The sequence below is a fragment of the Dermacentor albipictus genome, chromosome 7 (genome assembly GCF_038994185.2).
Source record: "Dermacentor albipictus isolate Rhodes 1998 colony chromosome 7, USDA_Dalb.pri_finalv2, whole genome shotgun sequence".
Classification (NCBI taxonomy): Eukaryota; Metazoa; Arthropoda; class Arachnida; order Ixodida; family Ixodidae; genus Dermacentor; species Dermacentor albipictus.
In genome coordinates this window covers 59,893,443-60,011,579 of record NC_091827.1, presented here as the reverse complement: position 1 = coordinate 60,011,579, position 118,137 = coordinate 59,893,443, and the positions used below count along the sequence as shown (strand labels likewise).

General features: G+C 46.7%; 2 protein-coding genes and 1 long non-coding RNA gene across 3 annotated transcripts in view; 2 read left to right on the top strand and 1 right to left on the bottom strand.

Moving 5' to 3' along the window:
• Nucleotides 1–7,248: 7,248 nt before the first annotated feature.
• Nucleotides 7,249–48,530, bottom strand: LOC135912633 (uncharacterized). The gene is made up of 14 exons (XM_065445122.2): nt 48,383–48,530; nt 45,194–45,271; nt 42,671–42,700; nt 39,556–39,565; nt 35,629–35,735; nt 33,051–33,133; nt 30,672–30,819; nt 29,504–29,741; nt 27,640–27,802; nt 24,422–24,546; nt 20,152–20,269; nt 19,033–19,200; nt 15,413–15,547; nt 7,249–7,471 (listed from the first exon to the last, which is right to left on the bottom strand). The coding sequence occupies exons 1-14, from the start codon at nt 48,384–48,386 to the stop codon at nt 7,304–7,306; spliced, it is 1,575 nt and encodes a 524-aa protein (XP_065301194.2). The 5' UTR covers nt 48,387–48,530; the 3' UTR covers nt 7,249–7,303.
• A 10,959-nt stretch (nt 48,531–59,489) lies between these two features.
• Nucleotides 59,490–102,953, top strand: LOC135912632 (uncharacterized). Its single transcript, XM_065445121.1, has 13 exons — nt 59,490–59,645; nt 61,395–61,556; nt 62,641–62,673; nt 65,052–65,146; nt 72,736–72,830; nt 74,758–74,839; nt 76,393–76,696; nt 80,303–80,462; nt 82,163–82,287; nt 86,189–86,306; nt 89,578–89,745; nt 101,452–101,583; nt 102,576–102,953. The coding sequence occupies exons 8-13, from the start codon at nt 80,319–80,321 to the stop codon at nt 102,738–102,740; spliced, it is 852 nt and encodes a 283-aa protein (XP_065301193.1). The 5' UTR covers nt 59,490–59,645; nt 61,395–61,556; nt 62,641–62,673; nt 65,052–65,146; nt 72,736–72,830; nt 74,758–74,839; nt 76,393–76,696; nt 80,303–80,318; the 3' UTR covers nt 102,741–102,953.
• A 13,641-nt stretch (nt 102,954–116,594) lies between these two features.
• The window catches only part of LOC135912631 (uncharacterized), a 5,041-nt gene continuing 3,498 nt past the window's right edge, over nt 116,595–118,137 (top strand). The window contains exon 1 of the long non-coding RNA XR_010567737.2: nt 116,595–116,751. This is a non-coding gene — a long non-coding RNA (uncharacterized lncRNA). The remainder of the gene's footprint in view (nt 116,752–118,137) is intronic.

Genomic DNA, 118,137 nt, shown 5'->3' with positions numbered 1-118,137 from the left:
CTCGTGGCGAAATTGCGTCGCCCCGACGGTCGGTGCATTCGTGCGTTATGTGCGCGAGTGTCGCTATGTGGTTGCTACACCAGGGACATGTTCGGGAATAATAATAATAATAATATTTGGGGTTTTACGTGCCAAAACCACTTTCTGATTATGAGGCACGCCGTAGTGGAGGACTCCGAAAATTTAGACCACCTGGGGCTCTTTAACGTGCACCTAAACCTAAGCACACGGGTGTTTTCGCATTTCGCCCCCATCGAAATGCGGCCGCCGTGGCCGGGATTCGATCCCGCGACCTCGTGCTCAGCAGCCCAACACCATAGCCACTGAGCAACCACGGCGGGTCATGTTCGGGACGTATAACTGTCAGGGTAAATTGTCAGGGTAAACCCGCCAGTCCCTTGCCTGGAGTTTATTGAGAGCTTTGTGTGGGGGAGCGTATTGCGTTCTTCCGAGCCGTTGGTCCTGTAGTATCGTTAATAACTCGTGGGTCGCTCGGCGGTCTGTCGAGGGCTGAAGAACGGTGTGGTCAGCCGCTCGGCTAGTAAGACCTCGAGTTGCGCAGTCCGCCTCTTCGTTGCCCCGCAGGCCTTCGTGCCCGGGGCACCAGACGATACCGTGGGTCCATTCTAGTGTGCGACCCAGGATTGGAATGGCTTGTATAGGGAGTGTTCCATTCAGGTATAAACGGCAAGCCGCTTGTGAGTCAGTAAGGACACGGGCGGACCTTCCCTTGCTCTCAGCGTCGCGAAGTGCGAGAGCGATTGCTGCTGCTTCTGCTGCTGCGCTGCATGTGGCGCGGATAGAGGCTGAGGCTACCAGGTAACCCTGATTGACAACGGCGAGTGTGTATTTGAGCCCGCAACCTGGCGACGAGGGATACGGGATAGCGTCCGTGTAGTACGTATCCGGGGCTCTGAAACAACGTTTGTGCAACATGCGGGCACGCACTGCTCTTCTCTCCTGATTGTGGGTGGGGTGCATGTTCTTGGGGATAAGGCCTAGTACAATGTTCTACAACCCGGCAGAGTCAGGGCACCCACCACTCTCGAAGAATGGTGCGAAGGCGTCAGGAACGACGCTTCCGCCGCTACCAAGAAAGTGGAAACCCATCTCGACGTCGAGCGGATGGACAGCAGACTTGCCCACCTGCTCGAGGCCAAAAACGCCCTGCTCCGCCTATGGAAGGGCCAAAGGCTCAATCGTAGGCTCCGAAAAAAGATCTCGGGGCTCAACAAGGTCATCGATGACCACTGCAAAACGCTGTGCCAGCAGCGGTGGGACGAGCTCTGCGAATCCATCAACGGACACATGCGCAACGGCAAATCCTGGGCTATGCTGAAGCTGGAATAGCTGAAAATATGCTGAACTAGAGCTGTAAATGCCGCTGGAAATAGACGGCAGTGGGAACCAGAAGCACAGTTCGAACGCGTTGCCTCGGCTCGACGCCCTCTGGCGCTGTTCTCCAGATTCGTTAGAAGCGAGTTCATGTAAACGTGGTGCTCTGTGTACATACTCGGCGCAAGCCACTTGTGTGTCTCCTCATTCGGACTTTATCTGTCTATATACCATCGAATGCGAAGAGTGCAGACATGGAACCGTCTGATGCAACACCCTTTCTTTTCCTTGCAAGAAGGTTAAAAAAACAACATTTTTCCCTTTCACTCAATTGCAACGGTATGGCACTGGGGTGAAAGAAAAGAAATGAATGAATGCACCAACGGTTCGACCTCATGAGTCTTTTTTTTCGGCAGCACATGAGCTAACGCCTAAGTGATAATAACCCGAGAGCTAATCTAGATAAGCCGATAAAATTGGAGGTACGCCGAGAGCTGAATTTTCTGACTTGATATCATTAGCTGCTTCAACTGTAGGGCACCTCCATGGTTCGCGGAGATACCGAATTTTGCGAAACTCGGGTCTCCCTGCGTAGCACGCTTTTAGAGATCACGTTACACGAAAAAACGTTTGGGATAAATGAACAGCTTGCGCGCCAGAGGAAAGCAAACGCTCTTGAAGTCGCGTAAAATGTACAATAAAGTGAAATACTAAATAATTTGGAAGAATAACATAGTCATTCAATACATTCTTATTTTTTTTTATTTCACGGTAAGGGGTTGATTCATCACGGTAAAAAAAACTTCAAACTTTCATTTTTGTTTTTTGTTCTACGCCGAAAATTCAGCGCCGGTGCGCCATACTTCAATTTACGGGTGGTACGTCTGTGGGAGCGCCGGTACCACCGGTACGTCAATGTCACGAATTTCATCCTATTCTCGCAATTGCGCTGTTATCACTCGGTAAATTTCCCCGTAACTTGCGAGGTTTAATCTTCGGCTCCATGGGGATACAACGTTCTAGGTAATTAAGTAGGCCGGAGCAGACAGCGCCAAATCTGTGACGTCACAGCTAGCGGGAGCAAGAGTACGAGCTTTAGGGAGGCGCTACACTCATCTTTCGTTCTTCTCTTATGGCTTCACTAGCCTCCTGTCAAGCTCGTAGTGTCCGTCTGGATAACTCGGGGATATGGCATGGCACTGCTTAACAGAAGGTCGGGGGTTCACCACTGGCTGCGCGCGACTGCCTTCTGAAGGGGGCGGCATGCGAAACATTTTTCTGCACCGGTTACTGGGTTTCCTTCAAAGAACTCCAGGTGGTCGAAATTAGTATGGAGCCTCTCAGTATGCCGTCCCTCACAATGAATTTTCGTACCCAATAGTCCTTGCGATCACATTCGTATTGGATACGATGAATTCACAGTTCGAAGTAGTGAGTTCTATATTCGGCAGCCGTTTTCAGCAACAATTCGATTGGATTCGCAAATTTCACTTCTCGAACACTTCTGCACATTCATAACCCATTGTGCAGGTTTCCAGACGTGTCACCTCGTGTGCGTGTATATATATAGTTACATCAATGGTATTCTAGAAAGGTAGCTTCCAATTGCGTCCTAATTTATTTCTCTACATTTCACGCCATTTTGAAGCCCCTTCCTCCGCACTTAATATAGTGTATTAAGGGGCTTTATGAGTTGTCAGGAGAGTACATGCACTAAGCACACTAAGAACATGGAACTGTTTGGCGCAGAATAAGGCATGAAGGAAACCGCTTCGTGCGGCAGTCTACTTAAATGGGATGTTGTTTATAATGATGATGGTGATGGTGATGATGATATTGGAGCTTGTGGTGGTGATGGTGACGAACTTTTTCCGTGTTTGACCATTTCTCCGCACCATCATTTTCCTTGACCCTTCCAGAGAGTCAAGGAACTCAGAGTTTTATTACAACGTGGCCCAGAACCACGGGAGACAGCCTGACACGTTTTGGCGGCGACAGTGCCGGGAAGCCCGGAACTACTTTCTTATTCATTTTTTTTCCTTGAAGAGAGTTCTTTTTTTTTTACCGTGTGAGCAGATGCTTCTACGCTATGATAGGAGCGAGCAATGTAGCAACAGGCAAATGGGGGCAGACTGAATGCATTCAAATTATCCATTGCGCACGTCGTCTGCGGCAATCAAGCGGCTGTCAGGCCTCTTTTAGCGAATTCGAAACCTTTACGCCCTAGAATCTTTAACGCCGCCTACCATAGTATATTGTCTGATTCTTTGTTTTGAAATAATCACGAAACTTGTGAAACATTTAGTGGAACCCGTGCGCGACATAGAGTCCAGTAATTTCATATCGCGGTTGAACATAAACAAGCGAATCTTTCTTTGCTTATCAAAATGCCTGCGAGCGGTTTAATGCATAAAATGGCCGACGATTTTGTGACCCGTAGGAAGCATGGACCGACTTTGCATGAAATTTCACGTTGCTTGAGGTGAAAATGAACGCTCTCGTACGGGCATAAGTTAGTTCAATAGAATTTGATTGCCTGCTTCGCTAAAGCTTTTCAAATAACATAAAATAAAATCAAGTTTACTCATTACAAAAAGGAAACGATTACATTTTTGTTTTACAGACGAGGGTCCCAATGTCGAACACTTGTACCGGGACCCTCGGTGGCTAATTATGGCTTTGCTCCACACAAGTGCTAGAATTTGTGTTGATCCATAGTCTTTCACACTTCTCCCACTAAACGCTTGTGCAGTGATATCTAAACTGTCAACAATTTCTCACAGTCGCCTGATCACAAAATTACCAATTCGCTTTCTTCCGCTGGCACAAAAACGAGGGGCGGGGGTTGTCTGTTGTCAAGTGAATCTATGGCTCATAGCCCCTACAGGGAATTTCCCACGAAATGGGTACTTTATTCTAATCGGAAATAAATTTTTAGGGCTGGTCTGGAGCAGGTAGGTTGTAGAGAGGCGAAATTACAAGTAAAAAATCATGTGTCAGCTTAAAAAACTGCATGATGACTTAGAATTGCAAATGGATAGAAACTGCTCACTTGGTTCTTGAAACCCGTGGATGAAAAGAACAGAAACGATGGAAAGGTGTCGTCTGAGCACGACACTATGTTGGAATAGTAGTGGGTATGAGCCACAACAACAACAGCAACAATGACTGGTCATTTAATGAAGAGACAAAGGGGGCAGATTGGCCGTAAGAGTGTCTCTATAGCCGAGCATGCTGCCTCAGGACCTGCTTTGACTAGGCTGTCGTGCAGAAGCTTTAACCATAATCTTGCCTTCGTGTTACCTTTTCAAATATAGGAAAACACATAAATACTGTGAGTATAAAGACGGTCCCCGGACTGCCCGAACACTGAAAGCTGTGTCATTCGTAGTTTTAATAGTCAGCGCCTATGACGTCTGTCATGCTAATGGACTGCCGCTTTGACTCCTACACTGCGTATCGATCACGCTAAGTGATGACGACGGTAGCTTATTTATTATTAACCCCTGGAGGAAGTTTTTAGATAACGTTTCATCTTCTTTTCGCCACACTACCGCTACGTTGTGAACACGGCGTCAGATGTCGAAGCCTTCACTGATAACAGACTTCCCGACTTCCTTCCGGCCACCTGATACTGTGCTTAAAATCAAAGTGCAGTGGCAATGAGATTTTCTTCGCACAAGCGGAACATACCATGTGGGATCGGTCAATATCAGTGACGAAGGAATAAAGTAGCAGTATTGCTTGGAAGGGTGTAACATTGATAGCGATAGCAAAGTATTAGACTACTACACGAAGTAAGGATCATACGATTTAACAAAGCTTGTTTCTGAGCTAGTTGGTTCAAGACTTCAGTCAAATGGTATGGTACTTGGCAGAAGAGGACGAAGTGAGAGACAAACGACGTACACGGCTGCCAACTTCGAACTGTTAATTCACCAGAAATAACACAATATTATACATGAAACATAAGTGCAAAGTAATCGCAGTAAAGATGCAAAGATTAACAAATGTGATAGGCAAGTAATGAAAGTAAACTAACAAGTGTGATAGGAATTAATCACAGTAAAGACAAACAAGTGTGATCGGAAGTAATCACAGTAAAGGTAAAATAAGAAGTGTCATAGGAGTAATCAGAATAAAGATAATCTAACTAGTGGGATAGGAAGCAATCAAAGTAATGCTAAATTAACGAGTGTTATAGGAAGTAACCACAGTAAAAGTAAACAAGTATCATACGTGGTTTAGATGGTTAGCAATGCGGTTTGCAATATTCCCCTAAGCTGCAACATGATTTATATTGGACAAACATGACGATGCTTCAACTATCGTGTGAGTGATCAGCCATTGGCTGTCAACATTGACATGGACGTACACTTGGCAGACCACTGCAAGCGATGTGGTTGTGTGCCACTCCTGGACCAAACGACCTTTCTGAGGAAAGCACGAAACCTCAGTGAAAAAGGCAGATACTCCAGGCGTTCTTAATAAAAAGAGCAAGCACTGAGTGCTTGCTCTTTAAACGTAAAAGATAGGCTGTAACCGCCGCCAAGATTACAGCGTGCAGTTGCCCTATTGGTTTGCTCCTCGGTTTGCGCCTGTAATGCACTCGTGTTCGATAGTTCAGTTCAGTCATTGGAATTACACTGTTATGTCTGTCCACTCTGATAATCACTGGCTTACGAGAAGTTGCCAGATCCTATCATACTTGTTAGTTTATCTTTCCTCTGATTACTTTGCACTTAGGTGTCATGCATAAAATTGCATGGTTTCTGGTGAAGAAACAGTTGGAAGTAGTTGTTGCATCAGAACATGGAAGGTGGAGCCCGTGTATGTAGTTTGAATCTCATTTCGTCCTCGTCTGCTCAGCGCCGTCCCTTTTGTGCTTAAGGATTCAATTTTATCTGCCGTAATATATTCCAGTAAACATTCGCTCACTTAATTAAAGCAAGAATGGTATCACGCGTGTACAGGCAGACATGAGCAGATCTCATTCCGTGACCGCGAACACCGGCTAGCGTGATGAAGCGCGACAGCAGCGGGGTGGAATAGGCGAGCCAAAATACAGCCCACACTACGGCATCACCCATCTCAGGTCGCCTGTACTTTGCAACCGCAGCAGACTACCTACAAGCCAGAGCGCTTGCGGCAGCGCTGAGCCGCATCATGCGCAGCCGCGGCCTGAGTAGGAGGAGAGACGTGCGCTAACCTGCCCTCTTCCCCACCTTCGTCTTGGCGCACCCTCCTCTCCCCTCCCAGCCTCGCGCGCGAGAGAAGACGCCGCACATCAAGCCACCTTCATTCTCGACTAGTCCTCGCACGAGTTCCCTCGCACCTAAAACACACTTTATAGGCGACCTCAAGACGACGGTGACGCCGATGGTGGGAAATCGACAGGAGTGCCCGTGTAATTGCTTTCCTAATAAAGTCCCGAATGAATTAGGGTAGGAGTGACGACTGAAGTCCGGTACTAGTACTCATTTGCTAAGAACTGGGGACCGAGAACTGGCCTGGGCGTTCTTTGATGGCCCAGACCATACATGGGGCTAAGCTTATAGAGTACCTGTGTGCCAAAAAAGCGGAGACCCCACAGATGGTATTTTAAGGTCATTATTGGTTCATATCTCACGAAACAACACACACATAAAATTGTCATTAGTTGTACAGAGGACGTCAGAGAGTTTCGCCGGTCTGCTCAAGACCTTTTAGGAGCTTTCAGTGAGCGTTGCGCAAGTGGTAAAAAGTGGTTGCGACGCTCCTTCTGAATACGTTTGCCGCACAGGTGGAACAAGCTCGAAAAATACAATGGACTTTTCTTACGCCTTATTTCAAATCATTTACTGTTACGCCTCCTGTTCAGGAAACAATGCCACATCTGCACCGTATTGCAGGTAAGCGTTTAAGAGCAAGAAGTCGAGGAAAAGCTTCGTCCCGTCATTTATGTTAATGACCACACAGGCGTGTTACGCTATCCTTTCCGCTTGCGTGCTTCTCGGTAGAAGAAATCTCTGAATCCTTTCACTCGCGAGAAAGGTCCGTCAGTCAGGCAGACATTCGTGGTGTCCGTGAGATGGACGTTGAAGAGGAACCACGTGAAGTTGGCTCGAATGTCCGGCTTGGCCATGATCTGGCTGGCCTGATAAAAAAAAAGGAAGTACACGTCATTGTTCGGACTGCGAAAGCACTAAAGAAAGGAACATGGCGAATGAAGGGAGGGTGCGAGCACTGCAAACTGTACGCCGCAGTATTTGCAAGCCGAGCTACGTAAGCGTTAGTCCTCATAGTTCGCTATGCGTCACCTAGCGGTAGTTCGCGAAACTGCCAGAACTGCAACGCAGTGGCTCGAGAGTGGCATGGTCATGTGAGCTGCCCACAGGGTGCTGCACGCCGGCCTGTAGTGCTATGTTCGCCGACCACTTTTCGCAGCAAGTAAGAGAAAGCTGCAGGGATGGGTTTCCTGTATGAGTATTACTGCGCCGAGTTATGCGGCAGCGTCTGAGAACTCCTTTCGCTTTTCGGAGCATATACCGTGTGATCGCAAGTTTCAAGTGCGACGATTTCACATTTGCCCCAACGCGGAAGACAAAAGGGAGAAAATGAGCCCGATTTATCACTCGGTGGTACATTGTGTCTTAATTTGCTGTTACAACTAAGATGTTTGCGTTTTGCCTTACTAAGCCTAAACTAACACCGAGGAAAATGTGACACTTCTTTTCGGGAGCGCTTTTGTGCCCGCTTTGCCTCCGTAGCTTTTCCTTCGTTCGCACAGAAAGGTGTCCGAGAACATAGTGTACTTTTATTCGCTATACTGTTGATGATGATGATGAGGGTGCTGATCTATAGGCCTCCCCTTTGAAATGGGGTTGTGACATATATAGTCACTTAGCCTGCTTGAAGTAATCGAGTATGCTATACATGCTTTTTATTCTAGCATTTTTCTATACATTTCCTTAATCTTTTATCTCTCCCTAAAACTTCTGTACTGCCTTCTAACGCTACCTATGCTTGCAACGGATACCCTCGTATACATTTATTCCCTGCTTTTAATGCGTAAGTATTCTTTGGCAGGTACCCAAGCCCCGTCACGCGTAAGTGTATGTACAAAAATACGGAATTTGCAAAGCCGTTTATACGTTATAACACTATGGAGGTACATGATAGGTAGCTTCTAAGTGATTACGAACAATTTAAAGCAAAACAAAATAATAAAAAAGGAATGCCCGTAGGGATACATAGGGCGGCTTAAAAAATGTACGAGAAATCCTAAAGTAGGGGCGGGCCAATTGAAATTTAGGCTTTGGTCAACTAGAAATTTCGAGGTGGGCCAAATGAAATTTGGTCGTGGCCAAACTTATATTTGGGGGTTGGCCAGTTTCATACGTTCAAGTAGGCAAGCTTTATATTTTCAAGTGGGCCAACTTGAAATCTGTGGGCGGACCAACTTGAAATGTCGAGTGGGCAAAATTAAATTAGGGGGTGATTAACTTGAAATTTGGGGGTGGGCCAACTAGACATTTGAACGCGGGCCAACAGAAATTTGGGGGTATGCCTACGCATGCTTACACAACTCCGGTGGAGTTTCTACAAGTTTTTTTTTTCACCTAAACTCTAGACGTCTCTTGCTTACCTCGATTGCCGAGCAGTTGTGCTTCCGTCTACTTTAAATCCAAGCGTTTTCGGAAGCTGTATGTTCCCAACGGGTCTCACTGGGCGAGTCCATTCGCATTTTACTAGGTTGTGCTAAGCGGCGCCCGGATTTTTGCGGCAGCATACACATGCATGCCTCTTCTTGTCGGGAATATTTGCAGCGGTACGTTTTCGTACTTCGGCAACAAGCTCGAGCCTCAAATAGCAATGCGCTTACCTTTGTGTTATCGTACACATTTTCCCTTCTAATTTCTTTCTTCTCATTCTTGTAAATCTCCCGGCCTTTTTTGTTTCCATGCTCTGCATCCAATTAACTGTCTGTTTCTTTCACATTCTTTCTGATCACTCCTGGTTGTCTATTTGCACTTTCAATTACCATGTACTTCGTTGCCAACTTTCTGGACCCCTTCCTCCATTATGTGTCCGCGCTTTTCATGTACGCATACTTGTGCACTTTAGTCGATGAGTCCTTCTTCAAAACTAATTTTGCTCTGCGCTCATCTGATTTCAAAAGAGGCCAAAACCATGTCACCCTGGACGGCCTCGTTTGTGGTTATGGGCTCCCAAAGCACAAGGAAAAAGATAGGTAAGCGAACTGGCCAGCTATCTTCCACTTGCAGCCCCCAAAAGGTATCCGACTTTAAACACCGAGTCGCATCAGCGAACGCCAGCGCTGGCATGAGTACTCCTTTCCAGATTCCAGGCACCACCTCATACTTATTGGGAGCCTAAAGTGCTCTACATTTCAATATCGTTGCATTCCGCTTCCCCTTTGTTTTCAGGTTATCTTGGTGGTTGCTCGAGTAAGGCTTTGATTCCTCCAACTAATGCTTGACCCTGCCGCGCCCAGAACCGGCCAATCTATGTTCAACCGCATGCTCTCACATTATAGCGAGCGCTGCAACACTGCCTGGTAGTTCTCAAATAGTCGTGATGCCGCCGCGCAGAACTTGAAAAAGCAAAAAAAAAAACGGAATGTCGAAAGACTTTTGCTGTGTACCATTAAGGACGTGTGATAGCTGCGGAAAGACCGCAAGTGATCATTTCATCGTTTCCCGAAAGCACGTCCGACTACGCGCAATGGAGAGCGATAGATAAGAAACTTGTGCATTGGGAAAAACGTGGCTGAGGCTAAAGTTGCTCGTTCAAAACGCTCCACTCGGGGAGACATCTTTCTTCCCAGAGAGTAAAGCAATGCTTGCGTTTTATATATTCTAAAATGTTGTGGAAGTTTCGAATAGCACAGTGTACTTTGCTTAGGCATGTTCTTTAATAAATTAGTGATGTATGCTTAAGCTTCATTTGGTTTGGTTAGTTTAGTTATCTGCCCCAGCATAAGTGTTACTAACGCTTTAAGCAGTAAGAATATTCTCGCTAATGTACTTTGTCCGCTGGCCCCGGTAGCAGGAACAATAACTGGCTCGGAAGGTCTGATGTTGCTCATGACACATGGTATGCCGTGAGGTGGCATATCGTTTTCATAGCATGCTTTTGTTTAGCGGTGCAAGCACAAGCGGCTGCTTTCTCCTTCAATGAGAAAGCAGCCGCTTGATCGATTCTATATCTTTATGCATGTTTTAACAGGAGGTCCCCTTGACAGTTTTTACTTTGGAACCTCCTTCTGCATTACATTTCCTTTGTAATTGTAATAATGTTTAATAATGATAAAATTGATTCTTTGATCGATTGTGATTGATTGATTGATTGATTGATTGATTGATTGATTGATTGATTGATTGATTGATTGATTGATTGATTGATTGATTGATTGATTGATTGATTGGCCCACGTGCGCAAAGCATCGCTAGTTTGATTTCTGACATTGTGCGCACAGCTAAATTTCATTACAACTGATTCAGCTCGTTTACAAGTCACTAATGTTACACTAATGCAATCGACGTTGCCTAAAGAAAACCCTCCGACCCGGCCACGGCGGCCGCATTTCGATGGGGGCGAAATGCGAAAACACCCGTGCGCTTGGATATAGGTGTACGTTAAAGAACCCCAGGTGCTCAAAATTTCTGGAGTCCTCCACTGATACGAGTCCCGTGCAACTAAAAAAACTTTCTCCCCCGATATATACGAGAGCGATACGTGCAAGCTACGCACTGCAAGCGCGAACATGCGCGTCATCAGTCACAGACCGCCTTATCACACGCATCAGCTAACCCTGAAAAAAAAAGGTTCACCCCGACGCCAGAACGAAACTCTCATTCGTTTTTTTATGCCAATACACGCTGACCAGGTGACGTAACAGTTTTTAGCCTCCTTCTATCAGTGCACAATATGTGTATTTGCTTTCACAATGCACGGCGGGCGTTATTGGCTATATGTTGTAGGATGCTATGCGATATACTGCAACAAGAGTGGCAGTGCGGATATGTCTATGAGGGAAGAAAACAGTCAAATATCATATTCGTGGCAGTGCAACAACTTTGTGGAACAAGTGCTTGCATCTTTCGGAAGCCCGCTACGCACGAACACTTCCCTTTCTAATCTTCGGCAGGTTTGAAAGGCTCTCTGTCATTAAAAAACTGATGTGGCTATGGAGCCCGCACGTTTGCACTCAAAGCGCAAGGATTTAAACAGCTTCTTCGCTGAAATCTTTGAGACCGATCAAAATAAGGTAACCGGCATCAAGGAGCCTTCCGGCTTCGAAGAAACACCTCGATTCTACGCCACAAACGAGCAACTTGAGCACAGCGCCATGCGAAACAGCCGCCATGAACCTATAGATATCGTAGTAATTTTTGTTCATTTGGACACTGTTACCAGCACAAGTAACGGACTCTGTAGTTGCCAATAGGCTGTCCCTGTACAGTGTCCCCGCACACTCTTCAGGCTGCAACCAACTGGAGCATAGGAACCTTGTCTTTCTTTTTCACGAGCACTGCCATATTTCGTAGGCAATGGCGCCATCTTTCAGGCGTCGTAGTGCTGGCTTGGGCAAACGCTCCTTGTTGTATGCCAGGTATACGCTTGGCGGCACTTGTTGGTGGTTGCTTACGTGCTCAAGCATTCTATTTAGTAGGATGTGGGCGTCTGCTACGTTGTAAACGGTTCTGCGAGACGTACTGAAGTGATTTAACTTGGCATGGCCGCATTTTTTGCTGCGGATGATGCGGGCGGAGCACCAGGCGCGATATGTGCGCCTGAGTTTGAGCATACAACCAGCCACAGGGATAAGTTGTGTATTACTTAAGAAAATGTTTTGTGAATCTGCCCGCGGTGAAACTTTGTGTAACTATATGCTGTGATGTATCAGCAATGAGTAATTAAGAAATACACGCGATAATCTTAACAACGTGGTACCATTTCTATACGGAATAAGTTGCGCTCTTTATTTGAAAAGTGTTCTAATTGTTTTCTGTAGATACTGTGGGCAGCTGCATCGTTTATTCGACGAATAAAGCAGTTTAGGTTAGTACTAACAGTGGGCGCTATAACGTAAAACTATTCCAAACTTTTCTATTCCAATTCTGTTATCAGCCCTCCACGATTGGTCAAAAACTTTTTTCGACCACCCCCACTTCACCTGTCTGTCACGCGACGTCACGAAAACCGCGATACCTCCCCATCTGATATGAAGTGTACACACTGATTATGCATGATTTGACAGAAAAAGGAAAAGCAGTTACTTCTGATTCTACCCCTTTTCGCCATTAGTCCTCGGCTATTGGTAAAAAGCTTTCGGGCTGCACCCACTTCACCTGCCTGTCACGCGACGTCACAAAACCGCAAGAACTCACCGCGTCAAAGTGACGTGTACACGATAAAGATGCATTAATATGCCGAACAAAACTTAATTTTCTTCGGAATAACCGCAGGCTGCCCCGTTCCGAAAGGAATAAAAGATCGCTGCCGCCGACCGCTCAGACGCTGGCTACTCGCACTTGCCGGAGAGCATGGGTGTATTTGCGTATAATAAAACTTTTTGCGTGGCCGTGTAACGTTTTCGAGCACTTTTGGCACATTTACCCCCTCATTCTGCCAACTCTTCTTTGCTGAGGGCCCGTTTTAGCGTCATTCTTGAGCTTCCGTTGCATGCCGCCGTGATTTTCGACCAGCCACCGCAAGGTAAGTAAGGGAAAGCCGGCCAATCGTAGACGCCGGCACCACCCTCTTCATCCGGTTATCGACTTTCAGTGCAGTGGCTCGGCCCCATCGAATCCCTCTCCACTTGAGCGTTCTCCTCGCCTCTTGTCAGCCAATTAGATACGACAAGCCGCTCAGTGTAGGCAATGTTATTCGTTTTTCAAGCAAACAAAAGTGATCTCCTATGAACGAGGAGAGCGTTTGATTGGTCTGTTCATACAACCCTGCGGGTAACCGCCTGGTGCTTGCGTTGGTGGTTACGCGAATTTGACGTCAGAAGATTGGAATAGAAACATATTGGAATAGTTTTACGTTATAGGGCCCAGTATCACGTACAAAGTGAGTAACGCATCTCGAGTGGTCGAGCAGAAGGCTGCGGACTGTGCGAACGTCCAAAACAGTTTGAACTGCACGTTTATATCTACTTGTTCTATAGCGCATGGTGCCGAGCATGTGGTGTGGGCATAGCTGGATTTATTGCGACATTAGCCCGTTTCTTTATTTCTCGAAAGATGGCGATGAAGTGGCCAGATTGACCAGACAAGCGTGAAATACAAACTTTAGAAATCGCAAATGGATGAAAATTGACCTTAATGCTCGGCCTCGTTCGGTCTGACCACTACGACGCACTCACCCGTTTTACGGCAGCTATTTTCTCACAATTAGTCGCCTCATTTTGTTTATGCGACTGCCTTTTGATATTACTGCTTGACGGGGCAAAGAGGCAATGACGAAGCACACAGCTGATATGTATCATGCTGGTTTACCAACCGCAGTGATCACTCTATTGAGCCACGCCATCGACCTCACACAGGACGGCGACGTAGATATAGCATAGTATAGCCTTAAAATGCGCGAGAACGATACTGGTGGCTGACGCAAATATTATTCAATAATTGGCGTTTAATAATTGGGTTAGTCATGCGCACGAGCACTCAGGTGCTTCAGTTCCCACTCCAAGCGATTACATTCTGAGATTTCCTAACTTGCGCCGCCAATTCAACGACGCCGCTGTTCTTTGCCGAGTGGAAACCCGTATAGCCACATAGGTTCACAACGCGTACACATGCCTTGGCTGATAATGCACTTTGCATGTTTGCGCGACCAAGATAGATTTACGTATACAGGAGTTTTTGATGCTCGTAAAAGCAACGCAGTACTTGCTTGAACATTCCTCACGTAAATGCTTTTTCAGAATGATTTAAAAAAACTTCTGCAATTCGTTCCACAGCACAAGAAGGCAACACATTCAAGCAGCGCCGCAACGGCTGGTACAAGCCAGAGTGGAGGAATAGTCTCGCAGCGCGCCCTTTCCTCCTCGCCAGGTGACATGGTCTATAAGGTAAGTGTAGGCTAGTTCAAGGTGTCTCACATCCAGTGTTCGACGCTCCACGACGCAACATTCGCAAGCAGGGTTCACGTTTGTCACAGCGACAGCAAGGACCCCCACCGACATTCACGATTTTGCTTCCATTGTTTCATGCAATACGGTACGTCCACAGCACAAGTCCTTACTAATAACTATTTTCGTGGAGGACTACCGCAGCCTGCTAGCACATCAACGTATAACGCTCAGCCAATCATAAACCAATGACTTGCCAAGTACAGTTGCGAGTGACATACGCAGCTCTATTTTCCTGCTTTGCCGCAGCCAGGTGCAGCCCATATTTCTGGGGTGCTACGTCGGGCTCAGTTGCCGATGCTGCACGGCGCTGTGATGTTCTTGCGTTTACAGGATCGCGACGGCGGTAGTAATACCCACCGTCTCTAGTAATTTGTAATTCGTGACGTACTTTCGTGCCAACGGGTTCTGCACAACGTGTGTTGTTCTCGCGCCAGAGTACCCACATGACTACTGCAGAAAGGCATCATTTCACTTCTCTAGTATTCAAGTTCACATATGTACAACTCTAGCATCATGAGTATCGGAGTCTCCCTTGAAACTAACGAGTCACGCCAAGCCAAAATTACGCCAATGACAAACGAGGCGGCGTTGCGGGTTATGTATTTTGGATGCGCTTTCCTGCTTTGCGAAGCACAAAATTTCGAAGCTGAGATCACTTGTGCATGGAAGATGAGACCAGCTGGAATGGGTGCAACATTGATGAGTGTTGCTACTTCCATGTAGTGAGAACCGTCTGAGCTGACAGTGGCATAAGAATAAAACTCGTTAAAACCGACGTTTGGGCGAGTTGGCAAGGCACATTTGAAACAGAACAGCGCGGTTTTCGCGGGGACAAGCCGGGAGAAACGACAGCGCTCGTTCGTGTAGTTTCTTCCTGCTTGTCTCCGTGAAAACCGCCATGCTCTGTTCCAAGCATAAGAATAACTTTACCTTGAGTTCCATGAGATCCAGTGTGTCGTGCGTCTGGAAGATTCTCCGACCGTTGAACACCTGGACAGTCTGAGCGTCACTGAGTCCAATGACCACCTTTTCATAGTTGAGCTCAAATGTGTCGGCCTGACACGCCTGCACGCGTGAGTGCGAGAACAATATATAGACCAATAAGAATATTTTATGATATACATGGCACATCGCGTGTAACACCTAGAACTTATGGGTTGGCTAGTCGCGAGAAACAGATATGGCAGAGCAAAATGTCGCTGGTTCGCCCGAAATGCGAAGCATAAATTGCCATAGCAAATTTTTAGACAGCTGTACGTAACAAAAATGGTAGTTTTATCGCTCGCATAAACTTGTAAACATTCGCTTACTGACTAAATCAACAATCATAGTGTCACTCGCGTGCAGGCAAACGAGGACACATATAGCTGGATGATATGCTCGTTTTGGCAACGAGCACTGGTAGTGAAAACACTGGCTTGAGGAAGTGCGGCAGCAGTAGCGAGCGAATTGACCTTCGTGTTGCCTCTCCTTTCAACGTGAACTAGCAGCGAGAACAGTGCACACGAAGCTATCAGCCCTCGGCATCCCTAGACTCTATCACCATTGCAGATTGGTTTCAAGATAGGGGCCGCGCGAATGCGCACAGTCACGCAAGGTAGAGGCTGCTTTAGTGGCCGCCAACCGATGAATATGTACCCGTTGTTAGTGCACATTCGTTTTTCTTCATGCTTCCCTACTACGGACTCGGTATTGACTGCTGTGATCCCGTTTGAACAGAAGTTCAGCGCCAGTTCTCGCGTAGTGGGCATTGCCATCTGCTAGGGACGAACGGTGCAAAGTGTGTCTTCCTCCGTAGTACCTAGGCCCAGTACCGAGACTTTTCTCTCACAAATAACTCATGCGCACAAACTTCGGGCACAGGCGGCACAGTTGTCGCTTGTCTGCAGCCTTCCCGAAACGCAAATACGCTCGGGTACGCAGAAGCCGAACTCTATCTGGAAAACATGTGTGCACCCAGCTAGAAAGTTCTCGCGTCTCCTACCGGACACACTCGTAATTCGCGAACGTTGGCTCGCGCTTACAAGTCAGCAAGTCCCCAACATTCCACAGCATCCATGGTATGGCGCTGCAGACGGTGAAATGTCGTAAACTTCGCTGAAACCATTCTGTTATCTGCCAAGACCTTGTTCAGCAAACAATTTGCCGATTGTTTTACAGTTTACTGTGGATCACGTGGGCTGCACACTAGAAACACTAACTTTCTTCGAAGCAGTAAGTGTTTTACATCATAGTAATTTTATTGCGCAATGTCGAAGGAAAAGAAAGAGCCTCCTATTGTCGAGTGTTTGTATCGCTAAAGGTGTGTTTTGAGAGCTAACGCTCAGCTTCTGTCATGCAGACTAACACCACGGTATTGAATCGAAAATTTTTCTTGTTTCAGTTTTTGTTCTGGTTCGTCGGAAAGGTTCATTTCCTGTTCAACTCTGCAACGAAAAAAATGTCGGTTCAAACTGATTTGAAGTGGTACATAATGTTTGTAAGACATAATAATTGTCTTAAAAAAAACAAGAACAATTTCTTTTGTATGTAAAATGTACCGCGCTTCTCAGCTGTACAAATGGAACCTTTTTTTCAACTTCTTTTTTAAGTCACGTTATTGAAGCAGACCTCAAAAGCGATATGGCTCTCAGCAAGCCGCGGGAGAAGCGCGGCCTTTGGGTTGATGAAACATGTGCTACTGCCCAGAAGGCTTGCCCCACGCTAACTTGTGTAGCCGGTACTCCGAGAGCAACTGGCGCTTTATACAGCTCCGGCTGTCACTTCTTTTAATTGCGACAGCAATCATATGGATACTCCAAGCGAATTTTTGCCGGTGCTGTCGCCGTCGCCTTGAAGTACCGTTTCCGTATATGTAGGCTATATGCCACGCACGGCTATATTGCATGCGGTATACGCGGGTTACATAGCTGCTCCATTCTATCAATATAGTTGTTCATGCCAGGTTTGGCACTCTTGAAAAAATTATTCCTCAAAATCTTGTGATTTGCCGCCCTTAAAGAAATGTCATGAAACAAAACTCCGATAGAGCATGCCTTTAATCTTAAATCTTCTCAAACTTCAATACTAAAAGTGCGACACAATAAGAGGGCTAAAACCTCATAACCTCCGCTGGCCGTAAGGATTCCGCAAGGCCTCCTACTTGCTTCCACATATTTTGCACCCAACTCGAGCTCTCCTCGTTCGAGAGAATGCCTTCAACAAGCTTTTTCAGCTCAACTAATGTTGCCAGCATGTGCTAGGTAGACATGCATCGCGTATGACAGTCTATGATGGGCTTTTCAGTTTCATTTTTTCTGTTTAGTGGCATAACAGTCTGAACGCGCAGCCTCTTAACAAGCGCGTGACATTCTCGGATAATATAAGTAGAGCTTGACGCCTTCAGTGCATCAATGAAAGCTAACCACAATATATGAAGAGCAGGCCTGCATTTTCGCAGTAAACCAGATTCGTCAAGACTGATACAGACTCTTCATAATCGTCCAAGAGCTGGGAGGTGGTTGGGTGTTGCAAAGATGACTCCCTCTTCAGAATCAGACACGCAACGTTCGTCCTCTTCACCGAGAAGCTTTAATTAATATAGTCAGTTGTAAAACTACTTATACACGTTACTTAGGCGAAGGTCCTAGCGAGGCAGCGTATTTGTGACTTGTGCCTTCAGGTTTTCACCTGTGTGGCGCTTAGTTCCTGTATTCCGATAGCAAATATATAGACAATACAGGCGTATTTCCCGCCATTGTCGTCGCCGTTGGCGTTGCCGTGATGTTCCATGTAAAGTCCCGATACAGTCCTCGACTATGGGACCTCCTTATGTTTGCTACGCACATGAAATTTTCTGTGCTTTTACCAATAAATAAATTATGCAATTATGAAATTATGAAAAAAAAGTCCAAGGACGATAACATTGTGACCGCGCATCGTATGCTGCATGTGCGAGTGAAAGATTGCGAGGGTGAGCCGACGATGGAGGCTCAACATCGTGCAAGCAAGGGACGAAGGTGGGTAGGAAGCGTTGTCTTCCATCGCGCGCTAGGCACCTGCGGAAGGGAAGGGAGGGGTGCCATTGAGCTATGGCAAATGAGGGGATTGTTAACGAGCTATGCATAGCACTTCCACGCAAAAAGGTGTCGCTTTTTGGATGAATTAAATGTGGCGTTCTCACTTACGCTGTACCCACGGTTGACGAGCAGCTCAGTTTTTGCTCTCAGTGCTATATTACTCCTAACCTTACTTTGCGATTGTACATTATGAAAACATGCATATGCTTTACGTTTGCTGCCAGGAAAGAAAGAAAAAACGATAGTCGGAAGCATGCTGGCATTTTCTCACACCATTTGCATTAACGGAGAAAGCGAGGAGCTGGTGTCCCTTTTCTTGGTCACGCCTCCTTTCTCGCGATCAGAGTTGGTTTTGTAGAACCGGTTGTGGCTTATCAAAGCCGCCATACGTGCTTACCGGGTGTGTCGCTTTAGTGAGAATGCGTGCATGTGTATCCCGACAAAACGCGCCAGTGTATCTCACTCGAGAAGTAGCAAGGACATTAGGCCTGCCTGGGAGTAGTCCGTCAGGCCGAACCCAGTGCAGGGCTGGTACGAGGCAGATATCGGCAGGTCGTACTCCTTGTTCAGGGTGTAGTGCACCACGCCCATCTGGAGAGCGAAGGCCACGACTAGCGAGGGCCTCGCGAATCCTGCCGTGATCATGCGGGATGCCGCCTCCTGGGAATTTAAGCGTAACGTAGAGAGCGCTATTAGGACGAACTTAGCGACTGCCAGTGAGATGATGTCGGATCTCGAAAAGAGCTCGGGCCAGTTAGCCGTATGCTAGAAGAGTTCATTGTTGGTCTAATTTGTTTTCCATAATTGAACTAGTAACTTAGCGCGATAAAAATCATAGAGACATAAAAGGTGGACAAAGAGAAGCGCTTGTCTTTGTCCAACTTTCTTGTCGCTGTCGTTATTATTGCGCTAAGTTACTAGTTCAACTATCGTTAGTCGTAGATCGTAGAGCGAGAGCGGCTGGCCAATGACAAGCAGCCATTACGAAGAAAAATGTTCGTAAATTCGTTGTCAAAGGGTGTTTAAAACTGAAGTGGCTGTCAAAGTAGCATGTCTCATACAGCAAGAAGCCTTGCTGTCACGTTAATGTATCCAACGTTTCGGTTTTCACGTGTTTGCCTCGCAATTGAGGTCACGCACAATGTTGCCATTTTGATTTGCTCCGGTCTTTTATCTACGATAGCTTAATATTCTAACCGCAGATGCGTCTTTTCTTTCTCTGAAACTGAGTGAAATGACCGGAGCTTCGGAGGACGTGCATCTTCAGGAAAGAGTGATGCCTTAGTGCTGGGCTCAGAATTATCCCTCCAGAATTCTTTATCGGAACAAACAAAGCCCCGCACAGGATTGACGTTTTTGGATTCCTTCCTCATCGTAAAACTGTCGCAACGACCAGGAATCTAACTCTTCACATCGCGAGGTCCGAAGCTAAGATATAGCCATTCTTGGGTGGCGTGTATCATCGCGCTTTGACCAGACCGCGACGCTACGCTGGCATTATGGGAAAATTCGATCTGACGAGTAGACAACTAAGGAAATTTGGCTGCGAATTCAATAACTTCGACAGAATAGGTCGGAGAAGCTCTAGAGCAATGCATTTGTTGCACTTGCCAATGTTGGTACGAAAGGATTCTTGCTGTCTATCGCGTTGATGGGCAGCGTAAGGCACTGTCGCCGGTCGGGCTGTGACAGAAGAGTGGTGATTACCACCACAGCGTCCACGTCTTCCCTGCAGCCAAAGAAAGAAATAGAAGAACGAATCGCACAATGAACAGAATAGCAAGTGCACGCTCACATCTCCGTATAACTTAAAAAAAATATCTTGGTCAGAATCTAGCTGTTGAAACATTAAAATTTTTTTACATTGATTTGTCAATGCACACAATGTAAATTTTATACGTTTCAGAAACACTATCTTATGCACGGTACAATGACGTCAGGTCAGACACACATGCTGGAACCGACGTCACTTTCATGATGCGGTTATTTAAACGCTTTAAAATCGTTGCGACGTGTGCACCGCATTTTCCAGCAGAGTGATTAGTGGATCCGGCATAGCATGACAGCGGGCCACCAGCTCACTATTCCATTATACCCAGAATCAGCTCACTTCCGGCACGTGGTAGGCGTCCGGACAGCTGCGGGTGTTGCACCACGGGAAACCTCGCACATTCGCGTTTAACAAAGGGAAGTTTGCATACCTAGTATCTCGCACAAACTTGCATTCTCATGCGCACTATGATACGCACCGCGTATGCTCAACGCATCTCCAAGTTTCGGTTGGATACCTGAGAGGATGAGTGCAGTTTACCTATAACGCTGTAAAGAAAAACTGGAGGACGCTTAAGCTTCGCCTTCAAGAGTGAAACGCGACAGCGTTCCCGTCGACCCGCCAAGGGGTGTAAGACAATGGGCTACGGCGCAGCGATCACTTATGAGGCGCCCCGCATCGGACGCGGTGAGCGTCGAGCAACGCAGCGTTCGGCGCGGCAACGAAACGTGCGCCTGAGCAAGCGGAACGAACCAAAGAACTCGGTGTCTCGGAGGGGGAAACGATGCACGCCAGCCAAACGTCCTGATCGGCACGGTAAGAAAGATAGACATATAGTGATCTAAAGAAAGGAAGGACGCTTGATTCTGCAACCCGTGAGGGTGCAAGGCGAAGCGTCGTCAGGGGAGAGGGAGTCCGGGCCGCGACGCTCCTCGCACCACTCCCCGCACAGCCCCAATGCGCGCGTGGCGCGCGACCTGCCGGGGCAGCGCCGTACTTTGAGAGGAGGGGGTCTTCTGTGCTTGCCGCAAGATGGCTCTGCGTGTGCGGAAAGCGCCGAAGAAATGTAGCAGAAACGCACTTCGCTACTCGTCTAACTGCGACTTCTGTAACATGTTCATAAATACTGATATACATGGCAGTATAACTTCCTATGGCTCGTTTCTAAGGCTACACCGCATTCACTAGAGGCGCTTTTGTACCGCTTCGAAGCATCAAACTCGTGGCTGAGTGGTAGCGTCTACGTCTCACACCCCGGAGAGCCTGGTTCGATTCCCACCAGCCCATCTTGCAAGTTGTTTTTTATTGATGAAGTGCCTGCCGGGATTTATCGCTCACGGCCAACGCCGCCGACGACACCGGCTTTTCTGCGACACGAGCTCCTTAATGCTGTCGCGTTAAAAGCGGGACCGATGCTGCGATCAAACCTCTTTACCCGCCATGGCGGCGTTGTAGTGGCTATGGTGTTTTGCTGCTGAGCCCGACGGCGCGGGAGGGAGCCGGCGGCAGCATTTCTATGGGGCACAATGCGGAAACGCCCGTCTGCCGTGCATTGGGGGCACGTCACAGAACGACGGGTGATCGAGATTGAGCCGAAGTGCACCATCCCGTCACCCCCTCCCTTTCCATTGCAGCGTGCTTCAAAACCATATCGCAGATTCGGCACGTAAAATCACAGAATTGTGTAGATTTCTTTAATCATGCCTTTTTCTGCATATCATATTGACCGCAAATAAAGACGGGGACAGAGGGAGAGAACACATAAACAGCGCGAGCGCCAACTTTGAACTGTTTATTCACAGCAGCCCGTGGGCATATATAGGCAAATAGAACATGCGCAGATCGCAGCAAACAAGAATACACATCAGCCTACATTGCATTGCAATGATGATATGATATTCTGATGCATTGCATTGCATCAGAATACACATCAACAATACATTGCAGGCGCACTTACCTGCGCACTGCAATGCCTGTCGCTGTGCACCTCTTGTTGAGGAGATAAAGATTCTGGGGAGAAGCGATGACCAGACTGCACGTGAACTGATGAAGGCTTACCACATAAAAAAAAAGGCCAAGACTGTGTTAGCGATACCTCCATTAGGTTGTTTCAATCGGAAATAGATTTTTTTTATATAATTGGTTGCCACGCTAAGCTGATGTGTATTCTTGTTTGCTGCGATCTGCGCATGTTCTATTTGCCTATATATGCCCACGGGCTGCTGTGAATAAAAGAGTTGAAAGTTACTGCCCGTGCTGTTTATGTGTTCTCTCCTTCTGTCCCCGTCTTTATTAGCGGTCAATGTGATATGCAGCAAATACCAACTAGGCCAAGGTGAAGTTCTTCTGATGCCTTTTTCTTTCCATTAGGAAACGATCGCGCGCATGGTTCTCTCGTGGCAATGTCGCTCTTTGAAACGGCCGGCGCACGTGTCATATGCCAGTTCCTCACACGCTCATCCGGTGGCACCTAGCGCTTTGAGATGCTGTGTTAGACTGCACTGACTCCGGGACCGGCCCACATATTGATGCGATAGCTTTCGATGACTCAGTGAGCGAAAAGGCCGGCGCCGGGCGTCTGTAGCAGCGAGACGGCTCCTAAATTCCCATTGGCTGCGGCGCCACGTCACGAGCGCGCTCGACGGCGTCGAGGCGGGCTCGTGGCGTTGGGACGTCGCGTTAGGACGAGAACCAGATAAAAAACAACATACATTTTCATTCAGATTGGCTCTGCGGTTTATTTTAATGACAGGATGTCTGGGTTTCATATGCGTTTGAATAGAGAAATCGGAGTTAGCCTCTAAACTAAGCCTCACAGCTGAAAGAAATAATTGCCCCTTCTGATCGCATGAATCTGTTCTGACAACGAGACAAAACCAACTCGATTTCAAGGATTCAAGTCGAAGGAGTCATGTTTAAAATTCTGTCTGTCTGTGTGTCTGTCTGTCTCTGTCTGTCTGTCTGTCTGTCTGTCTGTCTGTCTGTCTGTCTGTCTGTCTGTCTGTCTGTCTGTCTGTCTGTCTGTCTGTCTGTCTGTCTGTCTGTCTGTCTGTCTGTCTCTCTGTCTGTCTGTCTGTCTGTCTGTCTGTCTGTCTACTCCTACATCGTGATTATCTCTTCAATGTAGTTTATATCAAAATAAGCATATAGAAGGGCATGACATGCATGCATCATAACATGAAGGCTTGTCATGAAATGACGTATATCTCAAGGCATTTATCTCATGACAAATTATATGAAAAACATGAAGACTGTTGCTGCTGCTGTTTGCACGCCTCGGCCGGGGTGGCTTATAGCCTGTATATAAATGCTAGGAGCGCCACCGAGAGGAACGACGACGCGAGAAATTCGTTTGTACGCTGTAATTATCCGTGAAATCCTACAAAAACGTTGCCGAAGTGCAGCGTTTACCCTTCTACTAATGGGCGATTCCTGAGGAGAGGTGGGTAAATAGTCGTAGAGAAGGGGCAGGGCAAAGAGGCAGAGAATGGGTAGAACTTGAGCAATCGCGAAATGAGTGAATAACAACAGCCTTGCCACTCTTCGCCCGCAGTTCGTATAAAGGGGGTAAGGGCAGGACAGGGAAAAATGCAACGTGGGAAGATGAGAAGCTTCAGGGGTGAGGCTGCTGTAGTAGTCCTAGCTTACGACCATTTAGTGCATACTGGCATCGTTCCCTTACGACGTCAAATAATCAGTAATCATGATCATGATAAGGAGTCGTACTGCGGAGGTGCTCGCCCTATAGACTAAGGAAAGCTTTATGTTTCTGAGCAATAAACGTATGACGTCGCTAGCGTGCAGGAGTATTAGCAGGATAAAAAGAACTCGTTTTGCGGCTTCTCGGCGAGCCACTTGAGTTTTTTGCCGCAGTAACTTGCAGTTTAGCTTATTTATCTGTACGACGTTACAATGGTCAGCACCACTAGATTAACACGTGCCTGCCAGAATTAGCAGGCTCGCGGCAGGCAACGGCAGGCGGCAATTGGCGTGACGTCATGGCCTGAAGAAGGTCTATATAAGAGTGAGGGTGGCGCTGCCGCTCAATTGTCGGGGAAAAGCCTTCGCTCCGTCTCGCTAAAATTCGAGTTCGACAGCTGTCCTACTCACGAGGCGACTTTCTCGACAACTTCAGACAAGTGTTCCCAAGAGTCTGTGTCGTTGTAGAAGAAGTAACCGACGCCGAGGACGATCATATGGCTTTTCCTGTCGTCTCCTAGGACACTCCGAAACACCTGAAAAGAAAAATATTTCTTCACGAACACGCACGTGTGACAAACTACAATGTAGAGGTAGCTGACTACAAAGAGTCCCTACAAAGAGTTTAAAGTCCCTAATTTTAAGGTCAAACACGTTGGAATTGCCAAACTAAAGCCGAGAGTGTTTGCTAGGGAGTATGCCCAAGAGAAGCTCTACTTACGAGATATCATCGATTGAAGTGTGATACGAAATACACAGGCGTGTCATTGGGCAGCTTCACAAAAGTGTCGCTCTAATAGGTAGAAACGATCTTAACTGGAATCCCGTTCCACTATTGAGCAGACTTTGGGAACGTATGTCCCGAAAGAACCGACAAGATAATTTTTCATTGTGAGCTTTACTTAACGAATGTCATCAAGGTTTAGGTCCATGCCCACTCAAAACTGTCCTAATTCATTCAGGCGCTTAAAATTGGGTAATCATTTTAATAACGGTGATAGTAAAACAGATGAGCTCGAGAAGCAGTCTCAGTCTAGAACTCAGCACAAGTCACTTACACGGGAGGAACACTAGCAGTGTGTGTGTGTGTGTGTGTGTGTGTGTGTGTGTGTGTGTGTGTGTGTGTGCGTGTGCGTGTGCGTGTGTGTGTGTGTGTGTGTGTGTGTGTGTGTGTGTGTGTGTGTGTGTGTGTGTGTGTGTGTTTTATGGCGTCGGCCAGGGAGAAGCTGTAGAGCACGGCTCCATACTGGACATGTCTGCGTAGAATTGTCGAGCGGTGCGAGCAATGCCGGGCGAGTCGCTCGAATGTGCGGGGGCGCGTGAAGGTTTAGGCGCTGTGGTGAAACGCCCCAGAAGGATTGCTGTTCCTATTCTCTCGCCGTCCACTGCTCGCGAGCAGGCTGCAGCAGAGACATGTTGCTGGGCTAGCTGGTGCTTATTTAAGGACATTCTTTTCATTTTCGACAAACTGCATTGTTTTGTCTACGGGATTGCGCGTGAAACCATAAACGCTACCTAAAATTTCTCACGGCATGCCTTCAAGCGCATCCTTCATTCAATACGACGAATTGCTTTCGAAAAGTGTTCACCTGTTCAGCTACATTGAGAATTATTGTAGATGGTTGTTGCATTTTTTTTGTTCTTGTTATAAAAATCATAGAAAACTCATTCAACCGAGAATTGATGCGTTTAGACAACGCCAACTACAGGAAATTTCTCTGCTGGCTGGTACCGTACGAGGTCTTAGTTTGCCTTCTCGTAAATTCACGTATTACGGGATCCACCTGCAGGAGTACTTACGTTTCGCCTCCTCCGCCATGACTTTGAGTGGCGCAGGCTAAGAATACCATAGGTAAGCCTACGGTATACACGTTCGCAAATAGTGAATAACAAAATATGGACGGAGGACCAGTCATTGCTGTAGCTCAATTGGTATAGCATCTCGTGTTTCATGTGGTGCTTTTAGGTTGGGCTAACACTTCCTAAAGTGGTGCTAGAAGGTGTAGATTTACCTGTCACTGGCAGCAAGGTCTTTACTTTTTTATTTTTCTTTTAATCTACATTGTGATGCACCGTTCCTACTTTTCTTTCTAATGGGGTCATGGTAATTGGAAAATTGAAGCAAACACTACATACAATCCATAGCAGCTTTCGGTTGCTGGAAAAAGTCGATTACCCATCCAACTATGTTGCGACGAATTTCGCCTATCACAATGCGCGAAGCCGAAATTGGGAGGCTGCTGTGAGCGCGGAGCCACGCCCATAGAGGCGATATTATGCTTACGTCACCCAGCAGCGAACAGCCAGCGCACTGCGGCAGAGAAGAGCGCAGAGTCGTAGCGCGCAGGACAACCGTTGCTGGGTGACGTAAGCTAAACGTCACCCAGTTCACCCACCTAGTTTCGGTTGAGCGAGCTCGGATAGCCGAATTTCGCATAAAACAAATGGTGGCCGGGAACTTCTGGGATGGCTGCGCCACCTGTTGGCAAAGTCGCGAACTAGGCGTGACGGGATGTGCTTTCTGTGATCGGGCCATTTTGGAGGCTATGGACGGCAGACTTGCACAGATTTCACTGCGGAGCGGCACTCGCGGAGAGCACAGATACAACGTTCTCACAAACGTCATTCCGCTCACTCCCCCACTTTTAGCACGCAAACGCAATGCTTAGCGAATAGGTGGAATCATTTGTGCGCGCTAAGCACGAGAACTATAAAGCGTGATTGAATAGCCTCGCACGCGTAAACTACGCTATCCCGCTGTACTAGAAGACGATTTTCGCAAAGCTCGTTTGCGGAACGGTAGCGCTATTTCTCTCAACCCGCTATTACGCTGCAATGTTAAACTAGAACTCTGTATAGACGAAGCGAAGTGCACGCGCAGTCCACGCTACACGCCTTCACCTCGTTAGTGGTGCCAGCTCAGCGGCAACTCTGTCTCCCGCTGCTAACGTGAGCATTGTGCGGGCATGCACCATAAGTACACTTGCTCGGTGACTGCTCGGTGTATATGCCCTGGCCTGAGCGGGACAGGACGCTAAGCGTCAATCTTGCCTTATTGGATTGGATTGGAAAAACTTTAATAAAAGTCCTGCAGGACGCACGTCAGCGCGCAGTGGGCGTCTCCCACGCAGGGACCGACAGGGAATACCTGGCGGCCGCTGCGCGAGCCTGCTGGACGGCCCATTGCTGGTCTTGTAGGAGCGGGCTTCTTAGGGTCTTCTCCCACTTGTCGGAGGTAGAGTCGGGCGGAGCGTTTCTGCACTCCCAGAGCACGTGTCTAGCACGAATCTAGTCTTATCTAATATTTCAGTTAGCGCTAAACTAGCACCGGCGATTTCTCGCTAGTCTCATCTTGTGCTCCATCGAGCTGCCACGCTTGCAGTGCCACTGACGGCGCGCCTCGTCAGACCAGCATTGCAGTTGCCTTGCGTACTACCTCGCGCCAACACGTCACCTTCACGTGCGCCATGGACAAGGTCAGAGAAGTACGAGCGCAACGCTAAGCATTGCTGCTTCTACCAAGGCTTCGGCCACATCGGGCCCTGAACTGCCAAAAATTTTTTATCACTCGTGTGTCGTGTTATTTTTCGTTATGGTTTGACGCGCTGGGGGGCGGAAACATTGCTTACGCTGAGAGTGTCGCTCAACTCGGACGCGGTGCTGATGTTTGCGACGAAGGTCGGGGTCCCGTAGATGTTGAGGACGCCGTAGTGGTTGATACGTGACGCTTTCCTCAGCTCCGCCAGATGATCCAGCAGGTCCGTGACGGAAAACTGGGTATAGTTGAGGAAGCTGCAGAGGATACGTGCGACCAATGATTGTGCGGGTATTATCGCGGACGTTCACCTTACCTCTCTTTCCCGCAGACTCAAAGCACTTCAGCCGCGCCTTTCGGAGAAAAGCGCGGTAAGTACATAGCTTTTTGCGTAAGACTGAGCCGTGTATCGCAGTGAAGATGCACTGCTGGCAAATGGCGCATGACGGAGTAGGGGCATATATATATATATATATATATATATATATATATATATATATATATATATATATATATATATATATATATATATATATATATATATATATATATATATATATATATGTGTGACATTTAAAAGCAACAATGACTCGGAATGAACTTTGCGTAGCCAATTCTTGGTCCGCTTCAGTGCACCACGCAACCGCTCATGATTTTAGGTCGAATTCCTAAAAACGTGAGAGAAATGCAATTTTTTCTTACCTTGGGAACATTTTCTCCTATATTTCGTGATTGTTGCATGCGAAAATGTTTTAGCACAATCTTTAATGTCATGATTGCCAGGAGTATTTACAAAAAACCACTGCGAACACATTTAAGGTTTTCATAAAAGCTTTCCGAAATGCCCGAAATTGGCTTTTCTAGCCGCACTATAAACACATTAAAATTAATGGCAGAGCTATTACGTCGCAGAATGCGTAGTAAAGCGTAACTTTTCTATGGTATTGAATAAGGTTTCCATTTTCATTGAAGTAGGTATAATTTTAGTAAGATTTTCATTTTTTTATTTTTTGTTCTTAAGGGTACCAGTGAAGCGAGCATCAGGGACACAAGAAATTTTCGTCACACAAGTATATTGAGAATGCATTCTCTAGGCACAATAAGTAATCATAATTAAAGGAAACACTGAAGTTTGAGTGCTCGGCTGGTGCGTTTGGCGTTGAATGACCCTGACCCATAGCTCGAGTTTCAAAAGGCACAGGAGCACTGACAACTTGGTGAGGTGGTATTGAGCCACATAACTGAGTCATATTGCTAAAACGTTATATTATTGAGCCATATTATTAAAACAAGGACAAAGAAGGAACAGACGACCCCAGCATCGTCTGTTCCTCCTTGATGCCTGTTTTGTTCGGCACTTAATGCGTTTAAAAAGGCTCCTTGTGCACCTTGCTTCTCGAGAGAGCTTCACAGCCTCTCGGAGCATCATGGTCTCACGCATAAAGGCTTCGACATCATAAACGGCACGTAACTAATTATGGAGCGTGAGCTCTGTGCATTCTCCAATACAAAACGCGTAAAACCGCCAGTGCAAGTGCACCGCTAAGAAATAAAGAAGAAAAAAAACGGAAAGCAGAAAGAAAGCACCTTATGCCAGTAACGCAAACGTGACGCGGTCCCTGTGTGCCGCTGTGGGAGAGGGTAGGGAAAGAAAGGTACTTGGGAGAGAGGGTGTGCGTTGCAAAGGAAGGGAGTTTCAGTGTTGGTGTAGTGAAGCATGCCTCCTCGCAGCAATGACCTCGTGGTAACACAGTCTCTTCTATCTCCCACAAGTACTGATGCAATTTAAAAAAAGAAAGCATCCGCCAAATCGCTCCACAGACTGCGCTTCACAGAGATCAGCGGTTAACCAAAATTTCCTATCGAGCACTCGCAGCATGCGTGATGAGGGGACCCCTTTCAGCAAGCATTGTATTGTACCGCCTTCTTGTACCCAGCACGCGCGCTGAGCGACCTACTTCACGTCGAAGGACAGGCCGCAGGTGGTCTCCCTGTATGTGGCGCAGACGTTCCTGAACGTCGGAAAGGTGTCCTTGCCAAGCACCGGCCGCACCATGTTGTTCTTGACTCGCACGTGCGTGAAGAAGACGATGTCGCACGACCTGTCCGGCGGGTACAGCGGGTGGATGGCTGCTGCCGGCGAGCCGACAGAGCAGAGCAGCGGAGGAGGCTGAGTCGTCGTCGTTGCCGGAGTGGCTGCGAGATGTTGCATTAATGCGATTAGCCATCTCGCCGAAGTTCACCTGCTTTGCGATATGTATATATGCATGTATGCATGTATGCATGCATGCATGCATGTATGTATGTATGTATGTATGTATGTATGTATGTATGTATGTATGTATGTATGTATGTATGTATGTATGTATGTATGTATGCATGCATGTATGCATGTATGCATGTATGTATGCATGTACGCATGCATGCATGCATGCATGTATGTATGTATGTATGTATGTATGTATGTATGTATGTATGTATGTATGTATGTATGTATGCATGTATGTATGTATGTATGTATGTATGTATGTATGTATGTATGTAACCTTTTTCACGCCTCTGTTGAATGAAAAGCAAACACCCTTTTAACTTCTCGGCGTGCGCGGCGGAGTTGAACCACAGCCCGACGGTTTAGCGTGAGCGCTCTCACGCACCGGTGCCCCACGCATCTCGGAGGCAGCTGGCGGACTTATTGGTGGCACCGCTAGATGGCGCAGCTTGCCCAGAAGGAAGCGCGAGAGAGGAGCTCGACGACGTGAGCCCATTTACCATCAAACGAACAGAGTGACAGAGTGTCGCGTTCCTGCGAGCCGCGCCCCCATCGCACCACTGGCGCCCCCGACCAAAAGTTAGTACGCCACATAACGGGAGCACAAAGTTTACAAACGATGAATGATTTGACGCAACAATGCGGCCACGTATCGTAGTTGTGATATATGAAGTAGTTATTCTGTATGGAGCTCCGCAAATAAAAGAAAAAATTGCACTGTGAGACGCCGGAAGTGAGACTTGCATCTGACCTCGCTAGTATAGTAGCGTGGTCAGATGGGCAACATTGTCTGTGGAAGCAGCTACAATGTATGAAACGGAGTATAAACGTCCTGAACTTCCTGCGCAGAGACTTACCCGGGGAGGGTGTCGTCCTGGGGAACGTCACCACTGCTGCCGGCGTAGCCGTCGTCGCAACTATCGTCGCAGCCGTTCTGGTTGTGGGAACCCTTCTCGTTGTGGGAACCCTTCTCGTTGTGGGACTGACGCGGCCCTCCGGAATCGTCTGGAGAAGCAGCAAGACATCAGAGCGGAAACGAGCAAAGCTTTACAGGGAGCCTGTCCTCCTCCGTACACAAGCGGATTTGAACGGTTCCACACAATGGACCAAAGAAATGCGAACCGAACGCGACAAACGGGCGTACGACTGAAGAAAGTGACTCAAGAAGCTCTTAAGGAGGCCATCCTGGAGTGGGCTGAGAGGATAGAGGAGGCCCACTTCAAGTAGTTCCTCCCCCTACCCTCTATTCCGTTGCCCCTTTCCCTTTAACGAGGGATAAAGTTTTTCACCGCCATCAAGAAGCTCCTAAGTGAACCCGTCGGAAACGAGAACCAGTCAGCTAGTTGAGAAAAAAAGTGCCGACTAGCCTTGCTGTCGTGTGATCTCTAGACATTCAAGGAACGCCTTATCTAAGCGGATTGGACACGTTACAGGAAGAACTGATGACACTGAGCACTTTACAATTTTTTTAGGCTAGTTGGTTCCTACGTATGGCGAGGAGGACACAACGCCAATACGTGAACAAACGACCAGACGCCCCCTTCTGACGCTCCTTCCTGACCGGCCATTTGCTCAAGTAGTTTTGTGCCTTTTTCACCTTAATAATTAAGGATGCTACTTGCTTCTGTATGGTGGCATGTCTGAAATGCTTTATTTTTGCCCCCTTCCTAAGTTTGGCTGTGTTATCAAGTGGTGCCTGTTTACAGACACGTGCTGACATCATTGAACACAGAGAAGGCGGGCTAAGAGCGCTTGCAGCATGTTATGAATGCCTGTCCTTTCGACGATAATAAATGAATAAAGGGCAGCTGTCGGCGGCCAAATTCATGCCAATGAAAAAGTCAGAAGCAAGAGTAGTACAATGACCATACAAATGATAAAGAAGAGAGAGCGTCAATCGACCCAAACCGCAAGCAAGTTGTAGAAACGCACTCCCTGAAATATTTGCACCCTTTGGGGCTGAATTTGTGCCGCGGCGTTGATCGCCGTCTGTAACACATGCCTAGCTTTTCAATTATACTGTACAATATACTGTACTGTATGCTATATACTGTATACAATATACTAAACTATACTATACTATACTATACTATACTATACTATACTATACTGTACTGTACTATATACTGTACAACATACGTTGTTCCCAGTACTTTCCGGGCGCGAACAGCATGGACGTACGAGTGAGGTATATCATTCCTCACAGGAATGAGATGAGCACAGTTGTGTTAAATAAAGTGTACGCAAGATTGATCAAAACTTTTCTCTTCTTTTTGAGAGGCGGGGGGGTGGTGGGCATTATAAATGCCAGATAGTGCAAAAAGTGATGGGACCCAGTGCAGCTCCAAATCATGGCAACTAATGCATCCCTGCGTACTTGGAGAGTAGTTTCTGAACGTTGTTTTTTTTTCTTTCGTTTTGTTTTGTATTTAAAACCCGGAATCTGACGGCTTCATTTTGATGGTAAGAAAAATTGTCTCTTCGGCAAATTCTGTGCGAGCGGTATTCCCACGTATCACGCACCAAATTCTTCATCTATTTTAGAAAACAATGCAGAATTCTATGCGGATGTAACAAATTGTGATTTTGTTTCAGCAACGCCAAGAAGCGTCCGGTAGTTTTTGTTTCCGTTATAATTACCTCGACGGCTACGAATAACTAACTTTTTATTATCACCTGTTAGAAGATCTTAGAAAATGTCAATTTCAATTGTGTGCCCCGTGAAATCTCTCTCCCACGTTTCGCGTAAAGACCGCGAAATATAAAGATATAACGTGGGACTACGCGATATATACAGCGTGGACTACGTGCTGGTCAGGTGGTTATGGTTAATATTCGCCGCGATTGTTCCTAAACGCTGGATATTGAGTTGCGCAACAGATGGGCCTACGCAAACAATTGAAATCGCCGTATCCGAAGGTGCTCTAACAGTGACCATAAGCACGCCAGATATAAGTATAATGAAAAAGGTAGTTAAGCAATCATTACAAACTAATTTCTGAGAAAGAACACAAGAAAGACGGCATACTGCCTCAAATTGCTGGTAACAGCATAGAATTGGTTTCGTCCACATAGAAGGCGTTTTTTTCTTCTTTTTAATCAGTGCAAGAGACCTGGGCCACCTCGTATAGGCTTGAAGTAACACGCACAAAATTTCGAAACACGAAACACGTGTACCTAAATCTGTGACACGCTGAAGGCCACACGCAAAAAGCGAATTAGTTGCTGAGGCTTACAGCGATCGTATGGTTCGGGGCTGGCGGAATGGTAACGGCCGCCTCTCCAGAACTGCCGGGGACTTCCTTAACGGTATCATCCTCTGTAAATACAGATATAAATCAATGACATTTAAAAAAGAATGCAACCATCGCGCACATATTCCTCTGTGTCACCTTATATAGACCATTGGCAAAATTTGCAGCGACCATTATTTAGTGCAAGACTCGGAAGCCTCGCCGCAGACCGGGCGGCTGGAAAACAAGTGTTCCGCCATTTAGTAAGTATGCCCGTGAGCTCGAAAGCTCGGTGCGTGGTATGCGCCGCTGTGATCTCGGAGGCCATTGTCCGTCAACCCACACCAAGAGAGCCGCCTCGTTTAGCGTCTTCTGAACGCGTTCGCTTGCTCTAAATAAAAAATAAAAAAATAAAGAAACGGAAAGTACGCTTGCTTTAAACAGCCGTGCGAGAGTACACTATTTTGGGCACGTACTCACAAGAGTGCTATTTCGCTAGAACTGTTTCTAAGAGAGAATTCCAGCCAAACATTTTGCTGGACAGATTGACGCGTGAACTCGTTCATCTTGTACGGGTGAGCGCTTTTACCGTCCCCGAAATTTTATCGCTCAGCGCAGGACGCGTCCAAGGTCGATTCAAATAGGTCGCGAAGCTTCGGGCGAAAAGCGGTTCAGTACAGATTGTCACCGACATCAGCATGGGGGGTTATGGGAGCAGTGATCGAAGCGCGACTATGTTTGGTGGGAACGAACATTGGGAAAGAAAAACGCGTTTTTCACTCAACGAAAATAAAATTCCTAGTCAAAATTATATATTCGTGATGAGTTAAATAAATACGTTTATTTTATTATTATTAATAAATGCATTTCTTTTCAGCGCCCATCGCTACAGGGGGCGTTGACGCCACTATCACTCGCATTGCAATGCACGTCTTGAAATGGGCAGATAGGCGCACTCGTATCACCTGTTGAAATACGTCCCCCTCACAATTTGTGCTTTCTTGCTTGTCGAAGTTTGTCTGAATTTGGTGACGCGGGTAGCTTCATTGCTTCTTATCTGTTCAGTCAAAAGTAGTGAGTTACGACCGCCACATAATTGTGTAGTTGTTTTCGTGCGACTGCGCTGGCCAACGGACTTGGCATCTGACAATAGGATCAGCACTCTACACCTAAAGCTTTCGTCGGCCTCCAAAGAAAGTATGTTCTGCGCAGGGATGCGATTTCGACAACCGTACGGCTGGCCTTTTGCTGCATCGCTTTCCAGCTGAAAGCTCGAAACGCCCATCAAGTCGAATGGCGCGGCACTTGAATATATAGCCCCAAAGGAAGAACAACAAAAATTTCGCGCCTTCGAAAACAAAATGACGTCACTTTTGCTTTTACCGGACATGGCGTCACGTTATTTTTTCTTCCGCCGGAAGTGTTCCCACCACATACAGATGGCACTAAGCCCCATGAACCGGCGATGGACCGCCATGTTTTGAACGTATGGGCTCCTATGGAAGCTTCGCTACCAGGTATATTTACCTTGACGCGTCTATGTGTATCGGAAGTTTCTAGAATGTTATCGATGCTTCTATCCGCTGTCTGTTGTCGCCGAACCGTGTGTAATCTGATTGCATGTATGCGCGACGCGAATGGCGTTGAACTTTGTGGAAGGCATGTGAGTCCCAGCGATTAGTCTGGAACATTTGACGGCTGATCTATAAAAGCCGACGCGCTTGACTCGCTGATCATATTTTCGACGATCGCCGACTGTGTTCGCCGCTGTCGCCATTCTTTGAGTGTAGCCTGTTCTTGAGGGCACAAGTTCGCCCAATAAAACGCTAGCTTCGATCGTCTTCGTCAGTTTGAATGCGTTTTTTACGGTCACTACCACGGGACAATATTGTGAGCGAAGACGGTCGCCCATGGTAAAAAACCACTTGCGCGCGAGTGCGAATTCCAGCCCTGGCTTGAAGTGTCGCTTTTGGCTGACGGCGCTCGACAGCTGAGGCGATTGTCACGTAAGAATCGTCTTGCCGGCCGACAGTGACTATAAATCATATTGACCGCAAAAAAGACGGGGACAGAGGAAGAAAACGCATAAACAGCACAAGCGGTAACTTTCAACTGTTTTATTCATAGCAGCCAGTGGGCATATATAGGCAAAAGGAACATGCGCAGATCGCGGCAAACAAGAATGCACATCAGCTTACCATATAAATAAGAAAGGCCAAGATTGTGTTAGCGATACTTCCATTAGGTTGTTTCAAGCGGAAATAGATTTTTTTGATAATTATTTGCCACGCTAAGCTGATGTGCATTCTTGTTTGCCGCGATCTGCGCATGTTCCTTTTGCCTGTATATGCCCACTGGCTGCTATGAATAAAACAGTTGAAAGTTACCGCCTGAGCTGTTTATGTGTTTTCTTCCTCTGTCCCCGTCTTTATTGCGGTCAATATGATTTGCAGTAAATACCAACTAGGCCAAACTGAAGTTCTTCTGACAGTGACTATATTCAACGCGTTGCTGCTCCTGCTCTTATCGGTGCCATCTAAAATTTAAAAACGGGCTTTCACGCAGGTTGAGCCGCACTTACCTTCGGGTTGGGTGGCGAATAAGATAACAACGATGAGGGCGAAGATCGTGCAAATGACGAGGAAGCAGACCACAGCACCCCAGATCCTGGCGTTTTTGCTATCTTCGCTGGTTGGGTAAAGCGAGAACGACAGTTCAGAGGAATACGTTCCCGGCCTGCTGGCCAGCCATCTTATAGAAGCAATGCTATTCTTTGCTCATGAAAATGATGACGCGAAATGGACGATTTGGCGCGCAATAATAAAGGAAGGGAAGCACTGGCATTGCTATAGTTGGCTTGGCCACATGCAATGGTTGAAGTTCTGGCTATATGGAACAAGATAGCCGTAGCGGCATACTGTATTTCCTATCAATTTGTCTTCTTTTTCTTTTTTAGATGTGTGAACTTTTTTTTACTGTTTAGTGAGACAGCCGGGTCACTTTGACACTGGCCAAACATACACGTGATGTATGCTACCTCGGCAATTTTTTGCGTGATATTTTCTTTGGGCACATCTTGTATCCATTTGGAATACTGGAAGTACGGCCTTCTACCACAGACGTTGCACTGGTCTGATGACCAGAGGCTTGTAGTTGCTTATACGCTGTTGTTCCTATCAGTAAGGTATCGCTGCCACAACCGTCGACGTGTGGTGTTGCAATATTTAGAAATGAATATGCAGACACGTAGGAATAACGTTCAGGTGCAAACGACTGGCAATACAGGAATGCAAGCTAAGCTAGGCACCCACGTCATTTCAGCACAAAAACAATAGGAATTTCGTAATGACGTATAAACCGTAAAACTGTGCAGAACCCACGCACAGTTGGAATCGATGTCACGTAAACCTTTTCGCTTGCACCTATCTATCTAGCATTGTTAGGGGTTCTGAAAAGCGATAGCAGGTGGACTAATATCTTTGTGTAAGCTGCCCTACTTGTTTGTGGGGGTCATGGGCATACGTCTATGTGACGAAAGCAACATGAGACCACGCTGAAGATTATCATACGGCGGCGACGGCTTGATCAATACTCCGGCCGTTCGACGTGAGCCAACGACGTGGCGATTGCTGGTTTCTACAATAGGTATTGGGACGAGCGTGAGCGAGAGGGACACCTACTGCGACGTTACCAGTGTAATAATATTTGGGGTTTTACGTGCCAAAACCACTTTCTGATTATGAGGCACGCCGTAGTGGAGGACTCCGGAAATTTTGACCACCTGGGGTTCTTTAACGTGCACCTAAATCTAAGCACACGGGGACGTTACCAGTGTCTACGCGTCACCAGTGAATAATTGTTAAAGCATGATTACCTTGGACGATGAGGAAGTCGGCATAAACTCGGCACTATTTCGAGAGGTAGTGCACTACGCGGAAAGTACTCACTAAAGTGGGCCGGTCTCGGAGACATTGCCGTCCAACACGGCCCCACAAAGCGCGAGCTGCCACAAGGAACGAAGACGAGCAAGCGGCACACACGCCGACCGTTTCAAAGAGCTGGCTGGCTTCGGAGCGAGAGAAGTACGAGTGCGAGCGAGTACTTGCGCGAGACTGCAATAGTTTCCCTCGAAGTGCACGGTACATGGCCGCCATTTAAAGGAGGGATGGCTCATCGGCCTATTAAGGGGGTAATGGAGCTGAGGAATTGGGAGATGAGGCCAGGGCCAACCACCGGGGAATGCTTCCGCGCACAGTTACACCATGCCGAAAATGCCCGATTCCTCAGCAAAAGCAAAAATCGCTTGCAGGCCACCGTCGGCCTCTACGGAGGGACGGACCCGCTCCTCGAAGCTGGCCTCTTGCCCCCAGTGCTTTCGTCGGAAGACTGCATACTTTGGGCACTCCCACAGCAGGGGCCTGCTGGTTGGCGCGGTTGCCGTTTCGCACGCTGAGCAACCTGTTAGTACGGGCGGTAGCCCTTCCGCCATGTTGTGCGGAAGGCGTACTACGTCATTGTGTGCCTGCCATCGTGCATGCGAGTGCATCCGGCGGTAATGCGGTACCGATGTGGGTCTTGTGCACGAGTACTTGACACGCTCGCGACGAGCCTGCAGGCAGTGGATCTTCCTTCGGCGTATGTTGTTGTAGACATTCACGGAGCTGTTGTCGTCTCTATCGTGGACCTCGAAGCGCGCGAGACACAGCTGTGTTCTGGAGCGGGTTGCCGCTTGTAGAAACTGTACTTCATATGAAACCTTTCTAATTTCAGCACGTTCAGCTCACTTCGGGGCGGGGGGGGGGGGGGGGGTGCATTAAGTCTTGCCTGTAGTGAAAATTGCGAAAGAAATGGCCTAGCGGCGAGCTCCGGGCTGCTGAGGTGGGCGCTGCGGGTTTGATTACACAGCCGGTCCCGCACTACTTCCATTACCGCGACAGCGTTAAGGAGCTCGTGTCGCAGGAAAGCCGGTGTCGTCGGAGTCGGTGGCGTTGACCGCGAGCGAAAAATGAGGAAAGGCAATTCATAAATAAAAACAACTTGCAAGATGGGCTGGGTCGGAGCCGAACCAGGATCTCCGGAGTGTGAGACGGAGACGCTGTCACTCAGCCAATGAGTTCGATGGTTCAAAGTGGGACAAGAACGCCTCTAGTGAATGCGGTGTTGCCTTAGAAACGTGCCGTAGAAAGCTATACTGCGGCGTATATCGGTAATTATGAGCATGTAAATTAGAGAAGTCGCAGTTAAACGCGTAGTGAAGTTCGTTTCCGCTACATTTCTTCTGCGCTTGCTACACAGGCAGAGGCATCTTGCGGCAAACACAGAAGACACCCTCATCTCAATCAACGGCGCAGCCCCAACAGCTGGCGCGCCACTCGCCCGCTTCTCCCTTTCGTTTTGTTTGAGCGCATTGGGGCCGTGCGGGGACCGGTGCGAGGATGCCCCAATATCCTTGCGTTTAATAAGTTTTCTCGCTCTCTCCCCTTCCAACTTCCAGCGTGCGTCACTCGAACCCTCGTGCTTAGGCTACGCGGCTCTTCTTTCCTCTCACAGCGCGATTCCTAGGTGCAGCGTCAGATGCGGGACACCTCTGACGTGATCACTGCGCCGTAGCGCGTCTGGTGGGAAAGCGTCCCCCGCGATGTGTGCCGTGCTGCTGGCGAGGAGTCATGCGTCTGTATGGTGCTCCCAAGTGAGACAGATGACGATCTCATCGAGGCGTCAGCCCCATGATCTCGTCCACCTTCATGGCGCGTCGCGGCCCGGCTGTCCGTGCCTATCACGACGTTTGGCTCGCGTAGATCGTTTCTCCCTTCCAGACACCGAGTTCTTTGGTTCGTTCCGCTTACTCAAGCGCACGTTTCGTCTTTTTGTGACTCAAGAGCATGCCGAGCAAATGAGTGGGCGGTGTGAACGGGGTGCGATAACGCTATTGCATTCCCCTCTTGAAGGCGAAGCTTAAGCGTCCACAAATTTTTCTAGATAGATAGAGGCCTTCCTATCTATCTGCCACAAAGTGCCAAGAATGAGGCAAATAATAATTCCTAATAAAACTGCTTTTTTTATTCGAATCTGCTGGCAAATCTGGCAGGCAAATCTACCACATAAGCTAACTAAGAATACCGCATTAGTCGAACACAGTGGCCGTAGTTGCTCACTGCCTACGGTACTCCGCTGCCCAGCACGAGGTGGCAGGATCGACCCCCGGCTGTAATTGCCACATTCCAGTGGTGATTGCTTGCAGGAAGGCCCATTTAGTTAAATTTTGGGCGCCACCTCCTAAAACGGCGTGTCTATGCTGTGTTACTTTCGGACTCTAAACGTCAGCAATGATTCCAATCAGTAATAAAACTGCAGACATTGAAAGCATTAGTTAACGCATGCTTCTTGCAGTGATTTTGCTGAGCTATGCTCATTAATGACGACGTCAACATCCGTTTCCTCTCCATCCCGCATTCTCGTGCGTAGCGCTACATGACATAAATGAATTAAACTTCAGGTGACTACTTACGCTGGTTTTTCTGAAAAGAAGCAAAAGCTAAGCATTTAGCAGTGTTAACGACAGACACTGCATATACAACATCCGGACAAGGCATACCGTGAGAACACCACCACGGTCCCAGGCTCGTTAACAGTCAAGTTATCGCTCAACGCCTTTGTTTAGACACATTAGGTAATGTATCATTCAGAGTTTATTTTTCGTAAATCACATTGTTTTCGTGTGCTAGATAGAGGTCTAACTAACTCGTCACTTTGTATTTGAGATGCAATCAGATTCATCTTTCTATCAGGTAAGATATATAACAAGGAGGGCTGGCCCTAACGAAAGTTTATTCCGACAGTTTATAGAAATTTCAGCCTGGCAGACGTTTCGCTATGCATTTTACACAAACAACAATTGTAGACAGCACAAGAAGATACAGCCTAAACTTTTTCTCGACAACTGTACATAGAATCTGAGAGTTCCTTTGCGTACATGGTGCCGTAGCTATAGTTAAGAATTTCATGAGATAATATTTCCAAACTAAGTAAAAATTAACGACAAAAAGAATACTCGACGCTACCTTCTCCACGATTCCTGTAAACTGTGAGTACTAGTTTTCAACCGGATAAGAGGCGCCACTTTTTTTGCTAGTGCTTAATAGCTGTACATAGACCAGGAAACCAAATGAATTATACTTGCTAAAGAGCTACTGAAGGCAAATACTAAGTCTATGTGGACTGTTGAAATATCATTCCAGAAACCTCGCAGAGTTTGTTTCGTGCCAAGAAAAGACTTAGCCTACGAGAAAATTGCGTCTGAAGGGTCCGCACCCCTATACCGAAACTCAAATCGCCCGCCACCGAGCGGGAAATGGTGACGTTCATGCGCCATCACCGCCCTTTCCTGCCGTCGCTAAGCAAAACGGCGCACGACAGATGGCGCTAGTTTCTTGCGCTCAGCGCCAACACGCGGCCACGGAAAAATCTAGCCGCTGCAGCTGCTCTTGGGGACGTATTCTGAAACGTTCGCCGCGGCGAAAGCTTCGCACTGGCCACGCCTCCGCCGTTGCGGCGCGCTCTGAATGGCTGCTTCGACAAAACCGGAAATTCAGGTGGCGCAAGTGAATTTCCGGTTTTGTCAAAGCAGCCATTCAGCGCGCGCCGCAACGGCGGAGGCGTGGCCAGTGCGAAACTTTCGCCGTGGCGAACGTTTCAGAATACGTCCCTTGGTGAAGCGGCGTGACCCGTTCGGGGAATCCCGCGACATGACATGGAAGCGGTATTCTCTGCCACTTGCCGTTGAGTTTCGCGAGCTAACAGAACCAGCGCAGCAGTACGCGATAACGAAAACACTGAAGCTCGAAAGCGCGGGTGGCGCAGCGTGGAAATAAAAAAAAAACGAGACTTTTCGAACACGCACGGCGTTGTCGAGGATAACGTGAATGAGTTCTTTTTGCTAAAATATAAAAAAGAACTGAACAAGTAGCGTTTTCCTCCGTCTTATAACGCAATATACTACGTCTTATACGCAATATATTTGCTACGGGTGGTTGAGTACTGGTGACGGAATAATAATGACTGCCTACGTAACTAGGCTAGTACTTGAATGTCCCGGGGGAGTCTGCAATCATGCCCTGCCTTTACGCGCATTGCCTGGTCAAGAAAGTTCTGTTCTCGATAAAATTGTCACCTTAGACGTTTTTGAGTACGAATCTATCAGTTTAGCATAAATTTGTAGTGGTCAGTATTCATAGAACCCCGCGGTGGAGAAAGAACGGCATACGAACGACAGCTTATCACCCAACTTCCGATGGCCTGGTGGAACGCTTCCAGCGTCAACTGAGAGCAGCACTTCGTGCGCGTATCTCCATGATTCCATGGGCAGAGCGCTGCCTTTGGTTCTACAAGGTCTTCGCACAGTTCCGAAAGCAGTTGAACAGTGTTCCTCAGCATAATTCGTTTTCGGCCCGACACTTCTCGTACCCGGTGAGGTCTTCGCCTGGGAACCGTTATCTGCTGACCCACAATCTTACGCCGACCACCTTCGCATTACAACGGCCACTGTTATACCACCGCCGCTTCGTAACGACCACAGAAATATTTGCATGAGCTTATCTTTACTTCATAAGAGTCACGTCTTTATGCGTCACGGCGCTACTCGCGCTCCTTTAAAAAGCTCCTTACGACGGTCCCTTCAAAGTCCTCCAGCCTGACGCCAGCTTTTTCACACTTCTTATCAATGGACGCGAAGAGACAGTTTCCGTTAACCGCTTGAAGCCAGCTCGTCTAGAATCTGGCAGCGCCATCCCCACAACTTAAACCGCTCAACGACAGGGCCTTCATCGCTAAGGGGGGAGCCATGCAGCGGCACTCATAGAGCCCCGCAGAGGAAGACGAAGAGACTGGACTAGCGCTGTCAGGCATATAGGCTCGACGATGGTAATCGCGACATCAACGCAGTCATCTGTTTAACAAATGGCACTTCTTTGTGGGCCTTCTGCTCCTACAGCTTAATATTTGCCTTTAGTATCATTTTAGTGTTTTTTGTTTGCAGATCGTCTCCGTACTTTTAATTTAGAAATGAAAACGTAGCAAAGAAGGCACAATGAGGTATTTTATGGCTATAGATGCTCTATAGGCGGTCTAAATACATTTTGAGCAAGTGAAATAGGTGAGTCGAATTAGATGAACCTGCTCTTTTTATTTTGTCCTCGCATTGCCCGATTAAGCAGCAGTTCAAGTGAGCTGTCTTATCAGAAGTCAAGATTTAGAATACAAACAAACGCAAAGTTTACAATCGAATGATGCGAGTCAAAACTTGACACAATATTGCATATCAAATATAGGGCTGAATAAATGGTGCTGGCACAAACGTTGAAGATCGCACGGTCACTCAGACATTCGCCATACGTGAAGCAACGTCTGATGGACTGCAGTGTCCTAAGATCTACGCCGGCCCTTATGCGATCAATTAAACAGGGGTTAGTGAATTTCTCCTTAATTAGTAGCCTCAGTTTTGATTAGTAGCCTCACCTTAAGAAATAAGGAACGAAAGGAAAAAAAAGAAAGAACCATTTGGGCTTTACGGGTCGCACGTACGGCTGTTGCACGTGTCATGCATAAATTATCAAGCGTTTGCTTACCTTCAGACGAAGGCGTGACGTCAGTGTAACCTGCAATTGTAACGCAGGAAGGAAACCACGAGAAGGCAAGAACAAAAACTGCACTCAAGAAACAAATATACGCTGCTTCATTCGTCACAAAACCTCAACTAGTCACATTGCGTTGATAGTGTCGTTATTTGGTTTATTATTAGCGCTTCACCCAAGCTTCAGCCATTGCTTCCAGTGCTCGTATTTAAATGATGTGAATTCCACAGGCTTCGCTCATTTTTGGCGACAGTTGCAGACATACACACTGTTACCACAGCTGCACAAATAGGCCGGAAAAGAGTGAACAATCTGTCTTCTGTGCACTGCTCAAATCATGGATAAGTCGTTGAGAACTAATCCAGATGTTGATCAATCAAAACTTGATATGGAAGTGGCGGACTGCCACTCAGGCCGTTTCGGTAGGATTGTGTAGCGTTTTGCTATCCTGCTGGAGTTCCCAGCAATCGCACAGGACGCTTTTAGGTACCACTTGCATTGCGGACAAGCATTTCCCGTGTATTCGAAGTGCGCCAGAAAAAAAAAAACTTTTGAAGGACAATTTTTAAAACAGGCGAACGATAAATTCTTTCAGAGGAAGGTTTGCTCGAACTCTAAACGTGTATTGATGGAAAATTATCTTCTTTAGGAAAACAGAGAAGCGATGTCAATGAAGTATGTTGCATTCTAAACAAAGCGACCGTTTTAAGCAGAAATTCAGTTAAGAAACTTCAGTCGATAGTTGCCAAATATGATCAAGCCAACTAAAAAGTCTTCGTCGATTCTTTATTGGTGCGTATGACTGGCCTCAAGAAGTAAATATCTCCACTCTGTCGTAGCAAGCAAAAAAGAAAAAGGAATACTTTAAGACAGGCCTGTTAAACACTAACTCATCTGCACGTTACCTAGAATGTTTTGTGCCATTGTGCTACAAAATTGTACCATTGAATCAATTAGCCCAGAAACAAAGAAAACCCGCAGCCCCATAATAAAAAGGCGCCGAAGGTGTGGGTGCCACCGCCACAAGCTCACTTAGCAAAAAAAGTTTTTCAAAGCGTCTCGTGTGAGCGGACCAAATCTCTTATATTGAAATATCCCAGCTTTTATCTACGAGTGCGAATCACAAATATTTGCCTCTATCTTTTATTAGCCAAAATAAGGTGCATATAGGTACTTATAGGTATGGGGGGGGGGGGCTACTATTCTATGTACCTTACACTATTGTTCCACGTGGTTTCCACACCTGTTCAGACATTTGTCCCATCGCAGCTCTAAATTTGAGATACCCGTGTAATATAGAATTCGTTTGCCTGACAGTGGGAGCACCGTCGGATTGCTGTCGTGGCTTCCTCGTTGCACGTGAAACGCTGTCCTGCCGGGAACTTCTTCAGCGGACAGCAAAGCACAGCATGACGTCCAGTATGACGTCCAGCATGACGTCATACAGGACGTACAGCATGACGTCCACAGCGCAGCATGACGTCCGGCCGCTATATTCGTCAAGCCAACCTCCTCTCTCACGATCGGCCGTAGCCACTCGCTGCCCGCTCCATGTTTCCCTCTCCCCCTACTTGCAGCGCGCTCGGCGGCTAGAAACCACCGCTTGCCTTTTGCTTTCGTGTTGTTTATGGCTAGGCTTCAAGATCGTCGCCTGACGGTCTCTCTTAGTCTCTCCTTCTTCCATAGCTGCGTCCATAATGGCATCGTTCTAGGCCCTGGCAGAGTGCTCTTTATCGTGACGACCGAACAATGAGGCGTATGTAGGCGTGACGCACATCGACGCGTAGTGAAAACGTCGACGAGAAAGCGAAACTCAAAGACGACAAAAGTAACGAGCCACGTTTGGGGCTGTCAGCTGCGTATAGCGGGAAAATATTGCCCAAGCCTTCCGACGCAGCATTGTTCAGATGCGCTACCGTGTTTCCTATACGGTAAGTACGACACGGAGGCTACGAGGACTTCTCACAACTCGTATTCGCGACGAAAATATCGCGCGTTCCCTATGACAGAAATATACAAGTATAGATCGCGTAATTGGATGCAACACGAACTTTCGTTCTTATGTGCTGCAAAATACGACGTATAGCCTACATGCAGCGCGTCGCAAGTTTTTGATCTATGTCACAACCGAACCAGTGGAAGTGATCCATATTTGCGACCGGCGACCGCAATACACCTCTTGCTCTCGCCGACCTGCTATATGCGTCCCATACTGGAAACACAAAGATGCCCAAATAGTACATTATTCGACGTAGCCTTACGTCCACAACTTGTAGTTGTAATTGACGAATCAGTTAAGTAAACAACGTCGCAGAATAAGAACAACTGCACCACGAAACGCACGGAGTGGTGTGTCCGTGCGTGGATTCCAAAGCGTTGCCTGCGAAGTATGTGACGAAGTATACGGAAGTTTGACAGGCCTAGCAGGACACATTTAAACGAAGCAGATATTGCATGACATTGCTGTGCGGCTGTTCTAATAAAACTGTATGCACAGCAAAACATTCATTTACTTACCGGAGTAGTCAGGGACATGGGAGTAGTCCTGTGGCAGGTATTCAGGCGCGTAACCGGGTTCGTAGAAGTCAGTTTGCGCTGCAGGATCCACGGCAAGTAGAACGGAGCCATCAGTATACCCTATGCGTAATGAAGCTATACAGCACTCAGCCAAGTTTTGTTATTAGAACAAATTTTTTCACAAAATATTGTGAGGTTTCCGCGCAACAAAACAGGCAACGCCGCTACGGCTGAGTTATATTGTGTGTTGTTGATAGTAAGACGTTCAGTTGGAAAATACTTTGGAATAGCGATTAAGTCATTCCTGAAAAAGTAGAACAAGACAGTAGCAACCATAAATTCAACAAGGTTGCCAGAGTTCATTATCATCTATTTTGGTTTCGCAGCTTTATCGCTGTCAGCCATTTTACATGCATATGTTTACTTACTACATATGTTTTATTGCTTCATGTTATATATGATCCGAAGTCATCCGAGGTCACATAGCGCCATGAGACATGTTTTGGTCGTATGTGGTAGTTGAAAAGCGCATGACATTCTGAAATGCTTTGGCTTTCGTCGCTTAACATGGAAAGCGTACGTGGCTGAATATAAGACTAATTTATGGCTATATGTGGCCAATGAAAGAAACCTTAACAGAAGTGCGCATTATTTAAGTAAGGCAAGTGGAAAGCGTATAATAAGGCGCCCTACCTAAAACCTACGAAGTTGCGAGCTGTAAGTAACAGCTGTTTCAGATTGCTTGCCTGATCGAAGCATTGAAAAATGCAAGAACAATGCACATGGATGCAAAAAGACCCAATATTGCTCATTGTCGTCTTGATCACTTCGGAGTATTTCTAGCGGTGAGACTAATTAACAAAATCCAATGAGCTAACTTGCAAAATATCCATATTTAATGCCCTACCTTCAATGGATAAGTCACAGAGCAATTAAAGGAACACGGGATCAATTTGCTTTCGCGAATATAGCCGGAGTGTGTAATTTTTCGAGGCGTCAGGGCACCGAAAAAATACATCAGCCTAACTATATATGTATATATATGCATTTGCCCTAAGCACTTTGTGCACCATGATACAAGTCTCAATGAGCAATTGGGCTCATTCAGGCTAAACATTTCATTATGCCATAGGTGATAGCGATGGCTTACGAGATGGTCGCTATGAATGTCGCATCGGACGGCCTCATTTCACCATGTTTATTAGAGTTCGAATAACTCCCCGTGTCTAGTACACTCTAGACATGTCTCACCGCCTTTATGGCGACACCAACATTTCAAAAAGAAATGCCTCAGTGGGGAGCCCGCGCTGGACCCATTCCCCCATTCGTTGAGTTTTATACAATAATTACTACTTGTCTTGTCTCAATCGCCTTGGCGCTAGTGTCTACGGGAGTTGCAGTGGAAGCGTTTCAGCTGGCAGGGGAGTCACATGTGTTTGCCTATACTTCGTCCTTCTGGCTTCAAACGGCTTCGTGAATTTTAAACTCATAAATTTCAACAATGTACTTCGTACTGAATAATCAGGAAAGTGTCATCGAAATTTTTTGACGGCAGGATTCGAACACAGGACCTCTAGCAGAAAGGCTCGATATTAAAACCATTACGCCGCGGACACATGCATCGACGAGTGACGTAATACGCCCATGTGATCTTTTTTTCGCGAGCATGCCAGTGCCTATGGACACTTAGGCGTGTTTCGATTTGACCACCTCGACAAGCCGAATCTTTGTAATTAGTAGATATATTGCGTGATAAGCAAAGCAACAACAACGTCTGAATCCACAAGCTCGAATACCAGACAAATTCATACACTCATTCCTATGGTGGCTGAACGATTGTAGCGCCAGAGTTCCCTCTAGTAATTATTGTGGGAAACTATATGCCCCCTTTACTACACTCTAGCCCTACCTCATTGCTTTTAGGCATTCTGCCACTGAGAAACAGGCTGAAACAACCTCGAGAGTTGCCATGGGGACTATACCGTATCCCACGTGGTCGCGTCACTTTAGATGCATGCAGATTTCTTGACACAGTTCAAGCCAAGACCGCTGTATCATCTGCCAAAAAAAACGTTGCTATCTTTCTTTTTGGGGGGAGGAGGGGCGGAGGGTGTATTCATATCGATCCTATCACCCGCTAATAGTAGTGATTGATTCTGGTGATAACGGAGGAGTGACTTCGTATGGCCGGATGAATACGAAAGGCAGAAAGAAACAGTAAATGGCAGGAACAATGAGAAATATGCCGATGCCGCCCGGTTTAGGGCAGACAAGGAAGTTGACCGGACATTTTGGAACGATAAGCATGACGCGCACAGCGTCGACGCACTGATAACGCCCGACGCATCCAGTCAAGCTGTGTCCATGGCTGTGCGCGTTTCGAGTACTGTGCGCGCTGCTACACGTTCCAGCAGCCAGTCCTGTGAGACGCTGAGCAGATGTACCCGAAGGCGAGCGGCGAATCTGCTGACGCCACATCGCAGCATGCCCTACTGAAAACTGTTCCCTCCGCCAGTTAGTCTGCATGTTATCGCGCTGCTGTATGCTAACGAAGTGACAGTACAGGTTGTTTATTTCGGAAGGGGCATTTTGGTTGCGAGAGGCATAGATAAAAATGGCACGAGAAATCATCGAAGCACAGCCTAGTTTCTAAACAGGGCAACAAGAGTTTCATTATATGGCTTCGCTGCTATTTTCATGTCGCGAAATAAGTGACACCTGTGGCGGGTTGGCTTCCGCTGATTACAATTTTTTGCGTGTCTAACCTGCGTTTTTTTTTCCCGTTTCCCTGGTTAAAAGTTCACTCATAGCTGCGCTCAGGAAAGTGAAGTTCAGTTGTAAGTTCAGCTCTGTGTGTATGCTTTTTCTGCCGTCCTTGTGTAACGCACTGGAAAACATCGATTACGCCGCGCCTCTTTTGGCCCAACGCTCAACCGTGGGGGATTTCGGCTGCTTCATTTCACGCCAGCACTCAATACTGTGCGGAAACTTGTCTAAATCGCCAACAGAATGTCGCTCAGATATCTGTGTCGGCTGTCCGCAAGATATCCACATCCTTCTCGAATTCAAATCCCCAACACCGCTCCAACCGACATTGGAGTGATTGACCCGCGCTGAATGACGTGGAGAGAAGCCCAAGTGAAAAGTTGCGTCATCGTTGCAACATGGACAAGGCTGAGAATCACTCACCCATTTTTTGTCCTTTCCGGATTCTCGGTGAGTCAGCAGCGAAGAGGTGGCTCTGGAGCTTGCGTCGACAAACTGGAATAGACACAGCAACGGGAACGTCGGTGTCTTCCTCTTTGTTTGCTTTCTCGTGCCGCGTGCCACGTGCAGATATCCCGTGGAACGCTGCCTATCTGGCTGGCGCGTTAAATTTTAACGGTCGCTCAACGCTACCAGCCAAATGCCCGAGATGAGAGGAAAGAAAAAAGCGAGAGAGAAAGAAAGATACAGTAAAAGCTCATTAATTCGAACCGCAAGGGGAAGTCGCTTCAGGTCGAATTAACGAAAGTTCGAACTAACGAAAGTGAAGGAGAGCAACAGTACACTGTGATTTGGAAGCAGTAGGGCATGTCAGAAATATGGCGAGTCAGAAAGTGATGGCGTGTGCCGTGGGCACACGCCATCTTCAAGTCGAAGCTCTGGGTCCCACTGTGCCACACCACCGATGTCCACCGAAACGAACGCTAGCCGAGGCTTAACACCATCACAATGAATCGCGACGGCCGATACCTCCTAAGCTGAAAACAGAGGTGCACAACCGATGAAGACTGCCGAGACAAAGACGCTGAACATGTGAAGGTGGCGAAGGTCCTGATTCGTTGGTTCTTGATTGCAAGCGCAGCTGCGACGTACTTGATTCGCTGTGTTTTGGCGATTGCCGTGACATCTCCGCACAACATTAGCAGCTGTACAAGATTTGCAAAGCCTCCGAGATTCGCAATGGGCAAGAAGTCTCGGAGGTTACGTAGAACGGAGAGGCGGCAGCCGCCGCTGCCTTCTGGCTGACCCTGCGTCGGTTAGATTTTTTTCCGATTTTGCCTTCTCTCGCCGTTCTCTCCGTTTCGGAGGCAATACAGCCTTGTGTGTAGGCAGTAGGCTCGTTTCTCTGGCCGTGTGCCAGGCGAGCGTAGTTCGAATTATCCGTGAGGGAACCTTCTCGCGTTAGAATTAACGGACTTTTTTATGCATAGACTTCTGTGGAGCTTGGCAGGACCAAATCGTACAGTTCGAATTATCCATAAGTTCGAATTATTGAAGTTCGAATTAACGAGCTTTCACTGTATAAGGTTTTAAAAAATGAGACGGAAGAAGTGCCAATATTACCAATAGTGATAAAGCGAAATGCGATTGATCATAATGAAGAAAACCATAGTCTACGAAAGCAAAGCAGATATAAATCTTTTCGCAGATGTCTGTGTGCTTTATCGTTCAATTACTAATCCCTCTGAAGAAGCATGTTTGCAAACGGACTTGAATGCAATTTCTTCATGGTGCAGCGAATGGCTCATGGCACTTAACACCCCTAAGTGCAAACACCTGTGTATCTCCAGCCGTGCTCCTGAATACACCCCTCGCTATCTTCTTAACAACACTCCGTTATCATCTGTCTCATCGTACAAGTACCTGGGTATTCACTTAATACACAATCTGACCTGGAAAATGCATGTGAACTACATATCTAACCAGGCTAACCGCACGCTCGGATTCTTGCGGCGCCATTTCATAGCTTCTAACAGCACCGTTAACCTTCATCTAGACATGACGTTAATGAGGCCTAAGCTAGAATATGCTTACTTCATTTGGGAACCTAATCAGATCACTTCAAGTAACGCTTTATAGTCTATTCAAAACCGCGCCGCCGTTTTATTGTTTCAAATTATTCCCCGAACAGCAAGCGTATCTGCAATGAAATCTCCACATGGTGTTCCCGTTCTTTCTCAGCGCCGCAAATATTTTCGCTTATGTCTTTTTCCCATATTTATTGTACCAACCCTATTTTTAAAGATACGTTACTCCGCTTTCCATTTTATATATCTTCACGCACTGAGCACAACTTCAAGGTAGGAATACCGTAATGCCGAACTAGCCTTTGTAAAAATTAATTTATTCCTCGAACTGGAAATGGCTGGAACCACATCCCGGCCTTTTTGAAGAAAACTGCCACCGATTTTGTATGCCCCTCCTCCCTGTAATGCCTCTGGCCCTGAGAGTACCGAAATAAATAAATAAACAACAACAACAACAGCAGAGAACGACATGAAAAGCGGTCCAGCGGTTAAAAAGCTCATCTCCTCTCTACCAATTAAGCACAAATGAATAAAGTTAATAAAGAGAGAAGACTATGAAGACGTGGAATCGGCAATGGGTAGAGTGAAAACTAAATACACTATACTAATGGGCGACTTTAATGCCAAGGTAGGCAAGAAGCAGGCTGGAGACAAGGCAGTAGGGGAATATGGCATAGGCACTATGAATATCAGGGGAGAGTTATTAGTAGAGTTTGCGGAACAGGATAATATGAGGATAATGAATACCTTCTTCCGCAAGAGGGATAGCCGAAAGTGGACGTGGAGGAGCCCGAACGGCGAGACTAGAAATTAAATAGCCTTCATACTTTGCGCTAACCCTGGTATCATACAAGATGTGGACGTGCTCGGCAAGGTGCGCTGCAGTGACCACAGGATGGTAAGAACTCGAATTAGCCTAGACCTGAGAAGGGAACGGAAGAAACTGGTACATAAGAAGCCGATCAATGAGATAGCGGTAAGAGGGAAAATAGAGGAATTCCAGATCAAGCTACAGAACAGGTATTCCGCTTTAACTCAAGAAGAGGACCTTAGTGTTGAAGCAATGAACGACAATCTTGTGGGCATCATTAAGGAGTGTGCAATGGAAGTCGGTGGTAACTCCGTTAGGCAGGATACCAGTAAACTATCGCAGGAGACGAAAGATCTGATCAAAAAACGCCAATGTATGAAAGCCTCTAACCCTACAGCTAGAATAGAACTGGCCGAACTTTCGAAGTTAATCAACAAGCGTAAGACAGCTGACATAAGGAAGTATAATATGGATTGAATTGAACATGCTCTCAGGAACGGAGGAAGCCTAGAAACAGTGAAGAAGACACTAGGAATTAGCAAGAATCAGACGTATGCGTTAAGAGACAAATATCATTACTAACATGGATGAGATATTTCAAGTGGCTGAGGAATTCTATAGAGATTTATACAGTACCAGTGGCACCCACGGCGATAATGGAAGAGAAAATAGTCTAGAGGAATTCGAAATCCCACAGGTAACGCCGGAAGAAGTAAAGAAAGCCTTGGGAGATATGCAAAGGGGGAAGGCAGCTGGGGAGGACCAGGTAACAGCAGATTTGTTGAAGGATGGCGGGCACACTGTTCTAGAGAGACTGGCCACCCTGTATACGCAATGCCTCATGACGTCGAGCGTACCGGAATCTTGGAAAAATGCTAACATAATACTAATCCATAAGAAAGGGAACGCCAAAGACTTGAAAAATTATAGACCGATCAGCTTACTGTCCGTCGCCTACAAACTATTTGCTAAGGTAATCGCAAATAGAATCAGGAACACCTTAGACTTCTGTCAAGCAAAGGACCAGGCAGGATTCCGTAAAGGCTACTCAACAATAGATCATATTCACACTATCAATCAGGTGATAGAGAAATGTGCTGAATATAACCAACCCTTATATATAGATTTTATTGATTACGAGAAAGCGTTTGATTCTGTCGAAACCTTAGCAGTCATGGAGGCATTACGGAACCAGGGTGTAGACGAGCCGTATGTAAAAATACTGGAAGATATCTATAGCGGCTCCACAGCCACCGTAGTCCTCCACAAAGAAAGCAACAAAATCCGAATAAAGAAAGGCGTCAGACAGGGAGATACGATCTCTCCAATGCTATTCACAGCATATTTACAGGAGGTATTCAGAGACCTGGACTGGGAAGAATTGGGGATAAAAGTTAATGGAGAATACCTTAGTAACTTGCGATTCGCTGATGATATTGCCTTGCTTAGTAACTCAGGGGACCAATTGCAATGCATGCTCAATGACCTGGAGAGGCAAAGCAGAAGAGTGGGTCTAAAACTTAATCTGCAGAAAACTAAATTTATGTTTAACAGTCTCGGAAGAGAACAGCAATTTACAATAGGTGACGAGGCACTGGAAGTGGTAAGGGAATACATCTACTTAGGGCAGGTAATGACGGCGGATCCGGATCATGAGACCGAAATAATCGGAAGAATAAGAATGGGCTGGGGTGCGTTTGGCAGGCATTCTCAGATCATGAACAGCAGGTTGCCATTATCCCTCAAGAGAAAAGTCTATAATAGCTGTGTCTTACCAGTACTCACCTACGGGGCAGAAACCTGGAGGCTTACGAAAAGGGTTCTACTCAAATTGAGGACGACGCAACGAGCTATGGAAAGAAGAATGATAGGTGTAACGTTAAGGGATAAGAAAAGAGCAGATTGGGTGAGGGAACAAACGCGAGTTAATGACATCTTAGTTGAAATCGAGAAAAAGAAATGGGCATGGGCAGGACATGTAATGAGGAGGGAAGATAACCGATGGTCATTAAGGGTTACGGACTGGATTCCAAGGGAAGGGAAGCGTAGCAGGGGGCGGCAGAAAGTTAGGTGGGCGGATGAGATTAAGAAGTTTGCAGGGACGGCATGGCCACAATTAGTACATGACCGGGGTTGTTGGAGAAATATGGGAGAGGCCTTTGCCCTGCAGTGGGCGTAACCAGGCTGATGATAATAATGATGATGATGAATGAAGAGAGCCAGAAGCTCTGCGACGCGACATTACAAACAAACTGAAAGACCAACAAGGTGTCTTTTATTTTGTGCGTTCTAAGGCGTAACACCAATTTTTGAAGTACTTAGGTACCGAAGTGGGCCTAACATCGACTCGTTAAGGCCACAAAGCACAGCGTGTCATTTTTCAAGCGCCAAGTTTAGCACCTCAACATGCTGATTCAGTGTTATTTCCAAGACCACAGTAGTGTTCTTCGTTAAGCTGGAGTGAATTCTTAGTTGTCGGTAGATAAGAAAACCTATTACTAAATACATAATTATATAATAATTATGTTTTACCTCGAATAACGCTATTTGGGGAGCGGGTGAAGGGTATTCTTTTGGTGCAAAAGTATCTTCATGGCCAAAAATAGAGGAGAAGAAATTGTGTTAATATTCATTTATGTCATTTGATTTGTAACGTCATCATCAAAAAACAAGAGAAAATCGGCAAAATGCTCCAATTTTCGTAAGCATTCGTGTCTGGGCTGTTTCGTGTTATGCTAACTGTTCTTCACCTGGGGCCCTATAACGTAAAACTATTCCAATATGTTTTTATTCCAATCTCCTTGTGTCAAATTTGCGTACCTGCCGACGCAAGCATCGGGCGGTCACCCGCAGGGTTGTCTCAACAGACCAGTCAAACGCTCTCCTCGTTCATAGGAGGTCATTTTGTTTGCTTGAAAAACGAATAACATTACCTGCACTGAGCGGTTTGTCTTATCTAATTGGCTCACAAGAGGCTAGGAGCGCGCTCAAGTGGAGAGGGATTCGGTGAGGCCGAGCCACTGCACTGAAAATCGATAACCTAATGAGGAGGGTGGTGCCGGCGTCTGTGATTGGTCCGTTTCCCCTGACTTACCTTACGGTGGCTCATCGACAATCGCGGCGGCATGCAACGGAAGCTCAAGAATGAAGATAAAATGGATCCTCAGAAAGAAAGAGTTGGCAGAACGAGGTCGTAAACATGCCGAAAGTGCTCGAAAACGTTACGCGCCAACGCAAAAAAGTTTTATTTCATGCAAATAAACCCATGCTGCTTGGCAGGTGCGAGTAGCCAGTGACTCAGCGATCGGCGGCAGCCATCTTTCCTTCCTTTCGGAAAGCGGCAGCCTGCTGCTATTCAGAAGGAAATTCAGTTTACTTCTTCATATTAATGCATCTTTAACGCGTACACTTTGACGCGGTGAGTTCTTGAGGTTTTGTGGCGTCGCATGACAGACAGGTGTAGTAGGTGCAGACCTAAAACTTTTGACCAATAGCCGAGGGCAAATGGCGAAAAGGCGTCGAATAAGAAATGACAGTTTTTCTATCGGCCAGTCAAATCTTGCATAATCAGTGTGTACACGCCATATTATATGGGGAGCTATCGTGATTTTGGTGATGTCGCGTGATAGACAGGTGACGTGGGGGTGGTCCAAAAGTTTTCACCAATCACAGAGGGCTGATTACAGAACATGAGCAGAAAAGTTTGGAATAGTTTTACGTTATAGAGCCCCTGCATACCCGTTTGACGACGAGAAGGTTGCAATTGTCGCATTGCATCTCGCACACTGCATGGTTTTGTGCAAACACACAGCGTACTTTTAAGCAACGTAATGCGCGGGCAAAAGTGACATGGCGAAAAAAAAATTAAAGCTTATGCAAAGAGCACGATGTCACGTGGTTTTTCTTGTTACTTTTCTTGTTTTTTCTTTCACCAGACGAATCGGCATAGACGTTGTTTTTGTCGCCGCGCAGCGGAAGCAACCAACCGACAGAATCAACCCTTTGCAGACGGCTCGTCTGCCTGAACCGTTGGCGCAACGCAGGGTGGCACGGAAAAACATGTTAGAAAACAAAAACGTAAAAAAATCTCGTTACGTACGCCAATCCGGTGAAGGTCGGGTTCATCGCGCTGCCGGCATGAGCTGTCTTCTTGCCGGACGGGTTTTCCAGTCTGCTTAATTTTTCTTCCTTCTTTTATTCTTGTTGAATGGCGTTCTTTTTTCTCCACTTTAGCAGAGAAGCCCGACTTCCGCAGGGGGTAACAAAGAAAACGAACCGCATGGTCACCTGACAGCAGTCGTACATCGCAGCATATCTCTCCCCTTCGTCGTAATCTGGCGTTTCCGGGTTCTTTCCTCTTTGGTAATCGTGGTGACGTCATGATTCTGCAATATTTATACCCTGCGCAAAAAAAAAGAAGTTCTTTCTGGTCGCGGTGTGGGCAGCCATTGAACAACGAGGGCCTTGCTGTTTGAGTGGATGTATGGCGTTCACCTGCCGAGCAACAGATTGCAGAGTCGATTGCCGGCTTCGGCAGTCGCAGTCCATTGATGACGCATTAAAAAAAGAAAAGAAAGAAAGGGCCGCTCGTGCAATGAGTTTTTAGGTTCGGCGCGCGTTAGAGTAACCTCCGGTTGGCACGATTATCCTCGAGCTCTCAACCCCAAGCCATCCTCATCATAGTCTCATTGAGAAGTTGCGCTCCAAAAACATTATCTTCAGGTATCGAAAATAAATAAATAGATAAATAAATACATAAACAAACAAACAAACAAGTAAATAAATAAATAAATAAATAAATAAATAAATAAATATATATATATATCTCCTGGGCCTCAAGAGTGACGAACGGAACCGGCGCGGTTACGTGAAAACGTATCCATTCTTCGCCTAGAAGTTTCATTCGAGGCGCATTACGTAGGTGCATCGCCGATGAAACGCATCAATCAACCACTCAATCGATTTAATTGCATTTAAAAAAAGGAAACCCCTATGCGGTGACACACAGGCAGAGAGAGAGAGAGACAGAGATAAATGGGATGGGAAAGGCCGGGAGATTAACCGGACGAGATTCTGGTTTGCTACCCTGCCTGGGGGAAGGGTAAGGGGAAATGAAAGACAGAAAGGCAGCACAGAGAAACAGTAAACTACCGGGCAAAAAATGTAGGAATGGTCGTGAAAGTCCATGGGAATTACAGTCTCCCCAATGGGCCACACGAAGGTAAAAAGTTCAAGAGTGCCTTCACTCTCTTGTGGTTTGATGACTGTATAGGTCGGCGCTCCATGACTGCCTGCTCCGAAAACGGCCCGTCATTAAGACCACACGGGCGAACTTTGCCGATAAGCTTTGGCTATGTGCAAGATGTTGCGAGCGTAACAGAAAATCGCTACCCGGTGGTCGTGAAATGATTCCGGCCACTACAGGTAAGATTTACGGTTTTAAACTCCAGAAGTTTCTTCGATGCTTCTGTATAATTCCTGCAAAAGCACTCGCAAATGTTCAGACGTGGCATTTGGTGTCAATATGAGCGTCCACGAACGCCAGCAGCTGTAACCGCACGTTGTTGTGTTTCAGAGCGTTCGAAGCTCTTGCAACCCAAAATCCTCCATTATTCAGCTCTTGTCACACACGCCGAGTTTCCGGATGTGCTCATTTGCCAAGCGTTCACGAAATGTTGAAATTATTGCGATGCTTCAGCAATTCCAAAGCTGAATAAATCCGATCCCAAACTTTACGCTTTTTTGCCACATCTGTCCGCTCAAACGGCTATCCCGCTATGCATCCACCACGTTTTATTATGTGCCAATACCACCACAGTGCATTCGTTGCATTTGCGCATCCAAGCACGGTGTTTTTAATGCGAATAACATTCTTTGCCTACTTCGGCCGTTGGGAATCTATACCTCTATCCTCTTACGCCGACCCCACCGGCTTGGGCCACTGTGTTTATGGTCATAATGACGTCATGGTCATTCCATTGCCGTTATTAACGCTTGGTGATCTTAATACCATCAAGCTGCTGCCATCACGCATTCTACCACGACCCAGTGGCCCAATTTGTCTAAAAGCTTGGGCCACTAGGTGAGGGCTCGTGGTCATGATGCCGTCGTGGTCCTTGCATCGCCATAATTCCAGCTTTTGTCATCCGACACTCGTCGCCCCTTTTTGTTTACACAGTCGCTGTCAAATCGCCATAGCGGTGCGGTCGTGGTCGTTCAGTAGTTGTCATTCCAGCTTCCTGATCTGACTCATGTCATGCTACCATCGTCACACCTTCTACTCCAACCTAGCGATCCAAATTGTTTGGCCTGCTAGGTATGTTCTCAGGGCAGGGATGCCGTCGTGCTCATTGTATCGTCGTCATTCCAGTTTTGTCATCGGACTCTCGTCATGCAATCGTCAACACGCTATCGTCGTCACATTCGTCGTCATGCCGCGATCGTCATGCTGTCGGTTTGTCATTGTCATCAGTTCTGTAACGTCATCCAATCGCCCTCATGCCATCATCGTCTTAACGCTTTCGTCGTTCCATCGACGCCAATCTTTACTCGTCATTGCGTCGTAATCATACTGTCGTAATTGGGTCGCGAATGTGCTGCCCCTGAGATGCCGTCACCATCAGACAGTCACAATCATGCCTTCATTCTCAGACCGTCGCGATAATTCTGCCGTGGTCGTGCCCATCGTCGTCATTCTAACTTTGTCGTCTCACTCTCGTCATGCCGTCATCTTCACGCCATCGTCGTTACACGTGCTTCGTGATACAGTCATCGACATTACAATGTCATCGTGCACGCGTCGTAATCCCATTGTCCTCGTGCCGTTCTCATGCCATGGTGGTAACTGCAATATCGTCATTAAGTCGTCGTCCTTCTTTGTTGTCATGCCATCGTTGGGTTGGGGTTGCGATCGTTACATCACCGTCATTGTAACTTCAACATCCAATCTATTCAGGCCGCCATCGTCATACCATTCTTACCACGCCATCGTCGTCAGGCTATCGTTTCAGCATCGTCATTACTTCGATGTCGTGCTTATATTTCTTGAGTATCCTTTGTACAAAAGCATGTTGCTGTACTAAATTATACCCTTATAAGTGGCTGTATGAGTTACAATGGCAAGTTTCTGAAAAATTAATGTTGTCACAATGTTTAAAAAACAATGTTTCAAGAAAATGTTATAGTACTTGTCTTTTTTTCTATTGGTGAATATGTGCGCACTTCTTTCTTTTTCTCTCTCTCTCTTATTGACAAATTAACAGAAAGTTTTTTGGTATGAATGCGTGTATATGAATATATGTACTCTGAATGTCTGTATCAATCTGTGCCTGTTGCCAAGAAAAGGGGCAAGGGCCTAGTCAAGCTGCTGTTTTGCAGCTTTTTGTTCTTGCCCTAGTGTTCTTTTTCTGCTGTAAAAAAGAATGCTGAAATAAAATGAAATGAAAATGAAATGAAATGAAATCATTGCCGTCATGCCGAAGTCATCACACCACCTTCGACGATCCACGGGGACGTCATTCCTTGTTGGCCATTCTATCTTGAGCGTGCTGTGCTCATTGAATCGTGATTATGCCGCCGTTTTCATTGCGCCTTTGTCACACAGACGCTACGATGCATACCGCCGTCGTAATGCCCACTTCTTCACCTAGTTGTAGCCGTACCGTTGTAGTCATCTCATTGCCCTCACGTAGTCGTCGGCGCGTGGACGTCATTGCATCATCGTCAGAACTTAAGAATCGACATAAAATTACCGCTTTTATCATTCCACGGATACCATTCCTCCTTGATAATGCCATCGTACCTCCGTCAGCATCATGCGGTCATCGTTATGTCTGCGTGCTCAATGGCGATCTTGGCAAGCGAGTGCCGTAACAAAGTGGGGTGATAACGAAATATGGGCATATAGCCGAAAAAACAAGTGTCACAGTTGCCGCTGCACGTGTTAGATAAACGTGATTTCAGGAAACTGGTATGTCGCTATTGGCTCGATTGCTATTCGTATTACCGTCGATAGACTTCATGAGTTGAGTTCTGCAGCAATTTCTTTTTCTGCATTCAGACCTTGACAGTAACAGAAGATAAAATAAACTGAAAATATATAAAACAAAATAAGAACAAGATCATTGCAAGAACAAGAGAAAGAGATCATAGATCCAACAGAATAAAATGTATGAACGTAGTGAGCTTTGCATAAAGTATAATAAATAAAAAGAGTTTGTTACAGAATTGTTGAGGGCAAGCTAAGGAATGCGGTAATGGGTATCTTACAAAATTCAGTAGGTGCGCCCTTCTGCACGTGCCAAGTTCTTCTTTCAAAGTATGTTTCTGTCAAGCTTTTCCCAATATATTATTATGGATGTTAATTTGGTTAAACATTTGCGTTGACTGCCCACTATCGGCAGGTTGACAAGGAAATCAATATGAGCAATAAGTATTGATTTAGTTATACCACAGACAGGGAGCGACATTTGCTTTATCTTTGTTTCATCAGCTTTGGAAGACTCATGCGTCCATCCTCGGCAGTAACGGGGAACACCTTTTCCTCAACTTCCACAAGGCACGAAAAAATAAGTTTTCCTTGAGCGCTTTGAGTTGTCGTTTTCTGAAAAAACGACGCGATGACCAAATATTTCTCAGTTCTCGACCCATTGGGGTGGGCTCTTCTACAGCGAAGTAAGGAAGATGAAGCTCTGTCTTCCCGCATGCCCCTCGTGCCACGAGATTCGTGCCACGAGGTGCAACGGCTTCAACGCTCGCGTATCTCAGCCCCTCAACCGCCAGTCCCTACCAGGTCCGAGCTTCTCCTCTGCCTGACTCCTCCTCGAAGTAGACATGGCTGACGCACAAGGTGAGTGCGAAACATTTCTTCTCATGCGGCAGCTCGTCAGATGCCTCAGCACCTCAATCATTGAGTCTTGGAAATTTCCTGCCTCAGTTTCACGCTGCACGATGCAGCTCGACCTCCGTGCGAGAGGCCATCGGCAATGTTGCGTTGGGTGCGCCGGTTCTCGTTCTGTCACGTTAGCTATGCGGACCCCACGGGATCACGGTGTACCGCCTCTCGGAACGTAGTACTCTCAAGAACGGTGTAAAGCTTTTGAGGCGTCTCTCGGCTTCACGACAATAATCTATCCCTTAAGAGACTCAATTACCCAATGTCTCTTTCTGGCCCTGTGTAATGTGTAATCAGTATGTCGACGTCCGCGACATAGAATTTAAAGCAAGACAAGCTTTGAAACCTTATTGTTTCACAGCTCGCGCCTCACCACCGTTAAAGTGAACTCTTCAGCTGTCAAGTTAGCAATTATAATCTTTAATTACAGCTTCAGCTCCCTTCATTTTTTTAAAAAAGAAAATCTGTGAAAAAGAGACCGAAGCCGAAGGACCCGCTATCACGGCGGTTCGAAGAGCCCGAAGAAAGTACGCGGTTGCAATTACGCATCCGTCGCAATTCGCGTTCATCAACGTGGACCACAGGCTAGCCCAGTTTATCTCTGCCTACTATTTACTCCACAATCAAATACTCTAGCGAACATGTCGCAATGACGCATGGTGGCTAGCCAATGTTCGAGGTACTTGTACTTAGGAGGCAAAAGTCGAGACTGTCACCAGTTCTGAGATATCCCTGAGCGGACGTGCGCCAAGTACACCGACAATGCACTAAGTACATTATCAGAAATCCTAGCTTTCGCTGTGCAGAACTCAACTGTGTTGAACACTGATGCATTTCGTGGCAGCATTGCAGGATTAACATCTGGAAATGTGGTAACACCTACTACCTACTATATACTACCTACTACTACTACTACCTACTACCTACCTACTACTACTACCTACTACCTAGCTACTATACCTACTATGTGGTTATGCTTTGAGTACACACCAGCTTCAGTCTGTCAGTGGCAACCCGTGCCCTAAATTGGAAATATGACTGCGAAACACTTACTTGACTTCCTCCGACACGTGTACCACGAGAAATTACATGCTCCACTCAATGCTGCCATTCCGTTTATATGAATAGGTCTCCGCCGAAACACAGAAACATAATTATGATGAAATGCAGCTCGAAAAAACATTCATTTTACTGCAGACCTAAATTGCAGTTGATTTAGCTGCGTGGGAAGGATTAATCGTGAAGGATTAATCGATGAAACAGCGAGAACAGCGAAGTGTCTGGGACGTTGACAAATAGCTAGCGCTGTATTTTTTTTATTGGAAGAAAAAAAACGACGAAAATTGATTAGGTTTCGCTAAGTATGGACAGCTGGGCTAGTTGGTTATGATTATCATTGTGAAAATGTGCGCTGGAACTATGTTTCACAATGCTGATTAGGTTTCACGTTCCAGAGCAAAACGCTGCTTTTTTGAAAGTACGTTATGCGCCAAACCGCAGTCTATACTGTCCGACCGAAACACCATGCGAAAGCGTTTATTTTTGCGTTCAAGGGCGTGTCACAATTTGGCCGGTCCGATCTATGACCGAACCCCCGACATCTTGTTGAGCAGAGCAAAGCTGCTGCTTTGCTCTTGAAGCTTTTAAACCAGCGCTACAGGTTACTAACGCTTTTACTCCGTGACTGCTTCTTTGCTTGTTCAGGTTATTACGACCAGCAGCAGCAGCAGCAATATTACCAGCAGCCGGAGGCCCAATACCAAGAGTACCAGCAACAAGATCCCCAGAATCAATACGCGTACGGCTGGTACCAGCCGGCCGACGCTGCTAACAACCCCCCGCCCGAAATGGCACCCATTCTTCAAGGTAAACGTCAAAGCGGAATGTCGTTGCTGTCTGAACCTTTTCAAAAAAGGACAATGGACACCAGCTGCTTGAACTGTTGTGCTCGAGTGTAAAGCGCACGTGGTACTTCTCAACTCACGCCTTCTCACGTAACGTGAATCTAAGGACCTCTCGTTCTGTATGCAGTCTCTTAAAAGGATAACGCGGTGGTTAGACGACTTCGTAGTGCCAGTAAGCGAATAACCCCTTCTAAAGGCCTGACCAACAATTGGCCCGCTTTCCATTGCTTCTATGCGCCAGGAAGACGTGAAGTGCCACACTGTAGTTGTCTATGCACTGCGAAGAGCGTATTTCGCCAGAAACACAGCATTGCGGAGAGTAATTCTACATAGCAATGATGTGTGATATAGGGCACAAAATAGCATGGCATAGTGCTTGGCACCACGCCGATTTGCATGCGGTCTAGTGATAGCAGTCACGCAAGTCCTCGGCAGTGACTCTGCTATATACACACATTGTCTTGATACCAGACACGCAATTGCTTAGTAGTACTTGGGTACCATGATGACTTGCGAACAGTCTATATTCATAGCAGACACACCAGCGCTCGTTAGTAATATAGGTAGCATGCTGACATACAAACCCTTGTAGTAATAGCAGACAAGCAAGAGCATGATAGTGTTAGATACCGTGCTGAGTTGCGAATGGTCAAGTGATGCCAACCACACGCGCGCGTAGCAGCGCTTGGCCCCTTGCCGATTTGCAAGCGCTGTGGTGATAGCTGCACACGCGACTTATTAGCGAGGCCCGTCACTGACAGCGGCCCATTAGCAGCGGCGGTTTTAGGGGAGTTGCAGCTTCCGAGCGAATAATCGTCCTTACCAGAACCAAAACAGCGTGAGAGGGGTGCACAGTGTCAGGAAAGCGGCCGTTCAATTTATATAGAGGTCCTGCAAATCCATTTTGATGCGCGGACAAATTCATTGCGCGGAAAAATCTTCCGTTCATGTCAGGGCGAGGCAGGGTGAGTGTAGCTTCGACAAAAAAAAAGGCACTACGTGGTTAACCGAGTTGGCGTTGTGTTCTTTTCGCTCCTTGCGCGCAGGTTCCCTGACGTCTAGTCACTCGTCCATTTCACGTAAGTTGACGCGCCAATCTGCTTTAGCCTATATGTGGGTGAACGTGCTTCGTCTCCTGCAGTGGGTGGCCGAAGTCCCGCTCAGAAAGGATATTGTGAACCTTTAAACGAAGCACGCTCAAAGAGTCGGCGCACTTGGCGTATCTTTCTCTTTCCTTTCACATGTTTTGTGATTTTACAGAAAGTATAAACGGGAGAATTAGATACGCATCGTTTGCGAGCCCTGATTTTTGCATAGAGCGGCGCCTTTGCGATGGGAAAGCAGTAGTACAATAACTACAAGGCCACAAAAGAACTATATTTTTATGCTTCCTACAGATCCCTACCCAGTACCGAAGTGATTAAAAAAACAAATTTTTATCTGGTTGTATGTATTGCGCCCTCGGAAACAGATCCAAATACAGTCTAACACAAACGGCCTATGGACGCCAACAAGATGCGTGAGGCCTTGTTTCCGGAAGTTTCGCTAATTTTTCTATGCATTAAAGAAGTTAGACCAACCTGAGGAGGTATATCTGCCCAGCAGTATGGCTGACGTAATATACTACGAATAATTAGTCCAATATCAAACCCGTTCTTTAAGCGTTACATAATATTGCCATCCCACAATCAAATGTGGGCGATACACACTTCTTATTGTCTGGAAGTATTCGAATGTCGTCAAATATTGTGTTGGCCTGCTTACATATCGTACAACGGACCGTCAAGTAGATCTGCTTTTTTTGGCTTCCCTAAATGTTTGAAACGGTCATAACGCAAATCAGTTACGAGTGTTTAAATAACAAACGCACGCAAAAGGGTGGAACATGTCGAGGAAAGTTCGTTGCATCATACTTAAGGCAGCCAATTTATAAGACATACGTTATTAGACGTCATACGTGAGTGAAAAAGTGACCACAATTAAACTGCTGTCAAGGTTACGCTTTAGATAGTGCGACTTGTTATTTTTTGCAATTTGGGGCGTTGGTTTCCCTGCTGGAGCTCTCGTCATTGACATTCTGTGAAAACACCTTGACGGGGTACGACATGCCGGGCTCGGAGTGCTTGAATTCGCTCCTTTCGGGGCATCTGCGATTTGCCCATAGCCGTCAGTCGGGCTCTGCTCGCTTCGTCCATTGCCGGACCATTCCCTTCTCAACTATCCCGCTGACAAAACCAGCCGGGACCCCATCGGCACACGGGAACTGACAACGAGCCGCGGGGGTCTTGTGGCTGATTGAGTGGCGGAATGCTGGTGGCACTGGCCTCGCGCGGGCTCTTTTTTTGCCGTAAAGCTAGGGAAACGATGGAGCACGTTTGATCAGAATGCGAAGATACCTGCCCAACGGTCGATTTAGGCACCTCTGGCCTCCTTGAGGCCCTTGGGCCCAGCGAGAGGAGGGGGAAAGTAAGCATGTCCGCAATAGAGATTAGAAACAGGTGACTTGGAAGAATGGTGGAAGAAAAGTTGGGATACGACAAACAACGGAGGCGTTCAAAAACAAAGTTTGGTGCTGGGAATTGTTCGTGGGTTTTTTTTTTTATTTTTCCTTTTTTTCTTTTATAACGTAGGTAGAATATTTGGAAATATAACAATAAGAGCTTGGTGAAGCAACCTACCAACCCGTTGCAAAGGGGACGCTCATAGCATCCATCCATCCATCCCCCTGCGCTAGCATGGCGCTACAGAAACCACTCTTCCCGGTTAAAGTGATTTCAGCATGGTCGAAAGTTCTTTATACGCCATTTGAACAGTTATTGTTGGAGCTCCTTGACAATCGTGCATGATATTACTAACATTACGTTTTATATTCCTTTACAGGAGATGATCGGTAAGCGAACGCTTTGTATTATTGCAGCGGGTATTTTATCCCAATTGGCCACAGAACGCGGTTTGTGTTCCCTGCAACATTTTCACCGCAGAAGTATTGAAGCTAGCAGCATCAAGAGATATTTGCCCTTAACATTTATTAAACAATAGATCATTATCCCGCCAGTTGTTCCTCATTACTGAAGGAAGTCTCTATAAGAATTTATTACATGGAATGGCATCGCATTTCGAGCGAAGTTTTGGAGATGACATTTTTAGGAACTAGTAAATATAAAATAGTGATTCCCTCTAAGATCACATGCCTTTGGCACTGACTATCTTCGTTTTCGAAGTTGAAAGGTTTAGGATGCAGTAACTTTCCTAAATATTGAGGTTGTGAGTATCACGCTGTAATTAGGCACCTAAAAATATCGCAGATTATTACAATACCCTCTAATGCGAAATTTGAGCGGGGCAAGTGAGCAAGTGAGGCGTCGGCCAAAAAAGAACGCACAAAAAGAAAAAGTCATCAATGCAAAATGGTGCCCCTTTCCTCGTGTGTCTTATACTCGTGTTCCACGAATTTCAGGTCGAGCAGCAGCAACTGGGCCGTGGTGTGCGGTTTTCTCCTGCTTCTCGGTTTCTTTCTGATCATCACTGTGGTCCTATTTCTGTCCATAGGAGGTGAGATCTCACATGCCGCATGTAATTAGTCTGTATAGGAACATGCGTCGGACGGTGCATGTATATTCGCTGCAGTATAGTGTTTTTCTTTCTGTCGTTTTTGCACATGACGAAAAAAAGAAAGGGGGAGGGAAATCAGAAACGTTGGTGTCGTTCCTCCAACGTGTACTGAGAGCCCCCATCCCCTTTTCGAGCGTCTCTAAAAGGAGTTCACGTCCTTAACAGCCACACTTGGCTATAGAGGACACCGTAATGGCAGAACTCTGCCCATTTATTTTGGCTAGCATTCTTTATTAAAGCTGGGCGTGGCTTTCGTATCGCGAGAAATGATAAAGAGAAATGAATTCTTGGAAATCGCATACTAAGTTTCCGTTACTGTTTTTCTATCCGAATGCGAAATGTCTTCACTAAAGATCACGCAGAGGTACTCTAAATATTTGTTGCATCAGCCAAGGTGGTGCAATATTTCACGGAAATCTAGAAAAGAAAGAGACATTCTTGAAGCCCCAATATCTGTGGACTAATATGTCCTGCTTTAAATGTGCCACTTCAGCTATCTATACTTGCGACAGAAACAAGCGCACAAGAAGCAAATGATTGAAAGTCATTCGAAATTCTCTGATTGGTCGTGCGCGTCACGTGCCTCCAGCGCGCTTCGCCATTGGTCTAAGGGTCGTTTCGCAGGGGCGTCGTCTGCTCGTCTCTTTGCACGTCACGAAATCTCGACCGTCTGCCTAATCTCGACGAGTCTAAATAGGGGCGCTAGGCCTACGCGGACATCGCATAAGCGTGGCCGGTCCCTCCGTCTATGGACGTCTCAGACCACCGGATGAGGACTCGGATCATCGGCAATGCAGACTTCGCGACCAAGCGTTGCGCGCGGACACCTCGGACACGCAGCTAAGCCTTTGGAGCATCGGTGCTTCGGAATTTGTGACCAAGCACACTGCCCACGCACTCCTCAGACCCGCGGCTAAGCATTTCGTGCATCGGCTCCTCCGACTCGGCGATGAAGCGGTTTCATCGCGCGAATGCTCGCTGGACCCGCGACTATGCATTTTGCACATCGGCGCCTTGGATTTCTCGGCCCAGTGACTAAGCATTTTGCGCCTCAACGCCTCTGACTGCGCAACTAAGCACATCGAGCGCCGACTCCTCGGACCCATGGCTAGGCATTTCGTCTATCGGCACCTACCTCGCATTGCGTGACTAAGGACATCAGGGGGCCGACTCTTCGGACCAGTGGTTAGGCATGCCGCGCATCGGCACCTCGTACCCGCGACCAAGAACATCTAGCACCGACTGCATAATCATGTATTCTCACAATATGCGGTATCAATATATATCATGCCACTCCATCATTAAGAGAACCTCATCACGAGATATGTTCACTAAGCCTCTTGAGCTAATGCAGAGACCGGGCTGCAGAAGCGAGGTATCACACAACAGTGCAAGCTGGAAAAGCACCTAGCAGAAGGGCAGCGGATTGGGCGAGTTGGTGTTTCATGGTAACAATAAAATTCAAACAGCTCTAGACGACAGGACCAGAAAAAGGAGGAGACAACCACGGCGCTGAACTAACAACTGATTTATTTGAAGTAAGAAGTCTATATTTCTACGTACAAAACTGGGTGCCTTGCGACTTGGACCTAAGTTTTGCCTCGACCCTGGTCTGAGAACTGTTGAAAAGTTGGCCTTCACCCATAATGTGTCATCTAAGGCTCAGCCCGAGGACAGAACTAGGTGTGTATCAGAGTGTGCTGACGCTGTGGCCAGTAGTAACAGCCCTAAAGTGCGCAGCAATAGATTTCGTTTGCTGGTGGATTAGTTGTGTGATAGCCGTTTGCGCGTCGTGCAATCCGACAAGGAAGGTTACTTTGTTGTACTTTCTGAGAACCAGTTTTCAAACAAGGCGCTTGAGGCAATAGGCAAACATTTTAAAGTGACTAGTAAGGAACCGCTAAATAATAAGAAGGAAGCCGTTTCATTATTGAAAGGCGTGGGGCTTCTAAGTTTGGCAAATAATGTTAAGGATGCAGAGCGCTCTTTGCTTGCAATTTTCTTCTTGGCAACAACACATAAGCCCAGCGTTCCTTTTCGAGCAATAGTCTCTGAACGCCAAACTTGGCAATTAGTAGTATCATCTTACCTCACTAAGCATTTGTCAGCACTTACCGTGGCTGACCCGTTTGTTGCGCCTAACTCCGAGGCAGTTGTAAAGTTTCTCTTGAAAGAGAACCCGGCTTCGTGCTTTGGCTTTAGCATAGATGTTGATTTATTCTATTCTCTTCCCCATAATCAACTTCTGCAATGTGTTCAGAATTGCATATCAGACCAAAACGATGAGTGAGAATTCCAAAATAATTGTGGCATTTCAAGCAGGTCTTTCATGGAACTTTTATCCTTTTATTTACAGAATACCTATGTAATGTGGCAAGATAACGTTTTCAAGCTAAACAGGCCGTTGCATCAAGATTAGACTAATGTAGCATGCCAATTCATTGGACAAAAAGGGCACTAACCTGGCAAAGCATTGCAGTATTTGTAAATGCGCACCTTTCTTTGACGACACAAAATTGCTATTTTTTCATAGTGACAAGACTACCAGAGAAGTCGCTGAAGCATCCCGTATCATCAAAAAATCTAATAGTTGCGTTAGAAAAACATCTTTAATCTTGACAGCGAAAGAAATGGCATTGCTGCCTAAAGGGTAGATTGCAAGGTAGATACATCGCGTGAGTATGTTGGCTGTCCGGAGTTTGTATCTGATTATCGATGTATGACCGGGCGCATGCGTGCCCAGTTTTGTACGTATAACTATAGACTTCTTACTTCAAATAATTCAGTTGTTAGTTCAGCGCCGTGTTTGTCTCCTCCTCTTTCTGGTCCTGTCGTCTAGCGCTGTTTGAATTTTATTGTTACCATGGAGCACCTAGCAACTGCATCGATTCCTATCAGTGGATCTCTGATCCTAAGCTACACGGGCATTCTCAAGGGAAGACGATCGGAAGGCTACTAAGAGCCCTCATTCAGTGACCTGGTCGATTCTATCAAACCAAAACAAAACGCTTCGCGAACTGCACTGCAGACTAGAATCAATGATGCAGTCTCCACTTACAACACTGGAACTATAGTCATGCCCGCACAAGTTCTGCGCCTCATTTGGTTTGAAACCCAGGCACCATGCTCTTTGTGGATCAGCAGACAAGAATGGCATGCAAACAGAAAGGGACAAATGAAGGCATACAAGAGCAGAGGCCACATGTCCAAGAAGCCAGGCATCAGAACATCACATATTTTAGAGAATTGAAAAGTTTTTTTCCCGCGTTACTCACACTTCGGAGCTGATTTCCTTGTTACCGTTGGGCCAGTTCTTGCTTTTTGGGGGGCTGCAATGCAGGTCGTGACGTTGTCGCTTTCCTAACCTGATTTATAATGTAACCTGATTATAATTCTTAATTTATAATGTGGCTATTCGATCATGCCAAAACTCTGCCCTGATGCAAAGGTAACGTAAAAGGAAGGCAATACAAACATTGTGCTGCAAAAAAAAAGTAAGAATTCCACGGCCGTCAGTACAAGTTTAGCTGTGCAGTCAATATTCAACGATACTTCCATGTGATTTTTTATTCTTTTCGGAGCCTCCAGAAAATGGGAAAAGGAGAAATTCTGTTTAATAAAATGTGCTCAAGATATCACTCTGAAACTTGTATCGGAGCATCAGGGAGAGGTTCTGAACATGCGTACCAATATTCATAAACATGAATAAAGAAATAATACCGCCGCTTCCCAAAGGCACGTTCTCCCTTTAATATGCACTGAAATGTCGACAAACAAGTATTTTCGGTTACAGCGATGAAAGATTGGGGAACTTTGTAGTTACATATGGTAAGGAGATGCAAGCGTGCAAAACACGAACACAATTAGCAAGGAGAAACGACACAAACGCCGCCGGCGTTTGATTTTTGCTCCAGCACCCATGTATGTGTTTGAGATCACGAATTTCAGACACACGAATCTACGCCCTTGCTTAATAACGCCCATCTTTTCGCACCAAGTTCGTGGGTTTGTCATTCAGCAAAATGCAGCCGCAGCTGTTGGTGACCGAACCCGCGACCTTATGGTTATAGACACAATCCATTATTCATCGAGCAAGCCACCGCTGCAATTTCACTTGCCGAACGGCGTCATGGTGCAAGTGCGAGATAGCGGACCCATTCGGTTCCCAGCCACGAAAACCACGTTTATATGAAGGCGATATGCACAACTGCTCGCCCAAATAAATTCAGTTGCAGGCTGAGAAACGGCAGGCGATCGGAAGCAACCTAGGTAACCAAGTTAATCTCGTCGCACTCTCCTGCGGATTACGATGCACATGGAGGCGGGAGAAAAGTGGATGTCGTCGCGCCCATGGTACGGCAATCCAGGTAGCCGTCCGTCTGGTTTCGCTCGAAGCGCAGCGCAGGGGCCCTATAACGTAAAACTATTCCAATATGTTTCTATTCCAATTTCCTGAAGTCAAATTTGCGTAACCACCGACGCAAGCACCGGGCGGTCACCCGCAGGGTTGTCTGAACAGACCAATCAAACGCTCTCCCCGTTCATAAGAGGTCACTTTTGTTTGCTTGAAAAACGAATAAGATTGCCTACACTGAGCGGCTTGTCGTATCTAATTGGCTGACACGAGGCGAGGAGAACGCGCAAGTGGAGAGTGATTCACTGGGGCAGAGCCAACGCACTGAAAATCGATAACCGGATGAAGAGGGTGGTGCCGGCGTCTGCGACTGGTCGGCTTTCCCTTACTTAGCTTGTAGTGGCTGCTCGAAAATCGCGGCTGCATGCAATGGAAGCTCAAGAATGACGCTAAAACTGAACCACAGCAAAGAATAGTTCGCAGAATAAGGTAGTAAGCGCGCCGAAAGTGCTTGAAAAAGTTGCACGGCCACGCAAGAAGCTTTATTATACGCAAATAAACCCATGCTCTCCGGCAGGTGCGAGTAGCCAGCGTCTCAGCGATCGGCGGCAGCCATCTTTTACTCCTTTTGGAACGGGCAGCCTACGGCTATTCTGCAAAAACTTCAGTTTTGTTCGGCATATTAATGCATCTTTATCGCGTACACGTCACTTTGACGCGGTGAGCTTGTGCGGTTTTGTGACGTCGCGTGACAGGCAGGTGAAGTGGGCGCAGCCCGAAAACCTTTGACGAATAGCCGAGGGCTAATGGCGAAAAGGCATCGAATCAGACATAACTGTTTTTCTTTTTTCTGTCAAATCATGCATAAACAGTGTGTACACATCATATCAGATGGGGAGGTATCGCGGTTTTCGTGTCGTCGCGTGACAGACAGGTGAAGTGGGGAGTGGTCGGAAAAGTTTTCGACCAGTCGCGGAGGCGCGGAGGGCTGATAGCAGAATTGGAATAGAAACGTTTGGAATAGTTTTACGTTATAGCGCCCCAGTGTTCGCGTTGATTCCAAATGTTTTTTTTTTGTGGCACAACCCCAAACAGTATACTGCTTAGAGCACTATCGCTGTGTTCCGACTTGTTCCGGCTTCTTTACTGTCTGCGACATCGTCCCAGACAGTTTTGTGTCTCCGCATGCGCTTCCCGGCAAACGAACTCAGCGAGAATCCCAGCACTGATTGGTTGGCTACACGTGTAAGGCACCACCTTCCATTGGCTATCTAGCCGGTGATGCGGGGGTGTCATCTGGGGTGCGATCTTGTACGCGTTCCAAAATAGAACGGAGGCGGTTCGTTCTTTACGTCACGAAATAGGTGGTATGTTCCGTTCCGTTCGTCCGATAGCAGACGACACGGAATGATTGACAGCAGATATCACGTCACAATTGACGTCATGGCATTCGGCACGGTTCAGATTGACGAATCGTATTTGGCTCGGTGGAACGAACCGCCTCCGTTCTATTTTGGAACGCGTACAAGATCGCACCCCTGGTGTCTACGGTACAGTCAAGCTGAAAAACTAGAGCAACGCAAAACAATGAAAGACAGGACGCGAGGACATCGGTGGCACACACACTTCGTAGATCGTGGTCTGAAACAAGACACGCAGTGTGGTTCAAACGAACGGCAATTCCGGCAACTGTGCTTACGAACCATACCGCACCAAGCTCCGGGGTATAAGGCACGTCTGCTTGGGAGGCTTTGTCTGAAAGAGTTGTCTGAGGATGACAGCCGTGTGCGCTGTCCATCGCTGTAACAAGCTTCACCTTGTTAGATTCGGGATAGACCTGTACAATGTCACGGTGAGCGGCCTGTTGAAGCTGATATCCGCGATTGCTTTTGACGCCGCGACCAAGATCATTAGGCTTGACTCCTCATAATTGTCCAGGTTGCTGATCGTGTTTATGTTTTTCGAGGCACAGCTCGCGAGCTTAAGCAGCAGCTCACGCCAATTTACCATTGTCTTTTTAAGTTGTGTGACCTGGTAATCTTTGGTGTCTTGAATGAAAGCACAGGAAGACGTGAGCTGGCAGAACTTGCAAGATAACATTTGCGAAGCCTGAAGCCGCGAGAATTGGAGCATTCTTCGGGGGCTTTTAAGGTTTCTCGCGTAAGCCTGGCATGCTTCACTGTATAGCACACAAAGCCGGCCTCCGTAAGGGAGCACTGTGATGGTCTATTTTGGTTTGATATCATTATTATGAGCCGAGAACGCTCTTCCGCTGGTCTTGCACTATGAGCGGTTGAGACGCTCATATTTGCGGACCCAACGGTGTGCCAAGTACACCTACGTTACGACCTCTACAGCGTAAAAAAAAGCACAGACTAAACCTTTCACACCAGAGAATTAAGAACAGCAGGGACATGTTCCTAATTGTAACACTTTCAGTTTCTGTCAGTTGTTAGTACATTTGTGTCTATGCTGCGGAAAAATAAGCCCATCAAAAATGTTTCGTTTCCAAGCGTTTTTGGGTACGCATCGTTTCGGCCTTCATGACTTTCGTCTTTAAAACACATCTCTTAGGAAGTCCTTTTTTTTTCAAGCTGAGAAAAATGAAATACGGAACTCTCATTTTTCAGAAGTTTATCTCACCAATTTTTTAAATAAACGTTTTGATATATATATATATATATATATATATATATATATATATATATATATATATATATATATATATATATATATATATATATATATATATATCACTAATTCGTTCGCGATGTAGCGGAAATAAACAGTTATAATCACCGTCTCTATCTAGCGACGGGCACAGATTTCTCAGGCTGCAACAAAAAGCTGTTTGTGCTAGTCATTAGAAATCTGCAGCGTGAGTTATACCAACGTGTTAGTTTCGCATTTGTTAAAGAGTTCTAATCGCGGTCTCTATCTTGCGACGGGCACAGATTTCCCAGGCTGCAACAAAAACCTGTTTGTGCTAGTCATTAGAAATCTGGAGCGTGAGTTATACCAACGTGTTAGTTTCGCATTTGTTAAAGAGTTCTAATCGCGGTCTCTATCTTGCGACGGGCACAGATTTCCCAGGCTTCAGCAAAAAGCTGTTTGTGCTAGTCATTAGAAATCTGGAGCGTGAGTTATACAAGCTTGTTCCTTTCAAATTTGTCAGGCAGTGACATCGAGGAAGAAGGTGTGCAGGGACCGTTTGGAGGTGGACCATCTCGAGGTGGGAAAAACGGAGGTGGGGCAACCAACGTGTCATTGGTGAGTTTAGCTTTTATGTAGCCTGAACGTAAATTACCTTCAAACGTCAACTGCCAGTAGCCTTTAAAACGAGATGGCGGTTCTGTTCAAATGGCGAAGCGTTGAAAGCGATAGCAAGGCATATCTTGGAGAAGCCAGACGACAAGCTGGCTAACACAGCCGGAAGCGTATCAAATTACAGCTGAGGCCAAACACCAGTTTGTTGGCTGGAACTCTTAGCTTCGGCTCACTGGAACACACGAAACGGGGTTTTCAGATCATCATAAACCTTTCAAGTCTAGTCATAGACCAGCTTTTATTGATGACTACATGAAGGCGCTTAAGAATTCTTATGTTGATAGACCAGGCAAAGGGCTTGCTTAAGTTCTTGTGAAGGCAATTTCTACACCAACCTTCTGAAAATGTTCAAATACCCGTTGTAGATTACCTAAAATGTATAATTAGGCCGTGTATTGGCCCTCAAGTACGTCGTTTTATGTAGTAAATGGTTTGACGGAGAACCATCCGGCTGGGTGAAGTCATAGTATAGCGAATGTGAATCTTGCAACCGACGAACAAACAACGATAGTGATGCGTCGATGCCCTTATAGGGACCCTGTTTACAAAACACAATAACGAAATGACCATCACAGAAACAGTTTACGTGCTCTTTAATACATGAAGAACAGACTTCGCATAGATGGCGTGAAAAATGCAGTCCATTCTCTTAAGGGTGTTGTCAGTAGCTCGACTGATGAGTGATACACTACACCTGGTGTAGTGTGCATGATACCATGCGCAGATTACAAATTTCTGTATGTAAATGAGACTCCAAACCTAAACAAATGTTCCAAACAGCAGCAGGGAAAGACGCCGACGAACGCCTTAGCAGAGGACGTCGAAGCACCTGGACACACAATTATGTGCGCCCATTTCGTGTCCAACACGCTTGCGCCATTAGGACGGGGTGTTGGTGACAGACCGAAATGTGTCATCATAACTTCATTTAGACTCTCTCTTCGTGCAGACTACTGACAACACCCTAACCAGAGCTCGCGACTCCGTATTGGCACCTATACGCCCCATAGCTGGGAACTTGTGGTTACGAGATTAGTGAAAGCAGCGTCTCGAGAGCACCCGTGGTAGCTGCTGAAATATCAGTAATTTCTTATCTTATATCTAATATCTTATATCTTATCTTATATCTTATAGTAATTACGTGTACTGGAAAGCAAATCACTTGTCTGTTGCACCCAATTGAATCGGCCTTCTTATGTGCCCGCACGTTTACTAATCACGCTAGTTAAGCACACCACAGACACGCTCTCTGCCCCGTCCCCCCCCCCCCCCGTTCCAGCCACTAAAAAAAACCACCTGCGTATTAGAAAAAAATTATGCACATCGAACGCACACTTCGGTATCTACGTGAAGCAAAGCTTTCGGGAAGCGGGCAATTAAGCGCTCTCAATTAACCATTTCATTTCGGCATCATTGGCGTTAGGGAGACTGGCTCGCGCGCAGGCGTTATCGCAAACCCGGGATGCGCAACGTGACAGACGCGGTCATTATCACAAAGAGCTATAGTTGGTAATTATCTCAAAAAGCTAGTGTGACCTCGTGGTTAGAAGTTGGGCCTGCTTTGCTGTGTGACCGACGTTCGATCCCACCGTCGGGCACGTAACTCATTTTATTTTTTAAAGTGGGATCTATTCGGTAAGACAGCGGCAGCAGCAGCAGCAGCCAACAGACACTATCAGGAAATCCAGATGGGTTCACGATTGAGGCTTCGCTTAAAAAAAATGATAAAGAGAAAAAATAAGGGACAGAGTTCCTTACGTTTTGGTTTTCTTTGGTCGAATTCGGGAGGGTTGTTGGAATCCGTATTTGTAAGGCACTTTTAAGGCATCCGTAGCGAAGAGAATAAATGTTGCCGTTAACCTCTCCGTAGGTTGTTCCTCAGGCGCCGCCACCTCCTCCGCCACTCGTCCTACCAGGACTACCCGTTATAAGGAGGGCGACTCGGAAGCCAAGTGAGCCACTCAGACAATCTTGTGACGATCGGGAATTGGGTGCTTGGTGATGAGGAAGATTGCTAGCGTTCGTAGAACTGTCCCAACCTTTACGTGGTAGCTAAAAAAAAGAAAAGAACCGTACAGCTCCTATTACCTTTCCCATTCCGCCAAGTTTTCACCCACCGTGTATATTGCAATTCGAGGAGCCAGTTTGATACACACTCGCAGTACAGAGTGTTTCAGGTAGCGTCTGCGAAGCCTTAGAAAATGTTAGTGCGCACTGCAAGAATGTGATCAATTCAGTATTGTTCACTGCCCCTTGAGACATCCAAGCAACTTTTCCTATGCGGTTAGCTCTATAATTAGAAATTATGAAACATATGATATTGGCTTAAGTAGAAAATGTTCACGGGGAAATTAGTAGAAATATTCGCTTGGTTGTTATACACAAAATATTTGGCGCTTAAATAATGACATCTAAGAGCAATACTTTGGGTTGCTCAAGAGGATGGTGAATAATACCAAGTTGGCCAGATTCTCGGGACGGAAATTTGCGTTTTTTAAGACTTGCCACAAGTTACCTAGCTGAGAACCCTATAGTTGGCCCGACAGAGCAGATGGAAGCATTGTAAAGCTAAGCGAACACATCGATAACTTCATTAGCATAATTCAGGCTGACACTTAACAGAAGACACGCCCCCATTGTGGCACACACGGCGGATGTGACTTCAAGCCCAGAATAGCATGTGGAGCGCAGGGAGTATTCGCAATCAGACTTCTTGCTATTGACATTTAGGTGAAGAGGCCTTAAAAATTCAACCACGCGAAGCATACACTATTCTTTCTCTAGCAGCGGGCAGCCAGTTCAGTTCTGGCTTGGCGAAGACAGTTTGTTCGTCTCATTCAGCATGCTTTGATGTGGCGCGTTTTCCAGCGCCATACTACAACACCACAGATTGAACAGACGACAATACCCGCCTCCACACAAGACCCTCTCACGTGAAGATGCCGTAACATGGCGACAACTACAAACCAACACATACCCCCATTTAAGCAGACTACACCCAATACACCCTACACTATATTCATACAAATGTCCCCTTTGTAATGAATACGCCTCCCTATATCACACCACTTGGGCGTGCCCCAACGTGAAGGCAGCCCCCGCAAATACCCAACCCCACACCCGAGCAGTGGGAGGCCGTGCTGACTAGTTCGGACCCTCCTAACCAGCAGCAACTGGTGCGGTGGGCCCGGGAGACAGCAAGAGCCGCACGAGCCCTGGACTAAGGGCGCCTCCCGCACAAGCAGAAAGACACAAGCTTGTCCTTTCTTTTTAATAAATGTTGCTCCTCCTCCTCCTCCTCCAGTTTTATACGGAAAGCATGTTTCTTCTCGGAGGGGGGGGGGGAAGGTTCGCCACTTCTGTCTTCATTTCTGACGTTCAGAATCTGAAACATTTTCGGTGTTCCATTCGATATTATAATCCGGCATGTATCAAAAATTTATACTATATTCTATTCGATAGTTTCACGGTTCCAAAATGCCTCTTTTTCCTTACGCCAACGCAGATCTCCCGCGCCCCGCAGTACCTCCACCGACGACACCAAAGCCAACAACGCCAACTCCAACAACTCCAACAACTCCAAGAACGACGACTACGCCACCCCCTCCTCTGCTGTGCTCGGTGGGGACGCAGACGGCAATTTCTAAGCTATTCCCGCCGGACAGGTTATGCGACATCGTCATATACACGCACGTGCGCGTGTTCGCGGGAGTTGTGCTCGGGTCCGTCAACGAGATCAGCTTCCATGCATTCAGGAACGCCTGCAGCAACTACGCTGATACCTCGTGCGGTTTGTCCTTCGACAGCCGGTGAGTCGCAGACAACGCGCGAAGCTTGGATCATTAGTATCCTTCTGAAATGACCAGTTGGAACTGTAGCTGAGGAAACCGTCGTTATTAATAACGATCGTAACCAGACCGCTAACTGCTATGGAGCTACGTGCCCGACCGTGTACGCGTCACGGTCGCCAAGTATTAGACGCCACCTATTGTAGCATTTATAAGACAATCGTTTGTTGAAAGTGACCAATTAGCAGATTCCCGAAGCCCTTTGACACCAGGACAAAGTTTAGGCAAATACCTGTACTGAGCCTGTACCTGTACCTGTACCTGTACCTGTACGTGAGCGCCATCTGGATGGGCTTCAATATGGCTTACTACGCCTTCCTCCTCATGCTTCAGCTGCACCCTCCTCCTCCACTTTCCTCTTCGCCTTCTCTTCGCTCTCGCCGTCTTTCAACTGCCGCTGCACTCTGCATTCACTCTTTCATCATTCGCTGCCCTCGTTTGCTCGGTTACGCCGAGGTACGACGCCGAGGCACGCTGACGTTCAATGCAGGAACGGGCGCCTAAGAGCTGCGATCTGAAATACGGAGACCACTCAAATCCGGAAGCAGTGACCACTTACGAATATAACCATTCAAACACAATATTGTCATCATTGTTCCCCTTGGTAAATAATGTTGTCAACCGAATATTCTTATCAGAAAATTTTCCTTAACGTCTGCAAGTTGCCAAAGTGTCTCTTGTGTACAAAGGTGGTGATAGATAGATGTCAGACTACAGGCCAATATCGATTCTCCCTGTCTTTTCGAAACGTATAGAAAAAATATTACACATGCGGGAGACCTCTCTTTTGACAGAGCACAACCTTCTGGCACCATTCAAATTTGGTTACACATTCTACTGAGAAAAAAAGACATTCTACTGAGAGTGCAATTCTGTTGCATAAAGCATTTATCCTAGACTTCCTTGAAAGTGACCATTACGTGGTTGGAGTACTTAACAATTATTGCAAAGCATTCTATTGCATCAAAAAAGCAGAATTATTAGCAAACTTTCTGATTATGGCTTTCAGGAAAATTTCAGAATCTTTTAAGCAGCTATCTTTACCGCACACAAATGTGACAAAAAACTTTAAATCTCAGTTTGTTAAAATAATTATCAAATACCGTAGGATATCGTCCGCGGACCTTTGCTCTCTAAATTATATGTCACTCACCTAGTAATTATTGACAGAAATACAAAGTTTATCGCATAAGCTGACAATACCAGTTACATTTCACAGATTCTCACCGGCTGGCACTTATAAATCGAGCTGACGATGTACTTGCACATGCATATAAGTGGAGTTCACTGGCAATAAATATTGCGACAATGGAAGCTGTAATATTTCCCGCCCAAAACAAAACTATGAATGTTGACATAATGCATACTGTGAGCTTGATGTTGTCTAACATTGATGTTGTACTTGTTGTTAAGAGACTTGGAGTTCTATTGCACGAAATCAAGTATTAGAAAGAACACGCTGAGAAGGTTCATTTTTAGTTATCACGGGCAGTTCGAGCTTCATCGAGGCTGTGGTCTCTTCTCCCATCACACATAAAGCTTTCAGTCCACAACTCTTTCTTCTTTTCTACTTTATCATATTGTCACCTGATATGAGGCACGGCTATCATCGCAAACTTAACAGGCATTCACAGATTGGAAAAGAAAGCAGTGTAAAGCTCTCGTATGGCTCCCACACTAAGCCTATCTTTGATTACCTCAGACAGATACCCGTTTCTGACTTTTAAATCAATTCTTATGAGCCGCTACAACGTAGGCGCTAAACATAATGACGTATTTATGCCACAACTTGCAAATCGAAATGAGCCTTGTCCTAATTTTTTACACTGCTAATGCTGTATGTACTTCAAGCGATTTCTACAGAGATTTCATTTGCGAGCAGACTAACTGGACGCCGCCACTTGCTGCATCCTGTTACCTGTGTGTTTTAAACAGAGTGCAGGCAACTGTCACGCCTTTTGTGGTTTATCGCTTACAAGTCCCAGCATCACTGTACTTTTCAATATGCATGTTGAAATAAAGGGATGTTGACTGACTTTGACTCGACTGACCAGACTTGATATAGCGCGGAAAGCCGGATCCGTCGTGCTGACCACGTAGGAGATCAGTGACGCGGTATCGGAGTACAAAGGTGTGATGGTCACGTGGGTGAACCGGAGAGGCGTGCAAAAACAGCACCTCGCCAACCGCAGGCATCACGTGAAAGTAAGCTCAGGAAACTGCTCAATGATCCCTCAAGGCTGCCAAGGTCGAGACGCTCGCTTTCCAGTGAGCAACAAAAGTTATGGGAAGTGATAAAATTAATGTATTGTTAGAACAAAGATTCTTAGTGTTATAGGCATGCTAACAGTAGCTCCAGCCTTGTGGTTTACTTCACTGTTAACTTTTATTTTTTGAGAATTCCATTGCGACTTTGTAGAGGTTACGGCCTTGCCTCGCTGATTCCCGCTACCCCAAAGTATGCGCCGTGCACTACCTCGTAACAGAAAAAGGAAAAAATATTACCAACCTTTAATTGTTTAGAAACAACTTACTGAAAATAGAGCGCACTCGGTCATGATGAGCACTTTCACTTCGGCAAAGAAATGACTATATTCCACATATTTTTTTTTTCTTGCTCCGAAATGCCTATGCGCGAGTTCAGCTTACTTGTATCAATTTGGTTGACTCGGTACCGTGACAAAGCGCATGTAAACATTTCTTTCACATTGTTTGACGTCTCGAGACAATTAGTACAGTGAGTATACAGAGAGAGAGAGAGAGAACACGAAGCCACGCACGGGGCTTGTATTGCTTTTACAGTGGACACGGGGCGGAGGGGCGGCACACTCGTTTTCGCCCTTTATCGCGCAATGCAGCGTGCAAACACATCTGCGGCGCCAACGAGACGCCAGCACGACCTCAAGCCCCACAAACTGTTTATTTATTTATTTATATATATATATATTATTTATTTATTTATTTATTTATTTATTTATTTATTTATTTATTTATTTATTTATTTATTTATTTATTCGGTTACCTCACAGGCTCCCGAGGGAGTATTGCGTGAGCGGAGGGTACAAGAAATAAGCAAAAAAAGGAGTACAAACAATTTATGCATTTTAACAAGTAAGCATGCATGAAAGAGCACTATAAATAACGCAATAAATTAAACAAAATGACTGTGTGAAGTAGCAAGAAGGGAGTACCAAGGAATTATACAAATGGTAGCTGGTCAAGATGAAAGAACCAGTCTCTAACAATGTTAACGCAGTACAAAAAAAAACTATACAACATCGCTCACAGTATTTACTTAGGTGCGCAGTAAGGTTTAGATGTGGTGAATTATGGAAATAATATGCATAAGCCTGCTTTGAAGGATACAGGGTCAAGAAAGTCAACTGTCCTTTGGTAGGTATAATGCTGAATGGCACATGGTAACGCCACCTGCCAACTTGTAGAAGTAGAAGGTTCGGCGTTCGAATCCCGTGCTTTTCTTTCGAATATTTTCTACTAAATTAAATTTCGAAAGCTGGGCGCTTCCTACCCAACACTTATAGAGATGCGCATTCGTTTGCTTTGTAGGAACCTGGAACAGCGCATGTTTCAGACCGTGGAAGTCAGGGACGACCTGACCACGTTGAAGAAATATTACCGGATGTACCACTACGGCATCCTGGGCATCATCGAAGACCCTGCAAAGGTCGAAAAGCTCGTAAACGCGGCCGCGATTGGTATACTCAAGGTGAGGGGCTGGCACGTCATTTCGGTGATCGTCACTTCGAGTAAATAAAGCTAGCAGGCAAGTTCCAAAGAACTTGCCTGCCAGGTCTGGCTTTACTGCCTGGCTGCGTCTTCTACCGGATAGGCTCAGTGGGGAAGACGGTTTAGCAGGAGCTGTCACTCAACAAAGAAGCCAGATATTTGTTCGCGACCTTCAAATATTCACAACCCAATTTTTATAAAAGCTGTTCCTTTCGAGAAGGTGCATTGGGAATTTCAATTGCTTCAAATTAAAACGACGTGCTTTGAAACGTTGCCCGCATATGACTCGCCTCTTTGAAGCCTTGCCCTCATACAATATGGTTTTTGAGCACTTTCTTAAGTAACATATTACGAAGCCTTTATTCTATCTATACTCATCTGACTTCTAGTACTTGCTCGGTATAGTGTCATCACCACTTTCGCTAAACTTGGTCATCGCACTCCCAGGGCATTGAGCGAAGTTGGGTGCAGTTCGTAAAACACAGTTATGACGCTTATGACCACTGGTGTACGCAATTTACTGCTAAGGCGTTAGTACATCCGCACACTTACAACTTCGCCTAGGCATTGACCATGAGTTTCTCCTCATGTTAACCAAATGTAAGATGTCTTCTTTAGTTCACCGAGGACACCGAAGAAACCTACTGCGAACCCGTATAACGCATGGAAATACTCCAAAACAAACAAAAGAGCTTGTCCAAAACAAACAAAAGAGGCTTCAGTAATTGTTTCCCAAGACCCTAAATAGGCTGCATACATTTTTCAAGTTTTCCGAAGTTTTTCCAGATGTTATAAAACATCCCTCCACCCCAAATTCCTTTTCCTGATTTTCTCCGCGTATAGGAACTAGTCAATTAAAGCTCTTTTAGGACGCCGAAAAGCATTCCCTGTAACGGCAGTAGGCTACACCGGAAGGCTCGAATAAGAACCGACTTGAGGCAAAGGCTGTCAATTCATCAATACGCATTTAACTTCACACACTGAGTTGCCGCAGTGGTCTCCGCGCTTTTTCTAGGTTTGAACTTGGTGAAAAATGTAGTTATGACAAGGAAGCAGGCTGAATTTCCCGCCGCTCGCAAAACGGACGCATAGTCATAAAGCTCTGGAGCACTCGCATATCTAATACATTGAAAATACCGCAACTGGGCCACATATTTCCAACTTAGCCTATATTGTGCAAAGTGGGACGCACGTGACATATTCAAATACGAAAAGTTATGTCTGCCCCCTCCTTTCCTCCACGGTGCTTTACCTGCGAATACGATTGTAAACCGGGCTAGAAGGACGAAAACTTGTCATGTCTGCTAGCAGTGTGTTGCTAAATCTAGTCTTAACAGTCTGCTATCAACTCGACGTGTGTTAAGAAAGACAAAAAAACTAAGCATGCAGCTTTTTTGCGCACACGACGAGAACAGAGAGGCTGAAACACAAGAGTGCGCTCGTGTGTCTCAGCGTTTTCGTTGTTTTCGTCTTGTGCGCAGAACGCTGCATTCATGTCCTACGAACTTGCCCAGAGAGTCACCTTAAAAAAATAAAGTAGGTCGATCAGGCAGAGAAGGTAGACCAGTTCTCTGTATTTGCGACTATCTTGCAAATTCTCGCTAGAGTTCTAATTTTTTTTTTGGCAACATTGTGCCTGAAATAATGAAACGGGTCTCCCGACCTTGTTATTATTGACAGAAAATGCGGGAGCTGCTGGGTTCAGACAGAGAACACAACAAGGTCTTCGTGGGCGTTGGGTACTACTTCTACGATGGCAAAAATGCATGGGCGGACCTGGCGTACACTGCAGACAACGTCGCATTGTGAGTACACAACTTCCAGTGAACACATCCAGCCAGAGCTTTTGGAGCGTATCGCTCCAAAGAGACCCGGGAAAGCCGGAGACGTTATTTTACACGCTTCGATCCGCCCGTTCATCACTAGGCACTGCAGAATGCATGTTCTTCACGTAAATTTTTGGTGTAGTTTTCCAACTCTGTTTCCGCAGTTTGTTTCCCCGTTGGTATGAAGCGATTAGACGCAGAGAGCGTACCTGAATGGAAAGCGACGAAGATTAGGACAATGTACGTAAGAATATAACAACGATCACTGCGCAAATTGACTTGTGAAAATTGTTAGCTTCGAATATGTCACACGTTGGCGTTTTAATGAATGGATCCTCATCCGTCGGTGTTTATTTCTGTTCCTTTGAACGTTTTCCGTCTTCGGCGTCACTCTCAACGCAAGCAGAACAGAAAAAGAAGTTTAGACGTACTCGGGCAGTTTTTTTTTTCGTAATTTTTATAACAACATTGTTACCAATAGTGAATGGCCAAGGGAGACCCCAGCCCGGAGGCAACATTTTCGACTGGAGCGCTTGCCATCTGCGGGACCCTGGCAAAGACGCATTCCCTTATCTCTCGTCGACAAAGTATTGTTCACTTGAAAGCAACAGTTACGCAAACAAATGCGCCTCGGATGAGAGTCGTCATATTATACAAATCTCTTCTAAGACACATTGCTTCAAGACGATGGTTCACCTTGTTCAGCCACTGTAGCTACATTCAAAACGCCATCTTCCCATGGAGCGTGACCTTGGGATTTATAGAAACGTGATTCAGCTCAGTGTATCTCTCAATCGCAAATGCGATCGAACTAACAGGTGCTTGAGGTTAATTAGCTGATAAATTGGAACCGCCATTGTGGGGCAGTTGAATTCGCGTTGCAGTTCTTAAGCCCGTGAGCGCGGGATTTAATTTCGGCCGCGGCGGCCGCATTTCAGGGGAGGGGCGGGGGGGGGGCGAAATGCAAAAAAAAGTCACCCATGTACCGTGTATCGGGTGCACGTTAAAGAAGTGCAGGCGGTGAAAATAAATCGCGAATCCCGTACCACGGCGTCCTTCATAATCGCGTCGCTGTTGTGACGCGAAAAGCCACGGAATTTAAATACTGACAAGTCTTCATTAGGAAAGCGGAAACATTCAACCCGGACAAATTGCTTCGCACACGGAAGAATCCCGAATACTGTGTATTGCGTAGACACTGGAAATGCTGGTTTCACCTTAATTATGTTATCTGAATACTGGCATATTGGGTTTTTATAGAGTTCTGACGATGCATTTGAGAGATGTCTGCGTCAGCACACGTAAGCATCTCTGAGAGATTAATTTCCGCTTTAGACTCCATCCAAAATTTCCAGATTTCTGTCGCGCACGTACGAAGAAGTCATTACGAAATTCAGTAACACAGGCAACGCGTTCTGTAGTATGTAGATCCTGGTACCTGTGCTCGACGTGTCACCCGACAAGAGTTTTTACATGACATGATTATACATACATACATATATATATATATATATATATATATATATATATATATATATATATATATATATATATATATATATATATATATATATCGGACGAACGGAAATAAAGAAACATGACATAAGATCAGAGCTACAAATGAAATTATCGTACGCCTGTCCACAGTGGGATCAAAACATGCAAGGCGCAGGTCATAGCGATTTTCAAGAAACCGCATTTCGTTTTCCGATAGCGACACTGAACGCAGGCCCACGCATCCTCTTTTTCTTCTAACTTCAGAGGCCTAAATATTTGATGTTGCCATTTTACTTTTGGCGCGCTTATGTTTTTTTTTTCTGTTACCAGGATTCAGCCACTTTCTCGGCAGTGCATGTCTAAATCACGCGTGGGTCGGTTGTAATATGACCAGAGCAATAATTGAGGCGTCTGTGATTGCATGGAAGGAGACCAGAAGAGCATGCTTATGCCATCGCTGAAAAAAAAAACGAAAACGTAATCCCTCGGTTTCTTGAAATACGGCTATTGTATGTTTTAGATACTGTGCACACCGGCACAGTTCTCCGAAGCGCAGCCCTAAATGCATGTTATTCTTGTTTGTATTTCTGTTCATCGGGTGCGTATATATATATATGGGGTGCCTCTGGAGACAAGCTATTTGTAGTTGAAAGTATCACAGTACTTGCGTGGTCACCTTCCTTGCTGACTGCGTCTATAGTTGCACTCTGCATTCTATAGTCATGTCCCTTTTATGACGCGTGCTATACTCAGAACAGCCCTTACGAATAAACTATCTTGGGTTTACATTTCCAGCGACAACTGAAAATAGGAAAGATACTAGCCTTCGCGTTGTGCTGGTGGTTCTTGAGGGGAAGGAGAAAAGGCTAGCGCTATTTTCTGCAACCCATGCGGGAGCATGGCTCAGCGTCAGCAGGGTCGAGGGGATGGGGTTTAAAGAGAGATAGCGTAGGAGGGAGAAAGGTAGAGGGTCGTAGAGAAGCCTTCGCGTTCTCAAGCCATACTCCACTAGAACGTCTTCCTCCTCTCATCGATGGATAGATGGATGGATGTGATGGGCTTCCCCTTTGGAACGGGGCGCTGGGTTGCGCCACCAAGCTCTTGCTGTTATAGTACCTAGTGTCCCTACCTATGTTAAAGAAAAAAAAGAAAGGAAAAAGAACCACCATAAGTTCCTTTAACCAAAGTTTCTGAACCCCCTATTGTGAACTTTGTTTTGTTCGCCTCTGTTATTTGTCGTTTTGCTACTACTCTTCCAGCAATTTTCCAATCGCTACTTACTAATTTCTACTGCGGATGTGGTTAATTTTCCCCTGCTCTCGCTGAGCCCATGGGCTTGAGCGATTATAGTGGCGCATATATCAACCGCTGCGTAGATATATTTAGATTGTAATAAAACATGCTCCACCGTTTCCCTAGCTTTACCGCAGCAAGCACATGCTTCTTCTTCCTTCTTATATCTCTGCTTTATAAGTGCGTTTTCTAAGGCATGTTGTTCTCGCTTGGAAAAGTAATGAGCTTCCCTTTTAGATATTAGATATCATGAATTGTTTCTTTCCCGATTCCGTTTTTTTGCTCTGAAGTAGCTACTCGGGTCAGATTTCTTTGCTATTGCTGGGACCTATGAGATTATCTCAGCTTGTCTGACTTTCCATTTGACGTTCTTTATTGCAGTCTTGCTCACCTACAGATTATCTCAGCTTGTCTCATTTTCCATTTGACGTTCTTTATTGCTGTCTTGCTCACAAGAAAGCTTCGTAGTCATCTTCCTCCACTGTGAATCAATGTCTTTCTTCTATATTCCTCATTCGTTCTTCATAACTAATTTTGCTGGGAGCTTCCATCACCTTAAAACTTGTCCAGCCCATACCACCCTGCGAAGCTCCACTTGTAGTCTTCCCGTGAGCGCCCAATGCGAGGAGCCCCAAAAACCTTTCGTTGCCATCGAGTCCTGATTGCAACCCTAATTTCAAGCAAACAACCTCATTTGCAAATGTAACTCCTCGAATCATTACACCGTTCCACATACCCCGGAGCCCCTCCTACGTGTATTGCATGAGCAACAGGCTTTGCCACAGTGCCACTCCTCGGCTGAAAAAGATGCTACTCTTCTCAAGTGTTGTCTTCCAACGGCAGCAATGGAGCGCAGGGACCCCCTCTTGTAGATCGGTGGCACTGCCATTTGCTTTCTCCATTTGAGGTGGAGTAGTGTCGAGGAACGTTCTAGAATACGAGGGCAACTTCATCAAGAGTGAGCGAAAACAACGTTATAAAGTCTGGGATTAGAACACTGCCTATGTCTTCCGTCCGTTCGTTTCGGAGAGATATTTTTCTGCTCGCTCGCTGTACCTCGTGTCGCTTGAATATACTTTGTTGCCCGCAGGCCTGAGGTGGACATCGTGGTGATACTGACCACCGTTGTGACGATGCCGAGCAACCTACGATGCAGAACGCTGCCTGTCAACGCTTACAAGAGCCAAGACACGCGTACACCCACTCTGGCAAGTGCATCTGCATGTTTACAGGCTGCATTAAGAAAGCGTGGGGAAAAAGGTGCATCTTTTTAAAATTTTCAAAGTACTTGCGCTTTGAAGAGATCAGCCAGAAATAAAACGGGGAAATAGCAAAATTAGCTCTTTCTGTTAAGCCTCTAAGAACGGCTTATACACGCCTAGAGTGTAGATAGGAAAAAAAACGACACAACGAAAATTCACCGATGACGATGACGATGATAATACCCCCAATGCAAAATCTGAGCCTAGCTCTGCATATGTTTCCATTTTCTGATGTATTGGCTGTCGTGGAGAATCTCTCTCGAACGGCCCGTTGCGATCAGAGTGAAGGGTTGCTAAACAAGACACACCCAAGCACAACGATAGCTGCGACCACAGTCGGCGGTCGTCGAAAATCTGATCTATGAGTCCAGCGCGTTGGCTTTTTATACATCAATCGTCGAAGGTTCCGGTGTAATCGGTGGTGCGCGCGTGGCTTCCAGAAAGCATCACACTATTCGCGTCGCCCGTACAATAAGATTACGAATACTCTGGTGCCATCTCGTAGTCTCCCGCGGCACTCTGCTTTTCTCCTCGCCATTTCGCCATTCTCTCCACTTCCGCTTTCCTCCTCGCACTCTCATCGCCATCACCGTCTCCCATTACCCGCTGCGCTCCTCGCTCTTTCATCCTTCGCCGTGCTCGTTCGCTCGGTTACGCCGAGGGAGGACGAGGTACACTGAAGGTCGCCGAGGCACCACGACCTTCAACGATACCTGCAAAGAGTTGGGTCGCCTGCTAACCTCGCCACCGATACTGTGTCACTTCGACCCTACAGCTCCGACTGAAATGCACATCGACGCCAGCGCTGCTGGACTCGGCACTGTGCTCGCGCTGCACAGATTTGGTTTCAACGAGTAGGTTGTTGAATATGCAAGCAGCAACCTCACTAAAGCAGAGACCAGTTAGCCCGTTAAGAAAAGAAAAGTTTTGCGATAATCTGGACACTTGGTAAATTAATACGCTACCTCTATGGCCGTCCCTTCGAGGTAATTGCAGACCGCCGTGCGCTTTGTTGACCATCCACGTTGAAAGATCCCTCAGGTCCGTTAACCCCCTGAGCTTAGCGGTCACAATGTTTCGGCGTGCGCGTCGTCTACAAGTCTGGCCACCGCGCCAATCCGATGGTGACCTGCTTTCCCCTTTGCCTGTGTCAATCGAAACACTGCTTGCTTGCTTGCCGTTGATAAATTACTTTCGTTCCCAGCAGGCTGCCACATGGTTTGCGAGCAACGCAAGAATGCCTGGATTAGCGCTTTAATCCGCTTTATTTCACACCCGTCGACGCTTCCTCCACCTTCTCGAGTTTCGCACCATCAAGCTTCTCACTTCGAAATGGGGGATGGCCTTCTCCATCACCGGAGCTAGCTCTCTGACGGCCGCAAATGGTTGCTGGTTATAACTCGATATCTTCGTGGTGAAATATGTTCTGCATTCCACGATGATCCACAGTGTGCAGATGTCGGAGTCTTCAATAGACACACCCACCTTCGCTCCAGGTTTCATTCACGAGGCATGTACACCTTTGTGTGCAAGTACTTTCGATCATGCCCTCACTGACAGCGCCTCAAGCATCCTGCTCAGCGTGTCTCTGGTCCACTTCAGTCAATCCCGTGCCCTGCCAGTCCCTGTGATCGCATTGGCATTGGCCTGTATGAAACCCTTCCGAGCCCGGTTCCCGGAAACCACTGGATAGTTAACGCCATCGACCATTTACTATTCATAGTCTTCGCCATTGACGCGATACGCGGAAACAGCCGCGCTGCCTGCCGCCAGAGCTCGTGATATTGCATCCTTCATCCTTCATCATGAGAAACATTATTCTCTGTCACGGCGCTCCTCGCCAACTCCTGAGGTGTAGAGAACGTGTGTTCCTCTCCAAGGTAATATACGCGCTCCTTGCTGATTGTCGCATCGTTTACTGAACCACCAACGCCTACCACCCTCAAACTAATGGTTTGGACTAAACGTTCTCAGATACGTTGCCTCTGATAACACTGATTGATACCCTATTTTGCCGTTCATGATATACGCCTACACCACTGCACCACAGGCGGCCACAGGTCTTTAGCCATTCTTCCTCTTGTAGGGCCGCGAGCCTTCGACAACGCTCGCCACCATTGTCCCGTACCTACACGAATCATACGAGTGGACGCTCATCAGTGAAGCTGCCCGCCGTGCCAAGAAATTCCGTCAGCTCGCCCATTCTTTAACTATAGCATCGGCCAATGGCAGCAACAATCTCGACATGACTATGACCACCCACATTTTTACTTACATCCGCATCCCTTGTATGGATTTGGCTCGCAGCTGTTCCTGCTGGCCTCTCACCCAAGCTTGGCTCAAAATATCACAAACCCTACCATGTTGTAGCGCCGACATTGCCTGTGAATTATATCGTCCAGCCAGTCATGCCACCTACGGACCAGCGCTGTCATGAAACCGTCCACGTACAGCGCGAAAAGCCGTATTACGACCCATTATTACTATGTTCACCAAGAGTCGCCAGGATGGCTCCTTCTCCAATGCGGGAGTTTGTAGTTAAGAAGAATGCTCCACGCTGCAGCCACATCGCCAGTTCTTCGGAGATGGAATGTAGCGTGCTTCGAGCGGAAGAACCCTGTGCGCGGTCAACCTATCGCTTACCAGGGACGACGGCGCCTCCATTCCGTGTGCCACCGTCAAAGATGCTGACGCACTGTGAAGTCGATGCCTACTGTCGCGGCCCCTCAGTTCGCCATGGTCCGCACGCACGGGCCTTTCGCACCAAGCACGATCGAGAGCGCTGCAATACGACAGCAGATGAGCTCCGTCACATGGTTTTATTTATTTCACGGGCTTTCTTCAAACGCCGAGATATATCACCGCACAGCATGTTCGTCACCATAAAAAAATATGGAAACTTTATAAGCATAACTACACGCACTTGACCCTAGAACTGATATTGACATTTTGGCATGATTGATCCTATTTAATTAACTAATTAAGCGGGGTAATAAAAAAATAGGTTAAGGAGCACCATGTGTCATCAAACCATAGGTCATTGGCTTCATTCAGCTGCAGTTCACCCCTTGTTTAAATCCTTGGTTCAAGTTACGTGAAACACTCTGTAATTGAGATTGTAAGATACGGAAGATACAAGTAGGGACGGTAAATAAAAGGCAGCTTTCTCGTTGCGTAGAGTGGGCATGTAATTGAACTTGCGTTCTGAAATCAACAGGACAAGGCCTACCATATTGCGACGACAGACTTCTCGAGGCCGGATCTTGTCGTGGCCTTGGCACTGCAGATGGGCGTCGCCGTTTACAGCTACGAGGAACGACCCAATAGCGCCAATAGTGCGCTGTACGGACGTTGCAATGGCTTCGGCATCTCGGCTTACTCTGAGGCAAGTTCCAGTCTTCCAGCATCTTTGTATTTGCTCTTTTTTTTCTTCCTGTTCCTATAGCAATATGCGGTGTGTGAACCCATATAGATGCACGGCTACAATTTCAACTGCAGTCGAACATGGCTATAACGAACAAGTTGATGCATAAACTAAACGAACCTTTATGACGCTTTCTTTAATAGGCATCTGTCATCTGCAGTAGTAAAACGTGGTGCGCAAGGAATCGATTTGTTGCTGCGACGAATCCTCTGCATAGCAGGCAGTGATGATTTGCCTCTGCCTTGAAACTGCCTTGCGTCGCTACTGTGAGCCTTCTCATTTAATAATCGCCTTCAGTGCCAGTGTTGGTTAGCGTCACTAGTGTCGACCTGCTCAGAGAGTGACAAGTTTTGCCGCTACTCTGTTGTCCTCTCGGAAGAGCACAGCTTTTGCACTTGAAGCTCTCAGCTGTCTGCATCCTGAGGCTGAGGGATACGTATGACGCTTGTCGAGGGAAAAACGATGAGTGGTGTACAGGGGCTCAGAGCAACACGACGCACACCTAAATGCAATTAGAGCTTCACACCTCTTGCCTCCTTAGTCGCATATCACTCTTGATTTATTTACGGTACTTAAAGTACACCCTGCAGTGCCGAAGCATTATAGCAGGGGAGTGGGTACAACATGAAGTGACTAGCACGAGAATATAATCACCCAAAAGCGAGGGATGACAAAGCAGCAATGCATCAAGATGACAAAAAGTAAATTATAAAGTATATGAAAAAAGTACATGAAAAAAAGTACATGAATAACAGTACAAGAAAAAAATTTTCATTCAGCCTGCAGTCATCGGTTTGGAAGAAGATTGCAATTACAAATCATGCATTAGTCTTAAAAATGACCCGAGGAGCACTCACAACTTCAACTGGCAACTTATTCCATTCATAAATAGTGCGGGGGAAAAAAAACTTCGCATAGTTCGTTTTGCAGGAAATTTCACGTATTTAGAAACTGTGGTCTATTCTGCCTGAGATTTACTTGGGTGCTTTAAGGTATTTTAGCTTGTCAATGCCTGCCGCGTCAGTGTATATTGCGTGCAGGAGTTTCAGTCAGTGCTTCTGGCATCCTTTCTGTAGCGGCTCTAGTCCGATGTGTTTGTTTATTGCTTTTATGCTTGCGTGTCTTAAGTACTGCTTTGATATAAACATGGCAGCGCGGTTTTGTATGCCTTCTAACTTATCAATGAGGTACCACTGGTGGGGATCGCACAAGGCAGTGGCATATTGTAATTTAGGCCTTACCAACGACTTATATGCTATGGTTTTAAGAATCTGAGGGGCACTTCAAAGGGTTCGAATAAGTAGGCTAAACATTTTCCCGGCTTTTCTGACAGTCATATCAATATGGCTGGAAAAGGACAGATCAGCAGTTAGATGAACACCTAAGAATTTAATTCCGTTAACCTTCTTGAGTATCAAATCTCCCAGTTTTTAGGTAGGTTCATACTTGATTTTAGATTTGGTGAATCTTAACTGGTAACATTTGTCAGTACTCAGGCTAAGTTACCAGTTTTGACACCAGGAGGCTATGCTATTGAGGTCCTGCTGGAGTACGTCTATATCATTTTGATTGCGAATGGATCTGTAAACAACGTAGTCATCTGCGAAAAGTCTAATTCGTGAGGAAATGCTTGAAGCGATGTCATTGATGTAAATTAAAAACCAGCACCCAGCCTTGTAGCACTCCAGAAGTGACTTGGCGAAAACTAAAATTTTTGCCTCCTCTAACTACGCATTGTATTCTGTAGTTCAGGTGATCTTCAATAACCTTCATGACTTTCGCATACAAATTAAGAGTGCTCATTTTATGTATTAACAGGGCATTTATACGGAGTCAAAGGCTTTGCGATAATCTAGAAAGACTGCAACTGTAGCCATTCTTTTTTCAGCAGTATCTGCAAGCTCATGAAATAGTTCTATTAGCTGAGTGGTACAGCTCACGCATTTTGCGAAAACCATGCTGATATGGAAAGAAAAAATTGTTTCCTTTTAAGTTCATTATTATATAGCTACAAAAATTGCGCTCAAAGACTTTACAACATATGGAACACAGTGAAGTCAGCCTATAGTTAGATACGGAAGACTTCTAACCGCTTTTAAACACTGGAACTATATGGGCTTTTTTCTAACCTTTAATGAACACGCCACTTTCAAGGGTTTTGCAGAATATTATTTTTAAGTATTGAGATATAACGAAAAAAACAGGCTGTGAGTATCCTCGGAGAGATTCCGTCTGGTCCAATTGCTTTGGCTTCATTAATGGAGTTCAGACAGTTCCTGACACCCTCCAATGTGATAGTAATTGGAGGCATTACGTTTGGCACAGTGTATGTAGTGTTGGGAAAAGTATTTCTATCTTTCGTTTTTTAGAAATACTGATTTAAAGTGTCTGTTAGAACAGTCCGCTTTAGCGTTGCTTTCACATATATCGATTCCTTTGTGAAGAATACCTGTAATACCTGTACTCTCCTTCCGCGTCTTTCTTAGATAGCCCCAAAATGCTTTTGGATTTGTCTTGATAGAATCAGCTAGTCCGGTGGAGTACATGTCTTTGGCGGTATTAATGGCATCGATCTATTTTATGTGTAACTCTCTTAGATGGCACTCATGTTCCTCTGATGGGTTCTTTTTATATTATAAATAAGCATGAGTCCTTCGCTTTAACTTCCTTTTAACCTCATAAGTCATCCAGGCTTTGTCTACTTTTCCTTTGTCTGAGACCTATTTGAAAGGTACATGTTTTTCAATCAATGATGACAGCACGCTTCTAACAGAAATCCACAGAACGTCCACACCTTCAGATGAGTGTTGTGTAAAAGCATGAAAGACTGCTTCCAAACCAAGACTGATTCCATTAAAATTTGCCCTAGAGTGGTTATAAACTTTGCGAGTTTCATGGGTAGCAGGAATTATTTGTGGCAGAGCAGCCATTGCAGTGACAATTTTCTGATCAGTAATGCCAGGTAGTGGTAGTGATAGCGCGACTGTTGGACCCACGCAGTTTTGTGTGAGCTTTATAGGGTCGCGGGTAATACCACACCCACTGTCCGTTGGTCAATCAGTTGCCAATTTTTTTGGATTGACCATGAACTGGCACACATTCGGTGCCGCATACCAGTGTCAAAGTTGTTTGTCTTGTTCACCGACCCAATGGCACGTAGTCAGTGACCCATGTTGGCTATTCGGCCAAAACCAGCCCCAAGGTGTCCATTCGGGCACGCACAAAGCGGCCCCATGTTTTTCGCAAGACAGCTCATATCAAGTAGGCCAACTTTATTCTCTACCATTTCAGCTACGGCGGGGGTTGTCCCTCCAGCCACTACATTTGCAGCGCTTGTACACGCACACAACTACACATAAAAGCGCACGCTTAATTTGTGTGACCACAGTCATGGTAGGCTGCGAAGACGAATATACAGAGCTTAGCCTGAGAAGGTTTATTAGGATTCCCTCTCCCCTCTGTACTTATTTTACTTTCGGCTAAACACTATCTCTGTAGTTTAACTTCGGCTACTCAGCAGAGTCTTCACGGAAAATTCAAGTTGAATAGTAGTAGTAGTGGTTTACTGTGGGAAATTACGCTTATTTCTGCTGCCCAATAGGTAGCACGGCGAAGCGGCAGGGGAAGGGAAAGTGGGAAATAAAGATAAGACAAAGGGTAGAGAAGGCGAAGCATCAGGAGTCTCCTCGTTGACGGAGGAGGCCAATGATGAAGGCAGTGGCTATCAGTGTGCGGGCGCCTGTCGGTAGGCGGTCATCCCGTTCGCCCGCAGAAACTGCAAGAGGCTGTGGAGAGCTCCTAGGTGGAGAGCTGACGCGAACAGGGGATCGCCGGGTGTTTGCGATTCGCATCACCGGGTGTAGATAGTGATGACGCTTGAGCGTTCCTGTGCCGGCGTTGCGCAAGCACAGAGAAGGTGCTCAAGGGTCTCTGGGTCGCCACACGTTCAGTAGCCTATATAAGCAAGAGGCGGTGTTCATTTTGAATCGGCATAAAGTATGCGCGAATTTTAGACCCACGCAGTTTTTAGTGACCTTTATCGGGTCACGGGTAATACCACAGCCACTGTCGGTTGGTCAATCAGTTGCCAACTTTTTGCGAACGGCTTAGTGGTAACGCCTAAGAAACACCGAGGGGAAATACTAGAACACACTGCCGTGAACTTATCTGGCTGCTGCCGATTCCTCTACAGAGGCGTTGATATGAATGCACCAAAGTGAAGTCGGGCGCACTTGTGACGATCTATTCATGGGCTCAGTGTGACCAACATAAATAAGGGGTCTTGCTGAAGACTAGCTTGTGTGTTTGAAACGTTGGCTTTGGCGACATTCTGTGTTCGACATCTTTTGATCACAATTACGCATTGTATCAAAAATGAGGAGCCTGCTGAAGGCAGAAGAAATTCAACAAAAAGACAACCGAATCTGGGTGACAATATCTTCCTTAGCGAGTTACCGTCAATTTGTTCGAAAGGTGTGTGTCAGTTTCTTATTCTAGTCTTGTTCTTGCGCCGATTCCGGAGATGGTATAGTCTAAAATCGTGGGCCGATTACGAAGGTAGTGCAGTCCGACGCTCCTTCTATTCCATTCACGCCATGGTTGACACTATAAAAGACTGGTCCGACCAGACCAAACTAAACAGCGACATAAATGTTGTTTTTCAGTGGTGTCACGATTGAAGCATGATCGTTGACAAAGAAAAGACAGTTGCTGTGTCCATTAAAAAGTAAAAATTGTGCTCAAGTTCCCTTCTGGTTCTCATAACACCGCACTGCGAACTGTCATTGAATACCAATATCTGGGTATTATCACATTCGACTTAAACTGGACAACACACGTCCAGCATGTAGCAAAAAAGCCATGAACACGCTCTTTTTCCTTATACGTGCGTTGAATAAATAGCCTCCCGGAATAAAGGTACTGGCTTACGTTTCGCTTATACGGTCGATATTGCAATATCCTAATATTGCACGGTTTCTTTGCACAGCTACCAACGTAGCCACACTCCAAAGGGTGCAGCGAAAAACTGCGCGATTTATCTATAACAAAAACAGTCACACGTATTCACTTACCGAACTTACACTTCGCGCAAAGCTTTACCCTCTGTCTGGCCGACCGCAGACACACCGCTCGAAGTTCCCAAGCTTATTTCTGCACAATAATTTAAGAATAACTTCGAATACTTCATTAATATAAGCCACTCCATAATCACCCGTCACAAACACCCTCTTAATCTTGAGGAATCCTTTTGCAATACCAACAATTTGTTTTACTTTTTTTCTTCAAGCAGTGAGTAATCGGAATGCACTAGACACCTCAACTGCAACGAAGCAGACAGCACTGAAATTTCTAGAGCTTGCCGAGCTGAGTATAATGCTACCAGACCAACTTAATCTATGATGAGACTTGGCTGATATATGTTTTCTATAGTACCTGTATAGGCGGTATATACAAATTTGCTCTTTGTTTGATTTTCTTGATTGTAATAGGTTTAACGAAAAAGAGTAGCCTGCCTGCACCAGAGCACCATCGCTACCGGCATGAGCTCATGGTTGCTGCCCTTCGCCGAATGCTTGTGATAGCTACCTGTTCGCGCCCGTTGCTAATAAATCTCTTAGCAAGTGATGGACGTGCTGGGTTTCAACCGCCCTGGAACGTCGGAGTCGCACTCAACCCCCCATCATGCCCGATGACGCTTGCACTCCTCCAGCTCCTCCAATGGCGCCGGCCACGTTGGTTTGTGCCGGTGCCTTGCGTCAGCGAGGTCCGCCTATTTTCTCCGACACAGATGACAAAGACGAAGATTGGATCTTCTCTTATGAGCGAGTGATTGCCCATAACCAGTGGGACGATATTACCAAGTTAAGAAATGTCGATCTATATTACGGACGTTGCCATACTATGCTTTCTATAACATGAAGCCGACCTCACTTCAATGTCCATCTTAAAGACCAACTTTACCCAAGTTTTCAGTCGGCCAGCAGTAAGAAATGTTCGGCCAGAACAGCGTTTGCGCACACGATCCCAGGAGGCCAGAGAGGACTTCACGAGCTACATTGAAGACATTGTTGACCTTTGCAAATGGGTGAATGCGTCGATTTCAGAGGAGGAGAACATCAAACATTCAATGAAGGGTATTGAGGACGACGCGTTTCAAATGTTATTATCGAAGAGTCCTCACACTGTCGCTGAAGTGATAGAATTGCGCCAGAGTTACGACGAGTTGGGCAGGCAATGGCTTCACACTCGACGTTTCACCCCGCCCGCCGACTCTCTGTCAAGCCATGGAGTCGACGACAACCATGCTGCTCTGTTCGTAAAAATTCAGGAATTCGTTCGCGCAGGGGTCGCCCGCCAGTTATCTTTGATATCTTCTGTCCAGGAATCACCACCTGCTTTGCATGCTACGATCCGCCACTTCATTCAAGAGCAAGTATCTTAAGCCGTTCCTCCAGCCGCTGAGCAGACACCAGTTACGGCACCTCTCAGTTACGCTGAAGCAGTCACCCGCTCTCGTCCACAACCGCCCTTGCCACCCTCTATGCATCGACCGGCGACATTTTTGCCGCCATCTATGCCGCTTCACGACTAACTGCAATTTCCTCCTATGCCGCTACCCCACCGGCAGCATTTTCCGAATCCTCACCCACTACTCGGACCTTACCCTCACCAGTGGTGCACCTTCGATGACCGCCCAAATGTTCTGCTTGCGGTGGTGCTGGTCACGTGGCGCGCCATTGCCGACGTTCCATGTTTCCTCTTCAGAGCATCCGGCGAGCACCACCTCTCCCCACTCCGTTATCCTCTTCACCTTCCTACCTCTTCCTATTCCCCTGAACGCCCAACCGCCTCTACCCGCCGCTCACCATCTTCCCGCCGTCGCTCGCGTTCTCCGATGCAGCGCCGTCCCGTGTCCACCAAGCAGGAAAACTGATGGCCCCCGTTCCCGAGGCACGAACTGCGTCCACGTCGCAATGCCCAAGTCCTCGTCCCTCTCCAGCCAACGTAATAGAAGTCTCTGTCGAAGGAATTGCCGTCCTGGAACTTGTAGGTACAGGAGCCGCCGTATCCGTAATTTCCGCTGAACTGTGCCGCACACTACGAAAGGTTTTGACGCCCCTTTAGGAATTCTCCCTTAGAACCTCGAACGATCAAAATATAACGCCTCTCGCTGTGTGTACTGCTCGCGTCTTCATTCAAGGTCTACTGTATAGAGTCCAACTCGTCGTGCTGCCCTCGTGTTCCCATGACATTATATTAGGCTGGGACTTCTGCTCTTCCCGACCTTGAGATGCTCTTCCCGACCTTAAGACTATCGAAAACGGCCCTTCTAGTGTTAAAATGCTTGTATCCAAAGACAATGCCATCCCTCCACGTTCTTCCCTGCTTGTGCAGCTTTGTCGTGCGCCGCTATTTCGGATAGCACTGTTCTCTTTACGCCCTCTCAGGTGTTCATTCGCCGCCGATGTTCTCCGCTGCCCTTTGCTCTCCTTACTCTTCGCAGTGGCGTCACAAAAATTGTCGTCGACAATCCCACCACCTGCGCTTTCGCATTATTTATTGGTGAATGCCTAGGACTTTGTCAACCGGTCGACACCTTTTGCATCTTTGACGCTCCTGCCGTTTCAACTTCTGCGGACCTTGGCGCTCTTACTTGTGACCCTGCGGTTGGTCAGTCACTCCTAGATGCTTTCCACTGCTCCATCGACGATGGCACGTCATCTTCAGAACAAAGCCAGCCCATTGCTGTCCTGCATAGGTTCAGCGCTTCTTTTGACAGCCATGCTTCCGGTTTGGGCCGCACATCGACCGTTTTTCACCAGATAGATACAGGCAGTCATACACATTTACGGCAGCGCCCTTACCAAGTATCCACGTCTGAACGCCGTGTCATTGACCACCACGTTGCTGACATGCTTAAGCGTCGCGTTGTGCAGCCTTCCAACAGTCCCTGGGCATCACCGGTCGGCCTCGTTAATAAAAAGGATGGCCCTATTCGATTCTGCGTCGACTACCGACGTCTGAACAAGATAACGCGTAAGGGCGCTTACCCGTTACCGCTCATCGACAAAGCCATCGACTGTTTGCAGGGAGCGTTCTTTTCTACTCTAGATTTACGTTCCCGATACTGGCAAGTCCCTTTGGCACCATCTGATCGACCTAAAACAGCATTTGTAACACCTGACGGATTGTACGAATTCATCGTAATGCCTTTCGGCCTGTGCAACGCTCCAGCCACTTTTGAGAGAATGATGGATAATATTTTACGCGACCTCAAATGGAACACATGTTTATGCTACCTGGATGACGTAGTTATCTTTACCGCTGATTTTCGAACACATCGCAGCCGTCTCGAGCAAGTTCTGAAATGCCTTACTGACGCGGGATTTCAACTTAACTTAAATAGTTTTCGCTTCGGCGCCCGAAAGCTCACTATTCTTGGCCATGTTGTATCGCGAGATGGCCTCCTTCCAGATGCAGCCAAGCTCCGCTGTCATCGACTTTCCTCAACCAAAGAAGTTAAAGGAGCTTCAAAGTTTCCTTGGTTAATGTTCATACATCCGACGTTTCATTCGAAATTTTGCTTCCATAAGTGCACCCCTGACAGTCCTTCTAAGTGGCGACAAAGAACTTCCGCTTGATCGCCCGCCTGTGATGACGCCTTCACGAAATTACGCTACCTGCTAACCTCGCCACCTATCCTCCGCCACTTCGATCCTGCAGCTTCCACTGATGTCCACACTGATGCCAGTGGCGTCGGACTTGGCGCCGTAACCGCGCAGCGAAAAGCGGGGTTTGATGAATATGTAGATGCCTACGCGAGCCGAACTCTGACAAAGGCCGAGGCTAATTACCCTGTTACATAGAAATAGTGTTTAACCATTATTTGGGCCCTTACGAAATTGCGTCCTTATTTGTATGGTCACCCTTTCGACGTCGGCACAGACCATCACGCCCTCTGTTGGCTGTGTATCTTTAAGGACCCATCTGGCCGACTTGTTCGCGGGGCCCTTAAGCTAAAGGAGTACGACATCCGCGTTCTCTACCGTTCCGGCCACCAACACACGAATGCTGAGGCCCTTTCTCGCTCGCCGGTCTGTGCTGACTGCGCTTGTCTATCCGCCCATGAGCCCACGCTTACATCTTATGCACTGCGCATCATGCCGTCGGGGCAGCGCAAGGATCCCTGGATCAATGCTCTAATCAGCATCATTTGTGATCCATCCACCTCTTCACCATCTTGCGCTCTTCGCCGCCGGGTTACCTACTTCTGCATTCGCGACGGCCTTTTTTACCCTCGTAATTACCTCTCTGACGGTCGCAAGTGCCTTCTCGTGATACCTCGCCATCTCCGTCACCTTATCTGCGACGCTTTCCACGCAGACCCCCACTGCGCACACGCCGGAAGGAAGGAAGGAAGTAAACTTTATTACTCTAGAAAGAGTAATTCAGCGGTCGTGCCGGATGTCTTGATCTTCTATTGGTTGATGAAGATCTCCGGCCTGCATGGTGGGCGCCCCTATTCCAGGGCACCACTGAGCGTGGCTGCTCGTCGGGCATGATCCACCAGCTTCCGTTGGAGGCTAGGGTCGCCGCTGGAGAGCACGCTCTCCCACTGCTCCGCACTCGGATTTTCTATTTTGTGGAATTCCTTATTTGTATTGCACTCCCATGTGATGTGATAAAGTGTGGGTATTGCACCACACCACGGGCATGTGTCCCTGTATTGACTTGGGAACATTTTGCATAGTATATGTAAATTTGGGAACGTTCCTGTCTGCAGCTTTCGCCAGTAAACTGCCTGTTGTTGAGTGAGTGTACACACCGGACTCATCAAGACGTGTGCTCGACTACGCATCCGATTTTATTGGCATGGCACGTACAACTACGTCCGAAAGTTCATTCGCTCCTGTGCCAGTGCCAACGCCGAAAATTACCTCCCGGACGAGTCCACCCGTCACAACCCCTTCTTTGCCCTAGTCGGCCCATTGATCGTGTTGGTACAGACATATACAAACAGCTACCTTCCACTCCAGCAGGCAAGCGCTGGATTATTGTTGCAGTGGATCACTTGACCCGCTATGCTGAAACAGCTGCGCTGCCGACTGCCACCGCCCACGACGTTCCATCGTTTCTGTTACGACATTTCGTTATTCGCCACGGTGCCCCTCGCGAACTTCTCAGTGATAGAGGCCGCGCCTTTCTTTCCGATGCTTTCAAGGCACTACACGACGAATGCCGAATCGTCCACCGCACCAGTACAGCGTATCATCCGAAAACAAACGGCATGACCTATCGCTTCAACCGTACTCTTGGTGATATGCTCTCGATGTACGTTGCCTCTAATCATTCAAATTGGGACCAAGTTCTGCCTTTCGTGCCGTATGCGTACAACAGTGCGGCCCAAGCAACTACTGGTTTTTGCCTTACTTTCTCCTATACGGACGAGAACCTCCTACTACGCTCGATACCATTCTTTCATATACACCTGACACGTCCGAAAGTACTCCGCTATCTGAAGCTGCTCGTCATCCCGAGGAATGCGGCAAGCTTGCCCGCTCTTTTTCCACCGAGGACCAGTGGCACCAGCAATCCCGTCAACCTGCCGACCGCGCTGCACCAACTTTTTCGCCTGGCTCTCTCTTATGGCTTCGGGTACCCACTACCACATCCGGCCTCTTCTCAAAACTTGTCGCAAAACACTTAGGACCCTACCACGTTCTGCAGCAAACGTCCTCCGTCATTTACATCGTAGAGCCCCTCACGCCATCCACGGACCTACGCCATCGCGGCCGCGAACTTGTCCACGTCTCTCGCATTAAGCCGTACTACGACCCAATAGTAGTCTCTTCGCCTTAAGCCGTCAGGATGGCTCCTTTTTCTGCGGAGGGCCATTGTAACGAAGAAGAGCCTGCGCTGGCGCCACAGCACCATCGCTACCGGCATGAGCTCGTGGTCGTGGTCCTTCGCCAAACGCTTGTGACTACTACCCGTTCGCGCCCGTTGCTAATAAGCCTCTTAGCACATGCTTGATGCTTAGGTGCTCGACATGCACAGACATGCCTGGTTTGTACCCGTAGAATAGTATAGCGTCTTTTCATTTCAAAACTGCTATATCTTGAATTCTTGAATGTATAAAATAAAATAAATAAATAAATAGTGCGGGGCCCCGTGAACCCGCCTTCGCTACGTGGAGGAGCGGTACATTCCACTGGCGCCAAGAACATCTCACCAAATCGGGGCTACGGTGTGAAATGGTATGGCCACTCGATCGCTCGCCTCTAACCTTCGCTTTTGCTAAGCCGCGTCCGAAGAAATTGCTGACCGAAGCAGACTTTGACAAGCCGAAAAACAAACCTGCAAACAACAAAGAGTGCCTGACGTCGAGGTGTGTATGTGTGTGGGGGGGGGGGGGGGAGGGTTCTATATGAATCCAATCAGAAAAGTTAGATGGTGCTACAACGCCTAGCTGACATCCACCAAACGTTGTGGTCCCAGCAGCGATGTTTCAATAAATTGCGCGGTTCATACACGTAGCTTGCGGCTTCATCGCTTTCAGTTGCGAAGCTTTATTTCCGAACCCTCACAACAGGTCGAAAAAGAAAAGAAAAAAAAAAGAAAAGCACTGCTGACAGTATCTGTATGATCGTTGCTTGAATGCTCCAGGCATGCCAGGTGCCAGAGACGGGCCTCCACATCGAGAAGACAGTCATCGGCCTTGACACCCTGGAGCAGGCCGAGCTTCTCATGCAGCAGAGGCTGTTGGCGTTCGACAAGCTCTACCACCTCATTGACAAGGTGACTTGCTTGGGCCTGAACTCTTGATATACAAAAAAGATCGTTTAATTCCCGCGATTTTAAATCTATTCTTAGCAGAGCTAATCAGAGTGTCCTCGGATATTAATTATAATTAGTTTTCTTGCTAAATCGTTCTTTGATAATTTCTTTAAGTGCTCACTTCATGTTTTCTGTTGTCTTTCGATAGGACGTCTATTCGTGCTCCCTGCTTTAATTTCGAGTTAGCGATATTCAGACGAAAGCGTTAAACAGTTCATCCGATGAAATATACGATGTCCGGCGTCATTGCACAGAAATTCATGTAATCCAAAACTAACAGTGAGTCTCATTTGGAGATATGGTCGTTCGGCCATATCTAAGTTGGATTGTAGTTGACATCTCGAAGGTCGAGATGTCCCTACCTTTGATGTTAATTAAGGCACAGTTGATTAGGATAAAGTTACTTAAGGCACTCGAACTCATGACCTTTGGTGGGAGTCGAACCCACTTGGAGATCGGCCATATCTCCTCGTTGGATACCAGTTGACATCGCGAAGGTCGAGAGGCCTTCCGATGTCAACCCCTACTCTTTGGTAAGAGTCGAACCCACTTGGAGATACGGGTGAACCGGCCATATCTCCAAGGGGGTCTACACAATACAAATCTTTCGCTTACGTTGGTCGACGCCGGAGCCACGCCGAAGACGCGCACTTGCGTCTCCCGGCCAATGTTTCGGCAAACGGACGTGCAACCGCACTGAAAGTGCATCTCCGCCAGCCTGTTTAACGTCACGCTGCTTTGCAGTGACGTTTTCACGATGGCTATTGCGACGAATTCGAAGAAGCGAGGCACATTTAATTTCTAGACTTTGTCCTTTAGCCGTCTGCTGTCAGTCACTGTTTGCGAATGCGTTCTTCGTAAGCAAGCTTATGCTATATTCAATTCAGCCTCTATTGAGTAGGTGTACCCGCGTTTTCAAGGAAGAACCTGTCTTTTCGTTTCGGCTTTCCCAGGCCACAATCATCATGCAGAGACCCGACATACGGACTAACCTGACATGGATGTTGCTCAACGCCGACCTGACTGACTCAACAGGCTTTTGTCTCTCAGCACCCTTCCAGCGCTTGAAGGGATTCAGAGACTTTTACTACCGGCAAGCACAGATGCCGAAGGGTTAGCCGCATACCCTGCTGCTGTGCGGAAATTGCGCAACGACGTGCAGGTTTCGCACCGTTTTGCAAGCCGTCCTGTAACGTGTCTATGGGCGGCTTTTTTGTCGGCCCTACGTGACCAGGTGCAAAAAAAGAAAAAAAAAACATCCTATGTTTTTATTCAGCGTTTGTTCCTCTTTGCGGTACTGCATTCGATAAACGGACAATGGGCAAACTGTTTTTGACCTGTCTCATTGCTCTTTTAAAGTGTCCTTGCGGGAGATGTCGCGGGCGCTGGATCACCTTTGCTAGTGGCCGCGAGATCGGGCTTATAGATGGCAGCACCGTCGTCGCATTAATGTGGATGGGCGGTCGGCACCGCGCATTGAAATGTGCACGGTGGACGTTCGCTGTGAGAGATTTGGGCCAATTGCTTAGTTATGAAACACGCTGACTGCAGCGAACTGTTGCGACATACCCTCCAATGCCACATTTTGCGAGGAACGCATGGGTCATTCTTTCTATACCCTGAATGAGCGCAAAACAAAATTTTTATTTTGGTACATGCATGTCGCTCTTTTTTTGAGCATTGGGCTTCCGTTTAGTCTATTCCGATAGCGCTGCTGTTGTCTAAAAATCTGAAGAAAACTTGGCGTAGGACAGAGGAAGACCTATGGAGTGCGATATTGTAAGGTCATAAGCAATTTCTATGACACAGTTAAAGCAGCGGAATTTCATACTTGCGTGCTAAATACGTAGAGCAGCCACGTACTTCGAGTTACATGAGGCTGGCACTGCGACTGGCACGGGAAGAACCACATTTATTGCGTTGCACGCCATTTGATGCTGTGTGGGTGTGACCAGAGTGGCCAGACCACACCGCGTAGCATGCCAGATATTGATACATCTTTCCTCCTGCAAGGCACACAAGAGTAGAGAAAATAAGGTAAGTGGATGTGCAAACAAGCCCATACACATGCGCACTCGCACATGAAAGCCTAAGGCAATCGTTGAAAGTCGTCATAGTACGCAGGCCCGGTTAGCACGCGTCACGTAAGATTTATTAGATGTAGTGTGTGGGGACGCAGGACCTTCACGTTTCCTCTGATAATATTTTCTCTGCAAAAACTTTTTGTGGCAAGATTACTTTTTGTAAGGACAAGATTACTCTTAGTGTAGTGCGTCTCCAGTGCGCATCCGCATATTGGACAACGTGTATATAGTATCTCATTGTACCATATCATAATCATCCGCCACCTACCTTTCCCTGTATTTCCCATTTCCCCATTCCCCAGTGAGGAGTAGCAGGCTAGAGACCCGCTCTCCAGGCCGACCTCTCCTCCTTTCTCTTCATTAAAATCGACTCCTCCTCCTCCTTCTCTGCATTTCTTTCGCATCTCCTGTAATCCGGCTTCTCCCTCTAGTGAAGCACCGGTGGCGGTCGGCTTTGTTGCAGCATATTACGGGAGGTGGCGCGAGTGTGGTGCTGTTAACGCCACGTAACGGAACGAGGCGTTTATTTGAGGGATCGCCAGCCGTTTGTGCGCAGGCGCAAGCAAGAGCGGGCGCCAGAGAAAATCTGGGGGCTTTCGCTCCTTGAATATATTACTCTGCTTAGGCACTACCGAGGAGACCCTAGGCGAGCCGACATTGCATAATCGGGTCAAGTTTGTTTACTCTCGGACGCTGGCGGCCAGCGCTGTAGAATAGGTGAAGCAGCGGGCACTGAAGCCCGATTTGGCAACCTCTGTGTCGGACAGTCCGAACTTCTATTGTATATGCCCACTCGACGGGCGGTTACGTGCTCGACACCCTTAGATCAAGTTCCCATAGCCCTCTATACGAGGGACGGACAACAAATCCACACAGTGGATACCATCAGGGTCCTCGGACTCTTGCTAGATTCTCGCGGGGGCAACTCACAGCTCACGTTACCTCCAAGAGGAAGAATATCTTTCGGCTTGTCCTCAGGGTCTCGAACCGCAGGTGAGAAGGGATGGTTTAAGCGTGAGCAATCTGCTCAGACTCTACCACCCGCTTCTGATGAGCCACGGTGACTATGTAGCCTCGTCGTGGCGCTGGTCTTAACGGGATGAGGCCGAAATCGACTCCACTCACTACCAGCACCACACGTCTCGTGCGACTAGGCATGCACAACGCCATGTCAGGGGTGATCGAGGCCGAACGAGTGGTCCACATATTACGACTCTCATCATCGCGACCGCCGACACGCATCCTGGAATCCGCTGGATGCGCTCACAAGAAAATTACAGAGCGCAACGTGACCCTATCACCCATGGTCCGAGATACGTTTAAGGTAGATCCCGTGCCACGTAACGTCCACCCGCAATACGATTTTGGGCGCCGGGTAGCCCGGCTCGTTCCCTGTTAAAAGTGACTGCGGCCATTCCGAATCTAGTATGTTTCGTTGATGCCGCCCAGTACCGGCGCTCTGATCACTATGCCGGAGATTTAATTGACTCCAATGGTACTATCATTAACTCAGCATCCGTGCGGATGGTTTCTGCAACAGTAGCCGAGCAGGTTGCTATAGCTATAGCACTGAAGGACCCTCTACGTCCCAATATCTTTACAGACTCCAGGTCTGCAGCCCGAGCGTTCACCTCGGCTCGATCTCAATGGAGGCGGCAGCCATCCTCGGAAGCGAGGGGCCTGCTGGTTTTCATATCAAATGGTTCCCGGCCCATATGGGAATCAATGTGCACTCTGAGGTTGTTAATGACAATGAGTTGGCCCATGACTGTGCACGCCGTCTTGCTCATCGGGGCGGTTCCGGTAGACTCAGGAGTTGTGACTTAAGACTGTACACGCATTCGCTTCTCACCTTCCATGAGGTCACCATCATCATCATCATTTATTGACCCTTAAAGGCCCCTGTTGGGGTATTACATAAGGGAGCAGTATACATAAGAAAACGAAACGTAGAAACAGTAATGAGTGAAGTAAGAAACAATAACATTCAGAAGGGTAACGAAGGTGTAATCAAATGACTGTCAAACACAAAAAGTAATAACGAATGCACTCGCAAATTGTGTGATGTAGTAAAAAGTCAAATACGTTAAGCATCAATACGCAGAAAGTTCGTTAGTATGTTTCGAAAATTTCTAGTATTACGTTTGATTACTACGCAGTCCGGTAAACTATTCCATTCTGCAATAGCTGCCGCCAAGAAAGAGCTGTTGTAGGGTATAGTAGAGCCGTGAAGACGTTGAAGGTGGCAAAAGAAGTATGTCGCGTAAATGCGGGAAGTTGTAATAGAGCTTTTGAAAGAGGCATGAGCGTGCGATTTTTCGGCGATGTGCTAATGATTGAATGTGGAGGGATGATTTGATGGTTCTAACACTTGGCGGATAGTCGTACTGGGATGTAATAAACCGTGATGCGTGGTTTTGAATGGCTTCCAGTAGCTCAAGAAGGTACGCTTGATGGAGATTTCATATTGCCGACGCGAATTCCGGTTTAGTATCGATAAATGTTTCATATGCTTGTAGATGGATTACAGGGGGCGATGTCGATAGTGACGATCTTATGAATCCCGGGGATGGATTAGCGGCTGTAACCAGATTTTGGATATGTTCTGATCATGTAAGCTTGCTAGTGAAGATGATACCAAGGCATGATTGAACCTGCTCAATAGGAAGGGAATATAAAGAGTAAGAGTGTGACATGAGAGAGTGTTTCCGCGATCCGCGCATGAACTTACATTTTTGGCGTTTAGCTGCACGAGCCACTCTCTGCACCATTTTTCAATTGTGAGGTCACGCTGTAAAAGCAGCTGATCATTGCATGAGTTTATACGGTGGTACAGCACGCAGTTATCGGCAAAGAGCCGGATGGATGACGAAATATCAGAAGGGAAGTCATTATTGAAAGTTAAAAACAAAATGAGTCCAAGAACTGAACCTTGCGGTACACCAGATAATACTTCGGTTACTGTAGAGTGACGGTGTCCAATCACTGTAAACTACGACCAGCCAATTAGGAAGCACCGGATCCAGGACGTGATTAGAGGATGGAGATACAAGCTGTTCACTTTGATCATTAGTCGTTCGTGAGGTACACCATCAAAGGCTTTCGAAAAGCCTAGATAAATTACGTCTGTTTAGAACAGAGCATCAAGGTTTAAACGGAGGTCAGTAGTGAATTCAACAAGTGCAGTTTCACATGAGTGACCTGGTTGGAAGCCATGCTGGTTACAGCTTCAAGATGAGAGGCAACATGAGAATATATTATATGTTCAAGAAGTTTGCGGGAAATACAGGTGAGTGATATCGGGCGATAATTCGATGGATCAGTTCTGTCGGCGCTTTTGAAAACCGGGACAACCTTACTTCCAGTCATCAGTAATGGTACTAGTATTTATGGACTGCGTAAAGATGATTTGTAGAATTTTACTAGTAAGCACCTTAGTGCTTTTGACGACTTTATCGGGAATGTTATCCTGGCCGGGAGCACTGGAGACCTTGACACTTTCGATCAGGGCGAAAATGCCCTCAGATGTGACGTCAATTGAAGGCATGCGGGTAAGTTGCAGTTAGGAAGGGTACTGCTACTTAAGGCGGGTCCGTGAGTGAAAACGGAAGAGAAAAAAGAATTCATGACGGCGGATCGATGATCAGTAGAGACAGGTGATCCATCAGGATATGAAAAAGTTATATTGTGAGAAGGACTGCGGTTTATAGGTTGAAGTTTCCAATGTTTGTGTGGGTTTTTCCAAACTCTTTTTGGGCTCTTGGTTCTTTCTTCTGGTTGGAGTACACTCCTTAGAACACACAGAACCACACTTTCACAAACATAAAATTCTAAAAATCCACGATATATACAGAGACAAATTATCAAGAACCTATAAAAACTCCACATAGGGTAGGGCGGAATTATTCGTAGAATTATCAAATCTCAGGAAAAGTACAATTTCCTACCCTTTCCGATATCAACTGCCATACTACGTTTCCTTCTCGCACACCCATTATGGGAAAGAAAAACTTGACTATGCTCTAGCAACTACACTAAATGACCTAGACCGGGAAAATGTGGACGTTCTGGCCCTTACAAACAAAACCTTAATTCACCTGTTTCTTTGACCGTATTTACACTGCTTATGCTTCTAATTGTTCATTGCAATATGTATGCTGTCTAATTGTTCTTGTAATTGCCATTTGTGATGGAAATGTCTGATCGTTTCTTAATTTGCTGATGGTTATATAACTGAGTCCTTATACCAAATCGTCGTGACACTGCTGCTGTACGGGTGGCTAGAGCTTAGTCAAGCTGCACAGATGCAGCTTTTTTCTCTGGCCCCCTATTTTCACACTAAAAATATACTGTCTGCGGCAAAAATAAAATTTTGATTGATTGATCATCAACTTGCTCAACGGGCCTTTCCGCTACCACATCCGAAACTTACTAGACCACAATCGCCGGCCTTTCGCATGCTACACACGGGCTCATTCCTCTCCAGGGGCCGATTCAGCCACTTCGCGCCTAATGTAGAACCCCGCGGTCCATACTGTGGGGAGGCGTACTGCTCCTTATCTCATGTTTTACTGCATTTTGCAATGAACACATTCCGCGAATCCAGTGCTCTTGCATAAGATGTTCCCAACAGAGCATGACACTTCATGCCCTTTTTGCAGACGGTCAACAGGCACTCTAGCACACATCCTTGCAGAGTGCACTAAGCTCAAGAACCCCCCACCATCCCTACCCCCCACCCTCCCCAGCCCCAACCCCCCCGAGCGATGGGAGACCTTGTTGTCCAGCCCCGACCTACCGACCCAGCTCGCGCTGGCGGCTAGGGGCCAGGAACTGCTGGACACATATGGGACCTGAGAATAAGGTTCCACCCCATCTGGTGCCAGCGCGCACCACCCGTCACTGAGGGCTCAGCACAAAAGTTGATTCTCTTCCCTTCCATCCCAATCTACTTTTAGGAGATAACCCACTTGTAGGAACTTCATCTGTATTTAGTTTTTTGAAAGACGCAGCGATCCTAAACGAAATATAATACATCACAGAACTACTAATTCTAAAAATTCTTACCCAGATTTTCACGCATCTTATGATGCTCCTCACGCATTTTCTCAGTCTTTAGAAGAAGGCTGAGGTCTCCATTTCATTTGTTGGGCTCCTCAGAGTCCTTGTCTGGACAAGGACGTTCGCTGAAGGTACCCTATCTTCGACATAAATTATACCATGTGTTTGGCGCATGATAGCCTGAGTTGCTTATGCGGCGTAAAACCCAATACAATACAATACAATCATATGCTCTGGCAACGCCCTGCGTTACGCAGCTCATCACTTACAATCGAACCGACTGGGAGGCAACCCTCAAGAGCGGCAACCTCTCAGAGTAAGTACGGGCTGTCCAGAGCGCCTGCGACAGGGCGGCGGACCAGGATCTTCCAACCCCGACGTGGGTGTGGCCCGCTGCGGCTACAGGGACTCCCTGAAAAGGGAGGTTCCCTAACGCGGTTCCTGAGGACCATTAGTAAAGTTCTTTGTATGTCTCTCCCGCTCCTGTGGCGCTCGTGCTAAGTCAGTTGTGGCAGATCATACCTTTCTCGCGCCTCACGGCAATGTACCTTGTAAATTACGTCACAGATGTTTCTGTGGGAGCAGTAGTGACCGTAGCAGAGCCCGGGCCGCATTTATTGCAAAACGTCGCGGGACGCGGTAGTGCTGAACCTAGCGTCGCGAGTTGGCGGCTGGACGAAATTATGTTTATTCAATCGTGTTTTTTACTAATTCCAACAATGTGCCATCATTTCGCATTATTGGCGGCACCTCCAGGACACCAAAGCAGCAACGGGGACACCAAAGCTAGAACCCGGACTGGTTCGTGGGTTGGGGCTCACCGAGGCCTGCGCGTTCCAGGGGTATATGAGATCGGCTGTCCGCGATAGCGGACAGGCAATGTTTTTATGCGAACACCCCCTGGCACGCTTCGGCCCCCACGGTCCCAACCTGCGGGCCACCCTGCTTCCAGGCTTGATCCCCCCGCTACTCCTTGGGTGCTCTGTGAGATCATGCGCCACCTGTCATATTATAACATAAGGTGCTCTCCTGAGGCCTCCGTTTGCCGGGTACATCATGTGCCCTTCTGGAGCAGTGCTTGTAAAAAATACAATTTATCGTCGCGACGAAAACAGCGACCCGCGACATTATAAAAGACCATTGCCCCTTCAGACACAGCGGTAACCAAGGGGTGTTGGCGCCCACTGCCTCACCGCGCGGCAGCAAGCGGCTGAGCGTAAGCGAACTGGACCGCACTCGGCAACGCCCGCATGTCCAGGACAAACGAATACAACGCGCGCTAAGAAACCTCCTCTGTAGTGCCTAGGCAGAGTCGTATATTGAAGGAGCCAAGGCCCCCAGATTTTCTCTATCGCACCCGCTCTTACTCCCGCCTGCGCACAAACGGCTGGCAATCTCGCAAACGAACGTCTCGTCGTAACGGCGGGATTACTCCCGTGCGACCGGGAGGCCTTGGTACAGTTGCTAGTAGGTACAGCGGGGCGTGGCGCTTTTGACGGCTCTCGACGTTTCTGCGCAGGCGCGACTAAGAGCGGGTGCGAAAGAGAAAATCCGGGGGCCTTTGCTGCTTGAATATATGACTCTGCCTAGGCACTACGGTGGAGAAGTTTCTTCGCGCGTGTAGCGTGCGTTTGTCCCTAGGCGTGCCGGCATGATGGAGGGGGGTCGACTTTGCTTACGCTCCGCCGCTGACTGCCACTCCCACGCGCTCAGGCAGTGGGCACGGATGCCCCATTTGGTGATCACTGTCTCTGAAGAGGTAAGCTTCTGACTGGTGTCGTATCAGGCGCGGGTCACTTTGTTATAGGCGACGATAGATTGCATTATTTACAAGAACTGCTCCAGGAGGCCACATGTAACCGGCAAACCAAGGCCTCAGGAGAGCACCTGAGGTTATTTTAAAGCAGGCGGCGTAGGATCTCCAGGGCACCCAAGCGGTAGCGGGGGGCTAAAAGCTGGAGGCCGAAGCGGGCCGGGGGTGTTCGCATAAAATTTGGCTGTACACTATCGCGGACAGCCGATCTTATAACCCCTTGGCAGGCGCAGGCCTCTGCGAGCCGCAACCAACGGACCAGTACTGCTTCTACCTTTGATGTCCCCGCTGCCACTTTGGTGTCCTGGAGATGCCTCCAATAATGCGAAATAGTGACACGTTGTTTTAATTAGGAAACAACACGATTGAATAAATGTAATTGCGTCGAGCAGCCAACTTGCGATGCTAGGTTCAGCACTACCGTGCCCCATTACTTCTGCCGGTGCACCTAGGGACAAGCGCCTACAACACGCGCTAAGGAACTCTTTCGTAGTGCCTAGGCAGAGTCGTATATTCAAAAAGCAAAAGTCCCTACATTTGCTCTCTCGCACCCGCTCTTACTCGTGCATGCGCGCAAACGTCCGTCGTCTCCGCAAGTGCCACGCCCGCCTGTACCTACTAGCAATCGGAAATACGCAGCCCGGCTGCCTCACGATGCCTTTCTCAGCACATGCACTGGCGTTCCATCTTTTTCGCAGGCTTCGCGGGGGCGTCGCCAGATGGCACAGTGTGTTCAAATGGAAGCCCGAGGAAGGAGTCTGCTGCAGTACGTGCCTCATAAACAAGACGTGTCGACGGTGACAATACGCTAATTGTGTTGCTATATGGCTTCAATGCTAAAAGCCTTACCGTCAACAGTCATCGTTATATGGGCTCTGCCACATTTTTTACCGTTGAATCGTTTACAATGATACTATGAGTCCTCACTTACCACTCTTGGATACAATGCATACATCTGGCTTGGCTTACTCGATTCAGGAAAAAAAATCATTAAAATACCCAAACAAACATTTCTGCTGAACCATTCCATGTATTAACACTATGACAAAGAAGCCGGCTGTTACGTTACGTTGCAATCATAGATGGCACTCGTATATTTCTTCATTTATAGGAAATTGAAAAAAGAAAACTCACCACTGAGGAAATCAGTTTACACGCAGATTTTTGCGTGTGTCACGCGTAATTTCCACATCCTTCCCCCCTAGCCATTACTAAATGGACTTGATGCGTATTTTGTGAGAAACGGAATGTAGGCAAAAATGAATGTAACGGGACAAATCATTGTATCTTGCCAGTTGGTGGACACCAGCTTCAGGTAGAAGTAGTGAATCCGCCTCGACATCCTAAAACATTCAATTAGCTTTTCCCTATCCTAAGAAGGGTGCGCTGAGAGCAGTCGAAATTTTGTGATCGTTGTACTCACGACGCGACGTTCTCGGCGGCGTATGCAATTTTGTCCCAGGCATCGGTGTCGTTGTAGTAGTAGTACTCGACGCCAACAAAGACCTTGTGGCGGCTGGTGTCATTTCCAAGGCGTTGCCGCATCCCCTGCAAAAGAAAGGGCAATCGCTTTAGGATCCAAGAGTCTGTGTTAACTCGTTCATATCCTTATTTCATATTTTGTCTACTGCCTGAGAGGTGTAAGCACATTGTGCTTACAGCAATTATCGGTATGTTGTTTCTCACATTTATTTTTGAGTAAATGATTGATTGACTGATTGCATTATTTATTTATTTATTTATTTATTTATTTATTTATTTATTTATTTATTTGTTTATTTATTTATTTATTTATTCATTGACCCACCTAGCCGCCATGACTTCAGAGTGTGCGTTCGGAAAGAAATGCTCACAGCGTTTGACAGACGAGTGAAGCTTCCGGTTTAGAGAGTTTTCCCATTTGTGGTTGTGCTCTCAATACCAGTTTTCACCTTGTACTCAGCGTACAATTTCGCACAATTACGTACATCGGCACCATACAAAGTACAACTTTATAGCAGCGAAATAAAAAAGGTAATGAAGAGATAGAGAGAGAGACAAAGCAAGGACAGGAGAAGTTAGTGAGGAAATGTGATCGTGCGAGCAGCTAAAGTCTCTTTTTATGCATAGCCAAATACATTTACCACTTTACAACCTTTCGTATGCGATTATATAGCATCGAATAGAAGCTTCAAACACCAAAAATTAATAAGATTATCCTGTATGAGCAAGAATTTATTGTAAACTTCGCATGTTGATTACACGCTTTTTAATGTGTATAATCTGCGAATGGGGGTGCTTCTGCTCCAGGGCCATGATTTTTCGTCCCTACATTGCTTCAGAAACCGCGCATAAACACAGTGGCAGAGATTACTGAAGCGCTGCCTAGTATCGAAAGCCATAGCAATTACCACTAAAAATATTGCTGCAGGCTAGATGTCAAGTTCCATTAGTCCTTGTTCATAGTTCATAGTCCATAGCAACAGTCCCACCTGTTGCTATGTTCATTCAGAACGAGAGAGAGTAGTGCCATATTGTTACTTCGTTTGGAAGTCAAAGGCATTGGCAACCTTAGGTAGAGTATTTGACAGACGCCATCAGCAGTTTAACAAAGCGTGTTCTTCCGACAGCCATGAAGGCATAGCTATACAGAATTGGAAACTGGGAGACTTGCAACCTATTCGTGTCTGCAGCGCGCATTGAACAACTATACTGTGTAAATGCACAATAAACAACAACCTTGTTCTATTTCCTTGTGCTTCTTGCGCACTGAAACCACGCAAAGGGCCATAATTATCACTGCCTCCTCGTATAAGGGGAAAAGAACGTTGAGAAAAAGCGCATATTTATTAATATTATTACCGAAGGATGAAAGAAGAGAGAGGGAGAAGAAGATCGTGGGAGGCTGGCTGGTGCGTGTTCTTGGTGGTCAGCCATCTTAACTACTCTGACTCATCTTGTATATGTATTGTAAATGGACTCGTTCTGTACTTTAAACATCCCCGTAACATATTGGTGGAGGTGCGAGGTATCACGACTCGAAATGGAGCTCCGCAGTGGACGTCGCATCACCATAAATGACGGTGAGCACGCAGGATCAACGTTGTTGCCGCCTCCTACGTCACCATTGCCAGCTACGTCGCTGTCACCATCGGCTGTCGTTGTGCAACCCAAGGATCCGGGAACTTTCTGCGGGACCGATGGCGCCGACGTTGAAGAGTGGGTGGCCGCATAGGAACGCGTGAGTGGAATCAAAAGATGGGACCCTACGCTTATGCTAGCTAACCTGTTGTTCTACCTAAGAGGCACGGCAAAGGTGTGGTACGAAAACCACGAAGACATGTAAACCAGCTGGGACCAATGCAAAGAGAAGTTGACAGAATTGCTTGACCAACCAGCCGGCGCAAAAGTGCCACAAAGCCAGGAACTGGCCTCCCGTGCCAAACCCCCTATGGAGTCCTATGTCTCGTACATCCAGTATGTGTTGACACTTTGTCGTAAAGCTGATCACGACATGACACAAGCTGTTGGCGGGTGATTGTGTCGGGATCGGGAATGCACCAAGGGGAAGATGGCAAGGTGGAGAGAGAGGGTCTCTTACGTTCAGCTATACTGCTGGGACTTGAATGGCTGACCGCAAAAGTAACGAGCCCAAATTCGTATTTAGGAACGCTTCATGCGCTACACTGGTTTCTAAATGCCTAAACATAGTAGCCATTACATCGCAATCAGGCACTTGGTAGACAAGGGAGAGAAGAGCTAACAAAATTGATGTTATGAGCACAGTTGTGCAGAAGACAATAGCGATTGTAGTTTTTATTATTTTGCGTTATCACTGCAGAAATATAGCAGTGGCGTCGCAAAGACTAATTTAGCATGAGCATTAAGGAAATGACCAAGAAAAATTCCGCGTTTTAGAGGAACCATTACCTCCGAACAATTGAAGTCCTGTATTGTAAGGGAAAAAAAGACAAATTGAAGTGAATTAGATCGTACAAGGTAGGGCGATAGTGCATAACCATAGTCGAAATAAGTATACGCCTGATTGGTAAGAGCTGCAGTGATGATGAGGGATCAGGTGCTCTTTTCTTGGTAGAGAATAGTAAAATTGGTATTTCAATTTTCTTGCGGTATTTCTGTAGTTATACTATATTTGACTGCACCATTAATTACGGGAGGAAGGTACCGAAAATATATAAATAAGACGCAAACTTCACAGCTGTCGTTTAGATCCCGTTACATTGGCACTTCTGGTGAGTTCTAAGCGTGGACTTCATAGCTTTAATTTGAAATAACTGTAAGCCCCCATTTCGACTTGTAACCTTCGCACTTGTTCGATCATACGTTTTACTAGCCAAGCGTTTGGTTTTCCTGCATCTGTATTTATTTTAACCGAAATATAGAAGAACTGTCACGCTGGCCTTTGGGTATTCTATCACTCGTTCTCTCTGTACACGCAATTAAGCTTCAATTTAGTGAAATCTACGAAAGTCAAGAATTATTTAGTTGAAATCATAACTTCGTTATGCGCACAGCACTCGAAGCATTTATGAGGACAGCTTACTTATTCAAGAACGAGAGAAAGGTGTAATTTATGCCGAAGCAGACAATTATTCGTTGAGCAGGTCATGTGTTCAGTGGCATCAAAAGAAAACGCGTTCATCAAAATTCCTGTCGTTCTTCACCTTAACACAACCTACGCATACCCATGTTTTCCCTACAGTTTATTTATGTTTGGTGGTGAAATGCGAAAATGCCCGTGTCCCGTGCATTGAGGGCACGTTAAAGATTCCCTGGTGGTCATAATTATACCAGAGTCCTTTACTGCGGCGTGCACCCCCCCCCCCGCCCCCCAATCGCCCCGACGTGTGCAGGGAACCAAAATATCGAGTGTATGGAGGTGTTTCCATGTTTGGCGCCTTTCGGGATTTGAACTACCTGCCGGGCTACCCGGCCTTTCTGGAATGCCCTGACGGCGGCTTTCAAATCGCTATACACCCTGTCTCTCCGACAGTCTTGCATGGCGAGTGCAATGGCCACTTGCTCGGCCACCTCTGGGTTCAACGTCCGGACGGAAGCACAGTTGATGACTTTGCCCAGCGTGTCCACGACGGAAACCGCAAAAGCCTTGCCATCTCGGTATGCAGCTGCGTCCACGAAGCTTGCTTCGATCCCGCACCAAGATTTAAAGATGTGCAAATACCACGTAGCCGGACACAGCCAACGTAGTGTTTGCCGTCGCTTGGAGATACTTACGATTTCTTTTGCTTTTCGCCTAATTACATAATTAGTCTTAAATAATTGATCACATTTTCTAATGGTATATTTATTTACTTATTTATTTCACATACCCTCAAGCGTCGAGGCATTATACAGGGGAATGGGGTACATGCAAAAAACTATAACCACGATTGTTACAAGCTTATATATTGCAAGCGACATGTGCAGTGGACGTAATCATTAAGAAATCGAATAAGAAGAACACTGTGACATTGCAATTATATAAAGCTAGCGACATCTACAACTGGACAATGGGAAAATAGAACTCGAAAGCGCTTGCGCAAATACGGCGCATGTGGCCACGTGCGTGATCACAGCTGAAGAAAAGCAGACAGGGTTCGGCGGAAAAGTGCGCGGTCTTCGATTGACGCGATATAATCAGAAGGGTGGTTCCAGTCGCTCGTTGTATGTGGAATAAATGAATATAAAGACCTGTTTGGTGACAAAAAGTGCCGCTTACTTTATGACGGTGATCAACTCGAGATGACAGATAAGTAGATGCTAGAATGAGCTTACTGCTAAGGATACGAAATCTTTTTTTTTAGTTTTCCTATCAATGCAAGGCTCACTATAGTATTGATCACTACTTTATGTCATGTACTCGCAGTATATTGTTCATCTTGGATTATATATTTATTTTCCTTTTTTGTGTTGTTTATTTCGTAACGAATTCTTTTTATTTATTCATTCATATTACCACCCGATTCGTGGCCCATCCCCCACAGTGGGTTTGTGCCATTAATTGAGGCTTCTTCATCGTCATCATCATCACCTCGTGCTGCGAGATTCGTGCCACGAGGTGCAACGGCTTCAACGCTCGCGTCTCTCGGTCCCTCAACCGCCAGTCCCTACCAGGTTCGAGCTTCTCATCTGCCTGACTCCTCCTCGAAGTAGACATGGCTGACCCATACGGTGAGTGCGGAACATTTCTTCTTCTCACGCGGAAGCTGGTCAGATGCCTCAGCAGCTTATTTATTCAGTCTTGGAAATTTCCTGCCACAGTTTCACGCTGCACGATGCAGCTCGACCTCAGTGCGAGAGGCCATCGGCCATGTTGCGTTGGGTGGGCCGGTTCTCGTTCAGTCACGTTAGCTATGCCGTTCACGTGAGCTCACCGAGTAGCGCCTCTCTGAACCTAGTACTGTTAAAAACCGTGTACAGCCTTTGGGGCGCCTCTTGGCTTCCTGACGATGATCTATCTTCAAGAGACCCGATTCCTTAATGTCTCTTCCAGGCCCCGTGCAATCAATGTGTCGATGCCGATGACGTAAAAATTACAACAAGACAAGCAGTGAAAACTTATTGTTTAACGGTGTGAGCTTGCGCCCACCACCGTTAAAGTGGCCCCTTCAGCTGTCAAGTTAACAATTATAATCTTTACTTACGGCTTCATCTCCCATCATTTCTAAAAAAGCGGTTAAAAAGACACTGAAGCTGAAGGACCCGCTATCACGGCGGTCCGAAAAGCCCGAATAATGTGCGCGGTTGAAGTTACGCATCCGTCGCGATTCGCGTTCATCAACGCCGACCGGAGGGTAGCCCAGTTTATCTCTGCACATTATTTACTTCACAATAAAATACTCCAGGGAACATGTTGCAATCACGCATGGTAGCTAGGCAATGTCCGTGGTACGTTTACTTAGTAGGCCTAACTCGAGACTATAACCAGTTCTGAGACGTCCCTCAGCGGATGTGCGACCAAGTACGCCGACATTGCACTAAGCACATTCTCAGAAATCCTTGCTTTCAACGCGAAGCACTCGACTGTGTTGAACACTGATGTACTTCGTGGCAGCTTTCGAGGATTAACACTTGCTAATGTGGTGACAGCAGGCGTGTACCTACTATGTGGTTATGCTTTGAGTACCCAACAGCTTCAGTCCCTCTGTGGAAACCCATGCCCTAGATTGAAAACATGACTCGAAGCTAATTACTTGACTTCCTCCGGCACGTGTATAGCGAGAAATGACGTCTTTACTTCCACTCACAATACTGCGATTCCGTTTATATGAATAGGTGCTCCGCCGAAACGGAGCAACATAATTATGATGAAACGTAGCTCGAATAAACATTCCTTTTCCTGCAGACCTGAAATGCAGTCGATTTAGCGGCATGGGAAGTGCTGCGCCAGCTTGTAAGTCAATCGTGGTACTACCCTTCTGAGAGTTTATTTGTCCAATGGGAATGATGAATAGATGAAAGAGCGAGCACAGCGAAGCGCCGGGGATGTTAACAAATAGTTACCGCTGTATTCATTCATTGCAAGAAAAAAGAAACGACGAAAATTGATTAGGCTTC

Bases quoted from the DNA above. Each gene is read 5' to 3' on its own strand.
- LOC135912633 (XM_065445122.2), bottom strand. The intron at 15,548-19,032 runs GCAGGCCTAATG...TCACGCGTGCAG, and splicing joins GCCTGACGGACTACTCCCAG to GCGTGTCAGGCCGACACATT. The intron at 7,472-15,412 runs GTAAAGTTATTC...TTTTTTTATCAG, and splicing joins TGGATCTCATGGAACTCAAG to GCCAGCCAGATCATGGCCAA.
- LOC135912632 (XM_065445121.1), top strand. From the start codon at position 80,319: ATGTTTCAGACCGTGGAAGTCAGGGACGACCTGACCACGTTGAAGAAA. The intron at 86,307-89,577 runs GCAAGTGCATCT...TGAAATCAACAG, and splicing joins ACACGCGTACACCCACTCTG to GACAAGGCCTACCATATTGC. The intron at 89,746-101,451 runs GCAAGTTCCAGT...TGAATGCTCCAG, and splicing joins GCATCTCGGCTTACTCTGAG to GCATGCCAGGTGCCAGAGAC.